The sequence below is a fragment of the Scophthalmus maximus genome, chromosome 6, assembly GCF_022379125.1.
Source record: "Scophthalmus maximus strain ysfricsl-2021 chromosome 6, ASM2237912v1, whole genome shotgun sequence".
NCBI lineage: Eukaryota > Metazoa > Chordata > Actinopteri > Pleuronectiformes > Scophthalmidae > Scophthalmus > Scophthalmus maximus.
In genome coordinates, this window is record NC_061520.1 from 17,040,156 (window position 1) to 17,162,051 (window position 121,896).

General features: G+C 42.2%; 5 protein-coding genes and 1 long non-coding RNA gene across 9 annotated transcripts in view; 4 read left to right on the forward strand and 2 right to left on the reverse strand.

Annotated features, from left to right (window-relative positions):
• Nucleotides 1-4,651, forward strand: part of LOC118309973 (keratin, type II cytoskeletal 8-like) — a 6,078-nt gene extending 1,427 nt beyond the window's left edge. Inside the window, exons 2-9 of the mRNA XM_035632665.2 lie at nucleotides 1,192-1,400; nucleotides 1,999-2,059; nucleotides 2,172-2,267; nucleotides 2,405-2,569; nucleotides 2,808-2,933; nucleotides 3,080-3,300; nucleotides 3,413-3,453; nucleotides 3,788-4,651. Coding sequence (XP_035488558.2) covers nucleotides 1,192-1,400; nucleotides 1,999-2,059; nucleotides 2,172-2,267; nucleotides 2,405-2,569; nucleotides 2,808-2,933; nucleotides 3,080-3,300; nucleotides 3,413-3,453; nucleotides 3,788-4,107 — 1,239 coding nt within the window. The 3' untranslated portion in view covers nucleotides 4,108-4,651. The remainder of the gene's footprint in view (nucleotides 1-1,191; nucleotides 1,401-1,998; nucleotides 2,060-2,171; nucleotides 2,268-2,404; nucleotides 2,570-2,807; nucleotides 2,934-3,079; nucleotides 3,301-3,412; nucleotides 3,454-3,787) is intronic.
• A 15,952-nt stretch (nucleotides 4,652-20,603) lies between these two features.
• On the forward strand, nucleotides 20,604-24,980 carry LOC118309653 (intermediate filament protein ON3). Its single transcript, XM_035632028.2, has 9 exons — nucleotides 20,604-21,056; nucleotides 22,343-22,551; nucleotides 22,641-22,701; nucleotides 22,795-22,890; nucleotides 23,036-23,200; nucleotides 23,306-23,431; nucleotides 23,530-23,750; nucleotides 23,837-23,889; nucleotides 23,985-24,980. Exons 1-9 carry the CDS (start codon nucleotides 20,694-20,696, stop codon nucleotides 24,128-24,130), a joined length of 1,440 nt encoding a protein of 479 aa, XP_035487921.1. The 5' UTR covers nucleotides 20,604-20,693; the 3' UTR covers nucleotides 24,131-24,980.
• A 29,616-nt stretch (nucleotides 24,981-54,596) lies between these two features.
• vstm2l (V-set and transmembrane domain containing 2 like) lies at nucleotides 54,597-72,652 on the forward strand. Its single transcript, XM_035630993.2, has 4 exons — nucleotides 54,597-54,891; nucleotides 70,079-70,248; nucleotides 71,219-71,263; nucleotides 71,377-72,652. The coding sequence occupies exons 1-4, from the start codon at nucleotides 54,777-54,779 to the stop codon at nucleotides 71,659-71,661; spliced, it is 615 nt and encodes a 204-aa protein (XP_035486886.2). The 5' UTR covers nucleotides 54,597-54,776; the 3' UTR covers nucleotides 71,662-72,652.
• Nucleotides 72,653-73,781: 1,129 nt separating this feature from the next.
• On the reverse strand, nucleotides 73,782-83,459 carry tgm2b (transglutaminase 2b). Of its 2 annotated transcripts, none has more exons than XM_035630991.2 (13): nucleotides 83,300-83,459; nucleotides 79,812-79,991; nucleotides 78,611-78,829; nucleotides 77,654-77,772; nucleotides 77,117-77,245; nucleotides 76,764-76,941; nucleotides 76,517-76,649; nucleotides 76,264-76,367; nucleotides 75,913-76,152; nucleotides 75,433-75,708; nucleotides 75,198-75,352; nucleotides 74,888-75,024; nucleotides 73,782-74,188 (listed from the first exon to the last, which is right to left on the reverse strand). In XM_035630991.2, the coding sequence occupies exons 1-13, from the start codon at nucleotides 83,307-83,309 to the stop codon at nucleotides 74,038-74,040; spliced, it is 2,031 nt and encodes a 676-aa protein (XP_035486884.1). In that variant the 5' UTR covers nucleotides 83,310-83,459; the 3' UTR covers nucleotides 73,782-74,037. The 2 variants fall into 2 exon arrangements, with proteins under 2 accessions (XP_035486884.1, XP_035486885.1); XM_035630992.2 differs by lacking the exon at nucleotides 83,300-83,459 and adding an exon at nucleotides 82,258-82,431.
• A 2,600-nt stretch (nucleotides 83,460-86,059) lies between these two features.
• LOC118309171 (uncharacterized protein KIAA1755) lies at nucleotides 86,060-112,780 on the reverse strand. Of its 3 annotated transcripts, XM_035630990.2 has the most exons (25): nucleotides 112,487-112,780; nucleotides 102,569-102,766; nucleotides 100,227-101,799; nucleotides 99,187-99,198; nucleotides 98,995-99,054; nucleotides 98,406-98,529; nucleotides 97,490-97,583; nucleotides 97,264-97,350; nucleotides 97,026-97,142; nucleotides 94,990-95,088; nucleotides 94,759-94,907; nucleotides 93,910-94,048; nucleotides 93,581-93,703; nucleotides 93,226-93,423; nucleotides 92,151-93,124; nucleotides 91,705-91,954; nucleotides 91,173-91,262; nucleotides 89,428-89,652; nucleotides 88,702-88,872; nucleotides 88,036-88,213; nucleotides 87,821-87,937; nucleotides 87,455-87,706; nucleotides 87,036-87,313; nucleotides 86,808-86,866; nucleotides 86,060-86,678 (listed from the first exon to the last, which is right to left on the reverse strand). In XM_035630990.2, the coding sequence occupies exons 1-24, from the start codon at nucleotides 112,487-112,489 to the stop codon at nucleotides 86,828-86,830; spliced, it is 5,550 nt and encodes a 1,849-aa protein (XP_035486883.1). In that variant the 5' UTR covers nucleotides 112,490-112,780; the 3' UTR covers nucleotides 86,060-86,678; nucleotides 86,808-86,827. The 3 variants fall into 3 exon arrangements, with proteins under 3 accessions (XP_035486883.1, XP_035486882.1, XP_035486881.1); XM_035630989.2 differs by having other exon boundaries at nucleotides 87,455-87,697; nucleotides 98,995-99,198; XM_035630988.2 differs by having other exon boundaries at nucleotides 98,995-99,198.
• Nucleotides 112,781-113,201: 421 nt separating this feature from the next.
• On the forward strand, nucleotides 113,202-118,557 carry LOC118309174. Its single transcript, XR_004793431.2, has 4 exons — nucleotides 113,202-113,651; nucleotides 113,775-113,821; nucleotides 113,929-114,015; nucleotides 114,558-118,557. It is a non-coding gene; the product is annotated as an uncharacterized LOC118309174 (long non-coding RNA).
• Nucleotides 118,558-121,896: the final 3,339 nt, after the last annotated feature.

The following is a 121,896-nucleotide window of genomic DNA, read 5'->3' on the forward strand; positions in this document are numbered from 1 at the left end:
GAGACAGCAGCCAACACTGCTCTCTGAGATTGATTGGATTCTTTAGCTATCTGTCACCATAACTCATAAATGGATTCTATTGTTGAAGGATGCACCGAGCAGTGATGCAAGTTAACCTGTTAATCAATCACACTGAGGCTAATACTTCAAATCGTGACACAAAGCACTCCACCGCTCCCTGCATACATGACATTATATGACATGCACACACACAACTGCGTCTCTCTGGTCGTGTTTGCTGAGTGGTAGCAGGACCCCACCCCAGGGTCAGGGTGCTGAATAGAAAAGTTTTGAAAGGGGCGAACTGTGTCACTATAGGGAAACAGTGCCACTCTGTGTTGAAACACGGAAGTATGGGTCAGAATTCAGTGACCAGTAATTGATGAGGCGTTTAGAGGTTGTTGTAGGTCGGAGAAGCTCAGTTAGTCATTTTTCTCTTTGGATGATGTTCACGTGTTTCTTTGTCCATGTCCCTCAGCAAACAAATCAGAGCCATTCATGCTCGAAGAGTCACCCCTGCCCTCTCTTTACTTTCTTACTCGGTCAACCACATGTGTCCCAATGACCACCTCCTTCCTACACCACACAGTTTTGTATTTTGTTTCATCATGTGAAAATATGGAGTGGTATATTTTTTTCAGTATCATGTATCCTCTATTACATTGATTGTCATCCAACTTTGTCATCCGACATTTCCAAGTATGAAACTCGGACAACCTCATATTATCCATGCATCCATCCATCCATCATCTACCGCTTTATCCATTTAAGGGTCACGAGGGGGCTGGAGCCAATCCCAGCTGACATTGGGCGAGAGGCGGGGCACACCCTGGACAGGTCGCCAGCCTATCGCAGGGCCACATACAGAGACAAACAACCATTCACTCTCACATTCACACCTACGGTCAATTTAGAGTCTCCAATGAACCTAACCCCATTCTGCATGTCTTTGGACTGTGGGAGGAAGCCGGAAAACCCGGAGAGAACCCACGCATACACAGGGAGAACATGCAAACTCCACACAGAAAGGCCCTGGTTGGTTTGAACAGGGATTCAAACCCAGAACCTTCTTGCTGTGAGGCGAAAGTGCTAACCACTACGCCACCGTGCAGCCCCCCTCATATTATCAAATGAAGCAAATGTTCATAACTGCCTTTTTTGTCAACTCATCACACACTTTTCTCTCGGCAGGTCCGCTTCCTGGAGCAGCAGAACAAAATGCTGGAGACCAAGTGGAAGCTTCTGCAGGAACAGACCACATCTCACTCCAACGTCGATGCCATGTTCGAAGCTTACATTGCCAACCTGCGTAAGCAGCTGGACAACTTGGGTCACGAAAAAGTCAAACTGGAATCTGACCTGCATCACATGACGGGCCTGGTTGAGGACTTCAAGACCAAGTGAGTTGAGGTTGAGGTTGAATTGAGGTTGATCCGAACCAGACATCTTGGACAAGATAAATAGATGCATAAATAGATTAATACTTTATTGATCCTTTGGGAAGATCTAATTGTATGTGCAGTGATAGTGTAGGTAGTTTAGCAGCCACTGGGAGTATCCTGTCTATAGCCTGACTGATAGATTTAGACCAATACGACATAAATATTCAGGCTTTTAAAAATGTTAAACAATATATCAAAAAGCAGATACCTATTGCACTGATTTCTTTTAAAATTTGATCAAGATTTACAGTTTAAAACTTTTCAGTGCTCTCTGGTGGACAAAATATGTACTGGAGACACTTTATTTATTATCAGATATGTCTGCAATAAAGAAAATAACTCTAATCCATTCTTTGGTTTGAGTGAGAGTAGACGCCACACAAATGCAAAAATGTTCACCTTATACTGTATACAATGTATATTGTCTGTCTTATCTGAAATACCAAGACTTACATTCAAATCCATGGTCCTATCTATGGGGTTGATCATTGTTGCAATAATGTTCAAAAGACAAATTTAGGGACTAAAGTGTAAATAGAATGTTCTATTTTTCCAGGTATGAAGATGAGATCAACAAGCGCAATGAATGTGAGAACAACTTTGTCCTCATGAAGAAGGTCTGTTTGGGTTTTTGATCTTGAAAGTATTTAGATTGGCCTATGAGCACCACGAGCCCACACAATGGGTCAGGCCAGTGATTCTCTCTCAGTGCTGTCTTCTTCCTCGTAGGACACAGATGCCGCCTACATGATCAAAGTGGATCTGGAAGCCAAACTGGATGGGCTCTCTGACGAGATTGAGTTCTTGAGGCAGATCTACGATGCAGTAATGGCCTCACTTTACTTTTCAGTCTCACACTTGTGAATAACCGATTCACCTATGTGACATCTTAAAAAAACGGATATCTCCCATGTAATGTCTTTCCATGTCTGTTGATCCTCGATTCATGTTTTCCCGTGTAGGAAATCCATGAGCTGCAGGGCCAGATCAAGGACACATCCGTTGTGGTGGAGATGGACAACAGCCGCAACCTTGACATGGATGCCATTGTCGCTGAAGTGCGTGCCCAGTATGAAGATATTGCAAACCGCAGCAGAGCAGAAGCAGAGTCATGGTACCAGACTAAGGTGAGGCCAATACTACCACAATATACTACTTATTTTTAACTTAACTTCAAAAGTTTCACATTTTCAGAAACTAAAATCAGTCCGTCTGGTGATTGCGACTCACTATATGTTGTGAGGTTAAAACTAACATCAGCAACACCTGGTATGACATAAGACCGCCAAGGTTAAATAAAAGAGATACCCACATTATCACGATGCCTTTGGATGTGTAAGCCTGACTTGTCACTGTTTGTATCAGTACGCAGAAATGCAGCAGTCCGCCAGCAGATATGGTGACGACCTGAAGTCCACCAAGGCTGAGATGGCTGACATGAACCGCAGGATAATGAGGCTCCATTCTGAAATTGATATAGTTAAAGCACAGGTGAGGATCACAGATACCAGTTTTGCATATTGATTTGATAAAAGTTGTTGTATAGATTAAGAGGTCCGTGTCCTAATGAAGACGACAGGGTCAAGTGTTTTACGCCATACTCAACTTCACTTTTTTTCCTCCAACGCCACCCTTAGCGAAACAGTTTGGAAACTCAGATCGCAGAGGCCGAGGAGCGCGGTGAGCTGGCAGTGAAGGATGCCAAACTCCGCGTGAGAGCGCTGGAAGAAGCTCTCCAGAGAGCCAAGCAGGACATGGCCCTGCAAGTCCGCCAATACCAGGAACTGATGAACGTGAAGCTGGCCCTGGACATTGAGATCGCCACCTACAGGAAACTGCTGGAGGGAGAAGAGGACAGGTCAGATGTTCATGTGATAGCAAGTAGAGAAAACGGAATCCATTACTGAAATATTTTTTCTATATATCTCATGGTATTTTCGCTTGTTGTCTTTTTCTGTTTGTCTCTACAGGTTATTAACTGGAATCAAGACCAATATATCCAAACAGACATGTAGGTTCTTGTTCTAAGTGTTTGTGTTTGCCATACTACAGTATACGATCATAAAAAGCTATATAAAAGTGAGGACAGTAAAAGACAGTCACATTTGCAGGAACTCAACTCCACGTCCGAATCCAAGTCAGTTTTATTTCAATAGACCCAATTCATATGGAGCGTGTCCCATCAGCTCATAAGAAAAACTTCTCCAAAGCCTGTGCAGAAACAAAATGATACAACATATTGTGCACATAAAATGCATTTAAATGATAACTCTTTTGCCACCCTATTTCATGACACCACTTTTTATTTCCATGTTAGTCATGACCTTTTACTTCTGAATGTGCAGCTGTGAACTACAGTGCCTACGGCCTGGAGAGCTCCCGCACCCCGTCCTACGTCAGCGGCTCCTTTGGTGGAATCAGAGCAAGCAGCGGTTCAACAACTGCCCTCGAGGGAGCAGCCGTGAAGAGCACCACAGTCACCAAGACAGAAACCGTGGTGATCAAGGCCGAGGAGAAGAAGACAGAGGAGGGGAAGGAGGAGGAGAAGGAGGAGGAGAAGGAGAAGGAGAAGGAGAAGGAGAAGCAGGCAGCGACCGAGGAGCCAGCTGCTGTGGAGCAGAGGGAGGAGGAGAAGGTGGAGGCTGAAGCTGTGGCTGAGGAATGATGTGTTCAGGCTCATGGTTTCCAGTCTTGGATGTTAAGGAATAGTACACCAACATATGTTCATCACCCAGTTCTCAAACTGTTCATTCACCAAAGTGCCCTCACCAAATCCTGGGTGTGTTTCTACTGTAAGAGATGTCAACTCAACTTTCTGTCAGATATCCTGAATGAAGAGGTGTTTCTGTTCTGGATTCTGGAAACTTTAGTTCTGTATGTGTGTTTTAATCAGTTAAAATAAAGTAAAAAGAGTCACTGCCAGTGGTTTAGTGATCACGTCAATACACATGTTTAGACAACAGATGGCAGTGCTGTGCCTGTTTTCCTATGCTCCATATAAGCGCTGTCAGAACTTGAAATTTTACATTGAATCTTGGGAAAAAGAAACAATTGCTATGATACACTACTTAACTAAACATGCTGTATCCCTAAACAGTAGAGTTTAGATCACTCACGGTCGTCTTCATGACTACTAATTTTTTCAGTGTGCTACTGTTGGCAACACCTGGGCTCCTGTTGCTCAACAATAAATATTCTTCAAACTGCGATTTGCATTGGGGTCTGTTGCATTTTGTTGTCAAGTGGTAGATTGTGAATTCCAAAGTGTTTCAATTGCTTTGGCATTAAATTAGAGCATTAACAACAACAGCTTACTTTCGGCGAAAAACACTGAAAGAAAAATGTAAGGACACATTTAAAGACAATGTGAAAAGATGTTTATTCAGCCTGAAGAGGTTTTACTATCTAGTTATTCTAGTACACTGTGTCCTCACACATGAACACACAAAAAGACATTGTACTATTAGCACCTGAGAGAAGTGGACCTGAGAGAAATTATTCCACGCAATCAACTTTTTTCTCCGCAACAGCTGACAAGTCCCAGCCTGCCTCGGTCCAGATACGTGCTGCAGGAGTTTCACCTAAACGTGACATGATTTGAAGGTTATGCTTTCTTTAAAAAATGTCAGGAAATGGCAGCCTTTCATTGCTGAATGAAAAAAAAATGTGTTTAAAGGTCACACAAAGCACATACAAAACAAACGAATCCAACATATATTTTAATTCAAAAAGGTCAAGAATTGTAGTGAAGAGTGTGAGAGTGGTAAAATGCACTGGTGTAAAATGTGTGATTTATGGAGGAGTAGGTTATTTATCTCTTACAGTGAAAGCTTAAGGGGACTTTTCAGCCCTGGAGGAACAGGTTTGGACACGAAATTATGGGTGGCGATGCCGCACCCAAGGCCATACAAGCCCTCATGAAGTGAAAGACTTCCCACCCACCGTTCATTGATTTCAACACGTCTGCTGACACACACCTGGACATGATATAATAATGTCTGAGCACTTGGTGAGATGCCTGCATAAACATTATATTCCAGGGAACACATGAACTAAGAGTGAACGCCACAAACACCTCACACCTAGTCTTATCATGCTTTACTTTTCTGCGGTATGAGTCACCTGTGACTTACACTGACTTTGTTTTTAATGGATTAAAAATTACTATGAGGAAACAAAAAAATCCTTATTTACTCAAGTAAAATGTTCTAAACTTTGGGAAACACGCTCATTTGCTTTTGGAAAAAAATTGATGCCACTCTTGGATCTGTCTGTTATGGCCCTATGGCTGCAGGAGAGAATTAGCTTGGTGCAAAGAGCAGAAATGGGGAAACAGCTGGTCTTGCTCTGTCCAAAGTTAACATAATAACAGCACCTCACAAGCTCAGCAAACACATTCAAGACGCTTAAAGGACACAACTATCACAAATTGAAACAATTATTCTGAAAAATGACAGCATTATGCATGTATTAATGTGTCAGCGTTATTTTAATATTGCAGCAGCTGCACAAGCCCTGTCATGGTGCATCATATTTTCTGAGCTATCAGATGTTCTGTCTGTAAAACTACTACGGCAATCAGATAGATGCAGTGAGTCAAGGATCAAAATATTTAGTCTAAATCATATTACCATTATGTAAAGTGAAAGTTAAAGCATATTTATTTCATTTATTGCAGACTGTCCTGTCAAAAGACCATAGGTCGTACTGTGCAAGCATCTTATTACGAAACTTTGTCAAATTTGTGCAGCTTTTTGTTTGTTTAGCATGTTGTTAAGTGACTGCAACAATCAGGGCAGCACGGTGGTGTTGTGGTTAGCGCTGAAACCCCACAGCAACAAGCTTCTGGGTTCGCACCCCAGTTCGAACCCATCAGGGCCTTTCTGTGTGGAGTTTGCATGCTCTCCCTGTGTATGCGTGGGTTCTCTCCGGGTACTCTGGCTTCCTCCCACAGTCCAAAGACATGCAGAATGGGGTTAGGTTAGTTGGAGACTGTAAATTGAACATGGGTGTGAATGTGAAAGGTTGTGTGTCACTCTATGTTGGCCCTGCGATACGTTGGCGACCTGTCCAGGGTGTACCCCGCCTCTCGGCCAATGTTAGCTGGGATCAGCTCCAGCCCCCCTGCAACCCTGAATGGATTAAGTGGTATGGATAATGGAGATAATGGATAATGGACTGTAGCAATCATGATGGGAGCAAAGGACCAAGTCAGGCGACATGGTTGTGTCCCACTGCAGGGGTGGCATCCTTTGGAGGACTCGGACTCGGAGACTTCATCTACCTATAGACAGAGTAGAATGCGAAGGCCGAACAGAATTGAGACAGACTGGTCTTTGTGGGATTTCTTATTTCCAGCTCGTCTCACCCTTATCATTGCATGGTTAGCTACTGTGAGCGGCTGCAGGTTCTGCAGCTCAGACACTGGCATACCTAGCTCAAGAGCTTTGTCACCGGCGCACAATGAATCCTGGGATAGGTTGGGAAGGACACGTTTGTTGGCTGCGTTTGAAGGAGCCTTGGAAATAGGAGAGTCTAGTTGCACTACTGTGATGCAATCGGTCTTCAAATGTTGTGCATTGTTGGAGCTGATGGTTTGCCCTGCTGTGGAATCTTCTCCGACTGCTTCAGCTACGGAGACGTACTGCCACACAGGCATATCCATGCTGCTGCAGCTGCTGGTGCGTCTGCTCATAGGTCTGCTGGTTGAAGTAGATGCAGCCTGCCCGCTAGATCCAGAATCTAAATTAAGTGATTATAAGCCATCCATGCATTCCTTCACCGAAACATTGCATCACTAACAGTTGTCCAATTTGCGGGCTCTGTGCAGTATTGCTGAACATATCTAATGCGCCCCGTTCTTGCTGTAACAAGAGTAGTATTGACAATGCTGCAGGCCACTGTGCTGAAAACCTGACATAAGCTCATGTTGATGATATGTTTGCTGTTGCACCCTTGACAAAGCTCTTGACCGATCTTAAACTCGTGAGAGCTGGATCCAAAATAAGTAAATCATTTCCCACAACCAATCACAGAAAAACAAAGTTTGTACTATTTCAAATGCAAAATTAATGCCTTCTTATTATTTCATTTGAAATACTTTGAATATCATTTGCCTCTGTGAAGCACTTTGAATGTCTTGGGTTTAAAGAAAAAACACAATATATTTTTTCCAGGTATCTTAGTGCATAGAGCGAGGCAATGTTGAAAAGTGTAAAACAGGAAATGGCTGCATTCCTGTGATTGACTGATGGGGAATCCATGTTCACTCCCACTCCACACATTGAACCAGGTTTAAAGCATGTTGTGTTGTCAGTTTTAACGTTGTGTAATTTAATGTATACAATACGTCTCTGTCTACAACAGTAGGTTTGAACTCCCCAGGGCCTGTCGGCAGAGTAAATATGTACACACCTCAATGAGAAAGGAAAATCTAGTTGTCTGGTTGCTCTGCCCCAGTCATCCACCTGCAGGCAAATGCTATAACACTGCACTGTAGAAGTCCTGGTATGTGTGTGTGTGTGTGTGTGTGTGTGTGTGTGTGTGTCTTTGATAGAAGTTTTTTTAATCAGAACCCTCTCATTCATCTTCAGCATTATTTTAACTGTGCTTCTGGATGTCCATGTAACATGGTGGTGCAGGCTCGTATGGCAGCTGCTGTAGCTCTTGTAATAGGAACAAGCCAACAACACACAGACATAGTGTAACACCTCACAGGGGCCCACGGGCACCTGAGTTGGCATTGAGTCACTCTATGAGCTCCCTCAAAAGAAATCGTTTTTTTCAATGAGACATCAAGAAATAGTTTGACGCAATCTTTGGCATTGCTACCAGGTGGTTCAACTGAACGGTTCCAACAGTGTACAATAACAAAGTAACGTAAGGGAAACCCACCTAACTATAAAGCGAGGAATCTCCGTCTGAGTGTGTCTCGCAGATCTCGAGAACGGTTCATCCTATCGGCTTCCCACTTCACCCGCGGAAGTGTAGTGTTGAATTCGGTGCGGACACATGTGGACACATGATAGGTTCAATATTGATAAACTTTAAATAATCAGGCCAACAGCGCTCTGCCTTCTCTGCAGAGGTGAGGGCGGGGCAGCGAGACTGCAGACCAAGTTGAACATGTCTCCTCTTCTCTTTCTCACCCACAACAGTTCACTTCAAAGTTCCAAACGTGTATGAACTATAACCTCTTTTTTTTTTGCCACCAAATGCTCAACTCTAATCGCTCTGGTTATGTCATATTACGCAACTCATATGGCCATGACTGGCATTGCTCAATGACACAACCATTCCATGGCACGGAACCTAATAAGCCACAGAATCAAGTGCTTTGTACGAACTCTTCTTGAAAAGGCTAAAAGCAGCAATACTACGAGACAAAAACTTGGCACTGCACGCACTAGTCTACACCTAAAGCAACGCTGACACGTTGACTCACTTGCGTTTGTCGTCTCTCCAGGTTTTCAAGACATCATGTAAACTGTCAGATTTAATAGCGTTTGAACACCACAACGACTCTATAGTTAATCTCTACATCAACTTGCCTCATCCAGGATTTGTCTGTACAGGACTTGATATATTAATGGTACGGACAAGACTGACAACTGCTTTTACACCTTGCAAAGAAACGAAGACATGCTCTCTCAACCTGACAAAGGGGTCGGAATTCCTCTGACGGCTTGGAGCGGAGGAAACTGACTCGGATTAAATTCAGTAGAAAAGGAAGAATATTTATCATTCTGAATGCCTGGAACAAGTGTGCCCATGTTCTTTTATCAAAACTAACAACTAAGGGTCCACTGCAGGAAAATCTCATATAAAAAGGAAAGAACATGAAATCTGTCCGATCACTAATACACAACAATTTAAAAAAATGTGATGTGTTTGAAAAGCATTGAAGAAAAGAAGCTTCGTCAGAGTTGGACTGATACCAGAGCTGTTGTAGTATGCACTGATTGTGCAGATGTACCTGATAAAGGGGCCAGTGAGTCTAAGTCCAAATCAATCATCAGATTCACAGGCTGAGAGGAAGCATCTGGTTTGGCATTAAAGATTCTTTATGTTGAAACAGCACCACGCCAACAGGTGGGCTGCGTCTTCCTTCAAAATGAGACATACGATCCATGTACTGAGTCTACACTGTAAATACTAACATTGGGTTTAATAAGAAATATTAAAGTGTACCTCACTCAGTTATTATCAACCTGTTCTAAACAGTCAGTTTAAACAAGGCTTCTTTACTTGGTATGCTCCAGTTGGATTCACTTAGAAGAACCAAGTCCTTAGAAAGAGTGCCTTTTTCTGTGTAACTAATTACATTCACTCTCATGCTAAAGTAGCCGATATTTCATTACATTACATATCATTACAGCTTAAAGGGGCAGTAAGTGATTCTAAAGCAAAACCGAAGAACGTCTTTTTGCCCCATTTTTAAAACGTTACCTAAACAAAAAGAAATCTGTTCAATTGTACAGTGAAGGACCTATTTATTCACTGCTCCAGTTTAGGTAAGCATTTAAAAATGTGGCGAAAAAGACGTTTTTCGGTGGTCCCCTCTGGAACAGTGGAACTCAGGTTTAATAAGTAACTCTTACAACCCCACTTCAAAATCACTGAACTATCCCTTTAAGAGATATGCTGGCGGGCTTGCATTTAAAAAAAAAAATGAAGCCAACGTATTTGATTATACAGTGTAGGGTAGTGTAGTACAGTAGTGTAGTACTGGTTTCTATAATAATGAGAGATTTACATTTGGGAGAAAATCCAAACCTGGTGCTAATACTGTGGTTCTGATGTGGATCCACTGTGAAGACAATCCAGAGCAGCAATCTTCTGTTAATCCCTGCGCCTTGCAGTCTTTTCTAAACTAAGCATGTTCTCACGGTCAGAAGCAGAGGTGAAATCTGAAATCAATTTCAAAAAATTTGGTTGCGAAAGCTTCAGATTTGACTTGACAGGGCCTTCTCCTCATTAAATCTGCCGTACATACTGGAACACTTTCTGTTTTGTCTTCACTATACAACAACCTATTGCAGCCTCCTGTCCACTTGTTAGATGAGCGCTGTCGATCTTAAATTATTCCTTCAACACATTGCTTATTCAAAATCTTTTATAACATGACATATGTACTCAACCAAAGGAAAGAAAATGTGTCAAGAACCAAAAAAAGTTCAAAAACACATCCAGGACCACAGAAGTACCATGTTGCGTAAGACAGGCCCTATATATTGTTAAGTAATCTCATGGTCCTGTGTTTTCTTCGTTTATATGGTGTTTACATGTTGTAAAATTCAAAATCAAAACCAGTATGTCAACTCAGGTAGGAAAGTGCATCAATTGGAGGAAAGCAAAGCAATATGGTCAATGCAGTATTCCAGTTTAGGAGAGTCAAAGCCTGTGAGGTGAACGTATGACAGCACCTTACTTACTGTCTGCATGAAATTGGTTGCAAGCTCCGTTTAGTTTGAGTACAAACGAATCTGTCAAGCAGGGAGCTTGGGGGCAAAGCATTTCATCATAGCACTGTGTGATGATGACACCGCTGTGTGCAGTCTGTTGTCCACTTAATGGAAACCCTGACAGATTGATCTCAGACAATGCAGACGCGTTATGGTAATGGGGAAAAGTTATTTGAACAAATGAAGGTCTAAATCAAATCAGTTGTATTTAAAGAACACATTTAAGAACAACAGTTGACCAACAACAGTTGCTGTATGTTGAAAATATCCCCAAAAAAACAAACTAAACTAAACAAAGCTCTACACAATAAAACACGAGGACCAGTTTGACAGATACAAGACAGGGAGGAACAATTGTAAAACTGAGTTACAGTAAAAGCCAAGGAGTTAAAATGTGTTTGAAGACAGGAAGGGTAGGGGCCAGTCTGGAGGTGTTATTCATACCGTTGTAGCCCTGTCAGCCATTCTAAACCTTTCATGCTTGGTTTCTACGACCTGTCGGATGGCTTAACAAAACTCTTGTCGGTCAGTTCCCTCTGAAACTGATTGACAAGTCACACAGCACCTGCAGGACATCTCCTGAAGGCGACAGTGGAAAGACACTTAAATGAAGTTAAATAACTGCATAAGTCCTGGGCACCCGGCAGCAGGGCCAACCTGGCAGCTGGACCAGTTTGGCTCCAACTAGGTATCTCAGGTATGATCTGACAGAGCTGCCCTGCCCCAAGGGTGGTGTCAAGTAAACACTGGGTGTGTCACTCAAACCTGTAGCTCATATCCAACCACGGGAGAGATTTTCCAAAGTTACTTGGAATCATCATCTAACAGTAAGTCAATGAAAAGGTTGGATCAGCTTTCAGTTTACTCCACAGACATGACAACGAGACAAAAGTTACGATATCTTTTTTGTTCTGCCCTGATTATTAATAACAAAAATAAAGCTTCAATTCACTTCTCATATGTTTTCCTTTTTTTTATTTTTCACCTATTCCCATGGCGATTCACCTCTGATTTTGTGTTTCCTCTGTGTCTTTTTTTCTAAATGGTTACTTGTATGTGGCAGGTTGTGTTTTCAATGTCAGATGTGTCCACTGTTCAGTTTTATGTCAACAGAAAGTACTCTCTCAACAGAACGTACTATAATGACAAGTGACAGTGACAGTGCAGGGTGCAGTCCTATCATCAGCGCTGGATAACACGGCCACTGATGTTTTCAGGGCCTGAACATGCTACGAAAGAAAAGTTTGTTCATTTTGTGATCTGAACATAAATCACTCAAAAGCACAAATGCTTTTACTAGTGTCACTTTCTCCCACATAACTCTCACGGTAGAGAATTCAGGGGTGTATCAAAACAAGTGTAAATGTAATTTGACATTATTGTTTAATTCCATGGTGCCATTTAAGATTGTTATATCAAGGTATATAATAGTAATAGTAATAATAATAATAATAGTAATAATAATAATAATATGTTTTAAAACTGTACAGATGAATTACAACTGTTATTTTTCCATTTAATTTCCCTCCACTTTGCACAAAATATTGGTTGAAATAGACCAATGTATGTTGATGGCAGCTCAACTTCTGTACATGGGAATGTTCCTTTATGCTGTTAATTTTTTTTTCATCTGCTGCTACTTTACAGTGAAGACTTTTATAACCTTTGTATCATGAAGGGACAAAGCTTCAAAGGGGAAGTTTGATTTATATCTAGTTTTACTGGGGCTTAAACCCGGTCCTCGCCTACTTTAATAAATCCGAGTTCTACCGAAAGATCCGTCAGTCTTTATAAGGGGAGAAACTTTAATGCAGGGTTCAGTGGGATATTAGAGATAAAGATCACTGGTGTTATAGTCCACTCTTCATTACTGAGAGCACAATATGTAATTTCTACATCTCTGCTGTATTTATCTAATTTTAAAGTGTTAATTTCCAAAGGTTTTCAGAATTTGTTCTGTCGTGCGTTCTTTGACATTGTGTGAATAGAGTTTTACAGTTCGGCGATTGGGGCACTGATAAGCAACAATGGTCCGACCTCCTATTGGCAGAATGTGGTTTACGAGCACAAGTCAATGATTTCCTACTATCATATGTGGCGGTGTGGAGGTGTGGAGGTGTAAAAGGGTGGAGTGATCACTTCACTTTTACCTGTTCAAACATGCAGGTATGCAGGTATGTGCTAAGGAGTCTGCTGTTAGAGGCTGTAATGTACTTCCTGTTGCTTCTACTTCTTTATTTACATAAACTCAATCTTTATTATACATTTTCAGGTAGATTCTCTCATGAGTGGCAATGAGTCGCAGATGTTATAATCAAAACCACATGCACTACACACATGCACGCGCGCGCACACACACACACACACACACACATATATATGAACAGTGATTATAGAGTTGATGAGTATGTAATAACATGACAGTGGTTGCTAGGCACAACAGCAACAATAACAGAAGGTTAGAATTGAATTGTCGCCAAATAATCTGTTCTGTCTGATAACAGGAAACAGATGAAAGAGTTATTTTAATAAACTGTTTCAGAATAAAGATATAGTTAGTTTTTTTGTTTAAAAGGTATACCTTAAATACATTTGACGAGACGTGTGAAATCTATGACATTAATAAGGTGTAAATGATTACGAATAAAATTTAAAACCACCAAGTTATTGCAGTTCTGGCGTTATGTCATGCCCATAACTCTCCATGATCAAATGGGAGGTCCAGTCGCAAAACCAAACAGGCTTCACACTCGCTGTAGGAGCCTTAAGGCCATGACTGTGAGAAATGAGCAGCGACTACTGATTTCTGGACAGATCCTCCAACTCCCAGATTATGTAAAGAGCAAAAACAGTAGATATGACCGAGTTCTCTTTAAACAGGTGATAGATGAGTAGGCTGAGACATGTGCATGACTTCTTCGGTATGCTGCACTTAGTCACTGCGAGGACACTACAGTGCTGAACCTCTGATTGATTGGCTGGGCGGTGTCCCAGGAATGTGTTCACTGCAGGCAGCACACACAGATCTGCTTCGACAATCGCCTGTGTGTTATAGTGACCGTCCATCAGGAATACACAGGTAATTCCTATGATTAACTCAAAGATGGGACAACAAATTTAAATAATCAAAAAATATATACATTATTCTGTGCTGATAGGAAATTTCTCTAACACTTTGGCTCCAACTACACTGAGCAGAGATTAGGACCTAACACAGCCCCATGAACCCCGGTGTTCAAATTTTGACCTGATAATGGTGCAAGATGAAAAGTCAAGCAATCCATTAATATCTGTGCAAAATTGCATGGTAACATATCCAACTGGTTTACAATATGTCAGTCTAGACAAGTGGTGGACTGACAGATCAACATTGCCATTCATGGAGCTACGCCACCACCCTCGCTAGAAAATACCAATCAAAGCTGCGGGTTCTATCAAAGAAAGTTGTTTGCTCGCATACTTTTGGTTAGATGTGAAACCGATTAATTTTTAATCGACTGTTAGCGAAGAGAAAATTGTTGTTGATCAATGTAGCAGGGCTGTTAAAAAAACAACAACACACAAGAAACCAGCAAAACACTGCACAATCACAGATACTGTACATGACCTCATGTAAATGTTTTCAAACTCCCACTCACACCAGAAAACAACTTGGTTGCTAGGTTTATATTAAGTCAGACGGATTTTCATCAACTTCTCTGTCTGACTGAGAGTGAGTCATCCAACCAGACTGCAGTTTTGTTCCCGTGCCTAACCACGACTAGAAGGAGGCGGCGTGTGTGTGTCTGTGGTCTAGTAGCAAGGTGCCAAAGTCCAGAATTGTAAAGTAATATCTCCTCATGCTTTTTAAGTAAACAGTGTGGATGTGTGTGGAAACGTGTTGACTTGCCACAAAATGTTGACTTTGTAAAAGCAGTAAACGCTTGCAGGTCCGCAACGCAGCTGAGCCTTTTTTTTTTTTGCGGGACGTTGTCTGAGAGAGTTTCATGAGACGCTCATTGTTGTGTTAACTAACCCTTTTATCTACACATCCTTAGCAGGTTAACCACGTTCTGTTCACTTGGCCTCCACACAAAGTTTCCATGGAACATTTGCTGCCACTGTATTGTAAGGGAGTGTAAGGCCCAGATTAAAATCCAATCCAACTCCACTCCCTCGTGATGACCACACCCAGAACGAGAATGCCAAGACAAGCACAACTGGGGTGTGTTTGTGTTTCAAAAGGCTTCACGTTCTCTCTCTTGTGTGTTTCCATTATTAAAAATGCTCAATGAATAGTCGGACTATACTCCTTCAGATATATTGACCCTCTGACCTTTTCTGAACTTTGCTGTAACGGAGCCCGAGTGCTAAAGGAGTGCTTGACGTACACTGTGCTGAAATAAGGAGAAAAAGAAGTTGGAAGCCGTCAGACAAGCAGGAACTTGATCGTCCTCCAGCTCAGAGCTGCACTGTCTCTGCAGAGTTAAAGTGACCGTTCAAGTGTGTGTGTATGTGTCTGTATGTTTGAGAGACTCGTTGATACAAAGTCTTCTACGCTGAAATAATGCTGTCACTGGAGCAATAAAGAATATCATTTGATTGTGCAAGTTTCAGTAAAGGGATCCCCTCGCTAGCAAAGCACAGATGCACACAGAGGTCATTTTAACCAGTAACTCTGTGCTTGTGGTTGAATGCCTTTTTCGAATTGCATTAATACTCAAGACAATTTGCTCTTATGATTAAAAGTTGCTTATATGTAGGAAGACACCTCCTACACCACCTCTACAGAACACAGAGACTAAAAAAAAGGTCTGGTGGTTGGGACGCGGGCGCCAAAACACCTCTGAGATTCGATTGGTTTTAAGTTTTAAAATATGTTTCTATTGTTTTCTTCATAAGTGAGAGTGACTGTCTCTATAATGTTGATGACTTTCAGAGTCTGTGCCTTTGCTTGACAAAAATGTGCTCCACCCAAAGACAATGCACATCAGATATTTTAATCACCGGATCAACAGTCTAAGAATATTTGCAACATCTATGTTCTCAGGAAAATCAAAGTTGTGGACAGATATGTGTGTGTTGTAAGAAATATGTAGTGGACACACTCCTAGTAGCAGTGTTCTATTTTTAATTACTGATACATATAGCTGTATAATGATCACTGACCAGTCCTGTTTGACCAGACTGCGGCCTAAGCTACTCCACAGCATGCTTTATGTCAAATGTGCTAACAAAATAATTAGATAAACTAGAAACAAAAGCAAATTACCCCGAGACATATAAGCTGAAGCTGTTGAACAGGTTTCAGCATCCAGAGGCAATGTTGTTAAAACAAAAAAAGGAAAGTTAAGATCACAGCAGCTACAGCCAGAGACACAAACCCGGATTAGACCTGACAATTGGAATTAAGAGGCCTCTGGGTGTGAAGATACTGTCAACTAGTGTGTGACTCTGGGCGCATATTTATGTCTTAACCAAACTGATCCAACCTGCCCCAAACCCAACAGACATCCTCCTTTTTGAGCTTTAAACCCAAACCGAGTTCCACACATCATTGTTGTCACAGAGCACCTGTTTATCCAGATTTCACATCCTACTACAGGAATTATTTTATATGTAGCAATTCATTTAACACACAAAAGTTAAAGTTTCTACTGACAAACATCTTCACTGTTCATTTTAACTACCACCGTTTCTTTCAAAGACTAAAGTAGAGCCTGTGTTTCACTTTTTTCTTTGTTTAAATGCAAAGAATATTAAGGAGAAGGCCCATGTGAGTGCAGCAGCTTCTAAATATCCAACTAAGTGCTTGGATTAATTTTAGTGCTGATACAAAAATCCATAAAACACACTGTATTCCTTAAACCTACCCAGCAAGTTTAGAGCTACATTTTGCTGTGCACACTGCTTATTACATCTGAAACTGGAGTTGAAATGTGCACGATGTGCAATCAATAGGAATGAATGACACAGGCTATAAGATACCCAGGTATAGAAGGACGCCCAGAGCTATAGAAGCTGAAAGACTTGTGCCTTGTTATAAAAATATTCAGGTGTTGCAAGGGTGACAAAATCCTCAGTCACCTCATGAGCAGAGCATGAACAGTATTGACCGCGCCTGTCTTTGAAAATGAAACTCTCAAGATGTGACTTGATCCTAAACTGTGAGGAAATCTGACCTCTGCATGCTCCACTGGATCACTCAAAACAAGTTTGTACTGATTTGCGGCGACTCGTCCCTCTAAGGGAACAATTGAACACAGGCCATTGCAGCCAAATGCCCGCAACAGCATAACACTCTTTTTTTCACATTTCTGCAGAACAGTGCCTATGGTCTATGCAGAACTGACCTCTCATATGTGCACTAATCCTCATGATGAAGGGGTGTATGCACTGTAACCCCTACTATAATATCACTCTCTGTGTAACATCGACAGACTGTCCTGGCTGACATCACGTCCTGCATTGACATTCTCAGCCACCTGAGAATCTCACATATCGCACCAATGCACGAACAACACGGTCATCAACTGTGCGCTGACGACCACAATTTCTGACCCTTTTACAGTAACTGACGTCTTCTCCTCGGATCTAAATGCAGATGCCACTTGCGTCACCGTTCACGCTGAAACACCATCTTCGTGACTGAAGCTCCTGCCGTTTGTGACAATGAGTCGCTCACAGTCACTGCACCACGCAGTGCACCTGGAAGCATAATGCATTTGTTAAGTTTCTCCACACATTTATTTAGGCTTTTACTTTAATTCATCACCCGTTTAAAGGCAGATGCGTCCGTCTTGATGTTACTGCAGATACTCGGCACAAAGCAGAACGGGCTGCCAAACGACACCTCAGACGTTGCCCACACCCAGTTTACACATACTGCAGAGGTACAAAATCAAAGTCTCTCAAGTACGTTGTACACTGAATGACTTTGTTTGTTGAAATTTGGTAAATTCCAATGAACCATTTTGATAAAAACAAACAACCAATTCTGCGATGATGTTATGTTGCAACGTTTTGACTCATTCTTTTATGCATCTAATCACTTCATCAAGTTGCCATGCTTCTGGCTATAATGACTCCTCTACTGACAAATAAGCGATGGAAATATTTACTGAAACTTTGATCTCCGGTACGACTTTGTCACTTCGCTGAGCAAGTCAGGTAGGGAAAAGCAGGGCCTATCAATGTCGGCGTTGAAACTACACCAGAGCAAAGACTGGGGAATGCGAGAGGCAGAGGCTGACGTGGTTACACTTTCACTGACTTCCCTTTCAAAGACAACCGTGACAAAGGTTTTCTATCAGGGCTCAGACACTATTATTTTGCAATTGCTTTACTTTAAATTAACTAGAGCAGTCAAATTGAAAGCTCAACAACAAACATTTTTTAATGTGTGCCTTTGTATCTATTCCCGTGAGTGTTGCAACAAATGAAGTCCTTGGGTGTACCATTAACCCTCATCCTGCCCCATGTACCCGCTATAATGGCCAGATTTTGAAATATTGGTCAACTTCATGAACAATTGCAAATAAAAAGGCATGCACACCATCGTCTCACAAATTCTGGCGATACGACCTTTAACTTTGTCAATGAGGTTTTGCATGGTGAGTTGCCTCATGTGAGGACGACGTTAACTGGGCTTGAGTCCCTTAATTTAGTAAAGCCAACAGTTACAGCTCGAACAGGCACAGACGAAGCACGTTGTGACTGTGTTCTGTGTCCCACCATTTCTACAGATTACAACAGCAGCATTATTGTTTTCCTCTGAATTCTTTGCTGCCCCCACTGAAACCTCCCCAATCTTAATCCATGTGTTTCAAACTTCTCTATTCAGGCCAGTAGGGGCCTGGTTGCCCATCACTACTGTGTCAGTTGATTTATAGCCATGATATGGCACTCAAATATGTGCATTATATATTTGTTTGCATGCGTGTGTGTGTGTGTGTGTGTGTGTGTGTGTGGATTGATAAGTGCAAGGTCACAGACCTCTCAGTTTGTCGTTGGCTTAAGGTGCATCTGTTTGAACTTTAATGAAAAGCACATAACCAGCACATAAATTTTCCTCCAAATAGCAGTTGGACAGCAGAGATTTGAGCTTTAGGGTAAAGTTCCACACCATGGTAGAAATTGAAGGCATGTGCATGTGAAGAATGGGAAGAATGAAAAAGAATGCCGGCCTCACCTACACCAAAGTTGCAGGGGAGAGAAACAAGTGCAACTGGGTGTGGTGAAATGTATCCAGAGAGAAAACAACCACTAAACCTGAGGCCTGTAATGTGCATCACTGATTCATGTGCAAGATTGTTTTTACCCAAAACAAGAATGCTCCAGCAAAATACAAACAAAATGCATTAACTCCGGAGCATATCATTTATTTTCTGCGTCCAGCAGGCAGCATTAAAGACATGTTTCTACTTGCTGTTGTAACAAGACTTTCATGAGACAAAACTCTGCCTAAGGCATTTGTTTGCATAAACTTGAATAATACATCCTATTAGTAGTTCCACCTTTGTTTATACAGCTTGGCTGGCTGTGTTGATTAGAACACTACAGGTGCATACGACTTTAAATGTGAATGTTTCAGTTTAATATGTAAGGCAGAGCAGAACTATGACCATGAGCAAGCTCTGTGTTCTCTGATTGACATATGTAATAGATTCATTCAGAAATGAAAAGTCTCCCAAATTTGCACACTTGGGATGTAATTTGCGTAAAAATCGCCTTGTGCATGAGGGTCACAAAATGGCTCGAAAGCACCCCCTACCACATTTAATTCTGGAATATTATTGTGCATGCATTAACATCTTAACTGTATTCTTATGGTGTAGGTGGTTAAGGTGATGCAGAGCTAATTACTTTACATAAGATTAATAGCTGAATCAACAACGCAGTCCAAACAATGCTTGACTTATGAGAACGATACTGATATCAATATTTATGTCTTATATTTACCCATATGGCTGGGATGCTTTTATCTGCCTAGCTCTATCAAACGCTTTTTGCATTGGATCATATGAACTGATCATGTTTTGCATGAAAATTTAAATAAAATTTAAAGCAGTCAAATTAACCTAACTGAGTTAGAAGAACAATATTTCCCTGACAAAGTAAAAGAAAAGTACAATGTAGGATTGTAGAACATGGAATATGTCAACATGTTCAAGAAAAATACAAATCGAATGAAAGCACTTGCAAACTTTTTAACACGGGTCATACGTTTGATTCTGCTGTATAAATGTTTACGCAGACTGCACAACATACATATCTGATGCAAATTAGTAGATATCAGTGCAGGAGTGTATTGGTATATTTTGGAGAATGGGTGAATAGTTTCATTCCATGGCATGTATGTGTGTCATGATTTGCCAATTTCATGTGATAATTGTATTATTTCCACGGTGGATTTTCGAATTGTAAAAAAAGTTAATGAAAGTAGACTTGAGGCTCTTTTTCCTTACACAAGCACATGGACACGTGTGTTCCCCCCTCTCCATTCCTCTTCAGCCTGTCCTGGTACAGGGTGTGTCTCTGCTTATCTTCTGACAATCCCTCCCTACCTGTTTTACAGGAATGGCCACTCCTGTCATTCAGAGCCAGAAGCGTGTGGGCCGGGGGGAAAGGAGGCTGGGCAGCAAAAGTGAGAGTACAGGTTGAAGCGGCTGACGAGGGTCCTCCCCCTGGCTCCACGCAGACATAAAAGCAGGCAGAGGCTGCAGTCAGACACTCAGAGGGAATTGGCTCTCCTTTTGAAGTCTGCTCATCTTAAGTTTTTTGTTTCAGTTCTGCTCAAGAGTTGACAATGGCAAGTGGAAAGAAGACAATGTCCGTTTCAAGCTACACCAGCGGCGGCTCCAGGAGGTCCTACGCTCCAGCGTCCAGTGGCTACTCCGTGACAAAAAGAACCAGCTATGGTGTTGGTTCTGGTGTTCCTAGTTTTAGTTCAGCTTCAATGGGAGGTGGTAGTTATGGTTTTGGTTCTAGTTATGGTTCTGGTTCTGGCCAAGGTGGTTTCATCCACCCACAGATCACAGCTGTCCAAACCAACCAGAGCCTGCTGGCGCCACTGAACCTGGAGATTGACCCCAACATCCAGGCTGTCCGCACCCAGGAGAAGGAGCAGATCAAGACCCTCAACAACCGCTTTGCCTCCTTCATCGACAAGGTTGGTTCCTGTGCGCTCTGTGTGACTTCCTTATGTCTCATGTACAACTTACTGTAGGCCTCATTTTCTGAGAATTGAAAAACTGCATCTTTCCTGGGTTTAACTAACCTCTAGCATCTGTCAAAAGTAAACTGACCTATTTTGAACTAGAAAGTTAAAACTTCAGAGACATATTTAATGAAAGTGTTGAGTAAAGTTCGCTAGGTGCAAACGTGTTTTTTTTCACTGTCACAGCAAGAGAGCTGTGAAACTTATCTCTGTGGTGTTGTATCCATCAATGAGTTACAGCCTTTGTGAATAGTCAAGCATATAAAAATCTCAAAGTCTGCCAGTGACCAGGACCCCATCCTACACTGACACCTCTATCTGCAATCTATCTAAAGTAGTCCATGCCGGTGGCTGTTCTCTTTGCCCACTATCTAAACATAGGTGGGGATTATATAACTCTGACTTGCCTTTCCCTCAGCTGGCAGATTGGTAGAGAATGAGGATCTGCATTACGCCCACAAAGTCCAAAGTCTGCAAATTGCACATCTCTTGTTACCTGGTTGTTATAGGCAACACAAATACAAAGCTGGAAATTAACTTTCACTTGTTTTAATGCTCCACTCACACAGTCTTCATTGCGTCCAAGATATATGGGGATTTACCTTAGTGTAGAGAACCGGGACTCGGGCTACAAAACAAATTTCGTATCTCATGATACTGTTCTGCTTTGTCTTCAGTGGTTTATCTGCCACACCTTGTTTTTTTTTTATGGCTGGAGTGACTGTGTGGCCTCTATAGCTCAGCAGAGCATGCAGGATGAGTCATAGCTGAAGAAGACATACAATTAGTGAAACCCTGTAAAGCCACATACAGTACACAGGCTGGGTAGAGCATTCTCCTTTTTGTTTCAAGAAACAAGGATTAAAGATATGTACTCTATTCCGCCTGTATTGCAGCTGCTTGAAATGTATCTACACAAAGATATGCGTCCACAAGTTACAATTGTTGTTAGTAGGGTGTGGCAATTCAGATATGTAGTAATCTATTCAGTCATGCGGATAAAGGTGATGTATCTTAAAACCAGACACCACAAAGGCCACACCCTATAAATCCTTTTTGGACTGATCCTCTTCTTCTTCTGAAAAATATTTTTTTTCGCAACTTAGTGATGACTCCATGACAATTAAAGCACCAGTCATACCACACAATCTCTATTTCAACACCATTTAGTTAAAAACATGAAATACAATCATGTTTGAGAGCAACATCTGATGACCTCTGGTTTTGTATCTGCACAGGTCCGTTTCTTGGAGCAGCAGAACAAGATGCTGGAGACCAAATGGAGCCTCCTGCAGGACCAGACCACCACCCGCTCCAACATCGACGGCATGTTCGAGGCCTACATCTCTAACCTGCGCAGACAGCTCGATGGGCTGGGCAATGAGAAAGTCAAGCTGGAGGGAGAGCTCAGGAACATGCAGGGCCTGGTTGAGGACTTCAAGAGGAAGTGAGTGTTGGCACATCACTGCCAATGGTTACAACACAGGCCCAATGTAATGATGGGATGTACTCATGTGTTGCCTTGCGTTCCAACAGGTATGAGGAAGAAATCAACAAACGTGCAGCTGCAGAGAACGAGTTTGTGCTCCTGAAGAAGGTGTGAATTCATTAAGACGGTTCTTTAGATGTTTTTCAATTTTGGAAGTGGCCAGTTATTACAATTCCTATTTGTACATAATTTCCCTTCCAGGACGTTGATGCTGCCTACATGAACAAGGTGGAGCTGGAGGCCAGAGCTGATGCTCTTCAGGATGAGATCAACTTCCTCAGGGCTGTCTATGAGGCTGTATGTACTATCTACAATGTCTAATTCAGCCTACTTATTTCACAATTCTGTAATGACCACTTGAGTCCATGCATACATCATACAAACATATCCAGCTAAAATAGACAAACGATCATCTGTTTTACACCAACCTTTGGTTCTGTAGGAGCTTCGTGAGCTGCAGGGCCAGATCAAGGACACCTCCGTCATTGTGGAGATGGACAACAGCCGTAATCTCGACATGGATTCCATTGTGGCTGAAGTGCGTGCTCAGTACGAGGATATTGCCAACCGCAGCAGGGCTGAAGCAGAGACCTGGTACAAACAGAAGGTGAGTGAAAAGCCACATAACAGTCTATTTCAAGGTATATTTCTTGTGTTCTGTCTTCCAACCTGCTGGCTAATGTTGACACAATATATTTCTTCGAAATTATAGTATGAGGAGATGCAGTCCTCAGCTGGACAGTATGGTGAAGACCTGCGCTCAACCAAGGCTGAGATTAGTGAGCTGAACCGCATGATCGCCCGTCTTCAGAATGAGATTGAGGCTGTCAAAGGACAGGTATATTCCAAAACCTCTAATGGAACACACCTAATAATGAACACAGCTCATTTTATAAGAGTATGTGAACTTCATGTGTGGTATATTGTTTTGCACAGAGGGCAAACCTTGAGGCTCAGATCGCAGAGGCTGAGGAGCGTGGGGAGCTGGCAGTGAAGGATGCCAAGCTCCGCATCAGGGATCTGGAGGACGCTCTGCAGAGAGCCAAGCAGGACATGGCCCGCCAGGTGCGCGAATACCAGGAGCTGATGAACGTCAAGTTGGCCCTGGACATCGAAATCGCCACATACAGGAAACTGCTGGAAGGAGAGGAGAGCAGGTGGGATAAACTTGAACATTCAATGCTGTTTTGCGGCCATTTTAAACTCTGAATCAAGCACTAACTGAACTTCATTGCACCATTAGAATTGCCAGCGGAGGCTCCAATGCAACCATTCATGTGCAGCAGAGCTCTGGAGGTAAGTTTCAGATTTTGAACATCATCACCAGACCACACTAAGACACGAATGGATTAATGATAACACTTGTCCTTCTCTCTTTTTTCCTGCTCCAGGATACTCCAGCTCCGCCTCCGGCGGTGGATATGGTGGTGGTTATGCCAGTGGTGGTTTTAGCAGCGGCGGTGGTGGTGGTGGTGGTTATGGCAGTAGCACTATCACCAAGTCCACAGTCTCATCATCCAGTACCAGGAGATATTAAAAAGGAGAGCCATCCCTCTTTCCCTTCAGAAACTTCAGAAAATAATCTTAAGCTGTGTTCCTTCAGGGTGCTATCCAATACTGTTCTGCAAGAGTAATGAACATCCCAAAATCTGATTCCTTAAAATGTCAGACCAAAAATAAAATAAGATAAAATAACACATGAGATTGTGTCACACTGCCACCATGTGTTTAAGGGATCACTTGCTGTTTTTCTTACTATTTACTTCAGTATGATTTGAGTTTCTGAAGGTAAACATGGCCTCAAATACACAAGGGCCAGGTCAGTTAGCATGACAAATTGGTTTTATTTCTGCACTGACTTCCAAGAAATAAGAAAAAAAGGTAAAAATAAATGTTAAAACTAAGCAAGGAAAGTATAAAGTACAGCGAAAAATCAGAACTCTATAACGTTTGTCAACTTAGATCATCTTAATACTGTATTACAATGATAAACTGCTCTGAAACAGGATCCTGGTGCTGAGATAGACAGATTATATTTTTATACCCCTGTTCTCAGTTGATGATTCCTACATTTGAGTTTTGATATTAGTAAAAAAAAAAAAAGAGCAAGTCACTGACCAAATTTGATCATTGGAGAATACAAGAATTATACATTTGTGTGACGTTACATGTTTACATTTATACTTTGAACTGTTTGGTTACTGGCTTGTTCAATTTTACTGTTGTCTCACATGTTTCCCTGCCTAGTTTTGCCTTTGATTGCCTTCAAACTAAAACTATGTTGAAACCAGATTTATTTTGTGAAAGCCTTTCGGAGCAACATGACTGACAAAATGTTGCAGCCAATGATATCAAATGAATCTGAACAAAATAAATCTGAGAACCAAGATGATTGCCTCTCTCTCTCTCATTATTGTTATGAAGAATGGAAGAAAAAAAAGGGTGAACCCAGTACAGTATGCATCTACTTGAAGCTCAAGGTGGCTTCACAGTAACAGTAGGATTACATTTTCTCACTGAGATTTCACATGGTGGCAGTGGTGTGCCACTTTTACACTTCCTACTTGGTTGTGCAGTCCCCTGTGTACTGTATAAATACCCACCATCACATTTACCAGGAACATCGCAATGATATTAGGAAAGGGTCTCCTTTTGCACACAATACAGCTTTGTGGCATGGATTCCACAAGATGTTGGAAAGTGTCCTTTAAGATCCTGGTCCATTATCACATGATTCCTGCAGATTTGTCTTCCCATTCAACCACATCACAAACATGTTTCAGATCTATTGACTAGGGAGGCTACTGAAGTCCACTGAAGTCACTGTCGATGTCCATGGTACCAGTTGCTTAATGGCATGTCACATAATCTTTTTGGAAATAGCCATTAGAATATGGTAAACTGTGGTCAGTCAGCTTTCTGCGCTGAGGTGTCAGGTCATTGTTGCGGAAAAGTTGCGTATATACAGATATGGCGGCTTTCTTTTTTTATTTCATAGAATTTGTTTCCTATTGGGCAAAAATAATTTTGTTTCTAATCGTTTATTGAAAATTTGGATATTTTCAGTTCCATGGGTTTTTTTTATTTTTTATGTTTACCAGCTCCACCAGCCAAGATGGGGACACAGTGGAATGTTATAGGCTGTGGTTGTTCTTGGGTGACCATGAGGTGTTGCATTTCAGGATTAGAGAAGGAGGGATCTGAAATCTCCAGTATCCTGGAGTAAGTGAGATTGTCTCGCAGTGAGCTATTTTCTTCAGATAAGGTGCACCCTGTCACGGCTCCGCCTTGACTTTCTTCCATCAGTCTCTTAGTTCCCTGTGTGTGTATGGGTGAGGTCGAATTGTCAAATTGGCTTAGAAAGGTTCCTTAATCTTGACGTGACCCGGAAGTATTTGGTGGATTCTCTAAATGCATAGGAAAGGAGCTTCAATGCTTCCTTTCCTACGCATCTAGCATGGGGTACACTGGACCTTCCTATGTAAGAGTAAGGAGATATAGACGCCCCACAATTCATTGCGGCAGCGTGTTTAACGTGACGCGCCATGCACGAACAAAAACGATTCGATCCGAAGTAGAAGAGTATGAATATGACCCAGAAGAGACGCACGTCATCATCTAAGTTACTGCTACAGAGGAATCATTTACATCTGATGTCACACGGTGGTAAAACACTCCGAAACATGCTGATGGAGATCGCTGCGTTTTTTGCAGTTCATCTTTCACCACGGCAGACGCACCTCAATAACATCCGCCGTCGCGTGATGACGTAGTATAGTGAAAGTCGAGTCGGGTTCTCTGAGCAGCGCTGTCGGCTTTCCCTAAGTCCTATCAGTTCTCCTTTACACCTTTCCTGGACCTCATGGCGTTTTCCACTGAGATCAAGGAATAGTAGATAGGAATAGTAGACTGGAATGACAATTCGACGGCACCCTATGTGTGGGTGTGTGAGTGGCAGCAGGAGCAGAAATGGGTGTGGGTTCCTGGCTGGGCAGACCTGATCCTGATCTGCTCCTTATCGCAGGTTTAAAGGGCTGTGGCTCTTTAAATACTTGTGGCCAGATTGTGTTTTGACTCCTGCGTGAAACCCTGCCTACCTGTCTGAGCCTGGAACTCAGCCACTGCCAAATTCACCCTGCCTGGTTCCTGCTGCTCCGCCTGCCTGCCGGACCTAACCCCCCCCCCACCCCCAGTCCTCATCCTCTCCCTCTCCCGAAGATTCATTCAAACTGTTCAAATGTTCATTGAGTCAGGTTGTCAGCATTTTGAGTCCAAACTCTATCTCAGCTTCTAACAACTCCCCCGCTCGTCCATGTGGTTACTCCTGGTTCCAAAGAAACCAAGGTGGCACTGGCCAAAATGCTAAACTCTGGGTAACCAAAGTGTGTGTTCACCCATGTATTATTTATCACTTGGTTCCTGTAAGCAGCCAGCATACTGCCAACAAAGCTGGGCCAGAGGACACACTACTCACACTACTCCACCCTCCGCCACTCATAAATGGAATCACTGACACACATTCTTTCAGACGAATTGTGCCCTGATACTCTCAATCTAATAGGAGGGAGTGTCTACAACTACCCAGAAGGTATTCCAAACCTGTGAAATGCATGCCTTTGTGCTTAGACATCTTTCGTTTGTGTTTACTATGCTGTGCACTCTGCCGTGCACTCTCATGGCACCCATTGGCAGGTTGACTGGGAATCTGTTTTCTTCATCTCCGCCCAGGGCTCAGAGTGCTGGCAGAGGTCATGCGATACAATTTTGAACTCGGTCCCAGACGGATTAAAGTTTTGTCGACTCATAATCATGATGTAAAGCACAGGCTTGAACTACTCTTGTTCCCACCAAACCAGTTACATCACAACATAGAGAGCAATTACAAGTGATGCATCATTTCTCCCCGAGGAGGACATGAGGAAATCACTCTTGCTGTTGTTACGAATATTGCATTTATCCTGCAGACAAACACGTGGTCTCAGCTCAAACTCAAACCTATTATGTACAATAGATGGTATATGCAATTTTTTTGCAACTCCCTTATTAAAGAATTAGAGGCTGTAATGAACATGCAACTTGAGTCAGGTTACATCTGTGATGTTCTGCTTGACAGCACAAAGGGGGGAGCAGAAGAAGAGAAAAGCTCAGGCCATTACATATCCGCTGATGCAGAAGGGTCTCTGAGCAGTCTGTCCTTGAAGAGGATCACTGGTCTTATTGTTCCATGTTTAACCATTTCTCTGTGTCAGCAGCACCAGACAATATATCTCACACAACAGGTAATGGTCCTTCTCCGAAAAGTGCAACAACCTTACAGGAGAGGACAAACAAATAAGATTTATAGCTTTTGTTTATCTCATGTGGATGATCAAAATTATCAAGAGTAGTAACAAACAAAGAGGTAAAAAAAATTGCTGGGTGCTGCCCAGCAATCTTGTAACATTGTAGCTGGGCATAAACCTTCAGTCTGTGATTTAGAGGATGATATGAAAGACATAGTGGGAAAGAAAGGAAATGGTCTGTACGAAATAACAATACCATCGGGGGAACAAACACACATATCACATTATATGACCCCATCATAAAAAATGCTTTGATATGTGCAAAGTCAAGCCATCAACAAATAAACCCTTAGAACAGCCAGCCAGCCAGCCAGACAGACAGACAGACAGACAGACAGACAGACACACCTTTTTGTTACAGTGGCCATATCCAAAATCATCATAAAAACAGCATCATGTCAAATCATGGCAAGAATTTCAACTTTTTTTGATGACCATCGAGCAATTTCTTTCGTGTTACTCAATTGGCCACCCACCTTGACGTCACACGTAGGTTTGTGAACTGCCATTTTGGTCTGACTGAGAGCTCGTCCGCTGCGTGCCCACCTTCACCTGCATCCATGTAACGATTGGACGGACCAGCTGTCAATCAAGCTTTATCCATGCTACGGTGCATTACCGTCTATTTTACTTTAAATGAGACCATCATTTACGGAGTAAACATCACGCTGTTGAGACTATAAACTCCTCAGGAAAATGTTTACTGATGTTTTACATAAAGTAAGTAAAGTAAAGTCATTTTCTCATATACTTCTATAGAAACACATCTTTTTGCAACCAGTGAGTCGCCCTCTGCTGGTGATTCCGGAGAATACAGGCTCCACGCATGGGCTTCATTTCCCGGTGACTACGTCCACTTTTTTTTATACAGTCTATGGTGTTACTACAGCTTTGTCAGTTTGTCTTTTAACAATAGCACTACTTTTAATCAGTTGCACACTTACTACACTTGATTTTCTCACCTTTTATTTAGCCATAACCGGTGAATATTTCTCTGTGTAACTAAAAACCACTGGGCTTTGTTGCAAGTCCTCTGGTCGTTTCTATAGATTTTGTTTTTAGACTTTAACTTTAAAGCAGAGCACTGAGGCAGCTGCATGCTCTGTTTCAGGCTAGTTAGCTTCAATACCTAATGGAGAACGGCTAGAGGCACAATTTAACTGACACACACACACACACACACACACACACACACACACACACACACAGTTGTATGTTTTTTAAAAGGTGCCTTGCACTCTCAAGGCACCTATTGGCAGGTTGACAGAGAATGTATTCTCTTCATCTCTGCCGGAGGCTCTGATTGCTGGCAATGGCCATGCAATAGATTTTTTAATTTGGGAGCAGTGGAAAAAAAAAATTCACTGCAGGCCCCCCAAAAATAAAGATAATTCAATCAATTTTTTTATTTGTGTTTTTTTAAAACTGCTTTTCAGTTTTGGTCAGAGAAATCTGTCTTTCCACTTGAGAGCATCTATGCTCACCCTTTTTATGATAGTGTACATACATACTCTAAAACGTTAAAGAATGTTTGAATTCTTAAGTTTTAATATTCTTATGAATCTTATTAAAACACACACACACAAACACACGCACGCAAGTGAGCATGTGATCTCAATCCTAGCACAGCAGATTAAAGTTTACTAAGAGGCTGAGTCTTCAAGAGAAAATGAGCCCTGTTTTCTTTGCCCTTCTGGCTGCGTGAAGAAGAACAGTAATTGGCTATTGATTGAGTTGGGGTTCGGGGGGCGGAGGGGGGCGGCTGGAACAAATCCTCAGGAGTGATGGAAAAGACTGACCCCACCCTTAACCCCAGTCCAGCAGCATGATCAATAAACATTAGACCTTTCACAAACTATGACAACTCGATCGAAACTGGTGAATATCAGCAGCCTCGACTGGGAACACTGATGAGCAGAGAAGAGTGCGTAAGGGTCAAATCACTTAGTGTCTTTGTCAAGTGGTAATGAGGGGCGTGTGTGTGTGTGTGTGTGTGTGTGTGTGTGTGTGTGTGTGTGTGTGTGTGTGTGTTTTTCAGGACAAGACTTTTCAGGAAAGAAAGAAATATAAAATTAATATAATTCATTATTCATGGATTAATCTCGATAAAGTTGATGGACAAATTAGATCTCGTGACATACTTTTTATCTGTAAACATCAAGTTTGCATGTGGAGGAAGAGAAAACAGGAAAACGTTCCTGTATGATGGTGGTGGTTTAAAGTTTGTTTCATCAATGGCATTAACATGATGCACTTCTAATCTGACTGAGCCACTTTTCAGATTATTAATTAAACAAAACAAAAATACAAACACAATATTAAGACAACTCTAATAAAGTACAATGGGTGAAAACACACACTGTTTGGCCATGCATTTCGAGGACAATTCAGCAACGTGATTTCTTATATTTGACCTGTGCAAGTGGAAGATGTGTCACTTTGTGTCTCAGTTGGACCTCCAGTGTGATATTGAATCCAAACTCCAAGCACAGATTTTGAAAGTATGTCTTGTGGTGATAGCCTGCGTCCGCATATGTATGTGCAATGCACTGTTGAAATTTAGAGTTAACATATTCTGCACATAGGAGTGTCTGTATTAACAGAAAAAAAAGAAATAAAGAAATAGACATATCAGTGTGCAGAGGCAATGCAAGGGATTGTGTTTCCTTCTGTTTCCTGCAGCATCTGTGCGTTAATCAAAGAGACTAGAATACATCAAACTATTTCATAGCCACAAAAAGAATAGGCTACACTGTGCTTTCAAATATGTAAATTGAGTAAAGCTCTTATCGAACAAAGGGCACTTTGACAAAGAGGACATTTCAAAGGAAATTGCTTTTGAGCTGCATATCAAAAATCTTGGACCTCAGGTGTGCTATTCCATTGTCTGCTGGTGCTGCAAAATGGTAGGTACGCGTGTAATGTCACAGTACATTAACCCACATAGTCGTCGGCAGCTGAGCGATAGGCTGCCTTGAGTTATCGCTGCAGCTCCGTGCCCTGCAGCTGATGTGTTGTAGCTCTTGTCCAGTGTTCAGACACGCCAGCTCTTAAACATGGGGAGATTTATAGCGATGTGCGCTGTGCTCCTGCAGCCTTGGCCACGGTAACAAGACTTGTTCAAGGAGCTCTTTGTTTTAAAATGAATTAGCATATATATTTGTATTTCTTCCTTGCAGACATCTTTCGACAAACTCACTCCCCTTGCCCTTTCAATTCAGCTTTGCTGCATGCCGGGTGAAACTTCCTTTGCCGTTGTTGACTCTCGCCACGGGGCGCGCACTAACTCGCTGTGTGTTTGCTTGTGTGTCCTCCGGCAATATTTCCCAACTCTGTGTGCGCTGCCTCTGTCCTCGGAGACAAGGCGGTAGGTTTGAGCGATGGCGCTTTGAGGGCGGATGTGAGGAGACCGATCGCCTACGCCAGGGCTCCGACACCAACCTATTCAGCCGAGGGGAAATGATAGATGCCGGGGCTAATTTTAAACTCTGTGAACTAAATTCCTGCTATCAGAGGCAGTGATGGGCAACTGGGGCACAGCTGGAGGGTCCAGATAAGACCTGCGCTCACCTGTGTCTCCACACCCTCCGTGTCCTTTCACCTGCCGCACGCTGAAAAGTGTTAAATATCGACGGGGTGTCAATGATGGATTGGCCTGAGCGGAGGGTTGTGGGTGTATCACTGGGGACTGGCAGGTGGGTGGACAGAACCAGTCATATTACGCACATGTAAGCACGCTGATGTTGGCGTTTACTCCAAAGCATATATGAGCTTAAGCACACAGTGCCACACTGGGAGTATAGACTTTTAGTCCTCGTGTTCCGACAAACTGCGGAAAGTTCTCCACAAAGTCCTCTGCAGCAGAGCATGCCGCCTTTCAGGTTCCAGCCTGCAAGTGACAAAATAGATAGTTTGCATTGGCCTGGTAATTCTCCACTCTCTGTTAGTGTTGAAGGCAGACCTGAAATTTCTTTTGGGCAAACAGAGCAAATCTAAAGGCTGTCACGAAAGGGGATTAACTTTGTCAGGTGTTTAATCAGCCCGATGAAGTGGTTGAAAGTTCACAAACAAATGTTGCGTAATGCAGATTTAAAGTCAGCGAGAGTGGCTCTTGCACACAATGTTATCGGAGGTCCTGGCGGTAGAACAGTCCAGCGCTTACCCCGTAACTCCCTGCACCATTCATAGTGAGCCTGCAGTGCAATAGCTCAGCACACTGCACTGCAACACTCCTGTGTACTCAAGGATCGACGGCTAAGACAAATTTGTTTAATTAGATCACACATGAGCAAAGATGTTTTTTGGGGGGGGGGCACACACTTAACCACTGACATCACTGTAGTGCACATCAGCCAAATGCATTTTACGTTGCTGACACTGTATTTTGGCTTTTTTTCTTGGACATTGGACACTTTTTACTAATGATGCTGCAGAGTATCATATATCACCACAAACAAGTAGAACTCCCCCGAACCCTCTGGTGTAAAAAAAAAAAAAAAACGTTATTGACTTTCTCTTTTGTTTTAAAAATGGCATTGTTGCTCATCTGGACTTTAAGTTACTCGAATTCAAGTTGCAATGTTGATTGTGGCTTAAAACTTTGATTGCTACCATCTATTTCCCTGTACGTAGCAAAGCACGGCCAATCTTAGTCAGAAGCTGTTTCATCTAACAGCAGGGACCTCTGAGCTCCATCATCCCAGCATCACCAATGTTTTCAGTAGGGATGAAACAATTTACTAAAAATTTACTTGGTTAAAAAAAAGGAATATCTTAACATGAAACATTAATATTTTATCATGTTATTTTATTTTGTGAGCAAGAACACAATATTATTTCATATCATAGCTACGGTTAAAAACACTGTTATTAAGGAACTGACAGAGTTTGAGCTTATAAATGCAGAATATTATTCCTGGCATTAGATTCGACTAGCATCATGGATTCCCCTAATACAAGTGTGTGTGAAGAAAAGTTTTCAAATGTAATGAGTATTGATGTGATATGCCTTGGGACCCTGTGTAAAGTGGCTATCTGGACTCATTATCAGACAAATCAATGGGCCTGCTGATGTCGATTGGTGTCTTTGACTTTGCAATCCATTGCGTGAAAATCTATTGAAACCTGGAGCAACAGTGGAAACAGACCATGCATGAGAATCTGAGACAGAAGTGGAAAGCAACACTAAAGGAAACTGTGCCTTGTTAACATTTAATGAGATCTTACTTTAGTTCTGCTTGTCTTTCGGTTAAAGTTACAGACCTCAAAGAAATAGGAGATATTATTAAAACATGGTGGTTGTTTTATTTATTATGTTTTTCAATTTTTTGCAAAATAGTGTCACATCTTTGTGTTGTGGTCAAAGAGGAAATTGCAGGTCGTACAGACTTTTCTTCTCTCTCGCATGAGGCCTTGTTAATGCCTTAATGATGCTATATCTGGTAAAGAAATCATATGGTTTGATTTCACAGTTTTAAAATCTATGGGGAAATCCAAGGGAGCAGAGCAACATTTTAGGATTTCTGTGAAATCTGACACATTTTCCTAAACACAAAATACAGATGTAAACTATTGAAACTTTTCATCACACGACACAGATCTGTCAGTAAGGACAAATTTCACAGGCTAGGCCTATATTCAAATGATGAATTCTCCTAAATAATGAACCAAGAACAATATTGAACAGCAAAAGGTGAAGGATCTGTAAAAATGAAAAGAAAAAAAACGTTGCACAATCGAACCCCAGGTGAGTCCAGTGTGTCAGGGTCATGGAGGATTTCTCCTGTTATGCCCCGCTGGTCATTAAGACACCCTGGAGATCTTGCCCGGTCCAGTTCCTCCCTGTGTCTGATCGTCGGAGCACAACCTCCGTGCTCCCCCCCTCGCCAGCAGCTGACGTGGTGTTAAGGGAGAAGAATGAGCACTGACCTTATCAGGTAATAGACATCCCATAGTGGAGGAATGGGGTAATTGGTCTGGGTTTTCATTTTGCTCTCTTTCTTGTAGAGCCTTTTTTTTTTTTATGGCACCAGTTGAAAAGAAAATCTCCCGTGGTCATCACTTCATATATGCCACTGACAAGCACAATCTGTCGCGTGGAAACTGTGTGTGGTAAGTGGACATACTGAAGGAAACTGTGGATTGTCGACTCTTAATGATCAGATGAATCATTACCTTTGCTCTCTGCACATGTATTTTTGCATTTGCACGTGCATGTATATTTGTATGTGGTGAACGCAATACATCCCCCGATAAGACCCACCTCAAACTGATCTGATATTTCCTGTTCAAAATCCCGGAGTCTGCTCGAAGTGTGGCACAGTTTCGAAGAATATTAAATCAGTTATAACCTGATCACATTTCTTTGCAAGAACCCTCCTAATGGCACCAGAAAAACTTGCAAAGACAGATTTCTCTGAAAAAAAGCTAATGTCACAGCAGAGTACAAATCTTGCTGGAGCAAACCAAAACCCACTGTGAGGTGTTCTTGGGGTTGTGAAAGACTAATGGGATGTCAGCATCTATCCGATCAGCCTGGCACATGACCCCGGGTCAAAACAAGAAGCTTTACAGGAAACACTGTCCCTGTGCTTTCACAGCAGCTTTTAAGATTTACTTCCCCGCCGTCTATAAAGAACATGCTGGTTTTAACGCTCTAAATTGAAAACTGCTGGAGGGGAAAATGATAGCGTGTCACAGGCAGGGAGGTACCGGCGGTGGGGGGGACCGTAAAGAGGCAGCGACGGGCTGACACGCTGGCACCCATCAGGGAGCAATGATCACCTCAGTTAGGAGGAAACAGAAGAGAGTGGAGGGAAGAAAAACATCTTAATCCTTTACTATTCACACCGATCTTGGCATCAAATGTGTGCACAGTTTCAAAGACCGAAATGAAGTAGTTTCATCAACGATATTCCTGCGAGACATTGTTTGGAGCAGCACGTCCCCAACCGGGTGAATGAACTGAACAGCATGGACAGTAATGTCAATGCTCAGAAACAGAAGAGCAAACAAGCAGGATGATCACAAGGACAGCCAGGTGTCGGAAAAACCACCGGGGACACCTAGTGGACAGGTGCGGTACAAGTTACAAAGTCTGGAGACCATTTTCCATACTACATGTACAGAATTTACTGTAATATGTCTTTTTATTGCATTTTTTTATGCATGTATGTATGCCAGAGTGTGTGACATGTTTTTGTTGTGCGCCTTTTCGACCCATAGTGTGCTCGACTTGCGGCAAAAGGCAAATTTCCACACAAGTGGACAATAAAGATTTCAAACAAATCGAATATCATATAACATAACTGCTGTAGTTTTTGCAGTGAGTAAAACAGAAAAAAAAATGAAAAGAAGACAAAAACAAACGTGATCCTTTTGTAACACAAGATCAATTAAACATACAAGTTTAAAATACCACTGCCTGTCAAACTCAAACAAAACGCCACAGCGTATGAGCAGCTGGTCTATGTCCTCTCGACACTTTCTCACATTTGTCACTTTTCCAGTGTAAACAAACTTAACAGATATTTATTCACATATTCAAACCCTGTTTACAGTTATGGAATTGGGGCACAGCAGGTTACATCCCAATCCCCTTAAATGCCTTCCCATAAGACTTCACTTGCATCCCTTCATGAGACATCCTTCACTTTCTTATTCTGAAGCAATGCCAGTTACTGATGACGGCTCCACAGCTGCATCATCCACCAGCAGGGCTTTAACTCCTCTGTGGGCACAGACAATGTGGTGTGATGCTCAAACAATAAGGGTGCAATTCAAGCTATGAATCTGAAACTGACCCTCTCTCTGCAAAAAGCCCATACCACAAGCAGTACCATTGTGCTTTTCTCATTAAATACTCATTGTGAGCTGCTCGTGTTATAAATTGCACATACCATGAGGGCGAACGTGACAGCCCCTCTGTCAAAACACTGTTCGTCTTCACAGTCGGCTCAGATCCACCAGGCTGCTCTCCAAGGAGAACGAATTCTGCTTTGGGATCGGCCACAAAATATAGAAATTTAATTTGTTCTCTTCCGACCACAGAGCATCGGTCATACAGACAGTACCCGGTCCGCGAGGAGCTCACCAGCCTCTGGCCAACTCTCGTGGAGGTCTCCGCTTCATGAAAGGGGGAGAAATAATTGCGCTTTCTTTCCATTTGTACCGTGTGTGTGTGTGTGTGTGTGTGTGTGTGTAAGAGAGAGGGGGGAGGGAGAGAGAACTTGACTGTAGCCCTGAGTTGTGTTAGTAAATCGAAAACAGAAATTGATGTTCAGCAACAATATTAACCTCAGCTGGGAGCAGCTGGGCTCACTGTACACCCTCTGTAATACAGTGAGCCTTACAGCAGTGGAACTTCACACTTAGATTTTTATTTCATCTTCGTTTGTATTTAATCTTCCTCACCAATACAGCAGTCCCCCCCCCCCCCTCTCTCTCCACATAAGATGTCTTTCAAGTCGGTCTGGTGAGGGACGTATAGTCTACATATTGGGTCCATTTTTTTTTTTGATCCCAGGCGAGAGTCTGTTTGTGAAACCTGACAGAGAGATGCTGGATCTGACATGTTAGAGGGATGCTAGTTGAACTCACCTCACTCACACAGGTCAAACTGAAGTCAAGTCTGACTGGATGCATGTTTAGGCTGACTTGATACGAAGCAGACGCACAAATAAATATTATTCATACCCCTCTTTGTGACACCATCTGTGCTTTTATATGTCCCTTATAAGCCTTTCTTTCGCCATATCGTTCTCCTGGCCACCGGGACGCAGTTTCCGCAGAACACTGACGACTCAATTTACGGCACAAAGGAACTGCGTCAGCCACTGCGTAACCAAAAACAGAGAGGAGGATAGCGTTCTCCCGGTCTCCATCCCCAGTGATGGAAATGACAGACAGTGATCTGATTTTAAAACCAAAAAAACTCAGAAGAATCATGTTGCCGGAGTGGAGAGTGATAGAAAAAGAGATAAAACAAGAGCGAACCTCGGACGGACATTCACTCGGTGAGCGCCAGTTATTGAGAGGTTTCAAAAACAACATGCGGTTTTGTCTACTAGATCAGGAAGTAACACTAACACTATTTAATACTCCCGTATGTTCAACTCGAGCTTATTTGTTCAAATTGGGATTTTCATGGTTGTTTTCTGTTTTTGGAAATCCGCGATACCAGGTTGGTCCTTATCGGCGTCTTGCTACTGCAGCGACTTTACGACGGTGACAAAACATTAATACCACCTGGAACCACTAGGGGGCTCTTTCATGTCTTTACCTACGCTCAGTGTGAAAGTCCCATCCCAAAGTGCTGTAGGGCAGATCAACAGCACATTAAACCAAATGTGTAATCACCTCCGAGTGGATCGACATCGGCAGTGGAAGCTGTTCAGTGCATAATTTCATTCTCTTAGTGTTCTCGCTGGCTTCGAGCACGAGGGATACCTGATTTAAATTCCTTCTGACTGTACAATCGCCCAGCCCGTGATCCCTCCTTCCAGTGGTAATGGCGGCAGCTCCTGGCAGCCCAGCCTCCATTAGTGACACTGATTAACCCCACGGAATCTGGCTGCTCGCCACTTGATGTGAACAGGCCTGGCGGAGGACAGGGGCCTTGTTCGAATGTATGAGCTTTATCACATCTTATTGAGGCTACTTCATTTTCTGATTGAAACGGAGGTGCACAAGAAAGCGACTGATTGAGATTTGGTATTGGATTTTCACCTGGTCATTTGACCAGCCTGCCAATTGGGTATAATTTGAATGGTGCGCTGCAAATTTGTTTGATCTGCCGCTTGAAACAGGCACAAGTTCATCTTCAAAACACAAAGTAGATTCCTCTACGGAAAGGGAAATTGTTGCTTTGATGGATAGTTTATATTATATAATTAAATTTGCTATTGAATGATATCAACGGTTAACAACGGAAACATCCCTGGTCACATATCTGACTACAATCTGAAGGTTCCGGCTTCGATTTGTGTTTGGTTGTAACAACAGTGGGTCAAACAAGTCCACAGCCATGCTGGCTCTGTGAGGCTGCACCATGTATCCTACATATACTGCAGTAGTCCAGATGTTTCAGTCTGGAGCAAAGAGGTGGACCAAACGGCCACTTCCATCCCCACATCCACAGTTTGTAAAATTGAAGGCAGGTCGGAGAGTGGTTTTAGGCGAAAACAAACCGCACCAAAGTTCTGAATGTGATGCACTGTAGGTAAGTAGATGAAAGCAGTATAATCATATGTTACAACGATAACATCAGCGCTATGTTCAATTTGTTAAAAGCTAAGAAAACAAGTGTAATAGAAAGTTAAAGGACTTCCATGACCAACAAGACAATTAGTGCTATTGAATTGTTGGGCATGCAGAGGGCCATCCAGAAAAAAATATTTACATATTTTATTTTATTTGGGGGTTTTTAACAATATTGCGAATGAGATCCTTCTACAGAGGAGCATTTCGTTTGACAGGAAATGAGACGGGCAGCGGGGCAGGTTCACCTAAAAGTATGTTTGCTCCAGGTTTGCAGCTTCATAATCAGTTGAGAGGATCATGCGTTTCAAATCAAAAGAGACTCAGATGTAGAGGGACGTAATAATTAGCATATAGAGGAATACAAGGAAACAGTACAATGGCAATAGTTAATCAGTGGTCGAAGGATAACGGATCAAGCACTTGAGGTCCATTAATTACAGTCCTGCTGTCAAATATACCTGAAGTCACATGTTCAAACATCGCAAGTGACTGATGGATTTCAATTGCATCACTGTCACTAATGAGTGTTGATATCTGTTGATATGAAAGGACCAAAGCTAAACACCAAACATTTAGTGTCTTAAACTCTACCAGTTTAAGACATAACACAAAGTTGTGAAGAGGCTCATTCTTAGAGGAAGTAATACTGACATCTGTAATATGTGCAATTAGTCATCACTTAGTATCCAAGAGAAATGATCATGACACTGAAGCAGCTTCACTTTCACATCACTTTGAAATCATTGTCACTCAGTTTGAGAGTAAAAGAAATGTTCCTCTGACACCTGTGAGATGTTTGCCTCACTAGTAAGATCCTTCCTCCCTCTTTCTCTCGCTGAGTCTTTTATTCCCTTCAAGGTTAAGTGCACCAGAATTCTTGCTCGACTGATGGCGAGTGACAGCCACAGCAGGAACTGTCGGCCCGGACTCATAAACATTAGACATGCTTGAAAAAAGGGATGATGTCTGTCTGACAGCTCGTGTTGCCGACACCTGAGAAAAAGAGCCCCATCCCCACATTGCTGAGTTCAAAAAAGACGGGGAGACGTAGAGGACAAGGACACGTTCCGAAGAGACTTTCTAAAGCTTCGAGTTCAGATTTTTTTCGCGCACTGCAAACTTCTGAGCTATTGCAAATAAATTAATACACATTTGCCAGGATGACGCACGTGGCCTCTGCAGAACAGAAGTGTTTGAGTGTGCAGCATCAGTGATGCATTGAGAAGAAAAAAATATGCAGAGTTGACTCACACATGATGACGAGTGGATGAAATGCACTTAATCGTTGTTTTATGGTCTGAGGACTCAATTAGGATTTTCAAGGAATATGATAATTTATATTAATATATCAATATTTAGTAAATGTTTAACCCACCCCACACATTCAAAGGCTGATTTCTTTCTCCTGATGAATATGTTGTTTAAATTTGTCAGAGTTGGTCTATTTTAACAATTGCACAATGTGTGTGTTGTTAAAGTGCTTTATGACGATTATGATTGACTTTTGGAAGTTTCTATTAAAGTGGTACTTGATGTTGCTACCTCAGTTTTCCTTTGCACAGTTTTTTCAAAGGTATGATATACTAATCATGGTTTGCATAATTCAGCAAGGGTGACACGAGATATGTTCATTCGGATTCACTTTAATACATTTGGCCCCTTCCTGCAGTATTTTCTGAGATGCACTAACAGGAATTACATGGTGGGGAATTGAGAGGTGGAAGGTGCGCTCCTTAATGCCCTGGAGAGCAGGCCTGACTTCTTTTATCTCAGATGAGCAGATCAGACGGCGGCTGATGGATTCCTGAGTGTGTGTGTGTGTGTGTGTGTGTGTGTGTGTGTGTGTGTGTGTGAGAGAGAGAGATTTTTACCTCTGCTCGTTCGTAGCTCGTGTTGTGGATTTGCACTTGCATAAAAAAAATGGACCAGTTGTGATCGTATGTTTTAAGCCTGACAACTTTAAGTGGACTGCGATGTTTTCATGCCACATTCAGAAAAAATGTTAACCCATCTTGTTCTAGCTTGTAACATCAATTTTTGCATCTGCATTGCTGAAAAAAAATGAACTTTTCAATCTAATCGTATCTACTCACTGTGATTTATTTTTTTACATTTCATTTGTTGTCACGGCATATGTTAGTGTTTTGGTGGGCGGCCTCTCCTCTGCAGCATCAGCATCACAAATCATTGCAGTAGAAAAAAACAAAAATATTTAATCCATCTTGATGAAGCTGATTTCAACCCAGATAGCAGCTCTAGATAATTGAAGGACAGACAATGAAGACATTTTCAAATACCGTCTGCTCAGCAAGACAGATGTCTCCGCATTGCTGGGTTCTTAAGCCTCATATTTATTTTATTTTTTCAGTCTCGGTAAAGGTGTCATCATTTCCTGATGTCCCACTCTTACATTAGCAGCTGCTACGATGACTACAGGTCGACCTGTGATCGAGAGGCTTTGTGTGAGAGAATTCGGCGGCGCAGGGGCCACAGAGCGAGCTGTTTGGTATGCAGACAGACACACTGTATTCCAATTGAGGCATCACACTGTGATCCTCAGCCACTAATCCGTGGTGCTCATGGTCACGGCAGCACAGGAATGTGCTCCTCATTGCAACCAAGTGATTAGGGTTCCTGAAACATCTCAGAATTGTATTCTGTGTCACGGACAGACAAACGCTCCATTTTAACTAAGCAGACCGGTTCTTTTTCTCCCTCTGAAATGCTGGTATTTCATGTTGGCGCTGCTGCCATAGTTGTCTCTATATGTATATATCTTATCCTCTATGTCGTTTCATTATCTATGCAATTCATTTCTGCTCAGCCCTCTGAAAACTATTGTTACTTTAAATGGCAGCAAGACAAAAATTGTGCAAATCCATTTTTACGTGAAAGGATCTCCAACAGATGCTGTGTGGCCTCTTTGGAGACTGTGTGCTTCTCTCTGTAAACCTAGAGCCTATTGTCTGAAAAATCTGGGAAAAAAATCTGTTCACAATGAGAAGGAGTAAAACCACGTTGGAGCTCTTTGGGGTGGCAAAATGGGATCAACATAACCACAATGTATTTCAAATGACATTGTGAATGAGTCGTTGTCTGTTGTCATGTCCGGAGATAAAGCTCAATGACACTCAGTTGGTTCTATACAGAAAGGGTTGACGCTGCTCAAGTGAGCAATAAAGGCAGACATCCTCTCTGGTGTCTCCGCTTGTTTTTCAACTCCTTTCCTCTATAATGTGAAGTATGTTCATAATCACTCCGTTTTTACATTGTCCATAATCCAGGTTTTATTTTAAAAGCTGTACAATATGTCTGTGTGGCTCAAGCAGAAAAGGCACAGGACTTCTTTTCTATTTAAAGGGGGGAATGTGGAGCGTTTGCACTTTTATGAGCCAACCTGTGAAGTGTCACAGTGTCTGAAGGCTGGTAAAGCTCAGCCCTGTCTGACCTCGCCACAGTGTCGCCCCCCCTGGGATTCTATACCCTTAATACGCTGTTCATGAGCCCAGATTGGACCTGGGCTTTGCCTCCAACGCGATATACTGTGTTATGTTTCCTTGTGCTCACACATCAATAAGGTGAATGCAGGACAATTTTGGTCATTTTAATCATGTAAATCATATAAGAGCTGTGATCAATGTCATTAGTTTCCCCCCCCCCTTGCTTTAAAAAGACAAAATATCCACGTCTATTTGATTCAAGATGCAGTTCTTCAAATTGAGGATTTCATATTTAATTGTGATTATTATACTGTATACTTATTTTATACAAAACAATTTGTCAGTTAAAAGAAAAAACAGTAACAGGTATAAATAACCATTCAAAAAAAGATGTTAAAAGGCATTTCTAAAAAATATTCTACCAGGATTATATGAATATGAGGAGGTTATAAAATTTCAACTTGAATTCAAAGATTCTTTGCTCACAAATTTTACACCACCATCTCTAGTAGGAAGTGCAGTTTTGATTATTTGTATTTCATTTTCTGATGTTAAATTCATGCACAAACCCCTGTTTGTAACCAGGCTACTCAGTGACCTGGTGCGTGGGACCTCTCAGGGTTTTCTGGTCACTGACTCAAATCTTATCCGTTGGGAAACTGTAAGGTGCCTTTTGTAAATCCTCCTTTTTCCATTCAGGAGCAATATGAGGCCTTTGACTTGCCCACAGAACTCAAGTTGAAAAAGCCAACTATGACACAGGGATCGGTCATGTGGTTATGGTTCATTCGGCCACTTTTTTATCATATTATGGTGTGTGTTTTGTTGTGTTTTTGTGGTATGATTGTTGAGATATGTTGCACTGGCCCAGTAACATCCACTGTAGCTTATAAAACAAATCTAAACATTGTATTGTTGCATATTGTCATTTTAATGTTAACGGAAGATATGCTGTAAGTCAGTAGCTCTGCAGTTCTCCTGCTCTGTGGCCCCCGCAGATACAACATTGTTAACAGTTGTAGTGAGTCCGATTGCGTAAAATGTCTTCGCTGGACAAAGAACTATCGTTACATTTTATTTACATAATGTTTTTGTTTTTTTCCACAACATATTATAGCTCAGTAGAATTTTCATCAGTCGTCAAGAGAACTCATCTCCGACATCTCCAACACTCGCAGTGCATCTTGTGACTAACCTTGTTCTCGCAGTAATTGGACAGAAGATGAGTTTTCCCCCGGTGCACCCGGGCTGCATTGACATTCTCTCAGCATCTCACCACATACCAGTTACTCTGCAGCTTCAAGAGAGCACTCTCCTCAGTTGGGATGTATCCTTCAATAAGCCCCACATCTTGATCAATTTCTTCTCTATTTCGTGTGTTTGTCACTGTTTTCGCTCCTCCACCATTTGTTACCACTGTCTCTGCATCTGCTTTTCTCTCTCGACCTTTCCCCCCTCTCTCTCTCTCTCTCTCTCTCCAGCGCCTCATCAATCTCCATTCTGCGGGACTATCTCTGAATATGCTCCAGTGCTCCCCCTCTCCTCCTCTGGCCTCTCCCCTCACTCCCACCACAGTTCTTTGGTGTTCCCGTGAGGAAACCACTTGGCATGATGCTTTATTACAACTTTCAAGGCAGGTGGACTTTCCCACAGCTGATCTACCCCCTCTTTCCTGATGACGTTCCCTTGTAGTGGCCCACATCTTATGTTTGTGTGGTGGTATTCCACCATTCACCTGATCATTTTATGTACGCCACTTGAAATAATCCTGGATGGATGATGTGTCTTGAGAAATCTCCTCATGACAGAAATTCGAGTCAACCTTTTTGATAAACCAATGCAGAAGGAATCAAATTTAGTTTTTCCTCGTTTTGGAATGGCCCACCCGGATCCAACATCCCACCTTACAGGATTTCATCCCTCCAAATGTATACCTTGTGTGTGTGTGTGTGTGTGTGTGCGTGAACTGCAAACCTGTCTCCTCACGGTTAAGGGATGAAACCTACCACCAGCCAGAGATCGGACAAAAGGATAAGCTGCTTCACAGCTTTGTGTTCATCCTCTGCTGACCAGGTGAGAGCTTAGTTCTGTGGTAATTCCCCCATGTATGTCGCTGCCACTGGTTACTCATCTGCAGTCCTCATTAAACCCATTCGAAACTTCACAGTCTGCCAGTGACAGGAAGGGAGACGGTCCCTTCTCCTTGTGATCCACTCACGTTTTTCCACTCTTGCTACCTCTATTAAGTCCCTGTTGGCCTCCGCTTCCGCACCCATGCACTGGCCTCAACAAACACTGGCACAAATAAAATGTTTCCAACTTCTGAAAAGCACACTTTGATTTGATTTGCAATGGATGCAACATTCACATTAAGCACCAAGATGAGTAAAAGATTGGTTTCAGCCCTAGGAAATAGCACGTACACGTTTCAATGTGAGAGACCCATTACTCATTAATTTACCACTGACCCCCATTTAATTCCTGTTGAAATTGAAAGGGCCACTGTGTTGGATATAAACAGAGGTGTCCTCGGGGTCGGGGAGGAGGAGGAGGAGTGTGTTCCCTGCCTCCGCTGTGCAATGGATTAGAAGCAGTGGCAGGTCATTACATACAGGAAGCTGAGGCTAATCAGAGTGTCGGCGGAGCAGCGGGCTTCCTGAAGTGATTGCCTCTGTTTTACCTCTGAAAGCTTAACTGTACTAATGGCGTTGTCACCGCGCTGACATATGTATGGCAATAGAATAATGTAATGCAAACACTGTGAGAAGGTGTCCATAACGCAAGATACTGTTCAAGATTCTTGCACATAGCTTATATTTTTTAGCCACAGATTAGATTATAATGTACATGATTTATAACTTCTTGACATCCAGTGATATATCAAAGTTTAAGGATCATCAGTGTTGTCTAACTCATCCAGATTTCATATAGACGAGTGCATGTTTATCTCTGCCTGAAGAATTTCTTGGAAGGTTTGAACAAGCTTTGAGGTCTAATAAGTGCCTGATGTTCAGACTGTATTTAGTGAGCTAAGGGGGGTTCATGGCCCCCTTAGCTTACTCAGGGGTTCATGGCCTTTAAAGAAAAATAAAGATTAAAACAATCATGTCGAATCTTCTGTGGATTTAAGGGCAAGCTTATGCTGTGTGAAGATTTAAAATCCATATCTTACACCTTTGAACTGACAAAGAGACGGCGCTGTCTTACTCAAGTACAAAATAAGTATAAAGAAGTCGATATGGTAATATGAGAAGATGTGTTGGTTTCATAATCAGCAAATATACAAACAACAGCACACAGTTGAGAAGCCTCGGTGTAAGGCGGTTGCAAAATCATCAGAGGAAAACAAAATCTCAATTTATTAATGCTTGCTCTGTAACAAGGCGCATACATACAGTATATCTGCAACCTAATTCACATTATTTATTCTGCTCTTTACTGCTCTTTATACAGCAGCTGCTTTGGGGAGAAATGAACAGGATATTTTCCAGAATCAGATAGAATAATGGAGGATGAGAGGAACAAAGGGTCCATGTCAGAAATGGGGAGAGATATACTTTCATTAAATGCCTAATAAGTTCCCTTGGGCAAAGTTTACTTCACACTTAGACATCGAGAGTCTTATGAAAATCCTCTTAATGACTTTATTACTTTCAACTCCTGACACACTAGTTACGTTCTGGGGTCACTCTGTGTGTACAACTTCTACACCTGCAAATGAGATTAAAGCCTTATAATGCACAATAAAGCACTAGACCTTCCCTGTGGTAAGTTATGACAATGCCACCAAAATCTCAACAAAAGATTTTCACAGTATGCAAGTATGCACTAGGTATTACTGCCTGCTCACTCTTCATCTTCCGTCAAGTCCCAGCGGTCCCACTTGGCACATATTGCACCATTTATTTTGATTATACTCTGACACCGTGACTACAGCCGAAAACTATCAGTTTATCATTTCACTGCTGTCTCTACAAGTCACAAAACTCTGGTGATCTTATGTTCATTCTGCGATTATTTATTGCTCCTTTACATTTTCTTTTTAGAAGTTTTCGGAGAACATGCCGAAGGAATAATAAAGCTTTAATTATTGACATCTTTATTAGTTTATAGCTGCTGCCTGCAGCAGAGATAAACAAACAACAAGACGTTTTTTGTCCTTGAGGAATTGTTGTTCTACCACGTCAGTTCAAAGTTTATACATTTGGTCTTTTACGATCAGTGTGCGCCCGAGCACCCAACAGATCTTGCATCTCACAATGCATAATTCATATTTCCCCAAGGCGTGCATCCTGCATGTGTATGATTTCTTGCTCGGCATGAATAAAACTTTTCAACAAATGAAGTCTACTGCTTTCTTCTTGCAGAACAGAGTCGAATCCCACCGAATCTCAGAAGGAGCAGTTATAAGACCACCGAAATGCCAACCATCACACTCCTGTCAGGGACGATGGCCAGATGAGGACAAACTGCCCCATGTACTTTCTGCAAGTCTGACTACAGGCAAGCACAATGAGTAAGGGTTCCAGAAGAATATGAAAAAACACACGTAACACAAACCAAAACCTCAAACACATTGCAGCTCATCCTCAATGTGTTACTGTCCAACTGAAACCACCTCTCCTCTTTAAAATGTCTTCTGCTGCCCTGCACAGTATGAGGCCCCTAAACAGTGATTGTCCAATCATTCTTCAGGAACCGAAGGCCAGAGTCCCGCAGTGACGGGCATCCCAGCAAAGATTATGATTAACAGATGAAAAATGTGTCTATATCAATTCACAGCTAAGGGCATGGATGGAAATGCTGAAGTGGGTGTGGTCAGTGGGTGAAATAAACATGAAAATGGCTACAACAGGATTTCAAAAGGGCAGTTTGAACATCTAAACTAAAATAATTTTATTGGGGCCACCATGATTTTTTAATTTGTGAATGCCTTCAACATCCTCTTCCCCGTCAATTCATCATTATTTCAGGACAGAGTCGTTTCGGTTACGTGGACATGCGATTACAACAAAAATGAAACCATTATATAAATAACAAGTGTGTTTTACACATCTGAATGAGACAGTACATTACAAGAAACAGTAGATAACCTCAGACCAGCCAACATGCATGTGTAAATACAAGTTTAAAAGTGAATGACTTTGAAGCCTTTATACGTGTGCTATATATATATGTGCTTAAGAACAGGTATGGGTCATAAGAAAAAATTGAACCGTGCAGGACTCAATCTTAGTATTACATTTTCCGTATGTAGAATCAGTGCCCACAGAGCTGTATGGGTGATACTTGGCATTTACTGTTTGTTGGATTACAGTTTTGAGCCCGTCAGTGGTGCCAAAGTTATCGATTTCACCCACTTTTGAACCACCTGAAGAGTGACCGCAAAAAGCAGGGGCAAATCTTAATCTCAGCGAATAGATTTTTCTTGGCAAATCACAGCTATACCTCAAGGTTTTAATGTACACAAGCTTGCAGCTTGAATCACAGTTTGTAATTTTTTCTTTTTACTTATGATTTCACCAAGACAGTTTCCTGTCAACCCCAGCTGTGGAAGAGACTCAACTGGGAGTCACGCAGTGTTGTCTGAGGTAAAAATGAACGAGTTTTATCAGCAGTTCAGTCAATGAAGTTCCTGAAAGACATTACAAAACCATCAACTTTTACACTTGGAACAAAACAGCCGGGCTGTTGACAACCCCTGCGCCCGCTCTGCATTTTATCATCGCCATAAAGTTGGAACCACACCAACTGCGTCTCTGCCCTGCTGTTAGGCCACTTTTTTTGTACAGCTCCACACACTATATCAGAGCCCTTGATGTTCATAAGACACATGAATTCACCAGAGAGGCTGTTTGGAGCACATGCCAGTTTATTGGGTGAGTTTGGCACCGCTGCACATGAAACTGTAATAAAAACCCATCTGTTAGGAGCCTGACGTGGAGCCAGTCCACTGGAACCAAAGCTTGTCCTCTGCGCTTGTGTGTGTGTGTGTGTGTGTGTGTTTGTGTGTGTGTGTGTGTGTGTGTGTGTATTTGTATGTGAGTGTTTGCACACTTGAGGATTTTGCCGACCGCATCAAAGAGACCCCTTCTCTTCCTAAGGTTTAAATTTTGAGTTTCAGATGCGTTTCTAAATCAAAAACATGCTATTTCAGTTCATAGATATGTACAAAGAGCTGCCAAAATTATGTTTCATGAAGATTTCATGAAAGACAGAAAATATAAGCACTGATATGATCTGTATTATCCTTTCGCCATCAAGCTGCGTACCCAGCGCACCCAATGCATTTCAGCAACTGTGAATATTCAGTGTTCAACCTCTCCTCTACTTTTGGCAAAGTATAATAGTGTTGTCATGACAACAGGGTATAGTGATGGAATTAAGTAGCTGCACACACAAGCAAATGCAAAATTGATTGACTCTGCATAATGCACCCTGAATCGTGCTCTCTCTCTCTCTCTTTGGGAATGCTGATGAAAATGGAACAAGTGTCATCAGAGAACAAACATACTGCAGGATCCTACACGCTCTGGAAATCGTATCATCTTCCAAATGAAGAAATACATTTATATGTGCTCCTTATCACACCCTGCACTTCTGTCCTAGGCAGATGTTGTCAAATTTGATATTCAATACATTTAGCCGTCCTGATAATGTGTGTTGGCACAGTACCAGGAATGATTTTCCCCGATCTTCCAATGAGTCCTTATGGAATAAATAAAAAAGAAGGGAGACTGAATGTGAATTTTATTTTCAGTTGCATATATTCACAAGATTCAAATTGATGATCATGAAATGTAATAAACCCATCCAGCAAATGCATGGACAGGAGGCAGTTCAATATGTCAGCGTGGTAAAATGATACAATCATTACATTTCATTTTGCAGAATAGGTTTAAAATATATATATATATATATATATATATATATATATATATATATATATATATATATTTAGTTGCCAGCAAAGAAACGGCATTCCCTGATGAATGGATGAATGTTTTTACATACAGGGACATAATAAGTGAAAAATAAAGCACCCACATTTTTTTTCAAATGCAAATGCAAATGGAAGAAACCCCATAAAAAGCAGAAACTCAAGATAGAGCAGCAAACTCTATCTTGCTTTCACATGACAGAGCGAACAACTAAGCTGCCACAGGATTACAATGGTGTTTAAATTTGTCCTTTAGATTTCGTTAATGACAGTTGTTCATACACTTAAACTCATATTTGTGTGTTTATTTCCTGTCTTAACGAGAGTGTCAGTATGGTAAATATGAAGCTACAGCCAGCAGTTGGTTTGCTTGATTTAGAGGAAACACTGGAAACAGGAGGAAACAGACGCAACAAAATCCACCTACACCTCTAAAGCTCACTGATCAAGACGTTGCTCTTTGTGTTAATCTGAGCAAACCAGCTGCTTGCTGCAGCTTCTTGTTTAGTGAACAGACAGGAGATTGTCTCAATGTTCTCATCAAGTGAATAAGTGCATTTTCCAAAATGTCAGACTTAGACACATGGTCCAGGCTCAGTCGTCTCTCTCAGTAGACTGCGGGTTTAAAAGTGGATTTTATATACTGTAGATTCGGCTTAATTTGGGGAAAGAATTAATTAATCGAATAGTCAATAGGCCAAATGTCTTCAAACAAAAGATTATTTTGTTCAAATGGATTGATGGTTTTTACAAATTGAACCACTCATGTTGTATATTATCAATATAGCCGATTAACCTGGTGTATCTCTCCAGTAGCAGCATGTTGTGAGTTTGTCAAAAACTTTAGCCATTGCTGCTTTTACAAGACAAGTGAAAATCATCATCATCTCTGAGCAGAGCAACTTTGTCTGGATGCTACAGTGACTCACTATCGGACCGAGAAGGGACGCACTACTTGGTTAGCACGCATGCAAACTTCAGTAGAAGCAATGACACTGAACCTGTCATCTTCTAACGTTGACTATGCAGCAATAGCAAAAACTCACAAACAGTCCCTACGAGCTGATGAGGAAACGAACATCTGCGATAAGGCTGATGACCTCAAATGCTTCACATGTGAGGCTTGGTCGCGCAGCTGGCCCGTGTAGGAAGCTGAACGGGACTCGACCCTGACAAAAATTGGTCGAAGATTAAAAAGCAGTTGAGTGCAATCTGTACCCACTGTGATGAAATGCCAAGGGCTGCTGGGAGTGAGAGCAGAGAAAATGGCATCGCCCTCTGAGCAAAAAGCTTGTTTCTAATGAGGGTGTATGAATACTTCACTGTTAAACGTCCAGAATACATCTTGCTTGTCCAGTTCCCCACAGTGGTACCATTCAAGTAATCACAAAGTAATTGACCGCTGAGTCAATAGTTATGTAGAGCAGCTACAGGAAACTCAAAAGGTAATCATCTTTACCTTTGTCCATAGAATGTCCATATGTTTATAATCACACAAGTGTATTCATAAGTTAATAATTACTTGTCCCACCATTTCATCGCTCTACTTGAAAAACAACAAAATGATAATATCATTTTAGATCAAATAAAGGATTATTATTCTAGTTCACAAATTTGAATTTCCCTAAATATTCAGCACCTTTAATTCGCACGTGACACACAACGATCAGCACTACACCCGGGTCTCTACTCATGGCATGTTTCTGTCAAGCCACAAGAGCCTGAGAAGGGAGCTGGAACACAGAAAGATGGTTAATGTGCCGCGCCTGCTGCTGACGGGATGCTGGTTGACATCTTCGCTTCGCGGAGGCAGTCGGTTAAAATTGTACCAGAAATGAACAGCAACGATTTAGTGGAGCGCGAAGCCGCATCCAGTGAACCAGGAAATGGTGGTGGAGGCTCTTGCCATCCTATAATTTCTCCTGAACGGCCAGTTAGATGACAGGTGGAGACAGAAGAGGGAGGCTGGCCAGCGATTTGCCTGACTGGAAAGTGATGAATTCTGCGGAGTGTGAAAACACTTTCCTCCTGTTGAGAACCAGTGTCATGGTGTAATGTTCGGGAGTCTTGTGAAAGCAAATGCCATTGCATCAGTTGGAGGAGTTTAAAGGTTTATGGTCTGGTGGTTTAGCAGCTGTAAATCAGGCAAAATTTTTCAACATCACACCAAGCTTCGTGTTGCACGTCATTTCTAAAATCATGTATATCCCTTTTTCACGACTGGACACTGCCTTTTTAAACCAAGTCAGTTACTGTTGCATGTAAAGTACTGCACCAGGCGAGGGATTAGCTTAAGTTAAATCAAAGCATATCTTCTTCCCTGTGTGGTATTTGCAATGTACTGTTGATGCACAGCGATGCCAGTGGGCTTGCCATTATGAAGAAGGTATAGTCTCTCTCACACTGTTCAGTTCAGCTTTAACCCCCACTTTACTCCCAGAGGGACAGTTTCCACACAAAGTAAGCCCTGCACAATTTCTTCTGGATATGGCAACACTTGCCAACATTTGACTCACAAAATAGTCGTGCTTTTGGAGGGGATACCTGCTCAAGCCAAACCATAGAGACTAGATGAAGAAAGGACATCTCAGGGCTTCATGCCAGGGAGGTTAATCCCTATGGACTATGCAAAGGATTGGAAACAACAGCAACGAGCAGCCTCCCCCTCATTTTAAGCCCTCACCTTGTGTATTTTGCTATATGGCTTCAAAAGCTTGGGTTAATATTCATGGGGCGCTGAAAAGCCTGAGATCTCTGTGCACACACAAGAGCCACGAGGGATTTTGTTATTTGATGTGGTAAAGTGGCCATTTTCGTAACCTCCTCAGGAAAGCAATAGATGTTTTACAGTTCAAAAGCTAAAATTATCTGGGAGGCCAGATATGTGTAATTGTAACTGGGCCTTCAAATTATTTTTTAAGTAAAATTAAGATTGTTTGTGGAAATCATCCTTTTATTAAAAATGTATTTGTATGATAAAAGCCCAGGGATGTCCAGCCAGACAATGAAAAATTTAGATTTATTTTGGAAATTAATTTTAAAAAGTGGTGCAGTTTCTCAGCATGTGCTGCAAAACATCTGCCTCATTGGCCCTTTTTTATTTTGTTTTATTTATGTGGTTCTGTGGAAATATAATGAGCAATCTGTTGATGCATCCCCATGGGAATTCTGCCAGGGGTCTATAGATGCAACAGTACCTGGAGATGATCCACAAATTTTCCAATCAACACAAAAAAAATATTTTTTATTCATAAACATTGGGTCAAATTGAATGTACTGTTACGCTGAGAGAAACTATGGTGTGCTACATTCTCTGCTGATTGCAGATTGATTTGCTCAGATAGAGGAGCACACTCCTCTGTTCTGCCATGTAAAAGCAGCAGGTATAAGAGGCGCTGGAATGTGTCAAAGAGAGCTCAATAAATAATGGATGTCATGAAGCTTCAGTGGGAGCTGTCGGCTTTGAAATCTACTCCCTGTTTGAGTCACACTCCCAGTTCGCTCGCTTCATTTTACATTTAACGGGCCTGTATAACCATCATCTATAACCACACACACACACACACACACACACACACACACACACACACACACACACACACACACACACACACACACACACACACACACACACACACACACACACACACACACACACACACACACACACACACACGGCAGTCTGAAGCAGTTAGTGCTGGGGAGCTGCTGAGCACGGAGCTACCAGGCAGGTGTTGTGTGCGTCTTAGGGGCTCACGTCTGAATACATCAGCTTCAATTTCACCCTCAGTTCTCTGGGCATGAGAGCCACAGGAAGGGAGCAGACCACGGCAGCAGCCAGGTGGAAAAGTTAACACATGCGCGAGCCTATATTGGACCAGGCACGCTGAAAATTGTAGGGTTTCCCAAAGCCCTCTTAAGGTTAACTGCTTTTCTTTTGTGGCTGTGAGGTGATTGCTAAGCTCCTCAAATGGTGCTATCTGTCCATGCTGATACGTGGAGGGAGCCGGCTTTTGGCTGTGGATGTCCCAAATGTCTAAACCCCAAACAAATCATTTTCCAATATTGCTGAAACCAACTGAAGTCAGCGATGCCTTGGAATTATAGACCACATTAAACCTTGAGTAAACAAATTGATTTTAGGGTCCCACGCGACTCCAGTAGAACTCATATAAACCGGGGCATCCACACTAACAGCTTAAATGTGATCAAAACTTTAATAAAAAAGAAAATGAATATTTTTTATTTCCCACCAGAAAGTCTTGAATACATGCTGTGAGTCAGACTCTTGCACTGATGGGATCAGGAAAAAATGTCTCTTGCCTTTGATTTTTTTTAATAATAATTAGTTATACACAATTGCAGAGAAAATGCAGGCTCCACAAATGTGAGCTGATCACACCTCTCTCAACAAAACCCAAAAGACACACTGTGACCTATTTGTAATCAAACTATCATTATGTATAGTGTATTATCATTCAGATTATAATTTTACTGTATGTACTTTATATTGGTTATAACTAAAAGAGGGTGAAAGAAATTTAGATGTGAGGGACAGGAAGACATTTTACGTGAAAAGGTGTATCCATACATACTAACAACAGCATTTACATAAAAGCAAGATAACCGCTTGGAACGTCGGAGCAAAGTTGCCATGGAGATGCAATTCGTGCTCATGGTGAAAATCTACATTTGCAGAAAAACAAAGACACGGGAGATGGCAGAGAACATTCTACATATCGCCATATTTGCCAGTAGTACCATTCAGCTATAATGTAAATCGTGTTGCTCAAACTGGGAAAGAAAGAACAGCGAAGGCGACTTGTCTTTTACTGAGCATGTTTGCACAGTCGGTCCTCGACAGCTCAACACAGACTCATATCTGCCCACCAATGTGAAGTACTGTGTGAAGGTGACTTCTGGTCACTTCTGCATTTATATGTTCATGTTGGACTAGGCAAGACTGCCTGTAAACTACGATGGCCCTGAAGTGCAAACCACAACAGCAACTCACACAACAGGAAAGCAAATCACACAACACAACAGCAAATCACACAACACAACAGCAAATAGCAACAACACAACAGCAAATAGCAACAACACAACAGCAAATAGCAACAACACAACAGCAAATCACAACAACACAACAGCAAATCACACAACACAACAGCAAATAGCAAAAACACAACAGCAAATAGCAACAACACAACAGCAAATAGCAACAACACAACAGCAAATCACACAACACAACAGCAAATCACACAACACAACAGCAAATCACACAACACAACAGCAAATAGCAAAAACACAACAGCAAATAGCAACAACACAACAGCAAATCGCAACAACACAACAGCAACTCACACAACAAAACTGCATTGGTGAGACTGAAACGGAAAGGGTAGGTTTGTATCGAACACTGCCACTCTTCCTGATTTGTCGCACTTTCTGTCATTTACAATGCTTAATTTAACCGTTCCCATTATCATTCGAGTGATAATGCAGTGAGGGCAGTACATATTGCAGCTCCTATCTTTATGTTTTTCTCTTCACACAGTACCATTCCCCTTTACTACCGATGGAGAAATTGCGAACCTTAATTTAAGCATTGTAAATGACAGACAGTGCGACCAATCAGGAAGAGGATCAGTGTCCAATACGTAAACCTCATCCCCTTTGAAATCCTGAAAAAAACAGCAACATTCTCAAGTGACCATTATTGAGAGAAATGGAAGAATATCTAAATAGTGAGACACTGACAGTCAGTTGCACAGTGTGACGGTATACTGTTGTCTTGTTTAATATTGATATGCCGCTTTTCAAAACAACATATACGTGTACAAATATGTCAAACATATGACAACCACCTGCTGATCAGTCATAGTCATAACCATTACACTGGATGGAATGAACGGGTGCAGGGATCAAAGTTAGACCGACACTCGGGTCCCTGTGATATCCCTCCGCCCAATTAAGTGTCGGTGTGAGCCGCGGCACCTGTCTGCGCGCGGCGTCTCCCTCCGCCTGCGCGCGGCCGCGTCATCCCCTCCCGCGCAGCGGACCGGAGCGGCAGCGGAGCGGCGGCTGCAGCGCGTCTCCTGCTCGGCTCTGTGTGCGAGCGCTGCCCGCCGCCTGGGCCGATCTGCGACTCCACCTCATGTGACAGTTGCACCCAAGTGCTGACAAACACCGGCCGCAGCCATGGGAGCCTTCGGAGCGTTAATGGGGATCTTACCGTACGTGGGACTTTACCTTCAACTTAACGCGGCGCTCCACGTCGGGCACGGCGAGGCGGACAACCGCGTCTCGGGAAACGGTGAGTGGATTTCTTCGCGCCGGGGTCCGTTGGTGGTCGCTCGGACGTTGAACGGAAGCGGATCACTTCCTGATCTCCACTCCTGAGGGGCAGGGTGGAGTCGAGGGGGGGTCTTGATCGGGTGGTGATTGCCCCCCCTTCTTTAGTTAATTGTTTTTGTCATGAATCTATACATTTTGCAACCATGTTGTCTTTGATGACACTCAAGAGTTTGCACTTTTATCAATGTTTCCAATGTCAAAGAGTTTGAATATAGTGAAAGTTGGTGAAGCATTTCATCTACAACACGTTGACAGATCACTTTCAATAATTGATGAAGATGCACTGCATGATCATACTCCACATTCAAGTTGATTTAAAAGATCGATTCATGAAGTACTTTTTAAACCAGCATGCAACAAACTCAAACAGTAGCTGCTGAACAAAATGCCCGGTTGATTATTTCAGTGGAAAATCCCTTATTTAAAATGAATTGCTGCAACTATAACCATGTTAACCTGAAGGTACCTGTAGCTTAAATGCCAGAGCATAATGAACAGGTTTCCTTGGAAATAGTGATATAGGTTAATAAGAAATGTGAGGCTAGAATAAGCTATAACAGCAACATCAGTACAAAGTAAATATTTAAGTACGAAACACATAGTTAGGATAAGGATTTCTGTCATAACTATCAGAACTGTTATAGTGGGATCAGGGTGAAAATTTTAATTTGATTTGAATATTTGCTGTTGTTTGACCTGTGGGAGTTGAAAAGATTCTGATATTCTGATAAAAAAAATCTATATAATGATGGAAAATATAATTTTTTTTTTGTCTTTATTTACTGAACACAGTGGTTCGCAAACCAGGGATCGGGATCCCTTGTGAGATTGTGATATGTCAATGGGCCGTTTTGAATTGTTAAAAATAATTTAAAATGGTGTAGTTACAGGCACAATTATGACGGATGATTAAAAATGATCAGTTCAATTTAATATAGAACCATGAAAATAAAAAAAAAATGTCCTCAGTCTTAGATTTTCTTTGTTCCCACATGACCCCTGAGGCGATCGTGACGGATCAGTTGCAGCAGGTCAATTTACAGCATCACAGGAAACCTTATGACATGTGCATGTGGGGATTTTGTGGGGGGTGCGGGGTGGCAAAATACCTAAAATCAATATTGTTTGTATGCTCCCACCACTTCCGAGGATGATGGGGATCAGAAGTCAATGTCATCTTTACCTTGGGGGCTTGGGTCTCGAAAAGGAGGGATCCCCTAGACTAAAAGTGACTCAACTGTGTCTCAAACCCCAAGGCCTAACTCGGTATACTGTACACACAAAATCACACCTGAAGGGAAGTCCGCATGACCAGCTCTATTTATGTATTTGAGAGTTTTAACTCTCAGCCAGTTGCACAGACATTATCCTCTGACCCCGAGCCTCCCAGAATCATAAAAAGCTAATTAAACGTAAAAAATAAAAATGCTTTTAGTTTTATGAACAGCTTGGCTTGCATTAAAATTATTATCTGAGGCCTTTTCTTTTTCTTTATTAAATAGTTCACAGTAGGGAATGACAGACCGGTGGGGTGACATGCAACACAAATCCCTCTTCTAGAAATCAAACCAGGAATATTGGGATTAAATGTTAATTGAATGAAACCACCAAGATATAGGAAAAGAAATACAACCTATACTATGCAAAATGTGTCATTCATTTTGCAAGTGTATATGTATGTCAACTATTAAAATTTAGTGTTAACAGATGTTAAGAAGCATGCTACCCTGGTTCGGCTGGTGTTTTAGTTTGACGGACAAGAAATAGCCGCTTGTTGGGGAATACAAGCCAAGGTGAACCATGAAAAAAAGAAGCACAAGGACACGTACCTTCTGCGTTCTTAAGACAAATTACAGCTCATGTAGGCTCCCAAAGGAGAGAGGAGGTCCGGGCTGTGCTATGTGCTTTTTATGGGGGTGGGTGAAGGCGTCGGTCACTGTACTGTACTGTAGCACCTCCATCATAATTCATATTCACAGCTGGGTGTTGAAACAAAACTCTGGTGTTGGAACTTGACCATATATATGCTGTTGTCTTTGTGATTAGTGGCTGATCTTTAACGTCAAATTGCCTTTTATTACATTAACTGGTCAGTAACATTGTCTGCTCACTGATGGAGAACCAAATCTTCTTTCACTGCCCCCCTCCTCCCTTTCTTACACTCTTTCTTACTGTATTTATTCTTCTTGTTATACTGCGGTTCATGTTGCTGTGTCCACAACACCCAAGCACCTCAATTGCCTCATTCCAGCATGTATCTGCTACTGTACACAATCATTAACATTTCAATCATCAATATAATCAATCCAACCATTTCAACTGATTATGAATTTCATATGATCTCATTCACATTTCCCTCCCCGTAGTCCTTTGCACAGCAGAAAGATACATCATCTCTCCTGCCCAAAGATGATTCTTACCCTTTACTAATTTTTCCAATTGCCTATGTTAATCATCCTAGTGAATCATCATCAGACTACAGAAAAAGGTTAAAAAATATGAATCGTTGTTGTAATATACTTTCACAACTACAACCCTTCTTACAGCATACATATAACACTACTCTGGGTCTCACTGGTCGTATTGGGGCTGGATGGAAAGTCCCATGTTGCAGTTCTCAGACCTGGGAGTGTTCTTTGCAGCGTAGTAGAATAGGATATCACATACAATATCTCTTCTAAGTGTTCTGGTGGGGTCAATCTGGACGTCTCACCAGCCGTCCCTTGAACTATCTCTGCGAAGCAAGTTAGCTTTAGCTCGAGCACTATAAATGAGAGTTGTGGTTCTAAATGGATTCACCATCTTGGACAGGTTAGAAAATCAATTAGTAGTATTTGTCCCACAGGGAGTTAATTAGAATTGGCTTTAATCGCTGTGTTCTCTTTCCCACACACTGTCTCGGACATGCAATAAAGAAGAAATGGCTCAGCGTGTGGAACCATCTATTTTCCCTCTTGAACAACAGCAGCTCTAGCACCAGAAATGAGAGTTGTATCCTTTGTGGTCAAGTAATACTCAGGAGATTCTCTTTTCTTTTCTTTTTTAAATCTGTCTCTCCGATAAATTGCCCAAACGGTTGGGAGCGGAGCCTCCCTGTGGAGCAGAGAGGCTGGATGCACTGTTCTGAAGAGTGCTTGTTAGATTCAGCCCTGGCTCATTTGTTTCAGATAAATGCATCCAGTTGGGGCCCGGTCAACACCCCCCCCCCGTCCATCTAAATGACCATGTTAGATGGATCAGTCAGTTGGCCGCATTGTGTGCCACGTGTGTGCTTGTACTGTATGACTCAGGGGTGAAGACGGAGGAGAGACCTTACAATTAGTGTTGCTTGTGCATGTGTGGTGTGAGTTTTTGTCCTTGTAGTCGGCGTATAATACCAAGTGATGATGGAGCCACATGTGGTCTGACCGTACATTCGGAACCTTTCATTTCCAGTGCAACGCATCGCAGTGTTAGCGCTCTTTGTCAGCGTTCAACCCGTTCTCCATCGCGAGCGAGCCGCTCTCACAGTGTGGGGGCGTGTACCAATTCATTAGGCTTCCAAAGTGTCGGGGATCCTCTGCCAGTCCTCTGCTTGGTGTCCTCTTAATGAGGACGGCCAGCCCAGGCAGTTTGCATCGGCTTTCAATTTTAATGGAACTCTGACTGTGCTGATGGAGGCTCGGTGGGAGAGAGCAGGAGAGGTTTAAAACATGTTTTTTTTTTTTTTAAATGCTCACCTCAAAAGATGGATGGTCGAGACTGATATAATGTTTACATGTCCATATGTCGCAACTTTTGTCGCTACTTGAAAGGACAGTTGCTGTTCTTTGGTGATGTATTAATGGACCACTGATGTAAAAAGAATTGCCTGATCTTTCTAATTAATGTTGAAAGCATATCTTCTCAAGACAGAAACTTTGATCTTTCTTTCTTTTTTTTAACATACAACCAGAGAAAGTGGGCTTCCAGTCAGTTATTATTGACTTGCTCTTTCATTTAACATGAAGTTTTGATCAAACTTTGTCCAACAGGCGAGTCAAGAGCCAAATTCTTACTCTTAGTTTTGAAAAAAAGACAGCATAACAACTTGGGCTGCAACAACTGATAGTTTTATTTGCAATTCATATTAAGATTTTCTTTTTTACTAACAAAAAAAAGAGAGATGGAAATGCCCCATACATTTTGTCAGAGCAAAAAGTGTTGTTTTCAGATTGCTTGTTCTATTCAAGCAACAGTCTAAAACCCAAAAAATATATGAATTTAGGAAAAAAGCAAAAATTCACATTTTAGCAAAAATGAGGGGATTTGGGGAGGGTTTTTTTTTCAAGCTTTTAATGATTATCAAAATTGTTGACAGAGTTCCCAGACTATGGCACTTCAGCAGTGAGCCTGACAAATGTATCTTTGTGGGGACCCTTGTTTCTTTTCATATAGTCTACATAAGAGATCATAGAAAGCCTCAATATTCAAGGTGCAGTCATAGTACACTGCTGTATCTTAAACTCCACAAGGGGATGGAGAATATACTGTACATTACATTTGTGATGATGTCCTGGTTGTTCATCTCCAGTTAATTTAGACTCAATTGAATTGAGACTTGTTGACATTGCATTTCATTACATTGAACTCACACCTCAAATGGCAGCAGTCCTTCAGGAAGGTGAAACACATGAAACCTCATTAGTTCAGCTTCCAGTTTGGCCCTCTGGATCACTGCGGATAGGGCACATCAGGCCATGCAGAGAGCGCTTGCACTCAACTGTCCCACCTCTCACACATCACTTAAAAGGTTCTCAAGGGCAACACAGTACAACAGAACATAATGTTGACTTTTCACCCCTGAGGAGTCCAGATGGAGTACATTCTCAAAAAGGCCTCCGAGCTCGGGCATGCGTTGCCAACAACACGTGCTACTTTGAGTTTGCACACACTGGGAGTAAACACAACCTCTGAATCCAGTCTCCCAAGGGCTATGAAAAATTCACCCTGCAGACCCAGAGTATTGGCGGGAACAGGACGACAGCTGCTCGCTTAATTACTGGCTCCACTCTTATTTCATTATTTTACCTTCCACCTTGAATGGAGGTTGAAGGTCTCTCAGCAAGTCATTATTTCCCGAAGGACGCTCCTGTCTGTTGCTCATGTTTGCCCCACGGATGATTCTAAACCAAATACAGTCTTATTGACTTTCTGACAAATTCTGAGACTACTCATTTGGTTTATCGCTGTTGTTGGGTTTATTTGCTGGGTTATAGACTGTCACTTGTACTTGCATCTGCGCTGTACAAAAATCCCTTGACACGGAAAAGATGTGTGATAGTAATATTCACAAATCCATGCAATGTTTTGACCAATCTGTGACTGAAAGAGGTGTAGGGACACTATAAACACCCTGGTATTAATGAGAACACACTAAGTTAATGAAACTGAGGAAGATCAGCGATGAAGGTTTTCCCCTATATTCACTAACCCAATATAACTGCCTCCTCTAGCTGGTCTGCATGTAGGTTTGAAGGTTTCTACGATCAAGATTTATATCTGCAGCAGGTCCTTCATTCGGCAGCTTGTTGTTGTTTCATTCACAGTCCCCTTGGGGCTTCCCTGATTATTAAAGCCATTCATCAGATTAGTGAAATACCTCTTCCCACGGGGATTCTGTTCACAGGCGATATACAAGCACCTCGTGGAAGTTACGACGTTAAGCTGCGTTTTTATGTCTTGGTATTTGCTGTGTCTGATTTTGTTTCTTTTTCTTTTCAGTGAATCAATTCTTCTCCCCTACGGATGTCCCTCAAATAGAGCTACTGAGATAATGAACCTGGTTTTACTAGCCGTCCCTGGAAGGCGGCACCTTTTCAGATGAAAAATGTTTGCCCTTAACTTAGAGAAGGATTTCTGCCTTTCTCCCAGCCACCAGGATCTCATTTCAAATGCCTTTCTGTGCCTTTTCCCCTCAAAAGGGTTATATTCACAATGCCTCTGATTTCATGAATTGTAATTCGTGCGAGTGTTGAATTAATTTTTTCGTTATTTGGGTTTTCTTAAGAATATCAGAAAAAATTATAAAAAAGGGGTTAAATATAACTTATAACCATAAGTTATTTAAAATGCCCTAGAATTGCTGTATAATATTAGACTTGTTGAGCTAGTGAGTTGCCTCTCTAGCTCCTGCGATTCAAACTCTGCCTACATGTTTTTCCAGTTTCATTTTGTTTTCATTTGGTTCAGCAGACGAGTACATTTTTCTAAGAAAATCAATTCTGACTGTGTCTCAATAGCTCTCTCGAGTTATGAGCCAGTAAACAGATGGACACAAATTGAACAGAAATGTCCTTGGAATATTTTTTGTTGTTGTTCAAACAATACAAATTCATTTTTTCAAATAATAAAGAGTGACAGCTTGAGTTGCCCAAATCTGACACAGCTTATTCCTCTGTGCCAAGGACCTCCATTGTTGTCCACAAACTATTAAAAACACAACAATTGCTTACTGGCATCATGTCTTTTGCAATAAAGTAGACTTTTGCATTTGTGGTATCACTGTGACTCAGTCGTTTGTAATAAGGCATGGTACAGGAGAAAGAGTGGTCACTATGGTCTGTTGTTCTTGCGCCGGTATCACACTGGTTGTGGTAGGGGGACCACCGGCACCTGCTTGGGTCGGGGACTGTAGAGTCTTGCATTGTGCTGTAGAGGATGGCACTGCTTCAGATGGTAAAGAAGATTTGTGGACTTTGTGGGAACATGCATTCAATGACCCAAATTAAAATCATGAACCTAAATATGAGTAGAATATTTCTCCTTTAAGGTAACTGTGATCGCACCAAATTATCTGCTCTTTCATGTTTTGTGTGTGCCGTGGGGGATATGTCACCTGCTGACGTCTCTCATCTATAAGTGAGTTTATAGCTACTCCATAAATTTGTGATCTGTCTTCAGTTGGAACAATTTGACTTCAGGAATGTTGAACTAATGAACTAACTCATTATCGCTTTTGGTCTCGTGATATGCTAACCATTAGAAACATACAGACAAGCCACATCCTTCAATGGTTTGACAAAGAAAAAAGCAGGGTTGGTGACGATCTCACCCTGCAGGGCCTCTCTGACTCTCTCTCTCTCTTGCTCACACGCAAGCACACACACATTGATGAGCAAAGATACGGATGTCACACGTTCTTTTTGCCCATGCTAATAAGCCCTCAGTAATTTAGTCATCCTCAAGCAGCTCAAGCTCCCTCCATAGCAGGAAGGGGAAGCGAGAGGGAAAGAGAGGATCGATGGATTGACCTCACACTGGCACTCGGGCTGGATGTCTCCCTCTCATTTTGCCTGGGACCTTCAAATACTAAAGTGGTCTCTTTTGGGATTGATATATTTATGTACTCCACCGTTGCTTTCTTTCATTATTTTCTCCCCCTTTCATTTTGAATCAGTCTTTGCTGGGTAGCGAGCAGCCGCCTGTGTTCTCAAGGCCTCGCTTCTATCATTGGTACTCTGAGCAATAAAGTGAAAAATGCAAAGAAAGGCCGTTTTAAAAAGGTATTTACTGTACTTGCATCTTCAAACAAGGGTCCCCCCGCCTCTAAGGGAAGGCAGTTCTGACAGTACTGCCTTTATGAAAATCTATTCATGGAAAAAGGCCAAGCAAATGTATTCTGAGCCAGGTATATAGCATTATAAATGAGACAAACCAGTGTGCTTGAGATTTCCCTGGAAGCCAATATTCGCCTCGGAAAAGTTTGAGGCCATGAAAATGTACCAGTGGAGTCAGCTTTTGTGTTTATTTAGTATTCTACCGAGGTTATGCTATTGATTTCTGGTGACGCTACAGTGATTAAAGTCAGGAAGCAACTGGATGTCTGCTGAGCAGGCTTGTCATGGCCTGATGTTTGCACGGCCCTCACCAGAAGACCGTGTGTTTGTCATCACGCAGGTTGAAGAGAGAATGTTCTTGTTCTCTGTCATACAGATACAGTACTGACTCCTTGGTTTAAATTTTTGTTCAAGGATTCCGCGCACCTTATGTCCTCTGCCATGTCTACATTTAATTCCATAACCGGTTGAAAGAGCGTTACAGCAATTATATTTCATCTATGAGGTGAAGGAAATGAAAAGGATTCTGCAAAACTGCTATTTTTACATATAGAAATATTGCTTCCAGCATAATGTGGGGAGTTTGTCATGAAAGTATTATATTTCTCTGTCCTCCCCCTCTATTGTGGAGAGGTTTTAGCTTTGTGCTTTGATCTTTTTTTTTGGAATTGTTCAGATGTACTGTGCTTTGGTTGTGTTTTTGAAAGTCAGTGATGTGTGTTTGTGTGTCGGGGGGAAACGATATGTGCTACAGGAGGATAATTGGAGCGGTTCTTTTCTGCCTCCGATCCTTAAAGGGACACATTGTGAATTCATTATGGTTCATTTGTGACAGGATGACGTTACCTGTTACACCTTGTAACGCACATTTCAAATCCACACAGTCACAAATCCACAAGTCACAGGGCACCGCACACAATGAAACACACACACACAGGGTACGTCTCCCAGGACACTGGACACCTGCTAGTGCCAGTGGGCAAAGCTCCAGGAGTTGCAGTGGGCTACTCTGAGAGTTGGAAGCAGACTGCCCACTCAGCGAGAGAGACAAAGAGAGGAAGAGAAAGTAAGGAGGGAAACTGAATGAAGGAGAAGGGGAGGTGAGATTTAAGAAGAGGCTTGAGTGGAAAAAAAAGAGGTGAAGGGACTAATAGATTGAAAGAAAGAAATGGCAATAGAACGAGAAAGGAGTAAAAACGCAGTGCATTCAACAACGAGATGCTACTGAGCTGGCGAAAGAGACGGCATGAAGGAGAAAGAGCCAAGAAAGGATTTAAACGAGAGAAAATAAGAGAGGTGGGAAATTGAGAAAAATCTTACGTTTGCAGAATGGGGCTCTCTTTGGCTGGCTGGGGAAATGGGAAAGTGCCGGAATTACCTTGCATCTATAAGCCTGTCCTGCTGTGGCGCTGCACTCCCGAGTGTATTTCAGGACTCCCCGTGCGGCTATCTCCTTGACTTGACTTTGACTTCACACTCTGTGGTCTCAAATGGCTGTAGAGACTCGGCTAGCCTCATTAATTCTTCAGCACTTCTTCTTCATACTTCCTCTGTGCAGACAGACGCATACCTGCCCTAAAAGACACTGGGAAACGCATTCTGATATCTTGTCCAAGGCCGTCCATCGGATGGGCTGTGGTCGTTTCTCACAATTACTGATGCTGACCCACAAGAGAAAGTAGTGCGGTTTACTGCCACAGTAAATGTATTGGCGAGGTTCCTGTCACAAATGAAATTACAGCAATATCTTGCCAAATGCACCCCTTGTGTGGAATGGACCGTCAAACTCAAATTCACCTGCTGCTCATGTAAATCACATCCCAATCTGTCTACCAACCTTTCAGTGAATTTGGACAATCCTATTACTATCACACGCACCATAATTCCACCCTCCCTCTAGTCTGGTCTGTCTATCCATCAAGATTTCCTTTTGTCTCAAAATTAGACCTTTTCCCTCCTCCTGAATCATGGCTTACCCATGATGACAACACTCCACTTATATTCAAGCCACTTCCACAGGCTATACTCAACTTCATCAACCCAGATCACATGTAAAAGGTGATTGGTTTTTATTTCACAAAAATACCCAAAAGTGTATCATAATTGTATTTTTCTTTTGGAATGAATAGATCATATGCCTACGTGTATACAGACCCGCTAAGCTTATTGATTTCACTGGTCAATTCTCCTCTCCCATTTCTCCGATATATGACAATATTCTCGTTCTCTGAGATTCCAACATCCACATTTGCTGACTCGTGATTTTATAAACTCATTGCCCTCCAACTGTAAAGTGCCCCAGCCCATGTTGAAGGACATACTCTAGATTTAGTTCTCTCCTCTGGTATCCACATGCCTCCCCGCCGACCCGGTTCTTTTCCACTCCCACATTATAAATGATTTCCTATCCACTAGGCATGCAGAAGCCTATAGAGAGGCTCCTATCATTACCAGTAATGGTAACCATCTGCATGCATAGGAACTTGTTTCTGTATTCAACAGAAGATACAGAATCCAACTTAGATTCTGTTGCACCATTCAAAATGACAACAACAAAATACATAAGCCTTTTGCCTTACTGTGACTTAGTTACAGTAATACTACAGAAATGAGGAGGAAGAGTGGAGGTGGAAGCAGGAAAAATTGCAGGTCTCATTTGAAATTGTGAAGAATTTCCTGTCCAAAATTCCAGGGCATGATACTTCTCTGAACTTATTGACACTTAGAAGCTTCTGCCACCAAATGTGAGGATTTTCTTAATTTCTTTAGAGACAAAATTCTTGCTATCAGAGCTTGTATTATTTACCATGACCAGACTTTAACCATGACCTCGGAGAACATTGCTAAACCAAATTCCATCAACATTATCACTCGTCCTGACCTTCATCATATTATTTCTTCTATAAAAACATCCCTTGCTCTCTCAATATTATCCCACCTGACGTTTTCAAAAATAATATTGACACCAGCATTGTTAAAATCATCAGTTGGTCCCTATAAACCAGAAAGACAGAGAACACAGACTCTAAAAGAGCTGACAGTTTTAAAGAGTTAATTATAAAATGGAATAAAACGTTCAAATGGTATCTGCTGGATTTCTGAACTGAATTCCAGGTGGAGCACGCGGGCAGGGACTCTGGCATATAGGTTGTTTGAGACTGGGTCAGCAGGTGACAAATTCAAAAATGTCAGGCAAACAGACCAGATTGGATGTGAGGAGAAAAATGAACCTGAGGCCCGTGGGGGGAGTGTAGAGAGCCTCTTCTAGAAGTTCACCAATCTTTCAGAAATGCAGTCAATTGCCATTTGAACAATGGTTGTTCCATCTGGTTAAAAACAGCATTTTCAATAAATTCCAGTCTGGGTTGAGAGCCTTCTCTGTGCATTGCTGAGCATATGAACTTCTAGCTGGAGGCTCCAGTAACTGCTCTGTCCTCCTGCTCCTTGGTCCAACTGCTGCTTTTGTCACATTTGATCAGTTGATTAACAAGTCAAGCCAATGAATGAGGGTCTATGGTGCTGCCTTGAGCTGGGTTCCTTCATATTTATCCTAAAGATCCTTCAGTGTCTCTTATTAGAAACTGATCCTCTTCCCCAAGGTTCCATACATGGTCTAATGTTCTTCTGTTTTCTTCCTGGATAGAAATCCGGAATGGCTGCAAACTTTCCTCAATGAGAATTAATTAAATTATTAGTTTACCCTTTATGCTTTTGTATTTTTAGTTTTCATCGAAACGTTTAAAAATGATATTCAAAGTATGACTGGAGAAAGTGGAAAAATCCAAAGCCTGCTGTTTAGTGTACTGCTTTAGCAATATCTCAATTGCTAGTGGAATAATAAATTACTTTTCTATTGATCAACTAATCAGATAACAATTTCAGCATTACTTTACTTAGTTAAGATTGTATGATTTCCCATATCATCATTTTCATGCTGACGTTTTTTGTATTTTGCTGTGTGCACCCAAATAGCTTTTGGATGAACAGAAACAGTCTTTTGAAAATGACAGATGCTGCTGTCTGGGCTCTAGCTGTTGATACTGTATCTTAAAGACTGCATTGAATACTACTATATGAGAAAACTCATATGATTGAAATGCCACCCTCTGTTGTTTTACTCTATATATTATAAACTGTGAAGTTCCCTGCTATTCCAGGTTTCAGCTCTGGCCCCATATGACATGATAAAATGTTTTGTCTCACCTCCTTTGCTTATCATGAAATACCCAAGAGAAATCGTTCATCTCTTGAATAATAAGATAAGAGGCAGATAAGAAGAAAAGTGAAAGAAATAATAAGAACTTGACAAAAGTTTTTTACTCATACAGCACATTTTTTCAGTAATGGAGTTTACAAGGAAATAAGTATCCATGGAAACAGACCTTAAAGATGTGTTTTCGCACAAACCTGTTAATGCTAATAAGAAACTAAGGCATCTAATCATGATTTTACCCCAATTTCGTCCCTTTAGGATATATTCAATTTGAGAGTGAAAGGCCTTTATGGTCATCAGTTTATCAAGACACTTTTTTGGTATAGGTTATAGGTTCTGTAACATTAGTTTCATATATGAATAGTTTTACTGTATAATAAATGTTGCTATTTTTGAATCTCTTGGACTTTCCCAGTGCAGATTGGATTGCTTTGCTGCCCTGCCATGCTGATTTCCCTGCCATCAGGAAAGCCATGCATCATCAGATGAAAATGAATCATTATGCGAGCTGTGATTACAGTCTGCACTGCCATTGCAGGAATACTTAGCGCAACAGGAAATTGTCCCAGAAAACGTGTCCCACTGTGCAGCAGAGTCACGAGCAATCAGTGCAGGAACATTTCATGTTTTTGTCTTATTTTGCTTTTCACATTTTTTGCTTCTCACACATTTTCATATTCCTACATAACATTTATTTGTCTGCTCCGATGCCTCTCTTTATCTATGTCTGTCTTTCTTATCTGTCTTAGAATCTAGTAATAGTTTGACAGTGTTAAACGAAACAGGCAGGCAAAATCCAATTTTCTGTAGTTTCACCTTTGGCATTTTCTTTCACACTGCAATAAAAAAGTCAAAACAAAATTCACAGTAGAGATATTTATGAAATACTGTTCTGCAAATGTAGATAATAAAACTTGATTCAATTAAATCATTATATATTTTATTTTCAATACTGTGCTGTATGCAATGTGAAGAACTAATATGGCCAATCTCCTAACCCTTTATTTGCATTGAAATGTGACATCTAAATGTCATACATGCCTGATGTAGGACCACAATTGAAATCAATTAGTTTAATCCTGAATTAACTTGGGCACTCTGATGATTTTTTTATCGTAATCAATCTCGAAGACGTCCATGATTAACTTTTCAAGCTATTTAAAAAGATTGTGACATTTTCTGCACACTGATGCACACTGTTTATGAACAACTGAATAATTGCAGATTGTGATACTTTGTATTGTCACATACAGTCATTCAGTACCTTGGCTTCAGCCCATGTGCTGTGTAGCACACCTCTCATGACCCACTTGTAGCTGACAGGTCTCTGTTCATCTTGAGATCTGCCTCGAATCATAAGAAACCAGGATGAAAGTATGTTCTCCACCCTTGTATGTATCAACGCCTCAATATGGATTCACGCTGTAAAATGGTGAAGGGACAAGACCCGGAGGGTGAGCTGAATCTGACTGAAGTGAATCCTTATCTCACCTGTCACTTTTCATTCTCATGAGAATTTTGCATGACAGGAGCTGGAGAGAAAAGTAAAAGAGGAGTTATTCTTAGACTGTTTTTTTGTTTTAGCATCGAATGCCGACTGCTCATGAATTTAATGGACCCTCATGTTGCCATGACAAAAGCATGTGCAATGACTTGATACCTCCACATCAAGTGTGTAATTGATCCCAATAATGTAATAACTTCCTGATAATGTAATAAAACCTGACATTAACACATTATTCGTGGCATGCTACTACAAAATTGGCCCAGTTATTATAATACTGGGACATTTTTCCATTGTTGAGTTCTGCAAAGTAATGGTAATAATGTAATAAAAATCTTCATATAACTCCTTCAACAATGTGTAAAACCCTGATAAACTGTTACTGTAATTATTGATTACATTGGTACAGAGGTTATTACATTGTATGTTAAGAGTTAAGTGGACTACATTATTTGTAGTTATCAATAATCTGGATATTATTACAATATAAGGTTCTGCATGGCTTTCAATAGATGGCTCACTCAGTAGTGTGTGGATTGTGTCTCAAGTTCGGTTTCTGAATGCAGGTGCAGTTTTCAGCAGAGCCAGCACTGGGAGAAAATTACTTGAAATGCACGCCTTTATTTATTTATTTGGTCATTTATTTCGCATTGACAAATATTGATATTGAACATTTGGCAGGTATATTAATTCTTAATACGAAAAGCACTGACAGATGCAGTGAGAACATGTTGAGTGTTTTTTTTACATATAGTAACACTTTTACTATATGTGCACATTTTCCTATCCCTTTTTCTCACTTTTCAATCTTTATCAGCTCTTTCTTTCTTCTCACCACTCACCTCAGTTCACCTCTGCCCTCGTCCTTCTTTTCTCCCTCCTCCTCTCTTCCCTCTTCCTCTACCCTTCTTGGCCCCTGTACAGCTCCCTCCCTGTAGTACGTCTCCTCCTGACAAATGAGGCCACTGCCTGGCCGCAAGCAGCGGTGCATCAAGGACACGACCCCTGAGGGCCCAGTCAGTCAAACGACACCAAAGCCCTGTCCACCGTCCCTCTATTCTCACCCTTCTCTCTTCCATCTTCCTGTTCATCCAGGGGATCAGCTTTGCACAATGCCAAGTGAATGTCAATTACAGATACAATGACTAACATTCTGTCTTTGCTCACCTGGTCTAAAGATTCTCAGAAATCTCAGGCGATGTCTTTGGCCGGAGGCTTTACTGTCTCCAGTTTGTTCGCCCATCTTCCCTCTTCTCAACTATATTGTGTTATATAATGACATAAAAAGTCCCCCACAATTGCACTGTTGAATTTGAATCACTATGCATTAACAATTCATTATGTGATATGTGTTACCTACCTGGTCTGAGGAGGCTGATAAGGTTCACTAGTACACTAAAGGAGTGTTTTGGTTGGTTGTTGTTAGCTTCGACAAACACATACTGCATGGAGATTCAGTTGTTACGTGGTGGAAAATCTGCTGTTATGATGAGTTATGGACCATTTTCAAAGCTAGTCCAGAAAAAAATATCTTATGTGTTTGTGGTTGGTCTAAGTTGCGGTGGTTGTAATTATTATATCTGTGCAATGATTGGGCTGCTGCACCATCGACAAAAGTAGTACTGGTTTGTCCAGTTGATAAATTCTCTCTCTTATGCCTTGCTGTATTTATTTGGCTACGAGCGCCTTGTACTTTTTTTCTCTTGCTCGAGTGTGATGCAGCAATGTCACCGGTGAAACGTCTCTGAGAACTCTGAGAAATAGAAGGAGGAGGATTTGTGTTCCTGTCATTTTGGGGATGTCTTCGGTCCATCATTCCCTGCAACTTTACTTTCTTTTCTCCCTCTTCCAGCTTTTTTTACCGAGGTGCCACACGACACCACGACGCAGAGCGGCGACGATGTAGAGATGGCTTGTTCCTTCCGAGGGGCGGGCTCGCCCTCCTACTCCCTGGAGATCCAGTGGTGGTACATCAGGAACCTCAGAAACTGGCAAGAGGAGTCAGCCCAGATGACTAATTATGTAAGTTCCAAGAGAAAACAGGTTTTTGTTGTTGTTGTTGTTGTTGAAAGTAGTAGCGCAGCAGAGATATTTGAAACCCAGGAAATACTTGCCAGGGGAAAGCTCAACTGATCAGTTCATGCACATTGATCAGCTTATATTGTTATATCACCCACTTTTATATAATTGATAGTATCGATAGTATAGTATTATCCATTCACAACAAGAAAACATAATTCAAACATTATTAATAAAAGGTTACTTAAGATCATCAGACACCATCTGAGATAATTGTAATGTGCGCTCTAACTGGCAAATTTTATAGGCAATTTAGTCTTTGTTCTTTACCCGCTACATAAAGTGTATCCAGAGTTTTGTAAATTTGACTGAGTAAGACACATTTTTTCTTCAACGTTTGTCAATTTTTTTCCCGCCAGTTCATTATTACTTGGACACAACTGCTGGGTTGACCCTGAAGCTCATTGTATAGCATGCATAGGGAAACGCAGCATTAGCAGTGGCGGAAACCCTCAGACACTGACACAAAGGGATAATTGCTGATTAGCATTTGCCAGCACTGGGGGAACAGGTTGACCCTCCCATCATGGGGGAACTCAGGCGCCCCTGTTGTGCCTCGAGACACTATAATTGGCACTGAGAGAGAAATAGATTTTCAAAATCTCTCTCTGCTCCATGCATAATTCATACCTATCCCCAAAACAATACCTCTGTGCCTCTGCATACACAGTCACAGACACACTCCTGCTCGGAGCCAACGTGCTCATACACACATTTTTAACATGCCCATATAAGCGAGGATGCGCACGAACACACAAATGAGAAAATGATTGAAGTTTTGTTTGAAACCTGTTGAAAACATCAGTAGTATTTCGCTGCTTTGAGATGTTGCTGGCAGTAAGTTGTTGTCTTTTTTTCATTTTGTTTTGTAGAAAAGTGCTGTTCCTGAAACATTGTTCATATTTCTGTGCAGGTTGTGCCCCTGGAGGAGACGTCCAAAGACGCAACCAAAATTAGCGTGAGTTTGATCTGTCATCAGCAGTCGACTATAGCCTCGACTTTAGCCTCATACAGCCTCAACTCGTTGCTTTAAATGAGAGAACACCATCTTTTTTTTCTTCTCCCCATCAGGTGGTAAAAGTGGCCGGAAGCAACATCTCCCACAAGCTCCGTCTCTCCAGCGTCAAGCCATCAGACGAGGGCACGTACGAGTGTCGTGTCATCGACTTCACCGGTACCGTGGCGCAGGACCACCGCGTTCGCGCCTACCTCCACGTGGAGCCGGAGAGGAGTCGGGGTCCGGACGACGCCAGGCTGCCGGAGCCGGGACGCCGGATGCAGGGGAGCCACCCGCATCCCCCCCCACGAGACGGAGGGCAGGGAACTGGAGAGGAGATCAACTGGCAGCACCACTGACTGAAATGAGAACTGTGTGCTGTAGAGTGGGTCTGTGGTGAGTCTGCATGGTCCTGACCGATCTGTGACGGGGGACGGTCAACAACACACACGTCACCACAGAGCTGAGACGCTGATTGTAACTGGACCCTTTGTGTTTAATCGTTCATTTATCTACTCTATCTTTAATATTACTGTTTGGATGCCAATGCTGTTGAATGCCAATAAAGGGCACGATTTTATTGAAAGTATTTATCAGTAAGTTTTTTTTTGTTTCTTTGGGGGGTTTTTTCTCACTGTGCTTTTTTCCTATTGTATTAAATTTTTGGTTAATCTGACAGCAAGGCTACAACGACAAAGACGCACTTTTAATTTTGTTATTTTGTTTGACCCAGAGTCATTCAGTGGCCAAACACCCAGAACTTTTCCTCACAAAGTTGCAGTAAATGGCAGCAGAGGGTCAGAATTATTATAGCTTATAAATAATAAACAGAGCAAAGTCGGGGTTCACGGATCCAGACAAAGAACAAACCTTTTCCCTTTGCAATGTGCCAGTACTTCTGTCTTTTTACTAAACCATGCGCCGTAAGCTGCAATATTTCAATGTAAATGCTTTCCAAGGATTAAAGAGTAAATTAAACCTTATTTTTTCTTTGTTTTATGAAAACTTTTCAAGATGCATAAATTTCATTTCTGTAATCTCTGTTTAAACAAAAAACGACCTTGTTTGTTAAAATACATATGTATGGATTCATCACATTGAGACTTTAGTATAAATTCTTGTGTAGATTCACACACTGTAAAAAATAAAGTTTCACTGTTCTGCCTGATAACCCCAGAAACCCAACCGAGGTATGTTAATCACTCCAAAACCTTTTGTCGTAATTTTCTCAACCACACTATGAACTTTTATCTAAGCCTTTACATGTATGTTTGTCATCTCCTCTTGACTGTTTGTTGTAAGTACTGCTGTTTGGTATCTGTTCTGTTAAATACATTTATTTGAAATCAATTTGGTGTTGTTTTTTTTCATAATTCTGTGTTTTGAATTTAATTTTCTAGGAATTTGTTTTAGGACTCCGAAGTGTGCAGGCTTATTGTTAATGAAAAAAGCATAGAAAACATGAAGGAATTTCAAAAGTGCTGTTCTCATGAGACTATAAACAAATATTAGTTATTTTTTTCAGAAATGACACAAGTTTAATACAAAGGATTAATAAAAACAATAGGAATTCAGAACAAAAATTTTACAAATATGTAAAAGGAAATAGGGGTTGATGTAACGTAGAAGTTTGTGGATCTATTTTTTACATTTAATCCATGTTTATTAAATCTATTATTTATCTTTACTGTGTATTTGATGCAGAATACTCATTAGTGAGTGTGCTATGTCCTTCGCGACGTAATTGGTTTGCAGATCTTTGCGTTTCCTTCAGTTAAAGTGTGATAAAATCACGTCTTATAGTGTTTCAACTAATACAGTACATGTTGGATGGAAGGTCGAGTCATTTTCTGCAAACCTGCCTGAAGTAGGCGAAAGGCAAACATTTCCTTTTGTCGAGTATAGGAGTTAGGTTATTTAATCCAAAACCTAACAGTTACACAGCCACTGGACAACACTAACAATTTACTCTGCACAAGCTCCTGAACTTCCCCTCGAGCACTTAGAGATATTGTTTCTCACCAGCAGAGAGCAGCATTCCCTCTAACCTTCCAAAAATATGCACAAACACATGCACATACTCCTATCAAAAAAGTACTATACTCGGTCTCCTCTGCAGGACTGCGGACGCCGCCCAACAGCAGACACACTGGCTCTGTGCACCAGGGGAGAGTGGTGTCTGCAGGAGGTGCTTAAACCAGACTGATGATGTTTTTGTTTCCTATATTATTTTTCCCAACTTTAATTATTTCATTTCTGCTGTTCTCTGATTAAAGTAAAGTCAATATTAGCCTCTCTGGTCATTTGGGAGCATTTAGGGAACATGCACTGAAGGCATCAGGGTCCCTGGAAAGGCTGGTGGAAGGGCACAGGGGCCAGAGAGGTGCAGGGCAGGGGCCACAGTAGACAAGGAAAACACATCAATCAAAGGTTGTGTGACGTCAATGTGACTGGTTGAAATAACTACATAACAAAGACATTATAATTAGACTTTTAATTGTAGCACTTAGCAAGAGATGAAAACGTACAGATTCTGTTGAAAACACATTCATTAGCCTTAATCAATAGTAAAATCAGGTCCTGTTTAAATGATGACTCTGAATAAGAACAGATATACTGTAACTGTTCAATAGTAGTCGGCAAAATACAGCAAGAGAGCATGCTTTGCAAAAAGGATGAAGAATAAACACTTATATTATGAAGAGTAATACAATCCTGCTGTGTAATGGGCAGCTCTACTTTCCAACGATGACATTTCTGTAGCCCTTGACGTGACACAGCGTGCTGCTGTCGAAGTCGACCACCAGCTTTCTCAGCCCGGTGTGGGTGGGAGTGAAGTAGATTTTCACTTTAGCATCTTCCCCTGGTTCCACGGAGGAGTCCAGCCTGTAAGGTAAATATTTAAACATTACTTTTGTAACACACACACACACACTAAGGACTTTATTACAGTCACTCTGATTGCATAAATATTTAGATGATCGATTATCACTGAGACAGTTATGACTATTTATGGCGACACTGTAGCTGGAGCTGCTCCAGTTTGACCTGCTCTGAGTGAAGGTTAGAAAAAGGGAGTTTTGCTTTAATAACTGTTTCGTGACACTGTTTGAGTTAGAAGAGCTCTGCCCAAAAACAGCATTGACAGTGAAAATGCATCACGTTCATGCAGCCAGGAATCCTGCATTTATGTAAAGTAATTAATTGTCTCCTCCGTGCTTAACTCACCGAATGAGAAAAATGTAAAAATGAATTCATAACAAGATAATTGATGAGTGATAAAGAGCCATCTCACTAGCTGTTTCTTTAACAGGGACTCTTAGTGCTGACTCAAGAGCAGCACATCCCGCCAGACAAGTGGACAACACATAGACCAAGGCAACAAATCGTAGAACGTCCAAACTGCCCTTTCCTACATTAAGCTTGTTTCCAAGCAAGAAATAAGTTTACATTATTGAATGAGGGACAAACTGATAGTTAGCTAGGAACATTATCTGTATGCTTCGTTGTGTCTACTGCGGTTACAGTTACAGTTTCCAATTCAGGCGAATAACAAACCCAAGCTGGATAGCGAGACTCCCTCACCTCTCAGAGATGACGCGGCCCCCGGTGAGGTTGGCCCCCTCGATGCTGAAGCAGCAGTTCTCCAGCCGCCCCGGCAGCGGGTTCTGGACGGTGATCTCTGCAGCCAGTTTGCGATTAATCTTTGGTTCACCCAGGATCTGCAGAGCGCAGCCACCTCGGGGTGTTAGTCAATGAAAGTGTCACCGCAGTTACAGTACAGTTTTGCTTGGGCCAAGGTCTTTCAATACACAGGAAACACCCAGACTTGATTTAATGTGCTGCTGTGTAGTTGCTCTCAATTTGTCCTGTTGCAGGTTGCCATTATACTCACCCTGACTTTGATTTCAGGATTATCCAGCACAATGTTTCTCACTGCCAGCCTTGTCTCTGCGGTGTCCATCAACAGTGCCGCCAAACGGATTAAGTTGTCCTCAGTGAGCAGGCTGCCGTACTTAGAGTAGTTCAACCTGAGCGGAACCCGTCTCTCTAGAACAACATACACAGTGTATTTCACACAAAAAGCTCAAGTCGAGTGCTTCGTGCATCCACATGGTGACTTGTCTCACCTGCTCCTGGTGCGAGCTCAACATTGAGCAGATCTTTGAAGCCACAGTTCCCTCCCAGAGTCCCGCTGTAGGACACGGCGCAGGATCCGAACACCAAGCGGCACTTCTTCTCGCTCTGCGTGTTGTTGGTAACCACGGCGAACACGTCAAAGTCGCAGCCCTTCCTCATGTCTGACGTCACCTTGATGGTGAGGTGCAGGCCCTGATTCTGCTGCTTCTGCAGCAGCTTGTTTTGGTGGTTGGCCTTCTTGAAAGTGTCCCGCTCTTCATCAGAACCTGGTTAAATGTGGACGCAGCACACATCACACACCGAATAACAGAAGTTTTAAATCTGACGAACATGAGTTGGGCCAATCCGGAATAGTCGACTTTGTGGTATATTCAACGTAACAAATGGTCTGAATGAGTAAAGACCTTCTGGAACAAAGGCAGTTAAGAGGTCCGTCTACAATTACAATACTATAGAATAGTGTGCTCTACCTTCAGGATACTTGTAGAGATGAGTGATGTCCTCTCTGGCGTCACTGCCCACGCTCTTGGTGCTGATCTTTTGGCCTACCGCTGTAGTGGTAATGACTTTCGATATGCTGCCATCGTTTTTCTTCGTGTAGGTGATGGTGTCTGCGTTGACCTCCGCAAAGACAAACGGGGCATCATACTTGAAAGTGAGCTCCCCCTCCTTGATGGCCCTGACAGGGATGGGGCCACAGCAGTACACTCCTGAGGGAAAAACGCCAGAACAAAGATGATACTGTAGATGCACCTTGGTGAGGAATTTTCCCTTGAAAAAAAATCCTCATCGTGGGTGCATTGGTGCAGAGTGTCTGTTACCTTCACTCTTCTCCTGGGGTGTAGGGTCACAGACCTGCCAGCCATTAAAACCTGATTGAAGGTCAGGCCTGGTCATCCAGCTCTCCACCCAGCAGTGATAATTCCTGCAGTTGCAATACACACCATCAGCTTGATTCCTACACGTGTTCTTGTTTTTTTCCAGGCACTGCGATTATAACGTTTCACGACTGGACTTGTTCAGGTTACACCACCAAATCAGCAGTGAACAGGTTGACATCATTTGATTACTTACCATATCATTTCCTTGGAATGAATGGGCTCTGCTTTCTCATTGATGTAGCGTTCAATCACCAGGTTGCTGTTGGTGTCGTGTGCTGACACGTAGTTAGTGACGACTCTGCAGGGAATGCCAAGTGCTCTGGAAACTGACAGGGTATGAAAACAACTGACACATGTGTTGTGATACTCTGAGGTGTTTGAGACAAATCAAGTGTGTTTTCCAGTGATAGGCTACTGTGCTCCTCTCCGCCCTATCTTACTTGAGCAGGCCACTGCAGCAAACACCCAGCACTGTCCGTAGCGCACAGGCTGACAGGCTTGTGTGTCCCAGTTGCGCAGAATCTCCACACTGCCCCTCCAGAACATGGGGCTCACACCTCCTTCATAACCATCTGTCCATTTCCCCAGCAACACCCCTTTGTCATCATTACAATTCACCTAACAGGCAAAGGAGTGTAAAACATATATGTCGCATATTAGATTAGTATAATTTCTTTCGATGTTATGTTTAAATTCATGTTTTTGGTAACCCACACATAAACCTATCTATGCATTAAAAAAACCCTCAGGAAAATGATCTCTTTCTGAGATGAGAATCAGATATTTGTCGTACCATAGCACTCAGCACTCTGGACACATAGATGGCATTTCTTCTCCCTGAGCAGTCTTTGCCAGGATTCTTCAGACATTTAGGATTCATGTCCAGAATCCTCAGACAGGTATCAAGGATTCCGCTTTCAAACTGAAAAATATATAGATATAAAGTTAAAGTTAAAATACAGTAAAAAAAAAACACAAACGTGTCCTTTCGGAAAACCCTTTCATGGAAACAGCTGCAAATTAGAGGTTTGATTCTGACATTCTTCTCGAGTCACACACGGCTTAAGCCAAGCTAAATTTAAACCGTATCGGCTATCAATGACGAAGTGAATAAGGTAACATACTCCTCTCATTCATCAGGACATCAGATAAAAAATACCTCTGTTAATTTCATTGACAAATGTTCCCAAATACCTTTGCGTTTGCAGTTATGAAACACCCCGTTAATCAGAATAGAAGTGCCGCAAACTCCTTCACAATGTCGGCTCGCATGGTCGACCGTGCGTGTGTTAAGAGGGGAAGCTGACAGCATCAGTGTTGGTGTTGGTACCTGGCCAAAGTTCCAGGGAGTAGATATGGGACGTCCGACGCTGCCTCGAAAGATGATTCCATCCTGAGATAAGACATACTCTTCCAAACTCTGCTCATTGTCCATGTACACGGCATCACCTGCGGACAGGAGCCAACACAAACATAGAATGACTGTCTTCATGCAGCCCCTCGCTGGTACAGGACTGGTACAGTATTGGTCTTAATTCCTTGGAAACTAAAACTACACTTATTCTCACCCTGCATGTGATGGAGTGTACTGATCAAACTGTTATACAATTTGAAACTTTCATGTTACATAAAAATGGCTTTTCAGTTTAGGACATATTCACTTTCTGTCTGTGAGTTGGATGAGAATATCTTTACCACTCTGATATCTGTTCATTCAGTGTGACGCTGCAGGGGAGAATCAGGGGGAAACAGTTTGTTTGACCCTGCCAGTCGCTCTAAAGCTCACGAAATACAATATTATAGCTCATCTGCAAATTTCCAAGAAAATCCTATCTACATGTCGGACAAGTGACTTCTCCCAGCCAAGAAACAAATATCTGCCTTTTCAGTTTTTGGGGGGAGGGTATATGAACAAGATATGACATATTGAGTTTTCTGATGGTATTTCATATATGTTGTCAGAGTAAGACTAGACTGTTTCCCTTTGTTTCCAGCTACTTGCCCACCAGCTGCTCGCAGTAGCCTCACATTTACCAGAAACACATGGCAGCGGTAGAGGTCTTCTCATGTAACTCATCTAAAATCAGATTTCCCAAAAAGAACTTCTCCTTAGATTTCATGTCAGAACTACAATCGTCGTCCCATATAATCTCTTCACTACTGCTTCTGAATAGCACCTGTCATAAACCTAGTCTGCCATGAAACATGATCATCGATGCATTTGTAGCTTAAGATCGCTACGCAGGATCCATTGCATGACATCTTGACGTATGGTCTATTTACTCACCTGGGCACCAGGGGTTAAAGAGCAGGATGAACTCAATCCGCTCTGACCGCCCCAGGGTTAGGGTGTAGCGGCCTATTGGGGCATCAGGGGCAGAGCAGACGGACAGGGCCACCATGTCTCCAGGGGGGCTAATGACGGCGGCACTCCAGTGGGAAGTGTCGGTGTTGGCAGACAGACCAAAGGAGGCCCTGGTGCCATACTCCTCAGAGGGTTGAGGACCTGCATGTGTGATAGAGGACAGAGAGTTCAGTGAAATATTTGTGTCTCGGGAATGGAAACTCCCAATTCCACTGTATTCCCAAACCATGCTAAATTTAGTTCAACATCTGAGGAATGTTCCCATGTACTGAGAGCATAACTGTATAATGGCACCTCATTAAGACCAAAGCTGAAATTCAAGTCTCACTCTGCGACCTCAGATTAGATTTGAATTGTGATGAGTTACATGAACCTAAAACCATTCGTAAAGGACTGGAAGGTCGTTTCATCACTTGTGTCTCACTGAGTGGGATGATGATGAATGGTCCCTCTCCAAATCCATTCAAATGTACTTGACTTGAATGTTATCTATGATTATTCACATATCCTGCTGGCAAGCAACGCGTCCTGTTTAAAGAGAGGATGCCAAGCAACAGCTGTCTTATCACACTGTATGGGAGGTTTATCCAAGGAGACATTGCTTTCTTTGTATTTTTTTCCATGGTATTGGCCTATACATGGGAATAGAGAACCTGGGGCTCCCAACAATAACAGCAAAGAACCTTCAACACTGAGGTTAACAATGGAAACAACAACAGAACATCTTACAGCTTGTGTAAGCGCGCTCAATGTAAAAGCCAGTAGCAGCATAAGTGACGAATGAACAGGGGGAAATGTTCTCCTTTCCTTCCTTCCTCCTTCTCAGTGAAAGGACACACTTTAACTACAGTATTTTTCCTTCATCCTCTGATCATTATAAGATCATTATGACACACATTTCTCATATTGGGAAAGTTATCTTTATTCACTTTTTCAGTCTGTGGGTTTTTATGGTTTTTTAAAGGTCTATAGGTTAAGAAATATGACATTTTCGTGTGGAATTGCTCTTAAAAACCCTTAAACCACACAAACATTAGGCTGCAGCAATAACTGATGGATAAAATGAGTTGTGTTGTGTGACTGGGAACGACGTCAAGTCAAAGAGTAATTGAAGGAGTAATACCTGTTTCTGCAACAAATTCAAGCGAGCTGACTCCTGGTTGAAAGTGTCCGGAGCGCAGGTAAAAGCTGATTGTGAAAGGTTGGCCCCTCCTCACGATCAGCTGATCGACGCCGTTGAGATCGGTACGATGGTCGGTGTTGTTGAACTCGCACTCAAGGTTCCAGCGCTCAATGTCCAGAGCTAAGGAGAGGAAAAAGATTTTTTTTTCAATTAATTAATCAAATATAACCGGATAAAAGTGGTTTGTTATTCAAAATATATAGTATGTATGCAAATGTAATATTATTTTATGGATAAAAGTGACTGTAGATAAATAATTGTTCTATCATTCATTGTGTGTTATTATGTTATGTACTACAGCAGTTAAGTGAATTGAGTATTTCAGTACAATAAAATAAATGTGTAAAGCATATACATCTGTTTTCTAGCTCCTCAGTCATTGCCTTGGTTCTTCTTTTAATTCAAAAGGAGGATATACCGTATGTGTGCTGAACATTTAAAGTGCCACGGCAACTCAACTTCTTGATGAAGTGCATGTTGAATAATGTGTAGCCGGTGTAGGACAAAGACTATTTGATAGAATTTACAAATTACTCTAATAATTACAAACATACTTTCGCAGCAGACCTGTGGCGAACGAAGCAGAAGACTAAAGTTAATTAGAGTCTGGATTTCTTCATGTTGCAGCTGTGAAAGTGGGTTTTTCTTTTCTAAAAGTGAACTTCTTTACTTCCTGGGCTAAATATTTGTAAAGGAGGGTATCATTTGATCTTCAAAGCCTCTACGGTGGCTATTCTGTGGGCTTTGGAATAGAAAAGCTTGTGGACTGCAGGACAGTCACGCAGTCATTTATGGTAAGACGCATTTTTACCATAGGGTGAACACAGACAGGCACAGTCACTCCCTGTGAATTGTGCAAACATGAAACCTCTCCCTCTCTCCAGTGCACGCTGTGACTAAAAGGATCCCACCCTTTGATTTCCTGTTCGTAAGAAAACGCAGGTTCCTCCCATGTCAAACCTCCACGGTCCTCCTGCTGCTGACCAACCCCTGACCTCTCCCCATATATTATAGCTTGATGTTAAGAAAAAACCTGAGGTGATGGTGTCAAGGCTGGGCGAGACTTAAGCATAGACAAAGACTTCCTGCTGTTTTACATGAAGTCCACTGGGGATCATTCCTCAGCACTTCTGTTTTACTGACCTTAACCTTTGGTCAGTTCCTAAGTGAAGGCATGTTACTGTGTCTGATTGGGGCTAAATGCTGCCTTTCCTGGGACAGCTGGAGGACTACGAGGGGCTTTGTTGTTTACTCGTGCATACTACAGCCCATTTGATCTGTAATCATCAAATAAATAGGAGCATTTCATTGGAGCACATATGCTATTCAACAGTTGATTGAAGAACCATCAGGAGAAAGAGATATCTCAAATGGAGTCGAGAAACTGCCATTATTATTTTTTTCTCCTTTTACTTTTTAAAAGGAATTTAAAAGAGTTTAACTTAGTCACAAATAAAATGGATCCTCAGCTTGACACAATCTGAAATCAATTATGGCGGTTAATAAGATATGATCGTCTGCGACCCAAAAGCTTCCGAAGCAACAGTAATGGTGCAGTGAGACCCTGACGTAATCCTTTCTGTGGTGACTTGGGGCCTTACTGTGGTTGCGTAATTGGGCCGAAGAAAACTCAGTTTGATTTGCTCCAAAACCTCAGTGCAACAGCATGTGTCGTTCAAGGTGAAGCTGGTGTGCTATTTCAGATGGTATGCACGAGTGCCGTAAAGCCAAATGACCGGATTTCCTTGGCTTTCAGTCTATTCTATAGGGTCACATACTGTAACTTGTAGCAGCCCAAAGCTCTTATATGAAATGCAGAAGGTAGAGATTCCTCAGCCGTGACCCTGCCTTCCTCACTAAGCTGTACACACACACTTCACTCCCCCACTACCAACCATGACCCACACCACAGAGGGACTGTCTCTGCCGGCGGCTCTGACGCCAGCATAAGCCTAATGGGGATATCAAAATAAAATGGTATGGGTGTTAACTGAATAAACTATTTAGATCATGGAAAAATCAACATCAAAACAGAACTTCTCAGTCAAGCAGGTAACACCCATGCTGCATTCACGAGCTTCATCACAGACACTTTCAATTTAAACTGAACTATTCTGCACTGGTGCAAAGGTTTCAAAGGCCTTTTTGTTTGTGTATGTATAGACTGGAGGATTTGCTGTGAAGAAGAATTAAAAAATGCAGTTTGCAAAAAAGCATACATGTCTTGTAAGATTCAGACTTGGTAGTTCCAGTTATCAAATATACACGCACACACACTCACACACACACACACACACACACAAATGCATTGAATATAAAACGTAAACTAGAAGCGCATTTCCTGCGGAAATTCGATGTGTGACTGCTGCAAAGCACAGGGAGGCACCTTTTGCTGAGGCAGATCACGTGAACCTGGATTCGAACCGACAGTCTTCTAGCCGGGAGGCGACAACGCAGCCCACTGCTGGTGATCTCAAGGTGATCTCGCTAGATAGGTGTCATTTTGTCAATCACAAAAAGGAGCTGCATTCGTACAGAATGCCTCAGCATTCACACGTGAGAAAGAAAGAAAGAAAGAAGTTAAGAAAGAAAGGAGAAGAGAAAGAAAAAAACTATATTAAAAAATTAATATAAAATCACTGAAATATGACAGAGCTTAGACGAGATATAGCCACCAACCAGTGCATTCACACATAATAAAGTCTGTATGCCGTCAACAGCCCTCCTTAGAAAAGTGTGGTGTGTTACACACACACAGGTCAACAGTTGCAGCTTTCTTGTTTGGGATGTTCTGAATGTCTTTGCAAACTATGGCCTAAAGCAAACTATTGGGGTGGTGTGTGTGTGTGTGTGTGTGTGTGTGTGTGTGTGTGTGTGTGTGTGTGTGCCTATAAAAATAGCAGTAGTAAACTGTAGGAGGCACCAACTGCTCCCGGCGACTATTATAAGCGTCCAGGTCCCAGGGCATCAATCCACTGCTCAAACATGAGGGTGAAGCGTTTTTTCAGATACACTGGTTCCTCAGATCTCTGATGAATGTCCATCAGCCCCGGGGTGATGATGACATGTAACCTCACCTTTGCCACCTTTGTTATTCTATGACACGATGCCTTCAGTATTCTAGAAAGAACAAACAAGTTTGCCTGTCTGGACTCTCACTTCTCGGTCAGTGACGGGAAAAAAAGAAAGAAAGACAGCACTGATCTTTGAATCCACTAGTAGCGAGCATCCTTTAAAGTTATATTGACGCAAAGAACAATAACTGACTTGAATACATTCTGGAAATATATTGTGTCACCGTGAATAAACCATGCACTATTTAACATTTGTAAACTGTCACCTCACCAGCCTATTGAATAGCAAGTTTGCACCTAATAAACACAAGTAATTTATGTCAGCTTTAAAAAAAGAAAAAAAAGAAAACTTACCTTGAGCCATGACTGCTGCGATTCTCTTTCACTACACTGAGTCTCCTGCGAATGTCTGGAGCTCAGGCGGAGGTCTGTGTGTGTGTGTGTGTGTGTGTGTCTGTGTGTGTGTGTGTGTGTCTGTGTGTGTGTGTGTCTCACTCCGTCGTTCGTTATCTCGGTTTTATTCGCAGTCGTGCTCAGCCAGTGAGTCTGATGGGTGGGCGTGACGCGACCCTCCCCCAGGCCAAGGGTCTCCAGAAGAAGAAGAGGAATAAAAAAAAAAAAAAAGTAAAACAACTCGGCACGCGTGCGCATGCTGTGTTGCATCAGAAGCACATTCATCTCGGAACACCCGGTGATTCATCACAGTGCTCGTCCTGCGCTGCGCAGGTGACCTGACAACTCTGCGCCGTGTGACCCGTAGGGTGCGCAGCGGCGGGGGCAGCGCGTGCACGACGGTCCTGTTGCGTTCAGGAATGTCAGGAAACACTGGACCTACTGTCACATCAAACTCTTAATGTTACATTTCAGTTTGGCTGAAATTACCCAGGACCGAGCAGGTTGGTGTCGTTTTATGTTTTTTGTTATTGTCGACAAATTCATAACCGGTGATTAAAGGATATCCAGGTGCACAAAAACCTAAACGTGTCTTATCATCCACTGCCACTCCTGTATCGATATCTACAGGGCAAGAGCAAGCCCCTATGCATTTTATCATGGTAAATAAAAAGAAATAAATGACAACCATTTATATTAAATTGAAATCAAATTCATGATAAAAGGTTTTAGACATTTTTTTTTGCATCTTTCCTCAACTTACTGTAAGTATTTTGCATAGGGAGCTTTCCCTGTTGTTTTATTTCATTTCACTGCTAAAAATACTCCTGTCTGAGTAACATCTATCATTAACTACAGTGCCGTGCTGTCTCGGGAAATTACTGAGCCATTTTAAAAATGAAACTATATATCGATATCAAACACATAAAGGCCTACCCTTTTTTTGTTTTTTGGTGTTTCACAGTATTTGATTTTTTTTATCAGAGGAGTATTGAATAAGCCTCACCTTTTAAGGTGGGTTTGAATCTGTAAATCATATCTACAGTATTCCACCGTATGAAAGCTTCATCATAACAGAGCAGCTGCATCACAAGTGTTTATTCGGATGAGCTCATGATGAGGTATGCACAGGTCGAGTGCGATGAAGGACAAGTTGTAGAAGCAATGTTTCAAGTCAAGGGAAGAGATTTGTGGATTCTTTGGTGCGTGAGGTGTAAGCCTGTTACAGTATTTGTCCTGTGCTCCATGTCAACGTTGCCAGTACCCCAATATAAAATTAGATATTTATGCACCCACCAAAAATTGAAACTGTCAATAAAAATAGAGGGATGAAGCCAGTCATATGGTTTGAAGCACTCCGGGCAGACTAGTTTTTAACTACAAACATGAGTCTTGGCTCCAGAGTCGGGCATTTTGTCAGAAGAGTGAAGCCAGTGATTCAACAGAAGTGAAACTAAAGCCAGAGCTCAGTCCAAACCCACACAGTGGAAATGACTTGAGTGCCTTTGCCAAGGCAGACCTGGCCACTTCAGACAGACTGTGGCATCTATCACCTGGACTCCATTGCAGGGTAAATAATACATTATTGTGCGTTTTAAAGAAAAAGGGGGAGAGAAAAAGGTTTGAGTCAGCGTGTCAGTGGCAGAGTTACAGTGACAGCGAAGGAACAAAAGCAACCAGAGGAAACACAACACAACACAAGGGGGTCTTGTGTGTAAAATCCTCTCAAAATCAAACAATAATGAAGGCAACACTATGAACAGTAACAAATCTATATCTATCTATCTATCTATCAATATCTTTATGTATATATAGATATATACATATACATATAGATATAGATAGATGGGCTGCACGGTGGCGCAGTGGTTAGCACTTTTGCCTCACAGCAAGAAGGTTCTGGGTTTGAGTCCCTGGTCAAACCAACCAGGGCCTTTCTGTGTGGAGTTTGCATGTTGTCCCCGTGTATGCGTGGGTTCTCTCCGGGTTCTCCGGCTTCCTCCCACAGTCCAGAGACATGCAGAATGGGGTTAGGTTCATTGGAGACTCTAAATTGACCGTAGGTGTGAATGTTAGAGTGAATGGTTGTTTGTGTCTGTATGTGGCCCTGCGGTAGACGATGATTCGCAAAGCTGATATTGTTATTAATTAGACTGACGCACATGTACAGTTGAGTCAAGCATTTCCAGTAAGCTTTCATAAATAAGGGAAGTTCCCTTTTGAATCCATGTCAATCTCTGTTTGAACGTTTGCCCTCGGGCCAGACGTTTCAGGACAATGAAAACAAGCACAAACTGAAAGAAGAAGTTCTTATCCAAAAGCCATAACTGCACTCAACACTACTGGAATATTGCAATATGAGGATGTATCGAGTATGTCTTGTATGTGTGGTATCTTTTGTTTTTTTGTGTTTTTACTTTCTTTTTAGAATCTTCTGTCTCTTTATTTTTATAGTGACTGGCTCTTTTATATTTATTTAACTGTTTTGCACTTTTTTTCTGAAGTTGCACTGATAGGACTGCATCCAATCATGTGCAATGACAACAAAGACTCTATTCTATTCTACACTAAATACAACTGTTAGTTCCACATGGAAAACATGATATCATATGCTTTTCTAGTCGTTTCTAAGATTAATTTAAGTCGCAATTGACATTTTTGCCTTTAATGGAACTACTGGGAAAATGCAAAATGTAGAGAAATATAACCAATAGACCAGTGTTGATGTTTAGAATGTTCAGTCAAGTTTATTGCAAGTAAAAACACATACAGTACAAAAGCAAGCACACATCATAACTGCAAATATTCCATACTTCATTAGAAAGCCATACAGCTGTTACACAGATCAATATCTTCACAGCAGTAAGATACACGTTTATACAAAACAGTTAATCAAGAAAAGAAGACGGAGTGAATGTGTTTATATAAAACTGTACAAAAGACAATACATTTTACTGTAGATATAAAGGAGGACTTTATGTGCTGTTTTTTTTATTTCACCTCAATGATCGAGCCACGTTTTTTAAACTACAGTATAGTTTAGCATTTTATTATGAATGACATAAGCACAGACACAAAGACTGTAGCAACTCTATGATCTTCTGAATGAACTATGAAGCTGATTTACAACACACAATGCAAAGCCATGTCAGGTACAGTATGTATTTCAAAAAGTGTCACTGCTCATGTTCAGGATACAGAACGTTTATAGACGTTCTGTATGTGGTGAGATTAAAAAGATGTATTTACATAGTGGTAATGGATTACTGTAACACATTATATTCTTCTATGCTACGACATTAGCGGCCTCGTCTTGGCTTTTGTTGGTTTACTTTCAGATCTGCGGAAAAAAAATTAAATAATTATTGTCATCAAGTTATTGTCATCAAACACATAAATAACCAAGTGTTAAATGAGGTAGTTGGATTATCTACTAGGGTGGAAGGAAATTGCACCTGAGCATACTCACCTTGTACCATCTGTCACAGGTCAAACCTCAGTGGATTTCCCAACACTAGTGTTCTGAACCTGAGAGATTCATAAAAAAAACATTATATTTACATTATACAACAGAGGATTGATAAATTACATGATAAAATATACCTTGCATGCAGGAAAAAATTAAAAGATGAGAAGGGGATGAATGAATCTGAGTAATTCACATTCAGGTTTAATTAGGAGATTAGGAGATTAGTACCGTCTCCTTGCCACAGGGGAGATCCTTGGCCTGGTGCTGTGGTTTGGGCTTTGGTGCAACTGGTGGTTGGGTTTTGTCTGGGGATCCCGCCAGAGCATTTGGTTTGTGGAAATCTGCAGGAGCTTCAGTTCCACGGCCAACCACAGCCTCCTTAACGGTGACTACAGAGGCGCAGACAGAGGAGGCGTCCTCCACCTCTCCTCCGGCGGCAGAGTGGTAGCCGTGACTGCAGCTGCTGAAGCCGCTTACGCTCTCTCCTGACGACTCAGAGCTGTCCACTGGAACGTAGACAAGGCTTGATTAAACATGTGACGAATGGATATAAATCCAGTCAATCAACCAATCATGAAGCACTCAATCAACTAATGAATTAATTGACCTACAACCAACCAACAAATATATCTACTGTATTTCCTTACGTAGTAAATGCTGACTTCCACTCTCATGGTCCAGGTCGTCCTCCTCCAGGGGTACGTATCCTGCAAGCAGCCCCACAACCGCCCTCCGCTTTGGTCCACACCGGTAACCCATATGGGACACAGTACTCCCTCCAGAGGAAGAGGAGGAAGATGAACTGCTTCCTGAGCCGACAGATGTCGGCCGCCCCCCTGAGAGCCCGTCCTGTGACCCACATGATCCCGCAGAAGACAGCACCTTGCTCTCTGCAGAGACTTCAAGAGAATAAGTGTGATAAGATGTAAAAGCTGTCACATTAAAAGAGTGACAAATCTATCATAATACCTACTGACTTAAATAAGAGTGAGTTACTGATAGTATTCACGCACCTCTCCCCATCAGTACATAGTTGACAGCTCTGTCACTGATCGCTGCCTCACTCGGCTGGATGTCCATGAAAGGCTTGTTTCCAATCCCCATAAACACTCTCTCCTGCATACGGACGTCTAAAAAATGTGAAATGATATCAGTTGTTTGAAATTACTTTAATCGTACAGATTAAATACACACTGATGCTACTGCCACTGCTTGTGCTTGTTGTTACCTCTGTTGTGTACTGCCTGCTCCCAGAGGATCCGCTCCAGGTCCTTGGTCCAAGCCTCCTTCACCTCCCGGCTCACTGCCTGCAGCACGTAAGTGTCCTGGGTTTTCCTCTTCCTGAACCAGATCTCAAAACACAGGCCACTGTCACCGCTGTTTTGGGTCATGCCTATGTCTGATGTCTAAAAACAAACCACGACAAAAAACGATCAGTTAAAACGGTTGTTTCAAAAACAGCAAGTTTTTACCTGGTGGTCGTGGTTGGCTCCCGGTGGTTTGTGCAGGAGGTTGTGTTTCTCAGCTTATCCATAGTCTTAATGGTTTTTATGCTCTGATAAGAGTTAGTCATATATATACCCATTAAAAGTAACATTAAATTATTTAGATTATTCAGTGACAACTGAATTTTTCTTCTATTAAAATATTATTTTCTTCGTATCAGGCTAAAGTATGGCATTAGGTCAAAAGGGATTTCGAAATTTCCCTAAGCTGCTGCAACACATTTCTCAAGAATCAAGAAGGAAAACTTGTAATAACTTGTTAGGAAGTAGTAACACCTTCACTAGAACTGTACTTCTGTGTGTGTGTGTGTGTGTGTGTGTGTGTGTGTGTGTGTGTGTGAGTGAGTGTGTGTGTGTGAGTGAGTGTGGGTGTGAGTGAGTGTGTGTACCTTGAAAGACTGCTTGTAGATATATGTGTCATTCCCTACGTCAGTCTTCCGAGTCTTGCTAAAGAGGATGAGCTCTTGAAAGAGGAAGATGTGTCGGAAACATTTCTTTTTCCTCAATGTTACGAGGAACTCATCTTGGCGAATCAACTGCCCCTGCTCCTTCAGATTAACCTACAGTGCACAAAAGGGGAAGAGGCTGAATGTGCATATTTTGCTCATGTCAGTACAGGGTCGTCCCCCCCCCCCCACACACACACACACACTCACACACCATACTTCCCCTTAAATTCCATGGAGAAGATGATAAATCAACATTTTTTTCTCTTCTCTTCTATTCAGCATCTCTCATCCCACACACACACTCACACATCATACCTCCCCTTAAATTCCATGGAGAAGATGATAAATCAACATTTTTTTCTCTTCTCATCTATTCAGCATCTCTCATCCCACTCAAATACATCAAGATTAAGCAATGGCACTGCCACAAAACCAAACATGATTTACGTTTATAAGTCAGTTCCTCTCACACTCACTTAACATCATCCTGTATGGATGCCATAGTCCTGCCTGTACTCATTTCCCTCATGCTTTCCTCATGGTATTTTTCCAATGATTTTGCTCATGGATGGATGACAGACTAATTCTTCATACTTATTCATTCTTGTCATATTACAATATACCCATCGCCTGACATTTGTGTTTACAAAATGACACAAAACCTACGTCACAGTTGTGGATGGCATCCATGGCCAGCAGGTTGTTGCCATGGCGCAGCTGGAAATGGATGATCTCCAGGGCAGCCTTGACCTCAGCCATCTCTCTGGTTTGTCCCGGACCACACTCTCTTAACATGTCCTGCAGCAGCAGGCTATATTTACTGATGCGCTGCACAGGCTTCAGAAGGTACGACCACAGGTCCATTTTATCCCCGAGCCTCAGCTGTTTTTGCTGGTGGAGGATGAGATGAAACAGGGCAGTCAATGAACCTGTATTGTAAAGCTACAGCATCAGGATAATACTACAGCTGAGTTGGAAAATTGCATGATGTTAAGTGAATGGGACTCATCATTATTTGGTCAATTTTTATGTATTGCCATCTTGTACAGGGAGGGTCATGGAATTGCAAATATGTCCGTGCATCCCCCCATTTTGGTGCACACTTAAATATCACATCGATTTCATACAAATATTCATGTTTGGTGGTCCCTCGACATCTCGTCTAGTGTCACCATGAGGTTGATATTTTCATTTTGCATGTCACCATTGTGACTGTGAACATGTTAGCATGGTCATGTTTACTGTTGTCACGAGAAGAGTCCATAGAAACGCCTCGCCTCTACGATCCACAACCTCACACCTCGAAGTATTCTGAAAGCTATGAGTTCGAGAGCTGTGACTGACGTCTTCAGAAATGGCGATGGCCATGGAAGTTCATATTTCGTTGGATGTTAAGGTGATATATTGTCATTTTAGTCGAATGGAGTTTGTCTTTGTAATTGTATGATACGTTTGAGGAAAATGTTTATATTTATAATGGCACCATCTTTTCCTTCTGGCATTGTGCCTTTGCATTTCCTACATTATGTCACGAGCTTGCTGACGTCTTATCTTCCGCTGCTTCTAGATGTCAACAGTAACTTTAATGTGAGCTTCCGTGTTGCAGTGGCGTTCTAGCAACTGAACTGCTTGAACTCCAAGCTTACTATGTACCCAACTTTAGATGTAGGAGGCACGAGCTCACGAGTTTTTCCTTTTTAGGCAGCATAAGTCTTCCAGAGCAGCATGCGATAAGTCATGGCTGACTTAATCTTGTTACAGTTTTTCACACAGACACAAGACACTTTTCTTGAAATAATGCTCCATTTCCCAAAACTCTAAACACAATTACATAACTGCACACTAATTTGCCCAAATGTCAAACTTCCATGTCAAAACCAAACTCTCCACTCAAAACCATGTACTCTTACTTCAAAACCAAACTTTGCCTTCAGACATCACACAAAAGCATCAAATTCACACACACTACAAACTCCATTAGACACTGGTGAGATCAATTCAAAACACTTCCATCAAAACCTGTCACTGCACTGACTGACGCCTATGGTTTTACCCCTGAACAACAACTCTTTACTCTAAATGATGAACAAAAATATAAAGACACAACCAATGTATACATTTAGAACTTTTTTATTCTTTACAGTAATGAACTGTAGAATATAGTATAATCATTTCGTGGCCAACAACAAAAAAATATGCTAATACTGTAATGGATAATAACCTAACATAAGAGAAAAAACAATTTGTACATGAAGTTGAAAATTTTGTCTGTCTCCTCTGTAAGCAAATTGTGTTGTTGGCTATTACCATATTCACAAAATCTCTCCTCTTGTTTAAAAAAAAATCCTGACGTAGTAATGGCAGAGAAATGAGAGACTGAAGAGCAAAAGGAGCCGGACAGTGGTTCTTACCTTGAAGAAAACCTGCCCGTGGTTGATGAGAAGACTGTCAGACTGCGGTTTGTTCTTGCTGTAAAGGGCATACAAAGCAAAGCTCTCTCTCTAAAACAAAAGGAATAAATAAAGACCGGCATCATTCATCATTATCATCACCAGCAGAAGTGTAAAATGCAGGCACAATGTACTAATGGTGGATTGTGTATTCTCAATAAATGTGTAATTAAATCAATGCTTTAGTTTTCGAAAGAAAAGATTCCTGATAGCTGGAGGCCTGGCCTCTGTTTACGGTCAGGACACATCTGGAGGAACTTGGCCCATCAGTTACACGGAATTATGGTGGCTATGGCTCAAAACGAAAACCATGGAACACTACACAGACCTATATCTGCCAAAACCTGATGTCATGGAACTAACGCTCACACCAGTGTTGTATTTAAAATTAAGATTCTAATTAAGATTTGAAATTAGTGTCAAAATAAGAACATAATCAGTTTCAAATCACACTCTATTCAACGATGTCACAATAAGACATAGCAGCACCCACGTGTCGTAGGAAGCAGCGTCCCACTCTGAAGGGTTCATTCACGCAGCTCTCCAGCTCACTCATGAAATGATGTTGGTGGAAGTCGTGGAGTTTTTCTAAGTTACCGAAGATGCTCCCCCTCTGGCCCCTAAGGTCCTGAGGGACGTCGGCCCTCTCCAGCTCGGGGAAGTAGTGTTCTCGGACATACCCCAGAGCCTTCACATACTCCCTCTCTGTGGACAGCAGCTCCTCCATTATCTTCTGCAGTTTCCTGTTCCACATAAAGGAAATGAAAAATGTAAAATCACCTATTTTATGAAAGCTCACGACTTAAGCCAGTTGAGCTTGGGTTTTTTCACATTTATATGTGGGTTATGGTGGATAATTGTTCCATCCATAATTCTAATAACCTGGAAAGCATCTCACTGAACTTTAGATTACAGCTGAGGGAGGGTGGCATTACTTACAAAACACTGCTGCCATTGTTTTCTGTTGGGGTGAGTAATGTCTCTGGGGTCCTTAATTCTTTGGGGCTGTGGGTGGAGACTGTGCATCCTCCTCTGTCCACTTCATTACTGTCTCTTAGTGACTTGCAGCTCAAGTTTCCTGACTGTAAACTCCCGTCATGGGAAATGGGCAGATTTTGGAAAGGTTGCAGATTTTTTTCGAGTGGCTGCAACCTGCTCTGACAGTGTTTGTGCCTCACATCCAAAGGGGAAAAGCCGGAGATGCTCGTCAAATGAGCGCTAACATATGATCCCTCGCTCAAGGATCGACCCAAGCCTTTATGCAAAGGAAAATCATCGCACACTTCGGTACACTCTGTGATCCTCAGGTCTGCTTCACTGTGGTGCTCGCGCGGCCTCCGTCTGGTCTCCGGATGATGGTCAATGTTTTGCGGAACATTTAGGGGAGACATTTTCTCATTGTCAACTGTTGCATCAGGTGATCTCTGAGCTCGGGGTTCCCCTCTCTCATCTCCTTTCATGTCCGGTTTTAAATGATGGCTGAGACACGCAGAATTTGTGGATTCTCTTGCATTTTCTGAGATTTTGACATCCTCTTTAGGAGAGGTTGGCTGCTTTGTCAAGGGGCGTTCATCCTCCCCCTCCTTCTCCGTTCCCCCATTTTCCATTTGAGAGTTTGCAGCTGTGGTCTGCTGGATTTGGTGCTTATCTACTCCTGTCTTCTTCTGCGTCTCCTCAAGACGCTGCCTGACTTCTTGGCACTGGACCCAGGTTGCATTCCACACCTCTATCACCCCAGAGGCCCCAGACCCCACACCACAGGCCTTTACTTTCAGAGCCTGGAAGTGCACGGTGGAGAATTCCCCACCTAATCTCTTTTCATACATCTGGAGTGTGTTTAGGGTCTGAGCTGAGTAACACCCCGGCTCTACCTGCTCCAAAAAATGACTGCATTCCTTGGCCAGAGCAGATGCCTAAAGAGAGAGGAAGAGGAAGAAAAAGGGAAAACAAAATTTACATTCACTTGGGATTTTTTTTTTTAAAGAGATAAAAAGAGCAATAAAACAACACTAACCTGATAACAGAAGCGGTACACGTGCACCAGTGTGTCCAGTTCTTTGTACCTCTTTTCTGCCCGCAACATAATACCATCCATATTGGATTTGAAAGTACCGATCAGAGTACGAAAAACATCTGTTGCAGGACTGGAGTCGCTGGTGCCAACAAGTCCCTCTGCCTCCGTCACCAGTGTCAAGGCAAACTGATGTTTTTCCTGAGATAAACAATGATGTCCAGTCAATTGGTACTTCCTCACTCAATCTACTGTTCACTGCTACAAACTCAGCTATTCAAATATTTCAGATAAGGTTGGAATGTGAACAGAACCAAATAGGGGAAACTTTTTGTATTTTGATACATTGGAGACATACCTTAGACTGGGTGAGAAACTGCTCAAAGTGCTGCAAAGCCTTTTCAGTGCACACCAGGGTATCATCTGTGGTGTAAGAGTCCGCCAGTCTCTGTTCACCTTCTGTATTGAACCAGGTCCCAGCCTGCATGAGGTAATGTAGAATTATGCAATTCTGATTAATAGTTTGGAAAAATGTCAGGGTAGCAGAACATTACTTATTTATTAGTCACATTAATGAAATATGGACAAAAGAAAACCACCTTTCATACCTCTGTCCAAAACACAACATCAGTACATTTTCGATGCTGCAACACACACTGTAGATTTTATTGAACAGACTGGCAGTACCGTGCTGATTTTGGCCTCCGTCTCTCTGAGCCTGAAGAGAAACTCCAGTTGCTGCAGTGACTCATTCGATCTCATCACCAACGTGTGGAGCTTCTCCTCCACCTGGTTGTACAGACTTGTTACTGACTCCAGACCATCTCTGCAGGGAAGGAGAGACACATTTTACCGACAATCCTAAAGTGCATTGTGATATATCATTTGTAATTTCAAGTATATGGGGGCAATAATCTCTCCTTTAATTAGAATAACATTAGAAATTCTCTATGACCGTCTATAAGACAGCCCTTCGATTGCCTGCATCCTTGACAAACTGTACTACCATATTATTGTGTGTATATCGTAATATAAACTGTGAATTTTTCAAATATCAAATATTTCAATAAGTTATCCACGAACAACTTATGCATATGGATGCAGCATCAGTTGGCTGTTGATTATTAGTTGGCACATTGATTTAAAATTTAAAGTTTTTTCCATTTGCTTCTGTGAATATGTTTGAATCACATCTTTAATTATGATGCAAAACAAAGCTGTGAAACCAAAACATCTGTTTTATACAGTTGTGGAATAAAATGTTCAGATACCTTAATAAGTAACAATACCACAGGGAAAAATACAAGGAAAAATCCTGTATTCATATATTACCTAAGCAAAAGTATTTGCCAGAAAAAGCTATAGCTGTCAAATAAATATATACTCAAGTACAGAACTTAAATTAAGGTTAACAGATAGATTAGTGTACCTCATGTTGGAGAAATGGGGTTTGGGCAATGCTCTTAAAATGTACTATGGCTCTCACTGTCTTGATCAGTATGGGGGACATGAGTGGACTTAAATATTATCTGGTACCTGTAGTCTTCAGACTGTGGAAATCTGAACTCCTCTCTCCTCATCCTGGCCAGCGCGGCCCCCCCTTCTCTTTGCAGAGTGACCAGTCGAGTGTCCTCCAGCACTTCCTTCATTGAAGCCTTCTGTTCCTGAATGCATTGCTGCACATCCTGGAGCACATGCAAAGCCAACATTTATGCACCCGTCTAAAATAAATAAATCATATCCATAGTATGAATGTGGCCATTTTACCTGGGCAGTGTCTGCCTTTTTGCTGCCATCCACTTTCCTGATGGCCTTCTGCAACAAACGGTCAGCCTCTCGCAAGTCGGTCATAAAGGAGACCAATTTCTGCAATGAATTGAGTTCAAAAGTACAGATTGGTGGAGATTAATAAACATATGCTGCATTGTAATGAAAACGTGGAGGAGAGCAGTGACATATCCACAGTCAGCTGCCTTCAGACATCACCATGGGCAGGACCATCCTGAAGCTCTATACAAACACAGCGGACTGCCCTCAGTGTGCTGCCATAGCTATTGCAGAAAAATACCCCAGAGATACTGAACAGTGCCGCAATAGTTTTTTGAATCTGACCTCTACTATAACATCCCGTATTATTGACAAACTTGTTGTTCATCTTTGCCTGTCTGCCCTGTAGGCGACTCGGCTACAGCACACAGCTGCTCCTCAGGACTGTTTCCATCCTCTATATTATATTAGTAGTTTGGCTTCCCAGCCTTAGACCCCTTCCAGAGGCTTTAACAAGGGTGGTGAGCCTCAAAATCACCAAAGATGACCAAGGCATTGAATGTTTGCCCAGTGCGCATGTCACTGTAAGTGACACCCATTGAAATCTTCAATAACTTTTTAGACATAGGAATGTTAAACCACTGTCATTATACAGAATGAGAGCCATTTAGTATTTCACACCTGAGAGTTAAAAAAAGAAGAAGAAAGGTTTGCATTTTAAGTAGCACACTTATTCATGAATGTATTGACATCAAACCATCTCTCTTGTGTCTGGGACATCCTCTCACAACTTTCACAGTTGTTTGTTTGTGGAAAAGGCCTGAGCAAATCCCTTTAGCGTCCTTATCAGTGAGCATTTTGCTTTAATATGCATATTTCAATAGCTCACATCAGTTAAATGAATGTAATGCAATGTGATGTATTCAATAATTAAGCATGTAATTGCAGGATGTTATGAAAATGGAAATAGGCCTTGATAGGAAAAAGGTTCCCCACCCATGATCTAATAGTTACCCATGATACAGTTTGAGTGGTGTTCTGCTTAACCAAAGAATAATCTCTCCAACTCAGTTTTAATTTATTGCCCTAAAGAAGTGAAATACAGAGTACATAAGAAAAGAGTACGTATGTTGTGTGTATCATGTCACAGCCCCGCAGATTTATCATGCAACCAAGTGCTTAGCGCTGACCAGCAGTTTAATACCCTGCAAAAAACATGAATAAAACCTTTGACCATAAAAAATGTTCTAAGGTCCAGAGTGTAGATTTTAGTGACATCTAGTGGTGAAGTTGCATATAACAACCATTTAAACAGCCCCTGCCATTGGCTTGGGTCATTTGTTTAGACAATTCTTCTGTGCACTGGTCACACTCAAATGTCATTAGCTAAAATAAATACTCCAGTCTGTTTCCAGAATAGCTATGATCTTACTGATAAGCTCTTGTGTTATGGTCAGCTAGTCCCTCTCAGCAGAACAGAGGTAATTGGGATGTACAATGCAAGTCTGTGCCATGTGAGGATACAGTATTCTGGGTTTTAAAAACGCATTGCAAAGGACAGCCTACAGAATTGGGAGGCATTACACATTGCTTGTTGCTCATCTCTCTTATCCTCGATGCATTGAGGATCAATAAACTAATTATACTTAAGACATGTGGGTCTCCTGAATCATCTTCCTCCTGCTCACAACATTTTCCATCACAGTCTGAGCCGATCACTGTTGCATGACCAGTTTTCACAGCCTCCCCTCTCTTAACTGTCGCTGATTTACACTGTAATACATATTCAAATCATTTAGATAAGACTCTGCCCTCGTACAATATCCCCCATGCACACAAAAGCTAACGCTACATGTGGCTTTAAACAACAACAGAGATGATGAATGCTTGGTGTTGCTGTATAACAAGTCACCCACAGTGGATGAGCTGTGGTTATACAACAAACGAAAAACACTCCACAGTTTATCAAAGTGACCGCGGGATGTGATGGAACAGCTGCTGCAGTTCTGTAGACACATTCAGGGAACATTCAGTACCTGATGGAACTGCATCCAGTCTGAATGGCTGTAAGTAAAGGTACCACCCAGGTCAGAGGTCAGCTGGGAAGCTTCAACTGTCTTGTTTAGGGCTTTCATGGACGTCACCATGTCCATCTAATGGATAAAGACAAAGGCTTGGTAAGGAAGGGAAGAAAAATAGCACTCATCTCTGGTGTCAGATCTGACTAATATAAAAAGACGGAGTTGGGACAAGAAAGTTGTTTTTGTTCCTGACCTGCAGCCCAGGTTGTTTTTCAGGACGTGGACAAGTGTCTTTATCCATCAGTATCACGATACTGTGCACAGTGTGAAGAGCTTGTTCCTGCAGTAGGTAGCCAGTAAAAAAAAAAAGACTGTCATACATATTGATTTAAGTCAAGTAGTATTTGCTGATAATGTGTGTTTGTTTGAGGTATTTGGTGGATTACTGTGTACTGTACGTGCAGGTGTGTTGTTGTAACCTGTGCCATGAGCAGAGCTTTGTAGAGGTGGAGCGGAGGAGGCTTCTTCCTGGCATTGACCACCAAAGTCATTCCCAGCTCTCGAACATCTTTCCTATGAACAACATTCATTCATGTCAGAGCACACAAGGACATGTTCGTTTCAAATGCTCTTATGTTTTGCTGATCTAATCTTTTTATTTCTCCTTGACAGCCACACAACCGCAATTTCCTCACTAATCCCGTTGCACTTCTTTGACACCTTCACACACTTTTAATGCCGTCTTCTCGGGTTACCGCTGTGTGAACCTATATCAGACTTGGCTGCTATAATTCCAGCAGGGCGCTGCATGCCAGACAGTTGGCAGCCAGCCTGGCTAGAGACAGTCAGAGCAGGGCTCTTTACTGAGGACAAAGGGAGGCCATGCTATCTGATAGGACGGCTTTCTGAAGTTAAAAGGCTCCATCAAACCCAGTGTAAACAGAAAAACACTGCCTAAGTGTCTGTTGGTAGACTTTACAGGGTGAGGAGTGACAGTCTGGGGGAGAGGGTCAGCACAGGTCAATGTTACAGCCAGATGATCTAAAGGCACTACTCGATGAGGCAGGATTATCTAAGAAGATGTGATTCTGCATATTTTTTGTCCTATTAGTGGTAAAACAGTAACTATTCATGGGATCAGACATCAGGAACCTCTCAGTTTGGATGTAGTCTGCATTGGCCAAAGAAAGCACATTTTAAATAATGCTCTGCTGCCATCTCGTGGTCAGACCTACAATAACAAAGTTCTGCTGGGTTAGGAAGGAAACCACCTCTCCATAATAGGCATTGGTCCAGCTTTCCTCCAAGTATGGTTCAGAATAAAAAAAAGGCCTCTTACTTACAGGTGTTCAATCTTTTCTAACACAGAGATACATAAATCTTTGTTTCCAGTACCTTGGTATGGAGTGTAGATAGAGCAGCAACTTGCACACAGTCTGAGTTGATACGAGTGGGGACGTCCACCCTTTTCTGTCACCATGAACCTCCACAACTGCTCTGCCCGTCCTGTCCCTGCTGCCTGAGAACAACCAGGCCAGAGACAAGTTAGAAATATGTATTTCTTTTCAGAAAAAGAAAATATAATTCCACTAGAACAATGGATGACGGATTAAAAGTGTTGTTAAATGTTGTTAACTACATTTGCTCGAAAAATACTTTTAGGATTACGAATTGTAGGAATCACTGAATATCCATATGATTAGATGTTTGGTCTTGAAAACCTTTTGACACAAGAGGTGTCATAAGTTCTAGTGATCATTCACACCTCGATGTTACATGAGAGTTACTGAGTTCTTAAAGTCCCATAATAGTCACAAGAGACTAAGTCAAAGTCATTAAAAGTATATGTAAAGGGCCATCACAGTCTAATATATTCATAACATAAGAGTGAGATTTGAAGATTATTTGAGCGAGGTTACTTTCCCATAACCAACCACACTTAAACATCGGGGTTGCTGACGTCAGACACATAAGTGTGAGGTACCTGGCAAACAAATAATGGCCGATTCAAGCAGACCACTGATGCTTCTGAAACTGGATTCCTCTGATTGTGGAGACGGAGGAGTGTCAGAACTGGCAGAAGGAAGCCGGACTAGCGGAGAAGACGGCTTTTCTGTCTTTGAGTTGTGGAGTCTGGAGTCTGCTCCATCTGTGGGCGTATAGGTTTCACTCTTACCTGAATGGGAGTCTGTCAAAAGAGACAAATATACATGTTTTCTGGCCAGAAGCAAAGATTCAAACAATGTAAGAAAAACGTAGCCAGTGTATTTATATGTGTATTGTTAGTCGAAACTTGATTTATTTTATTCCATCAGACTTTTTCTTGAGGGCATTCTTCAAAGACAGCACTAAAAGTTTGCGTAAAGCACCAACTTTCTATTCAGTCCAGTGGCATATGCCCTTTTGTACTAACAGTAGTCATTCTTTTCTTCAGCCATAACTGTTCATATCCCTCTTTCAATAGGGACCTAATCTACACAGCTGCACCGCCGTGCGCAGACAGAACTCAAACACTGGACGTGGTAACTCTGTAACAAAACACTGCAGCGGCCTGGCTACTAAGCCTGGCTGTGATTACAGACATCCTAACTGGCCTCTCCTTCGAGCCAACAAAGCCTCGTCTGTGCTCTCGCTCTTCGCCACTTTAATAGTTCATGACAAGCATGTCTCCAGTCAAGATCTCTACATGCTCCTCTGAGGGCAGGAGGGTGCGTGCCAGCGGGTGCAGGGGACACAGAAACCTCCTTCTTGCATGTAATGCCGTCTCTCTATATTTGAGGAATGCTCCGCTCTTTCTTTTTACACAGTGGTATCAGGGCCTGACTCTCATTGGGGAGCAGCATGCTATTTCCGTTCACTCCCTCAGTAATGGGAATGACGCGAATGCAGCCAAACTGCCAAGGAACCCAGACAACAGTGGGAGGATCCCTGGAGGAAGATCATACTCAATCCTGACCTTTGAACCCTCTTTCTGAAGAGTCCTTCTGAACTGTGACCCTCAGTGTTGTACATTCCCTCAAGGTCACAGTTGAGTTTCACTCAGTCTGTTTGGTGTGCATGTTCAGAGGCCCTTCGATCATGTAGCAACATAATACACAGCTTTGTGTGAAATAATAGCAATGTGCAAACTGTGTGTGTGTGCAACTGTTTTAAAGGAAATCTGTGGAGGAAAAAAGAAGTTTAAAGAGTCTGTCTTCATTTGCCGACCCCGCTCACCTTTTTTCGGACACATGACAGCCAGTCTTTCCTGCTTCGGGATGACCTGATCCAACAGTTCACCTTTCTTACACTGGATTATACTGGAGATTGTTTCAGGGCAAACATCACTTTGGCTCCTGTTGTTGAGTTTGTAGAGAAGCGGACTCCCTTTAGGTGTCTCTGACACCGTAGACAGAGACCTCAGCTTGACTTTGTGTTTCCCGGATGGTTTTAGGACTTCCACCTTCTGCTGCGGTTTCATGTCGCCCTCACGGGCCTCCAAGAACACATCTGATCCTGGTTGCACATTAGCGTTATGTCCTAATTGTTGGGAAATAAGTTTTGTCTGAACTCTTTGACTCTGGCTTAAACCAGGGGTTGATTTTAGAATTGTAGGTGATTCCTTCATAAGGTTTTCGGAGGCAGAACTTGTAGGAAGGTCTTTCCGGTGAGACACAAAGTTTCCGGGTGTTGGTTCACAGCAAGGTTTGTACTGGCAGAGGTCGTGACGTATCACAGCCTCTTTAGAGTGGTTAGAAATGCTTCCAAGTTCATCTATTGGCGCTGTTGGAGCTTCATATGTACCCTTGGATCTTAACTCTCCCTCTGCACAAAGGCCGACCTCCTCCAGAGCAGATAGTAGGTCTCTACTCCCTCTCTCAAACGTGACAGGGTTTCTCAGTGCAGCAAGGTAAGAGTCTCTGTACCGACACTTCAAGTCTTGATCAGTGAGCTCCTGTCCCAGCTTTCTCTGGCTGCACGGCATACAAGGCTCCTCTGCATACTGAAGGGTGCGTCCACAGGGAACACTGGGCCCAAGTGGTATAGGTGGAGGTGGTCTGACAGGTTTGAACAAAGCTGAATTGGGAGGATTTGGATGGCTGTCTCTCTGCTTATGCACAGAGACCTTCCCTTTGGCAATATCCACCAGGTCTACATAGTCACCTTCAATCTCCCCATAGTTACGACTGTCCCAGGTATTAGGAGAAACCCAACCCACGGGTTTGATTAAAGGTTTGGAGCATGATTTGGGCATTTGTCTTTCATGCTTCATTTTGACAAGTTTGGAAGAACAGTCCACGGTTCTCACAGACGCTGACAGCCTGTCTTTTGCTGGAATAATAATGGCTCCCACTGGGAGGGTGGAGGAGTTAAAATGGGAGGGAACTGAGATCGACTTTGGCTCAGGAGGAGCTTCCCAGTGAGTGGGCATGATCTTAGGCTTGTCCAAAAACTCTGGGATGGCTATTTTGGCCCAGGGCAACTTGATTACTCCTTGATCTGTGCAAAGCAAGCAACGTGAGAGAGGAGTTCCATGTCGCCCTTCATTGATGTCCTGCAACCAGCCATCAGTGAAGATGCAGGGGTAGGACGTTTCAGGCACAGGGGTCTCCTCCACTTCTCGACAGCCCTCTTCCAGAAGACTTTTGAGGACAATGCGTGCCGCTTGGTCCCCGAAAGGTTCCACCTGTAGATAGAAGTCTCCAGGACGCAAAAGCAAAGGGTTTACAGGTGCTAACTGGATGACAGTTTTGTCATGGAGACATAGAGGCCAGCCCTCACAGCGGAAAACCACATCAGAGTATCCAGCCTAGAGAGAAAAAAAAGGGGGAATCATTCTGTTTTAGTTTATGCTTCATCTGCTGCCATCTCCCATTCCCTTTAAAAGCCAGATGCCCGTGAACCATTGCATATTGCCATTTTAATGGCGGATTTTGCTTAATTTGCATAATTGAAAGTATGCTGAATTAACTATTGACATGCTATGTACTGACAATTATAAACTGTGATGAAATGTGATGATTCTCAATTCTGTAATGATGATGGTCTATGATTTCTAAGGGAATTTTATGGATGTTTATTGCCAACATACCTTGGAGATAGTGATGTTTCAGAAGTGTAAGTCACACTGAATCTAAAAAATATCTGTATCGTGTGTGTTAAAATATGACTCAGTAATATGTCTGATAGGGAGTATGATTTTTGATGAAAATTGCAGCAGGTAGCATCTTTGCCAAACACGTCTTTCCCACGAATCCTGGGGATGTGTGCCTTAAAGATTTACAAGCCTCTGTACAGTCTAATCCAAATATCTGCAATAGGTCGTATTGACATTTCTCAAATGTAAAATAATGAATCTGACAGATGTCACTATTTAAATCCTAACCACCTCCTGTATTTAATTAGCTATTTTAAAAAGGGTCTCCTAGAGCATATGTTTTTCCACTGAACTGAATAACTAAGTGCACTAAAGTTCTTGTCATACATGAAGTGCTTTTGAGAAAACAGATGTTTATATTGGTATATCTTATATAATTTGTAAACACACTGTAGGAGGGAGGAGGATGTGTGATACTTACACATGCTGCTTGTTGGACACTCTCCAACAGGTGTTTGGAGGGGATAAGGAAATCTAGGAGGCACTGCAATGCATCACCGTGGTAACGCTCCTCGATAGTGCGAAACAGCTGACTGAGGACGATGGGTGCCGTGGCCTCGAAAGGCGGGAAGAGGGCCGAGAGGGCACTCTGGATGGACGAGTCCAGAGATTCTGGGTTCTAGAGGACAAGAGGAGATGGAGGTCACTGATGTTGAGGTTTGTGTGCCAACTGTATTTCAAGGATGCCAGCAACAACAAGACATTAAAAAAAGCCAAGTCAATGGAAACTACATATGTAGATGGGTTGACGGGTTGTCTGTCTGTCTTTCTGTCTGTCTGTCAGTCCATCTGACTGATTCTGGAGAATGTAATATCTTAGGAATGCCTCTAGGGGATGACTTCATACTTGGCAATAAAGTTAATTTGGACTCAATGATGAACTGAGTGGAATTTGGTGTTCAAAGGTCAAGGCCACTTTGACAACGCAGGACATCTTTATTGGACGTAATCCTTGCGCTATGATTATGACAAGATTTCACACAAATGTCTAATAGGATTAAATGAAATTAAATAATTACACTTTACATCCAAAATGTCAAAGGTCAAAGTCACTTTGATGTTATAATCTGCAAAAATACTTTTCTGTCCATTACTCAACGGCATAACTGGGGAACATAAAGAGAGATTGTGACCATATTTCCTGTACGCTAGCAGAGGCACACAACCGCCAGGCAGTAATTATGGTTTCATTACAAACTGCACCTGACTATTATTACTGGAAAATTCATGTCAAATACATTTGGTCAGAGTTGGAAGAGTAAAGAAAATGTCAATGAAATAGCCCTTTAAACCAGTTCTCCAAATCTAATTGTGGTAAAAGCATCACATCACCCACACAAAATGGGTAGTGCAGTTATGGCCTGCTTTTTTATGATTACTGTATGACAGCTTTAATTCCCATACTTGTGTTAATTCAAGTTTTAGACAAGCAATGAGCTCGTCCTTGGGTTTCTGCTAAAGTCAGTCATGGCTGTGCAAGTAGGGGTTGCATGTGTGTGAGAATTTGTAGTAAGGTTAATGTGATCAGTGAATTTCAAACATAAATGTCTGTTTTGATTTGACTTGATTTATTTGAAGAAAGTCCACATAGCCAAGAATGTGTCGAGAAAAAATTCTCTGCAAATGCAAAATCACAGGACTGATAATTTTGTTGGCCTTTTATGCTTAGCTGTACTTTTAAAGTCCCTCAAAGAGTTTTTGGTTTAAGAAAAAGGAACAAAAGGAATCTGTGATATGTTTGATTTTTGATCAGTCAATTTGTACAAAGCAATATCATCTCAAACAAACAGCAAAGAGCAGCAAAAGATCAGATTCATCATGATTTTCTAAGTTTATCATCTCTGAGATAAATTTAAAAAAACTGTTTCAAGAAGGTTATATCTGAGCTTCATCAAAAGCCTTTTAACTGTATCTGGAGATGATTAAGTCTGTCCTGCCTGAGTATTCGCAAAGTGTTTCATGTCTGGCCAGGATTCACTTAATATGAGGAGGTATATTCGTAGCAGACCAGGGTCAGTGTCTGAACTTAAGTGTGAGTGACACAAATGCATGGCGGCAGGCAAAGAAGCATATGGTTTCAGCACAAATGGCCATAAAGATGCAACGGTGTAAGATGACACCCTTTTCTACTAAGAGGCACACTTGCCGCAAGTGTTTATTGCAAGTACAAGTCCGCTTTTGGTAACCATTAGTGTCTGCATTAAATAAACGACTGACACCAGGCATGGGTCCAGTTATAGTCCAGCTAAACACATGGAAACTATACAGATGAAAAGAGGGCATCATTTTGATGACCAACAAAGGTCAAATAAAACAACCAAGCATTTCAACACAATGTTGAGCAGTGCAAATGCAAGTGCACACAATTAAAATGTAGCATTCAAGGTGTATTTTATTATATACAATCTATTAAAAAAACCTTGCAAACAATAGCACTTGTAATGTTTATCATGTTCACTATTTTCGCAAGTTAGTAAGCTACAATTTTCTAATTATCAATACACAGACATTTCCGCCATATTTCAGGGATTTGGTCATAAACCAGAGGATTTCAGCTTGATGATGACGCTAGATGACAAGAGAATCTTATTTTTTTTTAGTTTATTTGTTTTTTTTAAATGCTGCCTCAAACTTTCATGATTAACATCACCAATGTACCACACAAATTATTTCAAAAAATAAAAAGATAAAAAAGTATCCTTGGTGCATTGTTGCTTTATCTCTCTTGGGCCTCAAATGCATTTAATTTATAGTACAGCACCGTGTTTAATTTGACAATCTTGTCTGGTGTTAGATGTGGATTTTCTCTATCATGACTTATTTGTCTAATTTAGCACTTGTTGCGTACATTTAAATGTACAATTGTTTTTTGTTATTCATGCAAAGTGTAGTCAAGTAAATGTCTCTTTGTAATGAGAATAAAACACGTAATAGTCATCTAGAGTCAACAGGTGAAAATAAGGAATTGACACTTATTTAGCATCTGGACAGGTTTTAGTAGCCAATCACAGCAGGCATGCTATTCATACAACCAGTTCACAGTACCCTGCTGTGTTGATCCCCCAGTTCTACAAAGGCCTCTGTTTTTAGCCCCTTCCTCATTTAGCTTGATGGCCTGACCAAGACCAGAGACAGGCCTAGTGTAAACACAAGAGCTGCCGCTTCAAAGACCTCACACTGGTTAGCACTGGGACCGCACGAATGCTTATATGAGCAACATTGGGAACAAAGGTCGTAAAATTCAAGCTGTTGGTCACGATTCGCTGAATATTTCACTAAATCATTGCTAGATTGAAAAAACAGTTCAAATGTAATCAACAGCTGTTAATGTGGGATGTTTGGTGTAAATCAATATCAGTATTTGACCACTTGCACTATTCTGAGTCTCTGTATCTCTTGCAGACATTGCATGTCCTCAGTAGAATGGAATGCTTCTTATTTCTGATCTGCACATCTGTCACAATAGATTAGGACATGCAACAACAGAATACCTTTGAGGCTGGCTCTTGAATTTTAATGCATCGCAGCTGTTTGAGACCGACTGCAGCCATTCAACTGTGGGTTCTACTGTATTTCTCCTAGCTAAATGTAAACCTGAGGTCATATCTAATAAAACTCAGCACTGTGACGTTTCCCAGCATGAAGGCTTTATTCAAACCAGTGCAACTTGGCATGTGTGCTGTGACTCAGATTTGTGGATTTCATTGCTGATTCCCCACATTTATTAGAGCATGTCAACTCTTCTGTAGACTAATTACTCCTTCACTGCAAATCCCTACACACTCAAATTTTGGTGACTAACTATCAGAACATTGGTCCAAAATCGTTTGAGATTTATGCGTTTTTTTGTTAACACTGAGGCTGAAATGACAATTGCTTTGGATTCCCAAAAACAAAGGAGTTTAAAAGCATGAGACATTTCCGCCTGACTGGAGGTCCTCTCTGTGGGTGGTTTGGTAAGTGATATTCATACGAGTGAAACCCACTTGAGATTTTACTGAGCACCACTCAGCTGGGCCCAGCTCAGACAGGCTGGCCAGCCGAATGAAGTGAGGGCCGGGAGGGTGGCCTGCCGGGATTGCAAGTTCCTCTGTATCTCATTACATCTTACAATCTGCCAGACAACGTGCCAAACAGGTCTGAACTGTGAGAGGCTCTGCATGAATTCTTCTGAGACAAAGCAATAATGCTTCCTGAATGGGAACGTTTTCGCTTGACATTTGACAACATCGTCTTTAATCATAGCTATAATCAGAATGACAGTCTTAATTATCATCATTGAAAACTGATAGTGGTGCTTTTAACCCGAGGCCATATACATATACTGGTTAAAACCTGTTAGCTAAGTCCTTGCACAATTCAGTGAGCAGGCAGATCAAGATCTGTAAAAATACATATGTTAACTGTGTGTGGCAGTGAATACAACCTTTGTAGGCCTGACTGGCAAAACATTCAGCATCTGCATTTTGTGCACTTAAAAACATATGGAAAACTGAGTTACTTCATCATCTCTGGTCCTCATGATTTTGATTTATCTTGTTATTCTGCATCTAACGCATCATGATTGACTCCCATAACCTGTGCTCTGAAGATATTTGATTGTTTCATCCAAGCATACATTTTTCTATTTTATTTTTTTATTTATAGTTGTAATAGATTGCTAGTTTGGGCACTCGGATATAAAAAGTTGTACACCATTAGAAAAAAGTGATGCCAAATGATGCCCTCTGTAAATGCCATGAATACACCTAGACCAGGGATGTATTTCTTGGTCTTTCCATGTTGTTTCCATTTGAATGGTATCGAGATTGAATAGGATTTTCTACTGTGTCCGGCACTAGTGTTTAGTCTTCCTTCTGATTTGTCTGCAGTGCAGTGCGTCAGCTTCCTACCAGAACAATCAACTCCCGTTCAACAGCAATCTGTTCAGTTCCCTTTCGAAACCCAGACACAATAACATGCCTACATCACTATATCAACATTTGTTTTGTTTTTTTAATTTAAATCAGTATATGAAATCTAGCCCTGGTGTCTTTATGATTACAGACACATAGTGTTTCCACTTCTTCTCCAAGGTTTTACGCCCACAATCAGCCAGTGTGGAGCGCGCAATTAAGCTTAAATCCCGAACCTTTATCTTGGACCTCGGAGACTGAGGGGCTTGGTTGATATCCAGCTGACAACCTCATTCCACCACCGCCTCCTCAACACATTCAAGACAAGGGGATTCCCTCTTTGCCGACTATTGTCCAGTGTGTCCACGCTGTGGTTTAACCCTAGAAGGAGCCTCTCATTGTTTGACCTGAAATGGCATGCTGGTGTGGACAACAGGCATTTGTTCTAAAGGTTCACTCTTTTCTTTGTCTTGTCTTGAATTTAGCGAGGGCTGGCAGGTTTTGCCGTGTTGGGTACAAGGCAGGTAATTACAGGTTTGTCTGCACTGCCTTGGGCTTTGGCTAAAGAAAGACAGATTTGAGCCACAGTATAAACAAACTGTCAAGGTGAATCCGTGACGTCAACCTCAAAGAATCAAAAGATTAGCAAAGATTAGCTGGACAGAATGTGATGGTAAAAGGATTACCTTCAACTAAATGGACACAACTCCTGATGTGACACGCTGAAGGGATTTGCTGATGTCGTTGTCTTGACTGGTCATCACATTTTCTCGAAATCCTCATAAGAAACCGACTGTCACTTCCCCACAGGGCTAAAACCAAAACTACATACAGAAGTGACTGCTGAGTTAAACCCCGGACACTGCCTCAGTGTGGCGTGTGTGGACATGCAGATGTGTCCAAGAGCCTCAGACAACACCAACTCAACCATAACTGAAGACAGTCACAGTGTGGACACAGAGGGCTGATGGGATATGACAACTAACCACAGGAAATATTATCATGGGAGGATGGAAGGGAGAGGTCTCAAGTAAGTGGTGTCCATATGTGAATTTCATCTTTCATTCTCGTATTTGTGGTTTTAGAAAGCCACAATAAAGTTATTTGCAGTGTTTGCTTCGCTATTACTGCCAAGTGTGGGGAGATGTTGAGATGTTGCAATCACAATCGTAGTCATGGTCTTAGTCACACGCTAATCACAAACGTGTAACCAGTGTCTCGCAGTTACTCCTCCGTCTTCTCCCCTCCATTTCCTGTAAACGTTCGCTATCTCCTGTTTGGCGGTGAGACAGTGCTGTCTTTGTGAGATCCACTCTTGTTAAACTCAGCAGAGGGGCACTCCATTCAGCTTAACCATTCAAAATCCTCTTATCCGATAAAAAGGCCCCTTCAAGGCAAAACTCCCACATCGTTGCTTAAAGTCACTTCTGCCAGGAGCAAACACACACGGTGTGTGCTCGCTAACAGGCCGTTAATGTGGCAGGGCTCCTGTACTATTAATTCATTTGTTCATTTTGTAGTTCAGAGGTATTCAATCTATGTTTGAAAAGTGAAGAGGGCACATCATTCGTGCATGTGTCAGGTTTCTAGTTTAGTTTTTTGAGAAGCAGTTTACAAATGACTCATCACATTGACATTTAACCATTTGACAGATGCTTTTATCCTAATTGTCCTACAACTGGGGGACAGCTCTTAATCCATTCTAAATCTGTGAATAATCAACAATATAAGTCTTGCTTGTAATAATCAACCGTTAAACGTGAAAGTCTCAAAAAAAACATTGCTGTACACAGTCATCTTGGGATTATTTGCCATTGTAAAACAATGAAACCAAGTGTTTGTGAATCTAACATAAATCTCTGCTGCCATCTCCTTTGAAATCACAGACACTGACACATCGCTGTCTTTTTCTTGGCAACCACAGGTTATGAAATGCAACAATTAAAAGCAGCTCTTCAAAAGTAACGCCTGTATCGCTCTGTGTTCAGAGGATGGTGTTTGGACGCTGCAAAACTAGACAAAATCGTCCTATCTCTTGTTATGCCAGGTCAGCATATTCCTAAAATGAACCACAGGGTCAGACAAGTGGTGTTACCTTAAAGGAATTGCTAAATGCCTGACGGCGTGATTGGCAAGGAAGTATGGCACTACTTGAACAAGGCTCAACTCAGGTGTACCGTAAAAACCCTTCAATGAAAGATGAAATGTCCTTATTAAATGTCCGAATGCACATTGAAGAAATGCATGTGACATTCCAATGGTTCACACTGACTTTTTTTAGCACGACAAGACAAAGTCTCCAGGATCTGAGTTCAGTCTCAAAACTTACATCTGACAAACTATCAGAAATACAATTCTAAATGCTTTGTTTGTGGAAAGTGCAACTCCCCATAATAGCTCCCATAGACCAACTTGGCCAAGAATTAGAAGGTAAAAAATGAAGGCCAGGCAGTGCAGTCAACACCAACATCCGTTCAGCTCTTCTGCTTTTTCTTTTTTTTTTTGCCAGAACCCTTTTACAGAAATCCAAACAAGTGCACAATGCGAAACAGGGCCAGAGCAGTCGACATCTGGAAAACTGTAAAGCAGGACATTTTGGAACGTTTAATCCCTCTGCACCTTCTGCCACAATATTGCCCTGTCACGCAGGGCGCCACCTGATGCTCTCCTCCACGGATGTGACGGAAGTCGTTCGGCTGGTTTGAAACCTAACCGAGCAGAGACTTATTTTTATGACAACAGAACGGTGTGTCAAAGCCACTGAGGCAGCTAAAATACGACCGTTCTCCTCACAAAAACGGCACCAGAGGAGGGCCACAACAGCAGTAACTTTCAAACAAAGTGAGAAGGAAATGATCATGTCGCAATAGCCGAGTCTCCAGAGACAGTGCACTCTGAAAACCAACACACGACAACCGTGTGCCTATGGCTGCACAGACAATTCCCCGGAACACTTGGCAGTGCTTCTGTGTTGAAAATACACCGCACAGCCTCTGCTGACTTTGACCCACTTTTGTGATACATAGATAATAAACACAGAGAAAATACAGCTCAGGGTGCCATGGCAACTCCCAGAACCTCGACTTGCTGACTTAAGAACATTAGAAATAATTTGGCTCGGACAGCTCCACGAAGCACATGTCTGCAATTATTCATATTTGCTCTATAAATCACATCGGTTTGATGTTTAGATTTCCCGCGGCTGACTCTGTGGGGCTTTGGCGAAATCACAGCAAGTGAAGAAGTGGGCAGGGATTATTATTCGTCTGCCAAACTGGAGCAACAGATGATATTGTGAGGGTTGTGATGACTTGTTACAGACGGGCGAGGGAGCCACTGATGACTGTCAAAGAGAGAGACACAGTGCTGACCTTCAGTGTGAACTACCAGTCAGTCTGGATGCTGTCACACAGCAGGTCCACAGTGTTTCCAACAGTTGATAGATCAAAGTATATATATGGTCCATTTAATTAAAAGGGAAAAAAATGAGATGCTTCCTGATAATGTGAAGCAGGTTATCAGGGAGTGGTTGTTGTCAGTTAGCAGCAGACGTAATGCTAACGTCGGCAATCATTTTTATTTTATTTTTTAGGATGGATCCAATGGCGATGTGTACGTAATGGTGAACCCACAGAGAGTTATCATCCGATTCTGCAGTTTGCTGCTACGGAACATTTTAGCATCTTTCAGCTGTTGTTTTGGTTTCAAGGCCCAAACATTTCTGATTTAAGTTGGTCTCACTGCTCTCATTGGCAAACAGTTCTTGCTGCAGCCACTTATGAAAGATAATGTTACAATGTGTCTGCTTCGTGTGTAAAAAGGAATTAAATTAAATGTTAATGTCTGAATGCTGGTCTAAAAAGATCTATCTCATTTGACATTTTAACCATTTGGCACGAATCAGTGAAAGACCTGCTAAGCTCGTACTGTCCGTGTTCTGGAAAAGACAAGGACACAAAACTCAAGAGCAACTCTGACACAGGCTTCCATGATTTGCATTAACTTTGACTGAACTTTGAATACTGCAACGGACACTTCTCCTGCAATTACTCTCTGTCCTCTCATGTTTACTGTGCGCTGAATGAAAAAGGTCTTAAGAAGAAAGTGCTTGACCTTGCCGGTGAATGAATGACTCTTGGTTGCCCCTGTCACACAGTAACTTAATGTAAATACAGTGCACACCAGCGTGGCAGTGCTCTGGCTTATGTGTTGTTGCTGAGTGTTTACCCAAGATAGAGACCTCTGGTCATGCACAGCACAGTAATCTAATAATTCAGACTCTGCGGGCTCATGGCTGTATAGCGTCGGTGGGTGGTAACGGAGGAATACATAAGTCAAGTAATAACAACAACAAACAGCTGAGGCTGTAAAAGTTGATCAAACAAGTGCTGCAGTGGATATGAAGGGAGGACAAAGTGCAGCGAGGGCCACGATGAGCAGCCACGTCTGGACTTCTTTAAACATCCTCCCCCCCTGCTCTCTGCAAAGCGATCATTTATCCGGCACACTTGGACAGATATCATGACTTGGTCTGCCTCTCAACACAAAGACGGTACAAGGCATAAACAGAGCGCTGCTGTGGGGATTCAATTCAACAGTTTTGCTTGATGCATCATGATGGATCTTTATCTGCGTTTATTTGACAATTTTCCCAGAAGCAACAACTGGGAAACAAAAGTTCAAAAAAGCCACATCCTCCCACAAACCCATGGCCAGGGTCTGACATGTTCCCATCTCGTGGCTGCCTCACTGTCACTAATTCGCTGCTGTTGTTACTCGGATTAGACTCATCCTCTTCAGTCTTTATAGGGCCCTGCGGTGGAACATCTAGAGGAGCCACAACAGTGAACTGAAGAATTCCATCATGCGCACATGCAAAGTACTCCAATAATTTATACACCGGAACACTCCGCTCACTCGAGTATGTGTGCCGTCTGCATCAATTAAGGCCGAATCAAAAGAGTTCGAGAAGCAAAACAAAAGACAATGTGCATCTCTTTTGTCAGCGTGCACGCACTTAAAAACGCTGGCGATGCTGCGGGCTGTTGATGTGAAACAATCCCACCCACTGTGCACAGGATAACAAAAAAAGGTTTGGGGGAGTGCAGTGACATTAGCTCTGTCTGTCACAAAGAGAAGGTTTCATGCAAAGAGAACAAAGACTATGCGTCAGTACTGTACACAGTATCATGCAACTGAGGGAAAAAATGACTGAAAGGCGTTGGAAATTCTATCTTGTTTGCTTTGTGTCCAAACCAGTACAACTTCTTCACAGCACTCGCTTTTAAAACTTCAGTGACACAAGACCGGCAAAGCCACTGAGAGAAACAAGGTCTCTCATCCAAACCACAAACTCACGCTCTCAGTTTAGTGGGTCAGTGGAGCACTTTCACACTTAAACCAGAAAGTCACAGCAAGACAAGAAAAACGTCACGTTACTTTACCATCTTAGCAGGAGTTTCTCTTCTAGCAGGCAGAAAGTGATTTTCATCTTTGTCCCAGATACTCCTCTGCGGATGGCCTCCCTGGGCTCTGTGCCATGTTTAGTGCATCAGCAACAGGAGGCGGCTGAAGTACATCCACATGACAGTGAGGCATCGTGATTGATAAGAAGTCAAAGTCATTTCCGGTCCTCGCAGACTTTCCTCAAGTCTGAATGTGAGGCGCAGAATGCAGCAAAATTGTTGAGCTGCCTGTTGATCCGCCTCTTTCACTTCTCTGGCTACTCTGGAGTGTTTGGGGGTAAGAGAGCGAGGGGGGGGGGGAGTGTCTCAGAAGGGGAGGAGAGAAGCTTTCCCTTTCAGAGGAAATCCCCCTCGAGGCTTTTCAGAGTTTCTTCACTCTCTCGACCACACTCTTTTATATTGCTTTATCACACAGCCAACTCCACACACACCAAATCTCTCGGACGGATACACAAAAGCAAGTCGGCCTGCGTGGAGACAATCATGTGTGTTACTCTCAGAATGTATTGTCCTGTATGTAAACACGCACACATGCACACGGACGCATTCACTCTCCTTTGGCCCAGCATCAGAGAGCAGCAGAAATCCAGAGCCTCCTTTGTGGCCCCTTTTTTTCTTCTTCTATTTTAATCACATGGAGTTTTTTAGCGGGCTAAGTCCGCCTTTCTCCTCTCTGCTGTCTGCTCCAGGCTTTCTCATTTCCTTTCTTTGGCGATCGTCTTCCGGCAGACTGCCCAGTCTTTGACTCGTATCAAAGCGGAAGGGCTTCCCCGCAGAGGTGCAGGCCAAGCGGCCAGCATGTGTGGCTACACCTCCACATTAGGCCAGAGGAATGTAAGGGCTACACCCTCTGGACCACGTTTCACATCGGGAGTTGGAAGATTGTCAGGGTATGAAACCCCCAGACCTGCTGCTGCAAGAAGAGAGGCTCGTCACTGAGACATTCCTTGAGAAAAAAAAAACACTGCCAGGCCACCGTTTATTTGTGCCGGCTGAAGGCCGGAGAAGAGTGTGAGCGAGGCGGTCGGCACAAGCAGCTCACGGTTGGCCCCAACCTCGGTCTGTTTGTCAGAGGAGTTCGTCTCTTCAGGAGAACGGGCAGAATGTATTTCTTTTACTCCAAAAGTTTCTCATTATTCCACAGGTAAAGTTACAGCTGGAAACATGAGCCGTGCGCCTCGCGCTCCAACTCTCTCAGTATCTGCGGTTTCCCCCTCTGCAGACACTGCAGTCTGTTGAACATTCCTCACGTGTTTTTCTTTCACAGACGGAGAGCCACGCTAATTTGTCTCTCACCCTAAACCGGCAAAATATGTAGGTGACATTCTTCAAATGTGGTACACATATTCCACCCCTGAGTTATCCTCTACCTATTGTTGGCTCCTTCTCCGTCACTCCCTTTTCTTTTCCTTCCTTCTCAGTTTCCTGACGAAAGGGTTGCAACATGTGTCTTTGATGTGGACATCTGTTTTCAGAAGGGATCGAGAGGACACCAAGAATCGCAGCAGGTACATCAGGCCTCCGCTTTATTCTTTGTCTGTAACACATTCCTCCAGATTGTCTCTATCTGCTCCCCAATAGTTGGGATCTTTTGAGCCTGTTCTTATGAACGACAACTTAAAAACAAGAGTGTACTTGAAGCCAAGTTTGCAAACTCATACTAATTCAATAGAATACTTGGGGGAAATGTGGAGAGAATAAATTCATTTTCTATACAAGCAATCATCTTCATACCTTTCTTCAGTTTGGATAAAGAATATGTTGTTAATCCAATTCATAATGGTTTCAAAAAGGTCTTGTGGTCCCATGTGTCGGCAGAAAGTTGTTTCTTCACACACCCAGCACATGTGGAGGAACATCAGCACTATTTATGGAGTTGCGTCCCCTCCAACAGTCTCCTCTGCTTTTTGCTATGACGACCGACATTTTCAGCAATACGATATGTCAGTGTACTTGGATGTATCACTTGCGTATCATTTGCGCTCTGTCACTGAATCCTGCTGATTTATGAGAATCTACTTGTTCTTTTTTTTTAACCCTCATTGTCAAGGTCCAGACCAGTCCGGGCTGTCTCCCCACCAAAAACGTGACGGTGAAGCGGAGGCCGATCAGGATGAAAGTGGGCCACAGCTCCCTCCTTCATGAAAACCAGATGGGCCGTCCATCTAGAGCAACAAAGAGACGGTGGGGTGGAGGGGGGGGGGGGTTTACTCTGTGCTCAGTGAGTAAGTGAACCTGGAGATTTGATCGGATGCTCTCAAAAAAGCAGACATAAACACACATAGGAAGCATAGACAGTGAACCAGACAAAACGAGACGGGGAAGTGTACACAGAGAGAGGGACAGCGAGAGAGCGAGAGTTCTGCAGCCAGAGCCAGGAAGTTTAGAAAACACACCCACATGGCTTCATTAAGCACCCGTATAAACATGCACATGTACAGCAGTTTCTTCGATACAAACATAAACACATATGTTCACACACACTTGCACGCAAACACAGCGGGATGGGCCCCCGAATGCACCGCGTCTAATTCCTTCCTTGTGAGTGGGAGACCCCTACGGCAAGTGAGCAGTACCCCACCGGTATTTACTTTAACGCTCACCCACATAACCTCCCATGTACACTTAGACACAGCAGCCTACAGTCTATAAAACATGACTCACAGTGAGTGAACCCACTAACTGTCCTTATAGAACTGGAAAGCACTGACTCTCCTCTGGGCAATCTACCTCCTGCAACACTCCTTGGATCAATTACCTGACTCCCTTTGCTCCCCAAGCCCATATTCATTAACTTTATGTGTCACGGGTTGTTTTCACTTAACGCAAAGGGGAGAAGAGCAATGTTAGCGCAGCTAGTTCATCGAGTGTGCGCCGCCAGAGCACCAGACCCAAACACCTACAGCGTGTCTCTGTGACATTGCGGAGTCTGCTGACGAATGTCTGCATGGTTCAGTCGTCTCGATGGGACGAGATGAAGGGAAGGAGGAGAAGACAAAGGGGTTATCTGTCTCTCCCTTCGTTCTCCTTCCCAGGGTGAGCGACCTTATCAGAGTCTGGAGATCTGCTGCTGTGGCTGTGACATCATTTCCTGCCCGAGCCCGGCCTGTCAAGATTAGGGGGCCCTCGGGCTTGTGATTTAGACACTTGGTTGTTCTTTCAACAAACAAAAGGCACAGAAGTCCAGGGCTGGGCCCTGTTGATGTCTGTCTACACCACAGATGTGTTTTTGTGCGAGGTATTTCTGCGTGTGTCTTTAAAGAGAGGATTTGAGGCATGTTTTGAGCAGCGTGTCCCTCTGTGCAGCACTTACAAAAAAGAGAAAATAAGGGTCTTGTGGGGAAAAGCTCCCCATTCAAGGGCATTCCTGCCGGGTCGTGTGTGTACTCGTCCTCCATTGTTCATTCAGGTGCAGTCGAGTGATGCATCGTGACATGTTCCCAAATATACGTGTCTATTAATCCATCAGTCCATTGGCTTCTCCATATCACGCTCCATTTTTATGGTTAATAAAAGATGCCACTAACACTTTAATTTGCTTCCCATCTGCCCCAATTTAACAGCTCTGCTCCCACTGAGATTTTACTGTATAATGAGACAACACATTTTAATACTGAGAGGAGGTCCTGCTGGTGTACGATCACAAGCTGTTGTTAGTGCAGCTCTGATTCTTTCCTTTTTTTACGGCATCTTGCTTCTCACAGAGGACTATAAAAAGACAACAGATCATTACGAAAGACTCGAATGTTTAAAAATAACAAAGAGCACAGAAAATCGATTTAGAAATAGCCACTCATATGTTGTACAAAGTAATGGCGAAAGCAACTTACAACATTATGGTTTCAAAATAAAAAAAAAAGAGCAAACCATCCTCCCAGTGAGCTGTAATTTGTATGTTCAGTACTGTTGGGTTCATAATCCTCTGTAGCAGCAGCTCAGATATCCTATTGGTCAGGCTCTCCACGTCCCTGATAATACTCTCATCATGTTGTTACGTTGCAAAATCCTGTTTATAGCAAATCCGCAATATGATCGTCAATCTCCTGTGGAAACTATTGTGCTTTGCCAATGAACCCCACTCTGCTGCAATCTAGGATATAGCCTGCAACTATCTGCGTGAGAGCTGAGCGGATCAAATGCTGGGAATAATGGACCATGCGTGCTCTGCAGGAGAGGAATGATACATTAGAGGCATCCCAAACTGGAAACATCTTTGCCATAGCTGGAGAGGACAAAGCATATTTGTTTCATATTTTGTCTGTAAGCTTTGACTGGACGTTCAAGTCGATAATTGTGAAGCAGTTTACTGATACCGCTTTTACTTACAGTATAATAATCGAGGACTATACCATGATCTGAAGAGTCCTTTTTTTTCCCCTGAGACAGTTTTGTCAAATTTAATCAAAGTTGTCTCTGGCTCTGTGGAGTATGTTGAAAGCCTCTGGTAAACATGAAGATAGAGGCATTTAGATGCAAAACTGATTAATATCACATGTCAAACTCTCATGGTCGACCCACTGAGCAGTTCCACATGTTTTGATTAGTCCCTTTTTGTCTCGTTGTGTTTTTTCAGGAGAGCCTCTGCGCTGGGAGGCTTTAACCTCAGCTGGCCACTGCTGGGTGCTGGTCGGGTGTAGGAAGCAGGTGTTACATTCACATCAGCAGACGAGCCGGGGGGGGATAGCAGCAAGCTGAGGCACAAGAATGTGAGAAACTTTTCCCTCCCTTTTCCTAACAAGTGATTTATAAGAGCCAATGTCTAGACTCACACACACACACACACACACACACACACACACACACACACACACACACACACACACACACACACACACACACACACACACACACACACACACACACACACACACACACACACACACACACACACACACACACACACACACACACACACACACACACACACAGCGCGATGTAATGCTCACAACATGCCACAAAACAAAATGGCCAGATGAGAAATGAAGAGACAGTATTTCCTTTCCACCACTGGGTAGTGCTGAAAGGAAAGCCACCCTTCCCAAATCAAAGAGTCCGGACATCAGACATCTTCTAAGGCCCGGATTTCAATTCAAAACGCCGCAATGGCAACAGTCCAACCAACATTCAACCAATCCCTGTGGATTCTGCACTGCCTTGCAATTTGGCCCAATCACTGTTTGATTAAATAGTTAACAGTGATGTTTCTATCACAAAGAAGTCATAGACGCATGCTGACGGTTTCATGGCAAACTCTGTTTAAGAATCGCAGCTCTTCTTGCAGTTTGCACTTGCGCCTGCCAATTCATTGCTCAAACATTGAAACCTTTTTTTGCTGCTGTATAATCATAGTCATTGTAGGCTGCAACATTTCCTCCAAAATGTCTGCCAAATCCCGGAGGGACTGTGTGTTGCTCCGTACATGCACTCTAGCCAGAACGGGAAGTGAACAAGTAACACCAGATATAGAGACGACTCACAACTAGCACTGTTGTCCAAGCTGCTCTTCCTTTTAAGTGGACACTTTTCTCTATACTGAAGTGATCATTGATGTGACTACTTTTGTACTTTTTAATATGAAGTCAATATTTGTACTTACACATGTTGGGCTTTTGCTGTGTTGGGGGAACCTGTAAAGGTTCAGTATGTTTGCATGCAATGTTCTTAAAGTACAACCGAGGCTATCCTCATTGTCAGTCTTTAGTTTTCCTTTTCCTTTTTTTTATGTCTGAGTTAAATAAATTAGTGTAATCTCTAAAGGACCATGGCAAATTTGAAAGTATATGTCATACTGCAATGATGGATAAGTCAACATCGCCGTCATTGTAACCCGACTGGCATGGATGCAAATTATGAAATAACAAGAACATACAGTACATACGCACTAGACAAGATCAACTTCTTCTTAAGTAACCAGATGCTCACAAGGATACCACAAGATCAACTCTGATGTCTGTGCTAAGCAACAACTCATTCTACAGTATGGCAATAATCATAGAAATCATGTTTTGAAGTCTTTTACTCTGCCACATTAAATCTTTTTGGGAGATCAATGGACTGAATTACTAGGCTGCCCATGAAGATCACGCCAAGACCCTTTTTGATGGTCAACTCTCGTGTCTGTGTGATTGTGTAAGCAAAGCTGTCGACACTTTCGGTGTTTTGGGAGTGTGGTATATGGAAACAATGCCTGCTGTCGGGCCATGGGAAACAGGGAGACCCAAACATGCCGCTGCACACAGACAATGTTGTTTCAGGTGAAGTGGAGGACAGCAGGTGTGTGTGTGCGTGCGTGTGCGCATGCGTGTGTGTGTGTGTGTGTGTGTGAGTGTGTGTGTGTGTGTCTGTGTGTGTGTGTGTGTGTGTGTGTGTGTGTGTGTGTGGGAAAAGAGCAGCTTAGAGGACATGTTGGTTTTCGCTAGATCCAGACAAAACTCACTAGTACGAGAAAGCAAATGGTTTTAAAGGAGTAAACAGGAGTGTTAATTGTTTTTGAAAGCCTGAGACAATAGTGTGTGGGCTTTATTAAAGTACCACTGTCCCCACAATTCCGTGTAAATCTGAACTGTCAGCTAGCCCCACTCCTCTTTTTCCCCAGTATCTGTCTCATCATCAAATGTCTCCTCTGGGTCTCCTGGGATCTTTTGGGTCGGACCGCCTCCAACTGCTTTGATGCTTTCTGATCTCTGTGTGCTCTCCTCTGTTAGCGATTTCCCTTTTTCTGTGTTTTCCCCCAAATGTGTCTCGTCTCCTTTTATTCCAACCTCCTGCCACTCTCCTCTCCTTCATCACCCTCTGTTTATTCTTTGTCCCATCTGGACTCACGGTTTAAGCTCTTGTCTCCCCCCCCCCGCTCCTCTCCTCCCTCTCGCAGCTTGTTGTTTTCCTACTGTAAGCAGTCCAGAAGCAGCTGTTGGGAGGTGGCTGTGTCGGAGTGGAGCTAATGGAACGTGAACTGGACAAAGTTGATAATTCTTTACTGAGGCACTGAGCATTAAATATATATATAAAACCTTGTTTTTCAGTTTCTTTCTTGTCATTTCTGCTCTCTTCACATTCCATAATTACTTATTTCTATTTTGATTTCACGCTCTGTCTTTTTTTCCCCCCAAGTCTCAGCTGTGTCTGCTTCCCCATGCTTTCTTTGAGTTGTGGTTGTGTGTGAAGCAGATGTTCTGGTCAACCGTAAAAGCCACAGAGAGATGGGTTGACAGTCTCGAGGACCAGCCCAGTGCTCGACAGGAACATAATTTACTGTTCCTGTGATAGAGATCAGGGAACAAAGGCCACGGCCAAGGGACTGTATGAAAATGATTGCAAGGGGGGAGGCAGTGAAAAATCTTTCCTTTGCGACGTGGCGTAACATAAATATAGCTCCGCAAACAGTCACATCAAAGAGACAAGAGCTTTCACTTGCACTGTGGCTCATAAACGTGCACATAAATCCACTTCAGGGTTTTATTATGTCTACTCAGGTGGTGGACATTAGGACCTCCATTAAGATATGAAGGATAATATTGTGTTACATGATCAAACAAGTTGAACCAAATAAAAACTGATGTATCATTTTGGCATGTTGTTGTTTTTTCTACAACAACAGTTAAACGTGATGTTCAGCCCCTCCTCACCACACTAATAATTTTCAGACCGTCCCTAAATGGAAGCAAAAAAATATATATTTGAATGTGATGTACATTCAAAGTATATTGTTTAGACAGGAAAGGGTAGTTTGACATAAGCACCTCAGCCCATCAGTGTCCCTTTGTCATTGACTTGTATGGGCTCCCTTCACGATGAGAACATGCAATGTCAATGTTAGACCACTAGGTGGCAGCTTTCATCAACTGTCTCACTTGTGCCATGACTGTAATCTGAGAAGCAGAGATTCAAAGTCTCTGCTTCTCTGCAAGACCACAGAAGAGAAAGCTCTCTATCCTCTCGGTGCTCTGTTTTTGCATCTACATTATCTCTCGACTTCAAAGCATCTGAAATGAAAAAGGGCTGACAGTTCACTTCAAGCACATGAGCGACCTCTCCTCAAAAGGACACGACGCAGTGAAACGAGAGTGAACCAAACGGGGAGTAATGATAAGTGTTTCCTTCCTGCTGCCAGGTGAGGCCGGTCATTTCCGATGGCAGGATAAATTGATCCAGATGGCATGTGGACGAGCAGCTCACGGCCTCATGACCGTCTCCTCACCTGCCTCCTTCGACGGTACTTTCATCACAAGACCAGAAAACATCTGGCTGACCTCAAGCTTTACACATCTGTCTTCACAGAAAGATGTTCCTGGTTTAATTAAAGTTGGGGGCTACAGTGGAACCCAGGGTGTCGTACAGTGATGCATATCAAAAAGTGCAAGCTTCGCAGGATTTTTAAAAGAAAAACAAAAAAACAAAGATCTTGTTCTGAAGATATAAAAACATCACACATAGGAGTTGCCTAACATAGCTCATGTCCGATGCAGTGTGCACAATAGTGTGTGTGTGTGTGTGTGTGTGTGTGTGTGTGTGCGTGTGCGTGTGTGTTCGTGTGCATGTGTGTGCAGATACTTAAGAAGGCAGCTGTGTAAGCAATAGACCTGATAGGGGCACGCACGCACGCACGCACGCACGCACACACGCACACACACACACACACACACACACACACACACACACACACACACACACACACACACACACACACACACACACACACACACACACACACACACACACACACACACACACTCACACACTCACACACTCACACACTCACTAAGGACGAGCTCTCAAGGGGGCAAACAAGATGCACACCGCTCATGCAAATTAGCTGAAAGTCTCCGCAGTCAATAAATTATGCAGCATAGATCGTCTAACCTGTGAACACAAAGATCGAAGGCTCAATTCTCAAAATGTCAAAAAGTCAAGAGGTGATAGGGGCAAACATAACTTCTCACTCAGTCCTTTTACGGCTTACTTTATTCAAAGTAAATTTATGTCCCTGCTGAAAGTGTTTTCGAATTGAAGTTTAGCTGCCATTACACACCGTTACCTAACAATTATCATCAATCTTCCTGGATTTTAACATGTCTGCAAACACAAATGCATGTGTGCGAGTGTTCACTTTTTTTCTTCTTAAATGGGTTTACTGACACACCTGTCTGTCTGCGCCTGTGTTGGTGCAGGATGCTGAGGCTTTCAAGAGGACATTAAAAGCTTTTATGAAGGAAATGTGACAGTGCATCTGCTGGAGATGGAAAACTAAACTAATAATAGAAAATCCAGGATTAATATAGTCGCTGCATCAAAAATTAGGCAAACTGCACACGAGTGTGGGTTGTTTAAATCCAAAGGACGGGCAAAGGTTTGGCTTTTGCGACTCATTATTTTTGTTGTTTGGGTTCAAA

Bases quoted from the DNA above. Each gene is read 5' to 3' on its own strand.
- LOC118309653 (XM_035632028.2), top strand. From the start codon at position 20,694: ATGGCAAGTGGAAAGAAGACAATGTCCGTTTCAAGCTACACCAGCGGC. The intron at 21,057-22,342 runs GTTGGTTCCTGT...GTATCTGCACAG, and splicing joins TTGCCTCCTTCATCGACAAG to GTCCGTTTCTTGGAGCAGCA. The intron at 23,751-23,836 runs GTGGGATAAACT...TTGCACCATTAG, and splicing joins CTGGAAGGAGAGGAGAGCAG to AATTGCCAGCGGAGGCTCCA.
- vstm2l (XM_035630993.2), top strand. From the start codon at position 54,777: ATGGGAGCCTTCGGAGCGTTAATGGGGATCTTACCGTACGTGGGACTT. The intron at 54,892-70,078 runs GTGAGTGGATTT...TCCCTCTTCCAG, and splicing joins CAACCGCGTCTCGGGAAACG to CTTTTTTTACCGAGGTGCCA. The intron at 71,264-71,376 runs GTGAGTTTGATC...TCTCCCCATCAG, and splicing joins AAGACGCAACCAAAATTAGC to GTGGTAAAAGTGGCCGGAAG.
- tgm2b (XM_035630991.2), bottom strand. The intron at 78,830-79,811 runs GTATTACTCCTT...TCACACATGCAG, and splicing joins TGAATTTGTTGCAGAAACAG to GTCCTCAACCCTCTGAGGAG. The intron at 76,153-76,263 runs GTAACAGACACT...TTTTTCCCTCAG, and splicing joins ACCCCAGGAGAAGAGTGAAG to GAGTGTACTGCTGTGGCCCC.
- LOC118309171 (XM_035630988.2), bottom strand. The intron at 94,908-94,989 runs GTAAAATGGCCA...CATGTGCTCCAG, and splicing joins AAAAGGCAGACACTGCCCAG to GATGTGCAGCAATGCATTCA. The intron at 86,867-87,035 runs GTACTAATCTCC...TGAATCTCTCAG, and splicing joins TCCCCTGTGGCAAGGAGACG to GTTCAGAACACTAGTGTTGG.